The following is a 111,433-nucleotide window of genomic DNA, read 5'->3' on the forward strand; positions in this document are numbered from 1 at the left end:
GCTATAATTGATTTTTGAATGAAAATATTAAGGGACCACCAGCCTATAATAAAGTATAACATTTAAACTTTTCTTCTACATACAGTGCAACCGTTTAATTTTACACTTTATCGCATTTTTTATAATAAAATTATAAATTGTAGTTTTATTTTTAATATTTGGCAAAAATAACGAAGAACACATATCTGTGCAGCAGTAGTCATCGGAATATGAATGTGATCTTGGTTATAAAGCAAACCTATCTCCTACCGCTGCTCAAGACAAAAAGCTTGAAACCTTCACATCTCAAACAAATCAGTTAAACAGCAAATAAACGTGAAGCAATTGAAATTTTAATTACCATACACTCTACAGGATTAAAAGATCTAGAGTCTTTAAAGAACTGTTTCAAGACCTTATGGTAATACAAATGCTTTAAAGGTATAGAACGTCAAATCTCTTAAACAACCCAAAACTTGATGAGCTTCTATTTATTCTATACGCATAATACGAATGGCATGATTTTGTTTAACTACAAGAGGTTGTATAGTTTGGTGTTACGTGTACCATCCCAACACAACAAGCCATATTGCAACTTTAACTTCTATTAGAATCCACTGCACTTCCATTTTAAAATTTAATGCGGATATTGCAAGCTCAAATGATATATTTTCAGATAAGACGTTTAGTGGAGCCGACTAATCTCCATATTCAAAATGATATCTAAATATCTAAAAGTTTCAACAAATTTAATATCAAAAAATCCTACAGAACAATTGATACTACCATTGTAATATGTAAAATAATTACAATTTGGGTCTGGATTTATTAACCTAAAGTGAATATGTGAATTAATTAACAACACTAAACCAAGATCAATTGATACTTAGATCGATAATACTATAGGTTTTTATCTTCTGCGTCAAAATTTTATAATTTTTTCTTTCATATTATCAATGTTGAAATATAAAAGCGGAAAATATTTGAAATTTTTTTTCACTTCTTCTGTGACTCATGATTTCGATATTCTATAACGTAAAACTCTTAAGCGCACTTACTTACTTATAATATTAATTATATTTCTTTTTCTCAAAATTTATTACCAACTGAACGGAATATGAACTAAAACTATTAGTTAAAATAATGATGAAGAAAATTTAAAAAATCGTTTTTCAAAGCACGTAACAAGTTGTGGTAGGTTTATTTACACAAAACATACATAACTAAGTATAATAAATAATAGTTAAATAATACGATAGTTACAGAAATTACAAAAAGAAAAAAGGCTCGCAAATATATAAAAATCATTATGATGATTTTTAAAATTTTTTTTCTTTTTTGAAATATTTTTATTGTTAAGGCTGATTGTAATCAGATGTTGAAAAAAAAAAAATGGGAAATTACTACAATGATCATTTGTATATATACGATCAGTTAAATTGATGTTATTTGTTGTATTTCATTAATTTTTTGACATATATTTTAACTGTTTACAGTAAGTACATGGATTAAATATAAATTGATTTTATTATAAATCTTATATTATATGCATGTACAAAACAATTAACTGTAATATTTATAAGTAAGTAGTAGTAATATTACATTCAGTAATATACTGGACAAGTGTTTGCTGCGGCGGATCTGCTATATATGGAAAGTAACCATTTGCAAAGGGCGCTGTAAAACAAAGGCGGTATTGAAAACCTGAAAAAAAAACTAAATTTTTTTCACATTGCCCTATTTCTATTTATAACAAAAATAATTTGATAACATGTACTTATACACAATATCTGACCAATGGTTTAGTGATTATTGCACTGGTCCTTTAATAGATGGGTCTCGGGTTCAAAACACCGTCAGGTCACATTACATATAAAAATAAAAATTGATATTAACTAATTGTTATATTTCAACAATATTCAATATTAAAAATACCAGAAAAATAAAATAGTAAATATTAGTAACCTTAAATATTTAATGTTAAAACTACGGTAGACTCTTCACGTACCTAGTGAAGTCAATAACGTAAGCAACTGGTTCATGGTTATCTACAATATGGTCAACAAGCCCTATGCTCCTCTCAGGATATTAATTGCATATTGATTATTGCTTCGAAAGCGAGGGAGGAAGGGCACATTTCAGAAATCGCGTAGGGCGCCGAATAAGTATAATCCGGCCCTGAGTGTATGTAAAGTACATACTATTTGTAGTTGAAAATAAAATTAAAAAAAAAAACGACGTGTTTAACTAAGAAAAAACAAAAAAATCTTTATTATTATATTTTAAATTTTTATAAGAATTTTATAAACTGAAACTCTTCAGTATATTTTTAAATTTCATTTAGTGGAAAATTATGTAATTATTTGGAACTCATACAAAATAATTAACAACATAATATACTGTTATTTTTTTTTACGATAATGCGGTAATAATGATGTGAGGCTCGTAAATTTGTTTCTTAATTGAAAATTTTGTTTTTGTTTTTCTTTTAAAAATAATAATTTACTTCATTGTTAAAAAATAATTTTATGTATTTTGTAATTATTTACTGTTATGTTAAATAATTGGCCTTGTTATATACACTTACATACTGTTGCTGTTACTTTCTGTTTGGAATATTTATTTTCTGGGAAATCTATTTAAGAAATCAATAATTTTAATGATTTCTGACAATAAATTATTGTATTTTTTGCTTTATAACAAATGCTGAGACATCTCACTCTATATTCATTTGTTGTCTTATTTCAATATTTTTTGTTGTCAATATTATATTGGTCAATAATTAGTATTGTTGTTTAATTTTGTAATTAATAGGAAAAAAAAAACCAATTAACTACTTCTTATTATACGTTTTCAATAGAAATGTCAAATGGAATAGTTTTTAATAAAATCATCTCTGTCAAATTATTATACTCAATTTGACCGTAAATAATTTAAACTGAAAAGTAAAAATCGCTTCCTTATTGCAATAATGTTAAATAAAATACGTCATTGTTATTGTCATAACCTGACCAATTGCACAGTGGGTATAGTAACGGTTCTTCAACCGACGCTTCACCGGTTTGAGCCGCGTTCAGGTCACCATTAAAAATTATATTTAATACTTTTCAATAACCTTAATTTTTTAATACAAACAAAAACTGCAGCAGGCTAGTCACCTTCCTAATTAAAACACAATGACCAACGGACTGGGGCATGGTTATCAATGATATCATGCAACAGCCCTAAACTGCTAATAGGGTTGGAAAAGAAGAAAAGCAACATTATCCCACAGAAGTTGTAGCATATTTCAATAAATGTAACCTATGTTTGTTGAATGCAATCTCTATTAGTCGGCTTAATAATCTTCATTAGGCTTAATTCGAATCTAATTAATCCAAAAAATTTAGTATGTAGCAACGTCAAAGCCTATAAGTACTATTTATGTACTAAATTATGTTAGATTTTAGCTTTAAGAATTTCATAGCTAACTTGGGTCAAATATTTGTGTGCTTGTGTGTTGAGTTGAACCAGCCAAATAAGAAATATGTAATTAATTGTTCCACGACGGTGATTTGTTAAAGAGTTCATTCAAAATTACATTGCATGCTTAAATTTAATTTTATAGATGCATAATTAAATCAAGTATGTTACATTCTACTCAAGTACATACATAAGCATATAGAAATCAAAAATGATCTAATTCTAATTCTCAAAAAGGGGAACCGGAAGAACTGAAAATTTAATGAACTCCTTCAGCGTTTTTTTTTTCATAGTGCTTAGAGAAATAACAAAAACGTTTAAAAAACTATTATTTTTTTTTATTTTTACAAATTATGCTTTTTAATTATAGATTTTATCAGACTGTATATTAATACCTACATTTAATTTACAAATTAGACACAAAACAGAAAAAAAAATTTATCCACTTATTTTACTAAGAGTATTTTTTGCCACTTTTTGTTTTGTCTCTAAACACTTTATATATTTTTTCGCATATAAAAATTGATCTTAATCACGAAATCAATATTAAGCGATCAATAAACTCACGAACACAAATTTCATCTTTCATCGCTCGGATCTATTTATTATGCACATATTTTTTTTCATGAAAAAAGAGAAATGATGATAAAATTGTTTGTAGTAGCTAAAGTAGTGTGTTATAATTTGTAATATTAAAAAAAAATGGCTTTTGTTTATTATTCGAACACCGGGGATCAGTACACGGAATAGTAGAATTCATATAAGAAAAATAAAATTATATTTATTTACTTTGCCTGAAGGTGTATATCTAGTGAACACCATTTTAACATCATGGTCAAGATCTCTGTTAAAATTTACCTACCTAGTTATTTTTAACTATTATTTTGTTTTTATTATTTTTCTTCTATATATACCGCGATAATAACCCATTTTATTGACTATATCATCTATATTATTGTTACTACCTATCAAGTAATCGCGAAATTTATTATGAATATTTTAAATTTTTTTTTTTATAGAGCAAATATATGCTTTAAAAAAACATGTAACTAGCTTAGCTACTACTTGATATGTGTAAATGTATGGACATTAAGCGTTTGACTGAAAAAAAAATATGCATCAAGCGATAATGCTTGTATTTTGAATAAATTTTTAATTTTCAGTATTTGTCATTTATGACTATGAGTTTGAATAGTAATTTTTCTTCTGTTGTCTAGGTTTAAGAATAACGTTTGAAATTATTCAGTGAAGACATTGGTATTCACAATATTATTTTATTTCTGATTGCATTCTAATATCGCCATTGATTGTAATGATGTCGTGCTTCTTTTAGTTAGCCGCTGTTATAGTAAAAGAAATTGGATATTTAAAATTTATCATATAAAATTGAAGAGCTTCAGACACTTTTTATACACTTTTTATTTTATAAGCTGTACCTTTAAAATGGATATTGTATTTCATTATTTAAAGCAGATATTCGGTTCGAATTGGATGAAAATATTTTAATGAGAAAAGCTTAAATGCTAAACTGGCATTAATAGTATAATTTGATACAGTTACAACAGAATTTCTCCTCAAATTATATGCTTCACAATATGTAACATTGGGATAACCATATCTTAAGAAAAAAAATGTTTGAGGACATAAAATAGTACAAGCTTCTCAATGGAAGAATACGACTGTCTAAAAACAATTGAAATATTACGGGTTTCTTGTGACTTACAAAAAGTGGCTTCAGAAGACTTAAACAAGAGCACCCGCGGCCCCCCCCCCTCTCCCTCCTTTCTACCTTTAACAAGAAATTCCAGTTTAGAATGAAAAATTTCATAATAAACCACAGCGATTGCTTAATTAAAATATTTAAATGATTTCGAAAAATTTTAACAATAATAATTGAATAGATACCCTATTGATTCCAGTGATAACAAACATTTTAATTAAAAATTTTTATCACTTCAAATCATTATTCAATCAAAGTTATTTTGAGTCATTTCTGGTTATTAGCCTTAAAGTCTCGAAATTTCTTAGCAAAATATTTTTGTTTTTAATTTTTTTGTTGATTTGCATTAAATATTCATGTCACTTCTGTACGTATAATTCCATTGTAATTCAACAGATGTCATTTTGATAAAAAAAAAAAGAAAAACAAAACCAAATGTGAATTCAGATCAAATTGTATAACAAATTTTAATTTCGGCTTTTGTTTTTCATTTTCTTTGTTTGTATGTATATATAAAGTGGGTCAAACCCATTTGCTAATTCATGTTTATATTTCTTATACATACATACATATACATATATTTGATTGTTATTATATTATTGTGAAAATAATTAAAAAAGAAAAAAACAGAAAAATATTTATTTTGGCGCGTTTTTTCCATTTTTGCTTGTATTTCACACACAAACAAAAATGAAAAAAAAATATTTAGTACAATGTGCGTGTCTAAAAGTGTTTTGAACGTAAATTGCACGTAAATTTTATTTTTATTTTTTTTTGGAACGTTATTTTAGTAGGTTTTTTTTCTTTTTCAAAATAAAGAACAAAAAAAAAAAAAATACAGAGACACTCAAAAAAAAAAAGGAATTGGAAAGTTGAAAAATGTCTTAAATTGGAGCATAAAAAAAAAAGAAAGAAAAAGTAAAAATTTGCGAATATAATCACAAAAAAAAAAAAAATAAGTACGAAAGTATGGGCATGTTTATAAGGTGCAATAAATAAAACAAGTTTTTATTACTCTCTGTTACCTTATCTGACATCACTGTTCAGTCATTATACGCAGGTATATCGCGATATAACTATAAAAATTTTTCTGTTTCTATCTTTCTTTTTTATTCATTTACGTAAAATTTGTATATTTGTATATAAATATATATATGTGTATATGCTAAATATAACGGTTACGTCATTTAATTTTTTTTTTACTTTCTTTTTTTTGCCTTCTTGCGTGTTTTTTCTTGCCTTTTATTTTCATCCGACAGGTGGATTATATTCTTAAAGGGTTTTTATATATTTGCAAATTGTATGTATGTATGAAAAAGTGTTTTCTTAATCACATTAAATATGATATATATAGACAAAATTATGGTGTGTATACAAAAGATATTGGTTGTGAGGTTTGCAGGCAAATTTATTTATTCCTTTTCATATGAAGAAATAATGTTGCTATAGTAAGGAATACACTTAGTCGCCACATTTTATATAGCACAGTCTACACAAACGATTCACGCTCGGGTGCCAGTTTCAGTTCTTGACGTAACAAATTATGTTAATTTGCTGGTGGATCCAATGCTCTCGGTCATATTCGCTGCTGAAGTAAAGAATATACTTGGATGTCGCATTTTATGACATAAATTGTTCATGTTCGGGCGCCAGTTTCAATTTTTGACATTACAAATTCTGTTTATTTGCAAATAAATGCCCTGTTCTCGGCCATATTCGCTATTATAGTAAAGAATAAACTTAGGCGTCGCATTTTATAGCATAATATACAGAAACGATTCACGTTCAGGGGCCAGTTTTTTATATGACATATTTAATCAGAAATTAATATTGAAAAACTGAAGGTACCATATGACTAGTAGCAATTGCATTTTCAATTGGCTTCAAATATCTTGGTTTTTTGTTCGAATTTATAGAAAATGAAATTTAAGCAAAAATATTATTTGACTTACCGATTCAATTTCAAAAGAGCTTTTTATACGCCACTGAAGTAGATTGTATACTAACTATAACAATATCACGTGTGTATTTTTATATATTATGAAACATAGTATAACATGAATTTAAAATCTTGTTCTATTTACTCATGTATACAAGTAAAAAAACGAAAGAACAGGTAAAATTAACGGTGAAATCAATTAAAATTGTATACTTTTCTTTTAAACCCTTAAGAATTATAAAAATATATATTGCAGTAAAAATGAAACATGAAACCTTCACCGGATTGATAATTTTTTTTATTATATGTTATGGTTAGAGAATGAGTGAACGTGTAAGAAATTATTGCACGCGAGACTTTTAACTTTATTATATACATTGTACGTCATACAATTGTTTAGTTGTATTGGTATGTGTGTAAGACATAAACATGTTAAAGGTGATATGTTGTATGAATTTAATACCGGATTAAAATACATAATATATAAAAAGTAAAAATGATTTTGCATGACATTAGTAAATTAATTTTCTTAGGTTTTCCCTTTAACCTCATTCTTTCCAGTCAATCAATATTTAATTGACAAGTTGTTGTATATTATTTTACACTAGTTAACAAACTATTCATATAATATTAAATAACATACATTTTTTAATGTCTCTATTGCATCGTGTGAATATATAGGTTGAGTAGAACTTGTAATATTGTGAAAAATAAACTTGAGTAAATAAAATAGAGTAGTAATTGGTAATATTTTTTGTTATGAAGAATTTCAATATTTTTAAAATTACAAATTCAAAATTTTTTGAAAAAGATTTTTTTTTTTTTTTCGAAAAGCTTCACATAAAAATTTTTTGAAAAATTTTGAAAGCTCAACAATAATTGAGCTTGGATCATATACTGCACTCAATTTTTAAAGAATAGTTTTCTACTCAATTAAATTTGAGTATTACTATTTTATTACTATTTTGAGTGAAATTTTTCGTATTAAAATGCATTAAAATTTTCTTTGCATTTTAATTTGAGCAAAACATAAATAGTAACTATGAAATTGGAAAATGATTTCCTTGATTTTAAACGCAATTTTTACATATTTTTAGGATTCGAGTTAAATTTGTTATGGATTATATTGCTGCTTTTGTTTATTAAAATATTTTTCTTTCTAATAAATAAATTTTAATACTTAATTACTATATATGCATTTCTTACTCAAATATATTACAAATATTAAAAAAAATTAAAGTAATTTATTAAAACTCAATGAAATTTTAATAATTTTATATTTTCTTTTTGTTTTATTTTAGGTAAGTCCCAAATGATATGCTAAAAGTTTTATATGGTAGTTGGAAATGCATATGATTCTTGCTTTTAATTTGAGAGCCTAAAGGTATGTAATTTTATTTTGATATTACATATTGTTATTTTTGATTTACACGATATGTTATCATTAATTTAAGGATTTAGTTATTTGAGATCTTTATTTAATATGATTCAAATGTGAATACAAAAAAAGCAAGAGTGTATTTTTTTCATAATAGCCAAAAATTCAGAAAAATTTTGAAAACAGTTTATGTTAATAATGAAGTTATTTTATCAGCTGGTGTTTTGAATAGCCCACAACAATGTTTTTGCAGATACAATAAAATTTTCCTCAAAATGGTGTCCATTTATCTTTACATTCTCATAATAGAATTGCAATTAATAGTAATAATATTTAATATTTAATTAATTTAAGATTTGTCTAAGAGCATAGTGGGTTTTTCCCCCTTTTAAAATTTGGAATTGCATTTATTTTACTAAGTGCGGGCAATATTAATTAATTTTATAGAAATGATCTTCATTTTGGGTCTAATATCCCCTTTACATTCACAAGTAGCTTACAAGTAACTTTAACTTACGGTATAAAGTATAAATTTCCATTTTCAATAATAAATTAAGAAAAGTTATGGAAATATTAATTTATCTTATAAGCTATTTGATTTTGAATCACAACACAATATTCTAGAATGATAAATGATCCGATATATTAGACATAGTGAGGACGTAGATATTATTTGTATTAATAATTCTAAGTAAACAATTTAAGCAAATTTAATTTTATTTTCTCATTTCTTATAATTAAATTCTTTTTTTTTAATTTTCTTATTTAAATTTAATAACATTTGCAAAGATTCGATTAAATAACAAAATTAATTAATTACTTTTTTTCTATTATTTTGTAATGCTTATAATTCATAAGTTTTTTATTTACATATATAGGGGGCTCAGAAGTCAATCAGTGTAAATCGATAAAAAATTTATTTTACCAAATAATTTGTTTTTGTAACATCCCTAATTTTAATGGAACGTGACTTACAGTCATTGGTTTCTGAACCTTTTTATAATTTTAATTAAAATTTCTTCAAAAATTTTTATAAAATTGAAATTCCAACTAAAATATAATAAAGTGTTGACTAGCTAAAGGTAACAATCGACAATTTTAATAGAATACTTAACCGATTTTCAATTATACTAAGAGTATAACGTAAATTTTAATTCACAATATTCTTAATAATAATTTTTTTGTTCACATGAATTTTACATATATGCCCTTAGATCTAGGCTTGCTAGAATAGTTCTTACAATTCTAAGAAGAGTATAAATTAAACAAAACGATTATGTTGCGCTTACCTCTACTTTAGTTTTAGCAATATAGTTAAAAATACTTTCATATATCGACTAAATTATAGTTATGTTCTTTTATAAAGTAGAATGAGTAAGAAACAAACAAGCAAATTTAAATTTCCTAAATTGTAATCAAACATCAAAATAATTTAATATTCTATCTAAAATTAATAATTAAATTAAAATTTATAACGAACATTTCCACCTTGCCGCCTTTTAATACCCCAATCTTCTTTAATCATATCAGATGCTTTTTCACCAATCATAATAACTGGTGCATTTGGATTACCATTTACAATTGTTGGCATAATACTTGCATCAGCTACTCTTAATCCTTTAATTTCATAAACTTTAAGTCTTGGATCTACAACAGCTGTTATATCTGATGGTGGTCCCATTTTACATGTACCAGTTGGATGATAAATTGTAAATGTAAATTGTTTAACACAACATTTCCAATATTCATCTGACATAAATTTTAAATGTCTACAGCCTGGTAATGGTATATTATGTGGTCGTGAACCAAATTTTTGAAATGCTACTGTATTTGATACATTAACAGCAATTTTAATACCTTCAACTAAAACATCCAAATCTTCTTCATATGCAAAATAATTTGGTATTAACTTTGGTTGAACAAATGGATTTGAATTTTGTAAACGAACCCATCCAGTACTTTTCGGTCTTAATAGTAATGGTAATATTGTCCATGTTTCAGCTTGTAATAATGGTTTATAAACTGTATTAAAAAGACCATCTCTTAAATTAAGTATTTTACGTATTTGATCACCTCCATCTGAATTAATGGAACTTGGTGCAAAATGAAATTGTATATCTGGCCAATCAATTGCCGGATCTTGATATTTTGAATTAACAAATGCTACACCTTCAACTCCAGTGAATGTCATTGGACCTCGGTCACGCACTAAATATTCCATTGCTACAGCCATTGTTGCAAAACGCTGCCTAGTTACAGTAACTGGTTCGTTAACAACAAATGTTAATCCACCTAAACCAACATGATCTTGTAAATTATTTCCTACTGGTAAATCAGCAACAACCGGTATTCTAAATTCTTGCAAATGATCTGAAGGTCCAATACCAGAAAGCATTAAAAGTTGTGGGCTATTTAAAGCACCAGCTGATAAAATAACTTCATTATTAACATAAACAACTTGTTTACGATTTTTTCTAACAAATTCTACCCCATAGGTTTTTCGATTTTTATTTATTAAAATTTTTGTGACTTGAGCATACATAACAATATCTAAATTAGTTCTTCGTCTTACTGGTCTCAAAAATGCTTTCGCTGTACTACATCTAGAGCCACGTCGAACTGTTGATTGTGTTAACATAAAACCAGTTTGTTTTTCACCATTAATATCTCTTTCTTCATAACCCATCTCTTGACCAGCTTGAATAAATGCAACTGAAAGTGGTGTACGCCAAGGTGATTCTTGTACTGTTAGGTATCCACCAGTTTCATGGTATGGTGTTTTAGCTAAATAAGGATTTCGAACATCTTCTGATTTTAAGAAATATTTTAAAACATTATCATAGCCCCAACCATCATTTCCAAGACTTTCCCAATGATTGTAATCATGTTTATTACCCCTTACATAGACCATTGCATTAAGTACACTAGAACCACCGAGTACTTTACCTCTTGGCCAAAAACATCGATCACCTTTCATTCCTAAGCAATAAGATCGATTTACAGATGGCGTTGTTTTATATTTCCAATCAAGATCAGTGAGTTGTAGGTAACCAGCTAATGCTGGTATATCAGATATAGCAGTTTCATCACCGCCTGCTTCCAGTAACAGTACAGACCAATTTTTAACTTCTGATAGACGATTTGCTATTACGGCACCAGCTGAACCACCACCAACAACAATAAAATCATAATGACTTCGAAGCTAAAATTGAAAATACAAAATTTTATTATCATCTCTTACAAATTTAAAAGCAGGTATGTGATATCGACTTACTCTACGGACATCAGCTTCAATAACCCTTGATTCCGGATCATTATTTTCGTAACGAAAATAATTTACTCCGATTGCTAAGAGTGGAATCATTCCTAACATTGAGGTTATTATGCCAAAAGCCATTTTGAATGATTTTCGGTGCTATTAATTGTCAAATCCAAGTACCCGAATCTTTATTATTTTTATTACTTTCCTTTCGTGTTATACTATTTGAGGTTTCAGAATATAATATTTTTGGTTTATAATTTCGTATACCTGGGCGTGGTATAAATTGTTTCTTAGCTTTTTCGTCTTCTTCAAGGATATCTAAATATGATTTAATATATAAATGATGATTTAAATAATTTGCTTGTTTCTCTTGTGATCTTTTTGATGCACTTGATAATGCACTAGAATTTGATGAACAATAACAACTTGAATAATCTGTATATGAGGCAAATGATGATCTTGATGTTGATTTCTTTATTCTTTGATAACGATCAAAACCAGATTCGGGTAAATTAGTTTGTGTACAAGGTAATGGTGGTGGCGGTGGTAAATGATTTGGTATTTTATCAACAATTGTTATTTTATTTTGATTATTTGATTTTTGTGTACAATTCCAAGTATTATCAACATATGTAGCGTTACCATATATTGTTGATAATGATGATGTTGAATTATCTCTATAATGATGTTGATATTGTTGATGATGACTATTATTAGTATTATGTAGATGGGTTAATGTTGTTGTTGTACTTAAAGAATTATTACTATTTGATAAATTTAATTTTGATTTGTGATATTTTCTTAAATCACTATAATGCTCTGTGCCAGAAACTAAAAATTTTTGATGATTGGATTTACAATTTGGATAATTTTCATATGGATTTCTTGGTAATAGTGAACTCTCTTGTCCCATTTTATTTTTCGAACGAATAAAACTGAAAAAAAAAAATATTATTAGTAAATTTTTTTATTTGATTATAACATGATTGTGGAAAACTTAAGTATGATAATATTAATTACGAGAAAAGTATAAGAAGGGGATGAACTTGATTTTGAAAGATGAAATTTAAAATCTCCTTAATTGGGCGCTAAAATAATAAAAACAAAAATGAACTAAGTAATAAAAAAATGTGTAAAACAACATTAATTAAAAATTTAACAGGTTTCTTATTATTTTGCTCAATTATAAAATAAAACAACTCTACATAAATCAAATAACTCATATTTGATTGTGTCGAGTGAATGTGTCGCCGGTATTTACAATTTCCATTTATATTACTTTGACAATTGCGTAAAAATCATTTTGTGTGTATTTAAAATAAAATTATTTTACGTTTCCTTCCATACGTTTAATAACGTTACGTCAGTAATACTGAAATCGACCGGTTTACCTTTAAATTAATCGGACAGTGTATAAATTTTTTTTTTTTGAGTAGAGCAATAATATTTTCTAAATAAAAATGCTTAGGTGAAATAAAATTGTGAAATTTTCGAATAAGGGATGCTTTCTTTTTGTCAGCATCTATCGGACCTTACTGTTTGAGATAATTACTGTATCAATTTCATTTCATGTAATCATTGATATTTTGTTCGAAAGTCACAACGATATTGATCCGCACGAGATTTAGCTTTAACAAGAACGGGTTACGTGTCTTACACAACGATTATATGCTGATTTTGAACAATGGGTCCAAGCCAATTTTATGTGTTATTTCGATTATATTCTGTTATAGGTACGTTAAGTCACTGGTTTAAAGTAATAAACCGGATTAAAAAACCCGGTTTTTGTAGATTTCAGTGCGAATAACAATTTTGTTGCCTTTTACTTAGTATTCAATGTTTCGAATTTTATTTTTCATTATGTTGCAATACATTTTCTTTTTCACATTAAATTTTTCATTAAATTGTTACAATATCTCAAATCTAACGCAATTACAATGCAAAATTTTAAATTGCATCAAAATAATTTCATTTTTACAATTAAATTAAAATTAATTTAAATAACATTTAATTATATTTAGTTATTTAATGGGCTATAAAATAACATGTTACTATTCTAAATACAAGTGAGAACTTTTATTCATATTCCCACTTTAATTCAATTCAATTCGTATGATCACTGATTTGTTACAATTTAATTATTTTAAAATTAATCAAAAAAAAAAAATATCAATTAATAAAGTAATTATTTTTCATAATTGAAATTCAAGGTGTTAATTGAATAAAAAATTTGATAAAAATCAAAAGAACAGATGATTTAATAAGTATATAAGAGAAATTTCATTTAGAAATCTCTTTTAGTCATCACAGTATTGTAATTATTACTTATATAATAAAATATTTTCGGATTAAGATTTAAAATAATGAAATTTTTAATATTTTTTAAATCTTATTTAAACTTATATAAAATACTCAATACATTACTTATTCTAATATTTTCATTAACAATTGCAATGGGATTACCACAATATCGTAATTGTCGATATAATCGTCGTAATTATCCAAATTGTAATTATCCAGAATATCCTTATTATTATAATTATCCATCGGGTAATTATAATGGTGGAAATTATCCAGGAAATGTTGGTGGTGGTATTGATGCCCAAATTAATAATTGGCCAAGTGCAAATAATAGTGGTAATAATCCAACATTTTCATCAATTTATGATGAAAGGAAAATACAAGATTATAGACAAGGGTAATTTTGTTTTTCATAAATTAAAATTAAGTTAATTATTTTAAGATTATAATATAAAAAATAGGAATGGAAACTATTGTGATAAAGTTAAGTGGAATAAATGTTCATAATTTAAAACAGCAGAGTGAAAATTTTTGACGTTCTTCTTAATTTTAGTTTAAGAGGTTCTTGTATGTGATAATTAAAATTTATTATGCCTTTTAAATAAAGATGTCGCTAAAAAACAATGTTATTTGAAATTTTTTATATATAATGTTTAAGTGTTTAATAGAGACTTGTTTAATATAATGTTTAAGTGTTTAATAAAGAAATAAATTTGTAAAATTGCAAGATATTAATGAAAATTAATTCGTTATGTATTTATAAGAATTATTGCTACTTATATACGCGAATTATGTGATAGATTAATTAAAAATGTTATATTAGATTAAATCTCCGCTCAGTTTATTGAGCTACAACATTGTTGTTAGCGTTTCATTGTGGTCAATTAGAGATGAATTTAAATTTATTTGAAGGTCTATAGATTTATCGTATTTTATTAAACTCTATATCGATCCCAAGTTTTCAATTTTTATATCAATTATAAAATTTAAATTGTGATAATCAAAATTTGAGTATTTTAAGCACATTGCTCAGACAAATTTCTCTTATATCGTATTTTTATCCATTTAAATTATATTCAATTAAAACCTATATGAGATCATCATTATCGTAATTTACCAATTTAATTTTATAGTTAATGTAATTTTATAAAAATTTTCTAATTTTAAAACATAATCATAATTTATATTTCCTTATATTACGCAAGTGATATTATAACGGTACATTTTACTGTACTTTTGTTATTATTATATACCGTATCGTAAAATTCAAGACAAATATCATGTGTCTACGCGAGCAATAAATAAAAAAGTAAAATAGAAACACAAATCATATAAAAACAAATACAAAATAATTGTTAAATTTTAACCATAATGAGTGCAATACCGTAATAACGGTAGTAGTTAGCTTTTTTTTCCAACTATTATTCAATAATTGTTAAAAACATAAAATGTAAGTAGTTTTTTTTGTTGATTATACCAAAAGAAATGAAAGAAAAGAGCCACCAAAAAAATAATTGAAAACCATCATTTGAATTTTTTTGCAGAGAAACAAACATAAGACACGGATTATTTACGCAACAAAACATTTTTGATTCAACAAAAATTTTGTATATTTATTTGTGCGTGTGTGTATATATTTAGGCACGTAAATACAATTTGTGTATAGTAATGTAAACTGAGCTCATAAATAAATTTATTATCATTTAAAATTATTAGCGTTCGTATTATAAAACTGGCCATGAACCTCTTAAATATTTTAAAGAAAACAAACATTTGTACATACACCCAAATTATGGATTTTCCTTTTTCCTCTTAAAAAATTTTTTCATGAAATATTCATTTATATATATACATATATCTATTATTATAATATTGCAAATCTAATTTTTTTTTTCAAACAATATAATTTAAAATGGGTAATTGTGCATCTTAATGCAAAGCAATCCGCACCGATTTAAAATTCATTGTAAATTGCTGCATTCATTGTTCATTGACATTCATAATATATATTGTGTATTGTGTACTAGGTAGTTATGTATTCGCAACAAGTAGATATCGTATAGGTAATAACGCATATAGAATTAACAATGTTTTTTTTTTCCAAACAATTTCTTACTTTTGTGTAAAGAAAAGAGAAAAAAGAAATGTAAACTTATATTTAGAAAATTATAATCGGATTTTCCGATAATTTTGTAATAGTTTCTGTATTATGTGTATTTCCTTGAGTTCCATAAACTTAGTTTAAGATCTTAACTATGCGAGGAATGAGTCAATTAGGAAATTTTTTAGAGTACAGTGGTAAAACATAATTTTTTTAACAAAATATAGAATTTACGGTATAAATGACAAGTATTAAAATTCTTAAAAATAAAAAATTTAAAGATAATTTTCTCCAAGCTATAGAAAGTAGTTTAGATTTCAAATTCTTCTTGTTCCTCTCCTTTCTTAAAGTTCTTTTTACCAGTACCATCTTTGGTTTTTAATTTAATAAGAATTACATTTTTAAAATAAGAACTATTCTGGACTAATACTCTGGAGTGTTCTAAATACGTCAAGTACGATAGAGTTTGTGACTTTAATTGTGCACATTAACCACAATACTATACAAAAATTTATTATGTAGAATTTTATATGCACAAGAATCAAAGAAGCTTCAAATTCAAAATTTTGCGGATGAGACAGATAGTTCTAAAGAGTCATTTATTACCAACCACTGATTTATAGACTTGTTGTTGTGTTCACATTCCAAGAACATTTTATTAAATGTCAATAAATGCAATGCACATTATAGTGTTATTATAGCCAAAAGTATAATAGAGGTGCAAATGTAACTCCATATTATGCATGTCCATCTAATACAATCATTGAAATCAACAAGTGTTAGTTTATCTAGTTGCAATTGCCTATATATGAATTGAATTTATCTATTATTGTTAATTGAATATGCTGTTTTATTCCTTAAGAGAATTCTATACAAGTCATTCATTCTATAATTTAAATTAAAGAGCAAAAAAGAGCCTGTAAATTAAATTATAATCTCAAAATTTCTTTAGAATATATGCAAAGTAATTAAGCTCTCAAACAATGAGTGAAATAATTACAAACATCTGACCAAAAACCATAAGACCAATTATAAATTATTATACGGTATATAAGTAAGTATATTTTAATTATAACAAAAATGTAAAAACTAAAAAAAAAATTACCCAACTTGACACCAGGGTTATATGTATGATTTACTTGTTGCATTCAAAAAAAAAAAATTTTTTCTCATTTGTTATTGTTGTAAAACAATTGTTTTTAATATCGCAACAAAAATTACGCAAGTGGAAAGTTTCATTTCTTATACATACTTATGTTTTTACAATTGTATGTTTCTGTTTTTTTAAACTACAAAATATATAAGTAGTTACAAGTTTTTTAAATAGATGGCATTGCTCAGGAAATAATATGAGCTTATAATTTTTTTTTTGCAGTACACTCTTTATTGTTGTAATTATAATATAGTTTTTGTTTTATTGTATAAATAGTTAAAGAAAAAAAATTTTTTTTTTTATTCTGGTATACCGCCACCGCATCATCATTAATATCAACATCATAATCATCTCTACGTATAATCATTATCATCATCATTATTGTTATTATAATTGTAGAAAAGTGAAATTTTTATTTTTTAATTTTTTTTTTGAAAAAAATTTGAGTACATAGGATTATGAAAATAAAGCAAGATTAATAAAAATCTTTAACATTAAAATGTAAGAAAATATTTTCTTTTAATAGTTTAATGAAGTACTTATGTATATGTGTATATTAAACATAATTTAATTATTCTGAAAGTTAATTATAATTTAAGTTGGTTGGAAGATTTATGCCTATTTAATGTATGCAGTTACACAAACGAAATGCAGGTTTAGATATGAAACAATGAAATAAAATTTTTATGGTCAGTTTTGCGTGCTTACATTGTGTACGTACCTATATGATTAGCGTTCCCATATCGCCAGATATATCTGATTTTTAAGATTTTTCAAAAGTCAAAACGGTAGATTTTTCACTTTGGGAAAAAACTAATCACTTTAAATTTCTCGTATTGTGAATTAGTATTGCACAAACAGTAATGCAGTATTTTCAAAAGTTAACGTATAAAAAAATTGATTTTAAATGAATTGACATTTTGGTGATGTTGAAGCAGTATAATGATTATATTTTTTAATTATAATTATATTGAAGCTGTATAGTTATATTATTGTGAATTCCAATAGACAGCGACTGTTTACTTGACAAACCAAATGCTGATTTTGATGTTTTGATACTGTTTATGGAGTTTGTGGGTTGATTTTATTATGGTCATACAAGTCATCCTTCATTTTAAAAGCAGTTTTGTACTGATAGGTAATAGTGAAATGGAGAATTCAACAAAAATAACAATATAATAGAGCATCAACAGAAATAAAATCAAAATCTGCAAAAATTATTGTTTTTTTTTGGAAATTAAATTCTAATAAGAATGGTTTTAGATCAGTGATTCCCAAAGTGGCCTATATAGAACCACATGGGGTCCATAAAGACCTGCTTGGGGTCTACGAGAAAATATGAAATTAATTAAATAAGTCTTTTATTTAACCTTCTCACGTCATAGGTGTACCTTGCTACTATTAGAAATTTAAATTTATCAAAGAAATTTATCAAAGCAGGGGTCTATCAAAAACGACAAGGGGTATATGAGATAAAAAAAGTTTGGGAACCTCTGTTTTAGATAAACATAAGGCATATAATATGTGCTCAAATTAAATATAAAAGCAGTTTTTTTTTTAATCAGATTTTATGCCAGTTTTTTCTTTTACGTTGCCAGGTTTTTTTAAGGTTTTTTGGCAAAATTTTCCAGATTTTCTGTGAAATCAATATGGTAACTCTGTATATGAGAAGAGTGGCAAAGTATCCGTCATATTAGAGTAAAATTTAAATTTAAATTAATTTTATTTTGAATCATTAAAGATTGTTAAATTGTTCGCAGAGGTTATATGGGGGCAAATATATTTTTTCTTACATTATAAATATTTACACGAAAATATGTTTAAAATTTTTGTTTTTATAATTTCTAAATTTTAAATCTGAGAAATTATTTACTTATTGTATTAATTATGTAATTAACTCAAAGATTATTTTCAAATTGAAATATGTAAATAAATTAAGAAATGTTGCATCTGCATAACTTCAATATCAAATTATTTTCACAAATAAAACTCAATTTAAACATATTTTGTGTATTTTTTTGAATTTACCACTATTTTAATTATCATTTTAAATAAACGCAAAAATCTATTTATGAAATAATTAAATAACATAATTATTTAAAATAGGTAATGGAAATTTTTTACATTCAACTGCAGAGCAGATTTATAACGCGTAATCGAAGGAACTATAATAGGAACTGATAATTTCTTCATACCTCTGTAGTACAGTTGGTAGAGCGTCCGCTTAAATAGCGGTAAATCACTGATTCGTGTCCAGTTTGAGGAGAGAAATTTTTTGATTATGTCATCCATCTATTATGCAGTTTTTTGTATGAAAGAATTTCCATTAGTTATTGTCGTAAGACATATATATAGTAACACATAATTATTTGTTTAATGGCATTATGAGAATGCCATTAATGATGAGAACCAATAATAATAAGAACCAATATTTGGTAATTATTTTTTTAATAATAATTCTATTAAGTGTACAAGGACGTTGTCCATTTATATTTTGCTTCTTTTTCCAGATTTGATGTAGTGTAACTGTTCATTAATCATTTAATAATTAAGTACAGGAAATAAAATTAATTACTAGCCATTTTGCCTGAAATAGACAAAAAATCAATAAAAGTTCAAATCCTGTAGAATAATTTTGTAATTTGAAATCATTATCCTTAAGCAATGGTCCTTAAATTTCATATTTTCCATACATTTTAATATAGTTGAAATTGAAGTAAAACATTAAAGTTGAATGTTTTCAATTGAAATGGCACAACATTCCTTAAAAGATGGTGTATATCACAGCATAGGTACATTTGATATTCAAAATTTTTAACAAATAATTTAAGAATTATTCCGTCCCCCTGCCTTCCGTCTCCATCATAAATTTGAAGTATTTCTCAAAAAAGCATCAATAATATTTTATGTTTATGCCAAAACCTAGAGTTTTTACTGGAAAAAAATTTGGCACGTTAATCATTAATTCTTTTAACACCTAGCCGTTTCTACTACAGTCTGATTATGTGTCTCCCCTTTTCATTTACCGTTTTTACTCGCTTCGTTGCTAATTTTTAAAAAAAATTTTTTTTTAATTTTCACCTCAAAATTATGCAATTTAATTTTACAAATATCAAACACATTTTTTTTCTACTTTTAATTGATCTCATCATTTTTGACGCATTTATTTTAAAAAATCTTATTTTTTTTTTTCCTATTAATTTTAGTACTGCTATGCCAATTATAAAATTTATTTTAAGTGTAGGTACCTAAGAAAAAATAAAATAAACGATGAAATTCCACAAAAGAAACAAAAATAAGGTGTTAATAATTTTTTGTTGGTTTGTATACACAATAGTTAATAGCATCATGTAAATAATAGGAGCCACCATATGGGCTTGAATTACATTATAAAAACAAAACATTTTTCATTAATTAAATTTTTTTTTGTCTAGCTGTGAAATTGCGGTTTTGTGTTTTTTAAATGATATGGTCAATTTATAAAAATTGTTTTATAATCAAAATATTTCCAACTTTACCTTTTGTCCTATTATAAAAATTGGGGGAACAAAAAAAACAAATTGTTTTTCATTAAATTACAACATTAGAAATTAATGTGTGTTGTGAAGGTACCTTTGATACAGCCCTTTGTATTTGGGTAGGTCAATAAAAAAAAACATTATAAAAAATAATAAAAGTTAAGTCAGTTAAAATTTTGTAATTCAAATTTAGGACACCTAGATAGGTTGGCAAATAATTATTGTTAAAATTTTATTAGTATATGCGGTAGTTTTTTGAACAAGTCAGTGGGAACCATCAAAAAATATAGAGCAAAACTTTTAAATATAAATCTATTAAATTCGAAATTATAAAAATATTTCGTAATTTTTATTGGATTAATTGAAGAACTTTTGATATTACGTACACAATCGGAAGAAGGACCAATTATATTGAAAATAACACACTTTTTTCGCGAATTTTTAAGGTATAAATTGAAAATTGCGTAAGATATTTCCGATCAAATAAATTAAAATTTTAATATTAAATTAAATTAAGTATTTTAAGTAAGGTATTCGGAATTTCATTCCAAATGGCATTCCAATGAGTTCTATTTCATTCCAATTCTGTTTAAGTAATTGACGATGAAAATAATGGCTCCATACTTGACAAACTATTAGTTGCTAAAATTATTGTTTGGATTGGCTCTTAATTTAAACGGCAAACAATGCATTTACTCTACAAACTAATTAGTTTAAACAGCATTAATTCCAATATATTTAGAATTCATTTAAATATTACAGGATTTTTATTATTTAAACAGCTGACATTACCTTGAATACGCATTTAAAGTAATTAAATTTAGAGCCCAATTTAAACTAATTTCAGAAATTCCCCAAATAGCTTTGTTGTTCTTCACTTTTAGCGTTCTGTGTAATGAAATTTTTGAATTTTCTATACCTGTAGTTTTAACAAATTCCAATAATAATTTATATTTATCGTTATGTTCACTTTAAATAAATATTTGAAGATTGCATATATGTGGGAGCAATTTATTATAAATGCTCGATATATTTATACAAAACACTGGGTGGAAACAATTACGATTCATTCAGAAAATATTTAAAACGTTCCTTATGTCAAGCTTTTTGTGACTCCAATTCAAATTCAATTCAAATATGGAAGCACAATGACTTGCTACCACTATAGACGTCCATGTATGACCTGTTAAATGCCTAGGTAATTGTAATTATAATTAAGTAGCTTCTCAGGTGAATTTAAGTGGGTATAACAGTAGGGTCATTTATTTTAATTTTCACTTTTATTTTGTATGAAACATAAAACTACTTTGTACTTAAAAACTTTTATACTTTATTTTTTATTGTAATTTTTTTTTCTTCTTTTAGTTTACCTTCCATAATATTGTCATTTTGCATAGGCACAATTTTTTTTTGTGTTCCTCATATTTTTTTTCTTCATATTTTTTTTTCACTTGTTCTCACTTTTTAAATATTTTTATTATTATTTCGGCAAGTTTTACGTGATAAAATTTTTTTTTCCAAAAATTATTTTTTAAATTTTTTTTTTTGGAATAAAGCCAAAAATGTTTGTACAAAAAAAAATTTTTGAGGCTAAAAAATTGTAACAAATTTTCGGTGTTTTCTTTTATAAATGCTTCAAATTTTCTTTTCAATTAAGTAGTGATTTTTTTTTTTAATTTCTTTATGCATAGAGTTGGGAATGGGGAAAAAAACTTAAACCAAAATATAAAAGAAATTATGGTTTTTTTTTGCTACGTGATGTTATGGTGCCTAAATTTTCTTTTAGGATTTAACAAAAAAAAAAAACAATTTTTTGTTTCATAGAGAAGCTGAAGTGCAAAAAAAAAAAACGAAATTATCCATCTATATTAAATGAAATGGAAATAACAATAAAAAGGTGATGATAAACTTGTTGCCATCAAATTGCTTTTGTAGTTTTTTATTGGTTCTTGTCCATTGTGAATGACTGCACGTTAAAGGAATATAGGGACGGTTTAACAATATGAATTGGATTTGCTTGAAAATTGATGAGATTTACACTACTGAAATAGTAAAGTAAATCACCGCTTGGACCGACTCATGTATCTTTCTTCCATATGGATCCCTAATAACTGTAATTCGAAATACAAGTCCTTCGTAATTTTATCATTTATCAGCGATTCATAACAATTAAAACCGAAGACAAACGTCCAGCGGTTCTAATGAATTTCATTTCAGTTAAAAAAAGTAAGTGGACAAAATCAGAAAGGAATTAGAGAATTAACTCAGAATATGAGAAGAAAGGGAGAGAGTAAAAAAAATTTAATTCAAATTGTAACATTATATATCGTGTAAATTTTTAAACTTTACATACGTTTTAATATAACTGTGTATAAGGTTTAGACCTCAGCTGTTAGTAAATGACTATAATCAAACACAATATAATTAATTAAAAGAAAAAATTAAGTAGAGAGTAAGAATAAGAAAATAAACACAAAAGACTAAAAATGTATTTATGTTCTGCCAATGTTTGGTATCCCAGAATTGATTTTTTAAGCAGAAATTTATCTTGTTGGTACATCTTTGTATTTTTAAAGTCTTTGCTATAATCACAACGAAGCTATAATAATGAAATCTTATTATGTGTGAGGAACTTAAATACTATATTTAGTCATTTATTTAACGGGATCATCTAATATAACGGGATAACTCAATAAAAAATAATGTAAAAAATAAAATACTTAAATCATATAATCCACTTATGACGTAACATATTTTTAAATGGACGTGACTAATATTTTTATAATACTCAAAAATTGCAAAATTTAAATTCGAAATTCCACTAACAAAATGGATTTGCAAATTAAATTCAATTTATTTAGTTTTTCAATTGATTTATATTCAAAACATTCACATTTATCATAAAAAAATAAGTATATAAAAACAAAATACAAAATAATTAATGCATATTCATAAATATTATTCGGAAATTAAGAAATCAAAAATCAAATTAAATAGCACGTGGTTTTCCTATATAATATTATTCAACTATGGGTTATTTATCACCTTTATATACCTTAAATTTCTTTTCCTTATAATCTTTGTAAGGCAAACCATATAACATGACCATAATTTTTTTCTTAATATATGAACGGCGAGCGGTGAATCAACATTATGTTATAGACGTAACGAAATCCTACATTAATTCTGAATTAAAACTATTCAAAGTTGATACAAAAATTATTAAACAAAATGTGAAAATTCCCAATAAAATATTTAAAGAAAAAAAAAATGTATTGTATTTTTCAACAAAGAAGAGAAGAGAAACGTGATGAAGAAAATGAAATTAACGATTTAAAAATTCCAATGCCAAACTAAGATTGTACAAATTTTATAACAAAATAATAACGTTTACACAATAATAGCAAATTAAATATTTTATAAATTTTACATACGTTAAAATTATAATTTTGAATGAATCAATTATTTTCAATGGCATTGTTATATTTGTTCCCAAATATTGTACAAAAAATTTGCAAACATGAAGGAGAATAAACGGCGGCACACGTCAATGTGTTGTTAAAAATAAAGTACTTATGTATAACAAAATTTTGACAGTCAAACAATTTTCTAATGTCATTTTATTGTTGCTGATGTTGTTGGGTTTTCTCGTTTATGCTATAGGACATAATTTTTTTTGCCATAAAATTTAAATTAAATCAATTAGCGCATTCTGAATTTCTAGAAGTATAACAGCATTTGTCAGAATTAATTTGCATTAACTGTTATATTTAAATATTCAGAATAATCTTGGCTAGTTGGAAGTAGACATGACAAAAACATAGAAAACTCAAGAGTTGTTGTGCCCGGAATAGCTCCATTATTTTGTAATTCCGTTTTATTGGAGGAAATAAATATTAAATATAATATTGAATATAAATATTGAAAATTTGACATTTATTTTCAATTATATAAAGTTGTAAAACCATCTATCGGAATAAATGTGCACAACTACTCTTTTAAACTATTCATTTGTATAACCTGATATAATTGGGAGTGTTGTATATCTACGTTATTTTATTGATTTTGATTAATTTCGGGGAGTTAAAATTATTTTCTCATATCAAATATCTGCACTTATTTTTTTGACATAATAGATATTAAATTACCTGAACAGTAGCCACTGTAAACACTATTTCAAGTACCTCAAATATACTCGTTATATCATTGAATAAGGAAGTCATAAGTACAAATATGTACTTTTAATTTGCATATTCAAAATTTAAATTTCAACAAAGGTGTGTTCCTTAATATTTGCATTTTAAATAATTTGTTAAGTATAAATTTGATTAATACACAATTAATGGATAGACAGACTTATTAATTCAGAAAAATAATTTTAAAATTCTATGTTTACAATATTTTTACATTTTCTTCAAATTGTTGTTTACAGTGATTTTTATCTATGGTAAATAAATCACAAAACCATTTTAAATCGTGATTTATATGATCAATAGTGGCTATTATTTTACATATTATTGATTTTTTGTTTTATTTTTGTCTACATTTTCTTGAAAACTAAATTTATAGAGTCTCCAATTTTTTAAAAAGAGTTCATAAACAATTAAAATGTGTCTCGAAGAAGTAGAAATTATGGAAAGGGAAATTTTCGTAGAGCACAAGTTTAAGTTGTCAAAAATAGTGTTGCCAGTGTTAAGATTTTAAAGTGTAAAATGAAACATTTAAAATTATCGGTTTTAAAATTTTTATTTTGTGTTGCGCTGCACCTCATTGACTCTTAATTTTAACTAAAATATTTTGAGTAAATGCTACCGTGCTGTAAAAATTTTGTTGACCGCTTCTGCTGTTTCTCAATTCATGCCTTTTTTTTAATACAAAAAAGTGTACTAAATATTCAAGAAGCTAACAACACTCTAGGACAGCTAGCATACTTTTTAATCAAGAACAACAACTATTATTCTCTCATATTGAAAAATGAATCGGAATATCACTTGTATCGGAAATGCAAGTATTTTATCGTAATCAATTTGAAAACATCATTATCCCATGATATTAACATGTTACCCTATTATTTGTTATACACTTTTCATATTATCATAAAATTAATTTTGAATATTGTGTTAACTAAACCCAACCAACAGACATTAGTTATTATTGTTGTCATCATTATCATCAACATTGTTGTCGCATAATATGTAAATTATTATGAATTTAGTCATAAAAACAGTATTTTAACTATTATAAAAATGATTATCAAAATAACTATTAAATTATAGGTTTTCGAAGGGTATAAAGTGTTAGTTAATTATTATTATTAATATTGAATATTATTTTGATTGAAAAGCGATTGTAAACCGAGAAAATTATATTGTCTAACTTTATAATTTTTATAGCATCATTAAAATAACAGCAGCAACTTAGTAAATTTAAAGGGCTTGGCACTTTTAATATTTGTTTATTGTAAAACATGTTAATATTTTTGAATTGTAACGTGATTTGTAACAGGTATTTTGAATTCATAGTGATTAAAAGAAAAGTATGTCACGGTCAAGAAAAAATTCTACAAAGGTGATCTGCTTTATATTGTACGGTATGCGATTACACGCTATTTTAAAAAGTGATAATGAATATTTTTGAGTTAAAATCGATTTTTTTATTATCGATTTGGTAGATATATTTGGTTTGATAATTATTATAGATGGTGTGATAATGAGAAGTGCAATGAAAATGTTATTTAAACTACACATTTCTTGTGGTATTTTTACCGGAAATCATTAAATTATTTATAAAGGTGAAATCATATTATGCAGTATATATGCACTGTAAATTAATAACTGTAAAAATGTAATTGAATTTTAGTGAAAAATTCAATGATTTGTGTAAAATAAATATTATAGAAAATATTTGAATAAAATTAAAATAAAAAATAGTTTCAAATACCGTAGAAATATAACTGGAGTAAGTGTTAAACAAAAAACCTTGACTTTAAAATAAGAGTAATACGATATTGATTAACAATTCAGATTATGAATTTTATTTACTGAATTGTGTTGCTGAATATAGTAGTGCTGCAATCGTGAATTAAATCACTGATATCGTAAAATTTTGATTTACGATATTAGATTATATTTGCAAATTTTGATACTGAATTTCGTGAGAGCGGAATTTAATTTCGATACTTTTTGAAATTTCATCCTGAATAGAAACTAGTAGTTCTTTGTTCTTTGCTAATCAGTTTTTAGAGTCCAAAATATTACCAATTCTACAGAGAAGTACGCAAATTTTCCAGAATACTACAGAACAAATCATTTTCTGAAACAATTCGTACAAATTTTTTAATAATCAAAATCTTCAATTAAAAATCCTTAATTTTTAACTTGAAATTTTCAATGAAGGGAAAAACACAAAACAATTGAACTAAAACTTGAACAAAGAGATAAAAACGATAGCAAAAATTTTTGTATTTTTCAACTATTCAGCTGACTAAATGATAATGTCATCGTTTCGTAAAAACGAAAGAAAGCCGGAAATATTGTATAGTTTTTTTTTTTGCTGATTTTTGTTTTTAAATTTTTCTTTTGAAATTTTGCAAATGATTTCAATGAATTTTAAATCTCAGCTAAAATCTTGATTTTAATTTTTCAATTCTTTTTTTTTTATTTTTTATAGGATTTTATAGCAATTTTAATAAACGCGGTCGATGATTGTGGTCGGGGACATAAAAATCTTAAATTTTATATAATCGTCTTATTTTAATTATAAAAATCCGTCGAGCGGTTTAAAAGTTATTGTTGTTTTAATTAAAATTTCGTATGGCATGGAAGTTTGATTCATATTGACTCATAACTGATAGTATTCTAAATTAATTGTAAAGTTTCAGTTATCCATCTTTCGAAAGGATAGAGATTTTTTTTATTTTTTAATTAAAATACTATTGCCACTTTAGTGTTTCGCCAATTCACAGGTTCAGTGCTATATATATACACACTGTGCTACTATGTTAACAACTCCCTCTTTACAGCCTTAGCAACAATGACTTTGAAATTGAGTATTACCGCATTACCATACAATACAGCAATAACAACGACTAATGGACTGAATTTTGTCTGAGAACGTTATTGTTGCAATTCGGCAATATTGTGAATAGTGATTACTTACAATATCTTGTTTAAAGCGAAAATTGTGTAGTGCTATAAGAAATGTCATATAAGTGGATATCGCATTTTTTGAAATAAATATTCAAATCATGTACAAAAATTGCATTTAATTGTTAATTTTGTTATTATGCTTTAAAAGGAATTTATATTGAATTTAAAGTATAATTGTTTAAAAGCAACAAACTCTTTTAAAAAAATTGTGCCGCGCAAATAGATTTCAATTTCAAGATTTTCTTTCCATTTCCCATCTTATGGTTATTTAATACAGGCCAATGGTAAAATTATAAGAGATTGCAGTTAAAAAAAAATAAATGAGTGGAAGATTTTACAAGAAGATTTCGGAAATATGGCGAATCCGAATACGTGACTATTTGAGCTAAATATCCGAATAACTAATTGTGCGGTAGCAGATTGAATACCATTAAAGTGTATGTCGATACAGCCCAATTGTGCTAATAGAAATAAATCCAAAGATGTGAAAAAATAATGAACGCGATCATTTCTATTTTACTGTTGCATACACATATTATCGCTTTCATTTCGTACTTCTTTCATAAAATATAAATTACAAGTTTTTCTAACTACTTCTTCAATTTAGTGTTTTTGGTGGCGCTGCACATATTAAAAACTTTTAAAATTACTTCATTGTTATATAAATAAATTAAATATAATAATTATATGTTGTATTTGTAATTGCTTAATATCAAATACTAATAATTAAATTTGTATGCAGGGCAAATATCAGACATAATTTAGTTAGTTGTTGATGTTGTAGGAGGCGTGTTATGCATAAAAGATGTAGAACGCAAAAATATGCGATTTATAAAATTTAATTGGTTTTTATTTTTTTTTTTAATTGTTACTTAAGAAAAAATTCCTTGACATGCGACAAAAATTATTAAAATGAAATAGCATAAAAGATTTTTAATTATTATTGATCGTTATACCGCATACGCATATTGATGTGAAAGAAGATTTATACAAAGATAATTTTTAAATATTTCTTAAAATATAATTGAAGCAATTATTTCAGATAAAAACAGAGTACGCTGTTGAACAAGAACTAAGACAATAAACGCTTTTGAATTTGTAAAGTAAAAACTTACAATATTAGTGAAAATTTGCATTCAAAACTTTTAATTTGCGCTAAAAACACAATGAAACACACAAAATTATAATTTATATTTTAATAAATATCAATATTTTATCATATAGCAAATCTGTAGCACGTAAACTCAATAAAATATTAGAACTAATATGAAATATTTAAATAATCGCCCAATGTTTCAAATATCCCATATAAAAATTAGAAGAGAATGAGTATTTAATCCTTCAGATTAGTGAAGGATTAAATACTACAGAATTGTTTCAATGTAATAATTCAATTCCATTCTTAAAATCCCTATAAGTACAACTGTTATATTTTAACTCAAAACTGTTATACATTTAAAAATTTGAGCTGTTACCATTAAAAAGTGAGAAGATCTAGCGTATACATTATAGGATCTGATTCGCAGTAAAACTTTAGGTGTCAAAATTGTTAATCTTACAAGGATTCATTAAATTTCCTGAAATCCAAGCATGTTGTAAAATTCGAGAAATTTCCAGAAAATTCTTGGAAATAGTATACGTTTTTATTGAATTTTTTATATAAAAAATTTTTCCTCTTCCAGTTTATATAATTTAAATTTTTTGGTATACCCTTTTATAATTTATGATTCGTAACATTTTTTATTATACAATTAATATTACAATTTACATGCATACATGTATTTATTATTATGTATATGAAATATAACATAGTATGTACAATGTTAACTAACATTTACATGCAGTGAGTGTATAGCATGACTTAAAGTTATAAAATTAAAAAAAAATTTCATTAAAAATTTTTATTTTTTTTTAAGTCAAACCTCATATTATACTCAATATTTACTCACTTAATACAAGTGAGTAAATAAACATTTTACCACACATTCTTAATACATAACTAACTAATATTTTGTGTATTTGAAAACACAGTATAGTTCACGAGTTTGTAACTATCTTTATATTTTATATTTTAATAATAGTAATTAACAATAATAATAAGTACAATTATGTTTAATGGTTTTTCCTCTTTTTATTTTAAATTATTAATTTTTCTTCATTATATACACTTTCTTTGTGTGTATGAATGAAATTATTTTTACCATATAGTTTCTTTTTTTTTTAGCTACCGATTTGAAAATCATTTGGTTGTAAGAAAATTTCCGTATTTTGACAATAAACTCTGAATTGAATTGAAAATATCTGCAGCAAGTATTCAGGTTGTACAATAATGTAAAGTGTAGAATATTAATGTGAGCACCATATAAGTATGGTGTTTATTGATTATGTAATTGGGTCAAATTTTCAATTTTGTAATTTTTATACATTTCTTTTTCATTGTTTAATTTTCATACAATGTTCACTCTCTTATTTTATAATTTAATAGTAAATTTATTAATAATAAAGTTGGTGGTTAATGTAGAAGACGATTTACGATCAATACGATTTACATGAGACTTGAAATTAAATTATAATAGGGAAATGCATGAATTTTTCAAATGTGCTGAATTAATAATAAATAGCAACGTAGTAATTAATATCAATAATAAAGAATGGAAAGTTGAAGGAATTAAATGTTAGAATAAACTATGGAATTAATTTTTTTAAAAAATTCATGTAAGATTCTTAGAAAAAAGATTAGATTTTAGATGGGTGCTTGGAAAATCTTCAATATTATGACTGTGGTATTCTTGATTTGAAAAAGAATAATATCAAAAATTTTTAAAGTATTCAAATGCGTTTCCTTATTATAAAATTGTAAGAGATATAGACCATTTATTTTTTTTGAATTTTTAAAATCTTTCATCTTTATACCATAACATTCCTAATGTAAAAAATTAGTGCGTGATTTTAACAAAATTTTGAAAATCTCTAACAAGGAATTTCCACTTGTGGTAATATTGTAGGAACCAGATAAATAGAGAGGGAGAGAGAGAGATGGCATTTTTATACGAATATTTTAAATTTTTTACTCTTAACACTGTTGGTTGCCTCAATAGTAGTTCATATGATGTACAAAATGATGAATATTTCAAAATGCATTTTTTAACTAAAATATAGGGATTGAATTAATTAAAATGATTTTGTGTGAATTGTTGCAAATTTTGAATTCCTTATTATGAAAGCCACTGAGATCATAGGTAATTTTGCACACTAGCAAATCATAACTAGCTTTCAGAAACTTTAAAAAAATCGACTCACAAGCCTCTTTTTACTATTTATAATTTCTTCAATAAAAATTTACAATTAAATAAACAGATTTATTTGTAAATAATTGTGATTTTCCTTTAATTTTGTTTAAATTAACGCAATTGCATGCTTAAGATTAAATTTCCAATTTATTGAATGAAAAACTCAATTAATTATATGAAAAATTCTTTGTTTCAAAACTGGTGTATAGTTTTAGATTATTCGACTATACTACCAACTTTAATATAAATTAAAAATTTCTCAATTTCCAGAAAATTCTGCTAGATATAATTTACAATCTTCCGACATCTCCGACATAAACGGAAATATTAAAATTAAAAGTGTACACGCACTTTAACTTACATACATACCTACATACCTGTATATTTTCGTATATTATTGTATGCGATTTTAGTGCAAAATATGCAAATCCAACTTTTTGTTATTCCATCACAAAATTTATTCAAATAGCTAGTATGCTGCAAGGTATTCCTTTAAATATACCGTTAATATATAGACTTGCTAGGCTAGAAAGCAACAAAATCCAATTACCGAAATTTCAAAACTTTTCATTTTATTTTTGTTTTTTTTTGTTTTTTTTGCATTTCAAAACTTGTTTAGCTTGTCATTGTACATTGCACATTGCAACAAAAGCAAAACAAAAAAATAAAAATTGCAATTTAAAATTTTTTTTTTTGAACAAGTCAACAATGATAGCAACAACAACTTACAACACCAACACTATGAAAAAAAGAAATGTTAAATGGTTATAAAAATTGAAGGTATGGTGTGGCATGCTACTTAAACGTAACGTAATATAAAAAAAAAACAAGAGGGAGAAATGTCAATATGTAAACAAAGTGAAAAAAAAAAGAGGAAAGATAAAAGTGAAATGTGTGCAAAACTTGTAACGCTACTAAAAAAAAAAAATTTTTTTGCGTTCAATTTTTCCAGTTTTCTGTCATTTTATTTCTTGTTTTTCTCTTTTTATTATAAATCGATTACAAAATCACCAACTTGAAATTTTTGGTGCTCTCTAGTGTTATGAAATAAAAAAAAAAAAAATTTGTTTTTGGTTTTTCTTATTTTCTTGTTTTCAATAATATGACCACTTAGGAAGAAAACAAAGGTTGACGTTGTTTTGTTGTCAAGTACAACAACAATACAACAAAATAATGTGAAAAGAGTAATGAAAATTGCAAACCACAAAGAGCAGCAAAAGAAAACCTGCGCGAAAAAAAATTTCATCTTCATGTTAAAAATTTTTTTTAATAAATTGTAAAGCCTGATAGCGCGATTCATTTAAAAACGGCAATATTAATTTATAGGGATTAAAAATTCCGAAAAAAGAAAAAAAGGGAGAGTACAAATAGGATGAATAGAAAAATTGAGAGTAAAAGGTAAATTTTTTCTCACATTTTGTACTATTAGAGAAGCAGAGATGGCGTTCATGACAAGATCTACTAAAATTATGTGACTCTAGAGATTACTATTTCTTTTAATTATTATTAAATAAGAATGACCGAGATTAAATATCTTGCCTATTGTTATTTAATTTCAATAAAAATGAAAAAAAAAATTTTTTTTGTGTTTTCAATTTTTTATGCTTTTTTGATTTTAATTAAATTGTTAGGGTTGAAAAAAATTTTGATGTTGGAGCATATGGAACAGAGTGGATAAATTCATGAAATCCATGAAATAAATTCGAATAAAATACGTAATAAAAAATTATGTCATCTGATGATAAGAGAAAGTTATTTTCAAAATATTCCAAACCTGAAATATCCTTATTGTATAATTGTAACATGATTTAATATCTCGTTAATTGTATAGTATAGGATAAATTGTTAAATAAAGGTTGGTCAGTATTATGATACGAACATATACTAATTTTTCTCATGTTTAAAAATATTTCGATTTTAAAATTAGTATGGTATCGTAAAATCATTATATAATTATAAAAATTAAAGGGTGCATAAAATTTCAAAAATATTTTAATTGTTGCTTAGTTTTAAGAGTAAAAAATTACCATTCCAGGAAGCGACAAATGTAATAAATGATTGTCGCAATTAATGCATAGCAATTTAGTTTTCTAGTTTTATCAAATACTGGGAAACTTGCTGTAAGGTGACAAAGAACACTTTTTTGTATCAATTTTTAATAAACCATCTTCAGTATAATTATACAAGTGTATTTGATTCGCTATAACCATTGAGAAGATATAACCATTTAGAGAATATTCTAAATGAGAGAGTTAAGTTTTAGTTGAGCGACTTCTAGTATTAAATATTACAAGATCATCATTTAATTACTTATTTCGAAATTTGTAAAATTCCAGAATTTTCAAGGCTTTTTAATGTGAAAACAATTTCTCAATAATTTATGGAATTTAAAAAAACAAAATTAAAGAATATTTTAAACCTGTTCCCATGTCACGTCACATCGGTCGATCAATAGCAAAAACAAAAACCTAACCATATTTATAATTAATAAACATTTATTTATGGTTGCTAAAAAAATAAACAAGAAACCACTTATTAAATAGAAAAAAAGAAATAGGTGAATTTACACACTCGTGTACAAAAAAAAAATTTTTATAATGATAAAATGAAAAAAAAAATTTTTTTTTTAGCTTTCTTTCCCTTGTGGTTTTGTTGTTTTTTTTCTGTTCGTAATGAACCAAAAATTAAGAAGAAGAAAAAAAAACGCTAGCAAAACTTCATATTTGGGCATACTGGAATAGACCTGTTGAAGAAGTTCAAAATCATCTTAATTTTCTACTACAGTTTTTTTTACCTTTTATTGCCATATTTATTACAGTTACAGAGAAAGAGAGGACATTGAAATACAACAATAATAATGAAACTGTTATTGAACGTGATTTTTAAAAAAAACTGATTTAGTCAATAGAGGCTTTTGTCTTTCACATTTATTTAACTTAATAAGCATGTGATAAAAAATGTGTTAAATGTTAGTGATATAAGAGCAAAAGGGAGCAAAATAGTAAAAAAAAAATTTATTATTAAAATTTTGCAAATATTTTCGTAACACTAAGTGATAATTAAGTGATCTTTATTACAAAATAAATAAATATTTGTGGGGAATCACTAAAAATATTATGGTGATCGATTATATACTATTATACCCAAAAATAACAATAATAATAATAAAGAAAAAAGTTGTAAGTTTTCTGTACTTTTACATAATCGGCGCACATATTTAAAAAAAAAAAAGTGATTTGAAAAAAATTTGATGGTTTTTCTCACTTTTTTTTTAAATACCTTTATGGTTCAATTATGTTGGTTTAAAAAAAATTTATGTATATATATGTATGTATATACATTTTGGGTATAAGAAAAATTTCTTTATTTAATTTCATAGTTTTTCTTAGTTGTTTTCGGGGTATTTTTTGCTTCCTTAATTGAAAATCATTGTACTACATTTAATTGAACACATTGTATCCAATATACTCGTACACTTTAAAAATTATTTAAAAGCAAAAAAATTTTTTGGCGCTAAAGTAGATAATCATGTAATTTTATATTTTTTTTTTAATTTTAAATAAACATGGCATCGACTATATTGTAAGTGGTTTATTTGTATAGTTTAAAATTTAAGTGTTGTGATTAAAATATTTAAAATTAAAATATTGGTGATTATGTTGATTCCAGTGATCTATTTTAAATAAATATTTGGTATATCTGATCAAAATAGGGCATATTATTGGCCTTCTTAAATATTTTTTGCCCTTCGTGTAAATTTAACTTATTAATCAAATATTAGGCCAGGGTTGTATTTTCACTTCAGTGGATTGTCTTTTGATGTGATTGCCTTTTGATATGTGTCAATGAAATTTTGCAGGCTTGTACATTTAAGTTTTTTTTTTGAAATTTTTTTGTTCAATATACTGTTCTTGATGTCGAAAGCAATTAATTACAATTGTCTTTAAAACTATTAAAATTTTCTTCTTATATCTTTTGCGGCAAGAAATTTTTATTGTTATAGGTAAAAAATATTAAATTTAAAATTAGTTTTTTTTTTTCAAAAATTTGAATTAAAATCAAATTTTTCAATAATTTTTAACAGCGGAAAAAGTTCAAATCCAAAACAGATTCTAACTGCAATGTATTGAAATTTTTACACAAAATATGACAATAATACAATAATAACGGAAATTATTTTCAACAATTTCTTTCTAAAGGCTTGTACCTTAATTCGTAAATTATTTAAATCAAATATTACATATAACAGGATTACCGTATTTGATCAGATATTTGAATTTTAATTCTAACATTCTTGTTCTTGGTGTAAATTTACAACCCCGTGGGTGTATTTTTGCACATTTGAAAAAATTAGTTTTTTGCTATTTCTTCTTGTTTTTTTTTCTAGTTACAAACTCACCTGTTAACAGTTTTCCTTTTTGAAAAAAAATGAAAATTAAAAATTTTTGTATGTATTTTTATTTCATTTATATTAAATAAAAATCATACAAAAATTTTCATTTCTTTCATTCATTAAAGAATGTACTCCAAAATTTATATAATCCAGCCATATTTTGAATGATTAATTAAAATTAAATTAAAATTTTTGTTAATTCAAAAAGAATTGCCAATTTTTCGGTTATTAAAAATTTTAAATTATTTACTGATTTTATTATATTCTTAATTATTTTTTAATTAATGTAGCAGAAATGTAATTATGAATGAGTATAATTATAGATTTATTTATTTTTTTCAAAAATAATTTTTTTATTTATTTTTAATAAATATTGCTTCCTTTTATTTCCTGTATTTATTTATTTTCATTTCTTGTTTGTTTTAATGGCAACTATGCATTGATAACAAACGCCCTCTTTTAACTTCGTAATTATTTTGTGAACAAACTGCTAAAATTGAATATGAGACTTGTGTAAAGCAAAACTGCGTTACAAGGAAAAATACAAAATTTACTTAAAATTCACAAAAACAAAAAAAGAAAACGAAAACGAATCTCGTTCAAACTTTTTTATATTCAATATTATTCCGTTAGATAGCGCTTTAACAACTGAAATCTTTAAACGCCGGAAGAAAACTAAATTATGATTTTAGTAAACGTGCGCGCATCTAAAATAACTAATCCAAAAAAAAAAAAAAAAGAAATTTAAAAATTAAAATTAAAGGAAGGAAAATTTAAGAAAGAAACAAAATCAAGAGAAAAAATCACGAAAAGAAATAAACGAAAAATCAAGAGAAGAAAACGAAAATAAATTTGAAATTTTCACCACATTGCATTTTTTTTATTTATTGTTGTTGTTGAGTATATGTTGAGTATATGTGATCTAGACAATGTTGTTATTGCAATAATATGACTCATAATATTTCGATAAATTCGAAAACCATATTAAATGAAATGTTTCCACCACAGGTACTTAACATTTAATGAATAATTTTCTTTCCTAACTAAAGCTCAGTTTAAAACTCATTATCGGATTTCCACACACATATACACAATAAAATTTCTAACAATAAAATTCAGCTACCTTATCTTCATTTATAAATTAACTTTATACATATAATTTTTATGGTGTGGTGAATTTTATTAATACTGCTCTCAGAGCGAATACTATTCTCTTATTTATTGTTAAAATTTAATACTATTTTAAATTTTCAATATTACAATGGCATATTCTGAATTATGCTAAGATTTTGTGAGTGAAAACGAAAGTTACTGAGATAAATTGAATAAAATTGGAAAATTTTAAAGATTTTTTTTTGTGTCTTAGAATTTATAAGCTTTTATTATCACGCTTTTTACATTTATTGCGTGTATATCAAGAGCTGTAGTACAATAGGCAATTTAAGTGTTTATTCCCCCAATTTTTTCTATCATTTTATACATTTTCTCTATAAAATATATAAAATTCAAGATCAAAATCAATAAATTTTTTTTCTTGTATTAAATTTTATAATTGGAAAATTCAATATAGTGATATTGGTATCACCTTTACATTTAAAATCCACTTCAACTCTTTAAAATTTCCATTGCACATTGCATCGATTAAATTTCCTCATCAATAATTTTTGTTTTTTCAATTGTAATTCAATAATAGAAATTTTTTCTCAGTTTTAATTGGTAAAATAATATTATTATTAAATAAGAAGATAAAAAGTAATTTGACCATGTAAGTTATAACAAGTATACAGGTTTAATGTTATATAGGAAAGGTTGCAATTGAATTACAGAAAAAGAAGTAAACTACAGGTTTTGTTTTTAAAATATTTTCAATTGTATAAAATTACTTCTTCTATTAAATCAAAAAAAAAATTTATAATAAATGAAAGACTGGTCATTTACGAGACAACTATTTAACCCGTTCTTGCACCAATCAACAGAAAAATTCTTTTGTTATAGAAATTGATGATGAACATCCTGTAAAAACAGCTTATATAAAATCAATTTATATAAAATGAAACCTTACCTTTGCAAAGTGCAGACTCCCTGCGGCAAACGGGCTACAAACATTTGTCTTTATCTAAATTTATTTATTAACATTATATATTCTAAGAAATTCCTCTCAGGGTTAGTGAAGAAAGCGAAGGTAGTCAGAGAAAGTTATAAAGCGCATTTATGCTGTTGAAATTTTCAGTATTATACGATAAGATTTCCACTTGTGGTTTCCTTTTGCTTTCCTAACATAGCCATTTACACCCGATGTGAATGTCACAATTTTTCATTTGGACCTGTCAATTGTTATGAAGCATTTGATTTTCGTGCAATTTCTCAGTAATATTTCAAAATTATGCTTACCCTCAATATTACGGATAAAAGAGAAAATGGCAACTATATGACTACTGCAATAAAGAGAGAAAATTTTCCTTTTCTCCCATATTTCATCACTTTAGAAATCTACCATTATATTCACTCAAAAATTTCAAAATATCTGAATTTGAAATTTTAATAATTGAAGTAAAACATTTCGCAAAATAAATTTTTTTTGGCGATTTAATCTTAACAGTTCGTATAAATTTAAGTATAAATTTCATTCAAAGCGACATCTGGCGTAGTATAGTGAAAATTATGAATTCAAAGTAGCGCTCTGTTGTGAAAATTTCTTCAAACTTATTTCGAATTTGAATTACAAAAAGAAAAAACAAAGAGCATAATTTGGAGCCATTCTGCAAGAAGAGATTAAATTTATATAATGTTAACGTTTTAATAGTATTAAATTTTAATAAACTAGAAGAAAAAAAAATTAAAATTTGAGTTGAATATTAAAAGTTTTTCCGTCGTTTTTTCTGTATAAATGCTATATCTAATAAAATATGCATAAGAAATGGAGACTTAAAGTATGGTACTAAAAAAAAACAATGTACGTACACAAGCCTATTGCAAAAATTATGTTCCATATAAACTTGAACTTGACTTTCTTCTATCTTTTACACTAATATTGAATGGGTTTTTTTTTTTTGTAAAGCTTTTACATTAATTTTTTGTCTGCTAAATAATTTTTCTATACATGAGTATAAGTGTACAAAAATGTTTTCAATAAAAAGTGGTTTTTCTTTTATAATTAATTAATTGCAATATATTTTATGTACAGAATATGCGTTAAAATAATTATATATATGTATGTATAATTTAGTTTATCAATAAAATAAATGAACACCATTATTTCTATATAACAATCTGTGGCATATGTGGTGTACATATTTTTAATAATATAGAAGAGAAGTCATCAAATAAATTTTCGCAATTTATTTGAACATAAAATATTGCATTCTGACAAATTAATATAATTAATTTAATTATATTAAATATAAAATAAATATAATTTTGAATTTATTACATAAAATTAATAAATCTTTAAAAAAGCATTTATTTTTAGTAGATCTAGTTAAATGGCGTGATATATTAGACCTATAATTTAAAATTTTCAAAAAGTAATTTAATTATTTGGAAAATGTGAGGTAAAAGTGAGTAATAAAACATTGCATCACTACTTAATTTTTCTTCCTACAAATTTTGCGAACTATAATGTATTTAGTATATTATTCTGTATTACTCACTTCTTACCGTGTGCCGAGTGAGAATAAATAATTATCAAGTGAGAGCAAATAACGTATTTCCGTCACTGATAACACATTGCAATTAAATTAAATTGAGAAAAATAAGGTGAATGAGAGAATAAATTAGTGAATTTTATATAAATTAAGTGAATCTATTATATTTTCGTAAAACGAAATTTTCGAGTGAGAGCATTTCAATCCGTAAATATATATTTAAGGTTCAATCTTCTTATTATTGAAAAGTGAGAATGGAAAGGAAAAAAGAAAGAGTATTTATTCATGTAATGTCAATATTTTGATTAAAACATTTTAAGATTTTATAAATTTTGACCAAAAGTAAGTGAATCATTTACTGTAACAGTGAACCTATTCGTAAATTTGTGCATTATTTACATTTTGTTATAGAGCAAGCTCATTTTGAAATAATTTTTCAATTATTCCCGAAGTCGATTTATTATTATACCTTTTAGATTGTTGAAGAGAGATATGGGCAGAAGAATTCCTCCCCTTCGACCAACTGAGTAAAAAATGGCTTATTTTAGTCTTCCCATATCCCATTTAGACAGAAATACCCGGAGATATTCTTTATGGAGTTGGATGTGAACCGCTAAAACACTGAAACATCTCCGACCGAACAATCTTCACCTCTTGACAACCGGAGCAGGACAGTCACACAGAATATATATGGGCGAATATTGAACAATTTATTGTAAAAATTACAGTATTTTATTTTCCATATAAAAATATGTTTTATAAAATATCCCCTAAAGTATGCAATTTTTCCATGAATTAGAATTAATTAAAATTCTTAAATAAATTTTGTAGCCACGTAGTTTTGCCTTAAATTTAAACTCCTTGATATTATTCTAAATATTTTAAGCAATCCAATTACAAATTTTAATTCAAAATTTTATTAAATTTTCGTTTTACTTAATAATTTTTAAAAATAATTTAAAAATTTCGTTACTTAAAACAATTATCATTATTTTCGGTCATTAATTTATGCCCTCCAATGTGAAATAAAAAAGTTCATCAATATATTTTTCGTCGTTACAAGCCCAAAAAAAAGTAAAAACCAAAAAAAAAAGAAAATTAAAAGAAAAAAGAGTGAAGAAAACCTTAACTAATTGGAAAATTACAAGGTTAGAATATACCGTTAGTTATGAATTCTTAACTAAATTTTTAACAGTTTTTATTTTTGTTTTTTTTTCAAAATGATTTTTTATGCTAATGAAAATGTTGTACGTAGGATTTTTATTATTTTTATTTTTTTTTTTATTTTTCTTTTACTTCCGTTTTCACCTTCCTTTTTCATTCTCACTTTATTTTTATTGCTCGTGTGCATGTTATTTTTATTTAACTGTATGTATGTATTGAAAATATGGGTATGAAAAGAGGAATAGCATACAGTAATAATTTTTCATTGTGTTCCTTTTTTTTTTGTGTAAAATATGTAAGGATTAAGGCGTATATGAATAGTCAAAGTAATTTATATTGTGGCTTCATATATAATGTAATCCACATGAATTAGATTATAAAAATATATTTAAATGTAATGATATGAATTGGTACACTGTAAAAAAATATTAATGAAAAATACAAAAGAATTACTTGAATTAAATTCATATTGGATAACTTTTCGGTTTTGTATTCGAAAAATGAATTTGAATTAAGAATTAAAAGTTATTTTCATTGAAAGAAATGATTTTTCATAATATTAGGATATTTCATGGTTCTCATGGTTGTGAGAATATTTTCGTTCGGTCGAATCTGCTGTATGAGAGTGAAATTTGGCGCGTACTAAAATACGACATGGAAAAACTGCATATAATGCTAAGTCCAAATGCCTGTGAATTATCTACAATATGCAATAGCCCATACGAATAACAAACGTGAAATTTTGGAAATGGATTGGACATACAGTCTGAAAAGCGCCGAATGTTATATTTCGGCAGGCGATGAAGTGGAACCCTCAGGTTCAAACAGGTTTGGGAATACTACGACTAACATGGAGGCAAACAATCGCCAAAGAATTAAGTCTAAAAAACGCACACTCATCATAGATATCAGTTCCTCCTCTATATGGTCGTATTTAGTCAAATTGCCACTTGACCAGGTACCTTAATATAAATAAATTGCTTACAATACAGGTCACACAACAAGTCTGCTCACTCGTCTGATCTTCTATTGAATAAGTCCGAATGGTTTTACTCTATATTTTGTCCAATTTTCAATAATTGTTATTTCTAAACTCAAATAATTCTCTTTAAATTAAAACAAAACAATTTCTCAATTCAAATGAGTGAAAATTCAATTTTAATGAAAATTAAATTATTTTATTAGTAAAATTTGTCAAAGTACATATTTTTCTTTCTCAGTGAGCATATAAAATCCACATATGTGTTCAAATAAAAAGTGATTATAAAAAGTAAATATTTATACATACGAGTATACTTTCGTATACAGTATTATATACGAAGTATAAACTGTTATATTACCTTCCTCTTAATGAAATATAATAGTAAATTAGATTTTGCTGAAATGATTTTTATATGTAATTCATATATAAGATATTTTCATCCTATAGTTTTCCTTTTTTATAGTTAACCATAAATAAATTTTTAAGGTAAGTCATGAATTTCATATGCTACATTTAATTAAAGTATAAAATAGTCTTATAATTTTATTTGATATCATAAACTACAATACATATACAATAAATATGTATATACAAACACACTGTTAAATGTGTAGTATCTGATTTTAACAATGAATTTATTTCAATATACTATGTAATATTTTCCAAATAGAAATTTTATTCGCTTAATGATTTCATACTTAAATGAAAATATACGCGAATATGTAAAAATTAAGGTACTTTCAAACGGTGAACTAAATAGGAAAACTCTTTAGGGAAGGTTATTATGTGTATTAAGTTTAATTGTAGTAATTTTACTGCAATATAATAATAAGCGAGTATTTTAATTATATACAAAGTTATTGTGTAATAAAAGGGGGTATTTGATAACCCCATGGGGAGAGAAAAAATAAAAATGATGACACACAAAACTTCCGATATGTAGATACTTTTATAATAATTTCGTTATTATTATATGAATGTATAAATTGATAATTAATAAAGTCTTCGGAGAATTTTACAAGGTCCTATACAAGATTTGTATAATCGGAATAATAGCGCTAGAATCTATTGTACGCCGCCCCTGAGTGTGAGGCATGTCCTAAATTTCGATAATAATGGCATAAATTTAAATCACATAGTTGCCTGTTAAAAGGCAACAGTTGTTAGCTTTATTAAATATGCAGGCTACCTGACGTCAAAATTTCTACTATTCGTTAGAAACTTATATAGTCTAACGATATTGAATCACTTTAAGTGTTTCAATGTGTCCTTAGTGTTCTAAGTTTCTTATTTTTCAATTATACTCCAATTCGACAGCCAACTCAACTAGAATTTTAAAATTTGAATTTCTTTAAATTCAAGATTTCTGCCACAACATTTATATTCCATTTTCCTCAATATCGTCTTTAACAAAATAAAATCTCTAATTTAATTTGCATAAAATATTTTAGTTTTAAAGTACATTTCCTTATTCTGAATTTTTCATGTATATGAGCAATTCGAATCTATTTTAATAATTTTACGTTAATAAATTTAACAATGTTAATTATACAGTAGCCCTTACCTATAAATACTTCAACCGGAAATATGAAAATATGCAAAAGAAATTATTTAGAATAGCATGAAAACTATTTTTTGAAAAGTACAAAAAATGTAAAATGTGCGTGTTCAGTAGTAGAAAAAAACTACTATTTTCCGTAATTCAAATTTGCAAAAAATTAATTCAAATATTACAATAGAAAATTTTTCAATTATTATAAAATACATGAAATACTTTACAGTTTTTTTTATCCTTAATAAAATGAAAACATATTGCGTTAACATTTTGACATTTTCGCGTTCCAAATTTGTTTGCATTGTAATATCGTAAAAAACAAAAATACAACACATTAATAACTTAATTTATTTTACTTCCTTCCTATATTCTACACCCTTTCGCCTGTTCTCCACCTCCTTATTAGTAACATTCTTCATTATTATTATTATCAACACTATTTGAAAAACAAAAACTGATGTAGGACACAATTCGCTTATTTTAATAATTAAGCACATAAACGTATACAAAAAAAAATTGAAAATAATTCTGTGGTAATTCTGTGGTAATAAAGTGAAACAGTCTTTTACTCTTTTACTGCAATAAAATAAATAATGGAGTGTAAGTAAGATCAATATTTGCTATGATGGTATTGTGTCGTTTAATTTAAATATCCTTGTAATAATCCGAATCAGCTCGCATTTTTCAAAAACCTATTATGTTGATTAGAACTCATAAAATGAACATCAAAACAATTGATGAGTCGCTGTTTCTTGTAACAAGGTGGATTCATCGGGGCCTGCCAATTTCTCTTAATATTCGATAATAAAATAACAAAGTTCTCTTATTATAGCACTAATATATTTTATCTAGTCTTTTATGCCTATCAATTAACTACTCAGCAAGATTTCTACTCGGAAATTAATTATTTAACATTGGTTTGCTTTATTATCTTGTTACACAGTTACAATAGTTTGAAGATTCTAAAGAATTTCCCTATTATATATGCTTCGCGTACATACAATATTATTTAGTCAAATCGAACACTCCTCTTCCATTCCACCATACCCCTTTTTAAACTCTATCAAATCCTGCCCGTATTTATCTATTAAAAATACCAACTTTGTATATAGAATTCTTTAATATTAATAAATTCATAATATTTACATGTTCTTTACACATTTTCACTAACATTTAAAAAAAAACAAGGAAAAGAGAAAAAAAATATATGTGTCAAAATTAATAATTATTATTTTTTTTTCAATATTTTCATTTCTGTACTTAAGCACGCCAATAGAGGGAAAATTTCTGTTTTATTTTTTTATTTCCTCTGCACAACACTTACATGCCACACATAATTTAGTTTTCCTTATGTTGTTTTAAAGTGTTATATGTAGGACGATTTAAAATGAATATGCATATAAAATAAAAATTAAAAATTATAACTGACATTCATGAATAACAGTTGTAATCATCATTATACCGTCATCATTAATTTCATAAATATTCCTTTGACTCGTTTTGTACATTTTAGAATGTAGAACATAAGAAAACAATTTAGGAATTAAATTTTATATATAATTTTATGCTCCCTATGTATTAGTGTAAGTACATGTGTACTTGTAATTTCAGATTTCCACTCTAATAAATCAATTTTCCAACTCGAATATATTATAATATGGAATGTATTATAATTGAATAATTTATGTTGTAAACATATGGTCTATAAATAATCTAGATTCTAGACAAAATACTTGTATAGCACTTGTAACTAAAATTGAACATAAAAGTACTATCTCTTCTCTATGTACAAAATTCTAAATATAATATTATAGGGTTAAGAAGATAGGACAGCTTTTTTAATATTATGAAAAAAAATATTATGTATAAAAGCATAAGAGCAATAAATTCTTAATGAAAAAAAATTCTTTTATCGTAAAATTTACGAAAGGAAGCAAAAAATACGGAAGATAAGGAAAGTGTTTTTGTGTTTTTTTTTTTTTGTTCTCTCTTTCTTATTTTGCATTTGCACCCAAACATTTTATATGTATTTATGTATAACAATTTTTCATAATTTTCAAATAAATCTACCACACTATATAAAGTTTATTTGAGGTGAAACATATCAAACTTGTTAGCACATTTCTAAAAAAAAGCAAGAAATTGAAAAAAAAAATGTGCTTATTAAATTCGGTGGGTTTGTGTGTTTTTCCTGCTTCCGTTCTAAGGATGAACAGATAATAATGAAATAATTTTTTTAAAGAGAATATATTTTCTCTATATACAATCTTTCTCTTCTCTTATAAATTATCGCTTCTCAAAATTACTGTCGTTTCAATTTAATGCAAGAATTAATTTATTCAATAATTAATTTTTACTCTCCCCCAGATGTATGCAATAAGAAAAATATTTTAGTATTAAGTGAATAATTTAAATTGGACATCGTACCGTCTATATTCAGGTAGTTAAGGCTTCCATTTGCGTCTTTGGTCATAAAAATGAAAATTTATTAATTCTTGATTATAGAAAAAAGTGCTACCCTGCAAACCATTAATTTAATTCGACCTTATCTTGAATAGTGTACAGAAAATATGTATTAAAAAAATATTCAAATAAATATATAATAAACTGTTATATAGCTATCTAGTATGTATACAAGACCCTATTTTTAAATAAAAAAAAAATAATACAACCAACAGCCTACAATATTAAGAAATAAATTATTAATGATTATAAATAAATATATTTTATATCATGAGTATGATGTATACCTAGTAGACCTACATAAAAATATATTTAGTGTTATATTATATGAGGGCGGCTGAAGAAATTATGCATGACGTATTATTGAATACTTTGGTTATAACAAAACAAAAAAGTGATTCTATATAGATAGAAATGGAAAGAATAGGATAAAAATAGGAGGTTCTGATTAAGTGTGCAAAAAATAGAAAAAAAAATATAAGAAAAAAAATTTTTAGTGCCCGCATATAATATGGGAAGGTAACGTGGTTATTTTGCATATTCAGCTTTTTTCATTAATACGAGTAATATTTAAGATTTATAAATTTAATATAGTTATATAAAGACTTTAATATAAAATTTTTATAGTTTGTGCCATAAAATATAGAAAAAAAATGATTATTTCATAAACAAGAGACTATACCGTCGAGTTGAATGAAATTCTCGCAAAAATTTTTAATTAAAGGTTCTTCTCAATTTACTTACGAAATTTTCTAAATCTCTATTATTCCTTAGAGTTTCATCTTCTTTGTTTAAAATCCAATTTGTTTTGTTTGTATGTAAATGTAGGCGACCGTTCTATTTTTATACCATAATTTTATTGAAATAAACTGAAGTGGTTAGTGAAATTTTGTATAACAAAAGACAATATAGTAGACAATGGACAATATGTATATAGAATTAAAAAATTTTAATGAAAGAAGAATAAAAATGAAATAGAACTAGAAAAAATAAAAAAAAAAATCAATATGATGGCGACTAAATTTGAACAAACGCCATAATTAATCATTCAAATTCACAAAATTTAGTCAAAATAATTTTTTAAATTATTTGATATTTTTAATGGATGCTATGAAAATCTGATTTAGAAATGAAAAATAGCCAATTTTTGAAAATGTTACAATTTTATTGATATGAAAAAAATTAAGTAAAAAATTTTGCATACTTTAAGGATGCACCAAATTTGTTTTAATATAATTACGAGAATGTATTTAAAAAATATTGTTAAAATGCGAAATTATTAAAGTCTATCAATAAATTAAGTTATATTATATTCAATATTTAAATGTATTTGACTCTGATAGCACACACTCATTCAGACATGCAAGCAAAACTGAATGGATTGTATACAAGAGCGGCAAAAATCGGCCTGAAAAATAACACGAGAAAATTACTCCGAATAAACACCACAAATCATTTCCACTTCGTCATAAATGCAAGCCCAATATAATATATCAAACAATTCAATTATCTCAGCAGTAACGTATAATATTGACAACCAGAGGGGTCAAAGAAAACAGAGAAAATAGGTTGTAGCTGGTTCAGGTGGCATTTGGCAGATTATGGGCTATCTGGAAATTTTCACACTCAAATAAAAATATAAAATTAAGAATATTCAAGAAGTGTATTAGATCTGTGCTAATGTATGAGTCGGAAACATGACTATCGAAAAATGAATATACAAACAAAATAAAGGTATTAATAAATGGAAGCCTGACAATTATTTGCTGAGTATTTTGGCCCAAACGAATAAGTAACAAAGACCTCTGGGCTTTGACACATCAAGAGCCTATTGTTAGAGTAATGAGAAAGAAAAAATGGGAATGGGTTGGCGATATATTGCGACGGCCATCCAAAATAATTACAAAATAGAAATTGATTGGAGTGAAAACATCAAGGGAGAAGAAGTATTAGACCATCCAAGAATACATGGCAAGGAATAATAAAAAAAGAAACCGCCACTTCCAATATGACACGTTCAGAAGCAAAACGATTGGCTCCAAATCGAGTTCAATGGAGAGACTTTGAAGAAGCCCTGTATTTTCCATAGAGTTATACAATTTCAAATACATTTTTACAAAAATTATGGTTCTACTCCTATTCACCTACACAAACTATGAGTTACATGAAAAATAGAAATTCTAGTGATGTGAACAATTTATTGTCCTGTGTACATATGATGCGTGACAAGTAGGTGAATGATTTACTCGATTACATTCAAATTAATTAGAATTTTTACTTTTATACACAAATTCTGAATTAGACATTGTTTTCTCACTTGGTTACCTATAACTCAATGAATAACTCTTTTGAGATTGTATCGTGCCCAAATTCTATTGTAACTTCATGCACACCTCATGTTGATATACACAGAATTTGGAATACCATCAAACCTTATTAATTAATTTTTCACCATTTTATTCAAATAAATTTATCTTATAATTTACTGGTTTAACTATTATAAAAAAATGTCCTTGTTTTCAATTATATAACAAACAAATATATAAATTTTTAGTTTTCATTAATTTTACTTGTGCGTATCGTACCATAAAAAAAATAGAACGAAAAAAATTAGATTAATTTTAACTATTATATTTTATCCTTCGTCCTATCAATAAAAAGTATTTTATAATATAAAGGACGAAAGAGATAATAATTGAAATGGCGCCAATATTATAGACATTTAACATTTATATACATGAATATTACTTACATTAAAAAAAAATATCTTCTATGTTTATTATCCCCTTCTTGTATGTGTCTCTGTATTTTAGTTATTAAGTATTTGCTTTAGTATAAGTGAGACATTTAGGATCATTAAGGATAATAAGAAAAAATTTTGTTGTTTTAATCATTTTTACATATATAGCAAATTATGTGATTTGTTCTTATTGATTTGTCAAGTTTACCCTCTCTGAATGTGGTATTCAAAATTATATTTTCATCACTTTCGAATAAATATGAAAAAAATTAAAAAGTTATTGAAGAAGATGAAGAATTTGATGCTATTGTAAAAGGGGTCTCAACTTAAAATTGTAAAGCTAAAATAAACTTAATATTTAAACACACAATATTCCCATTCCAAGTATGAAACCGGAGACATCCTTCAGGGAGTTGAACAGCAGTTCTCGATCCGATCAGATTTAAGAGTAAATAGAATCAAATACGATTAAAAAAAGCTGTTCTTAGAAGAAATAGAGGTGATTAAAATAATAGAGGAAATTCTCTTTTTTTCGCCGTCCTTTTCTATGTTTTTATTTGGGGGCTGAAAATTCTTGTTTATGTAAATTGTCTTAATTTTTCCTCTTTTTGACTCCGAAGGTAAAGTAGGCAGTTAAAAAAAATTATTGGACATAATGAGTAACATTTATATCATTGTAATCAAAGAATTTTGCAATTTTTGATAAATAATTAAGTGTTAAGTTGAAGCTTTTTTTTTGAAACCTAATATTAGATTAAAATCTCAGGAATATGAAGCGAAAACCTGAGGACAAATCAATAATCAAACCAAAACCGTAACAGGTGGTAAAAGAAGTTTTCCACTAAAATCCTTGACTTGTAAATGGCCAAATAGAAATTTTTTAAATGCTTATAGAAGAATGCTTTTTGCCATATTATTCGTAAATTGTCATTTTATCCGTAATAAATATGTAGATCTTTAATAGTAGTAGCTACGGTAATAATTGAAAAATTGTATGATTTTTTACTAATTCACGACCTATGCAATAAAAATGATTAATATCCTTTAATTAATTTATTTTTTTCATAAAAATTTTTGTACCGAAATGAATTTATTTTCTCTTAAACTTATCAACTATTCAATTTTTGTTTTTAAAAGTAGCCCACACCCTAAATTACATGATGCCTAAATCCTTATTTTCTTACAAATGCAATTTAGTTTTTGCAATTCTTATATGTTTTCCTTCTGCATCGTGTTTGTTTTCAATTATTTGCTGTAGTTTTTATTTTTGTTAAATTTTTTTTTACTGTCTATTGTCCTGATTTTAATTATGTTTTTTTTTTTGTGTTTTCTACATATTACAACACTTTACTTTTACAGTTTTTTTTTTTCTATTCAACAATATATTTAGTGAATGAGATTTTATTGTTAGTTTTCATACAATAAAAAAATGATATGACAAAAAAAGGATATTAAGTGTCCTTTATATAGACAACGTAATAAACTTATGAGAACAAAAAGAAGAAAGAGTTTTTATTTTTGGGTTGTTTTTGTTTTCAAAAATCTTTGTTCTGTTGAATTCAAAGAGAAAAACATTTTTTTTTGTAAATAATCCAAGTGGTTTTTTCCTTATTTTAGAATGAGGTCATGGCAATGTTATTGTTTAATAATAATTAGATTTTGTGGACATTTTAACTTTAAAAAGATTTTTTTTCTTTTTTCAAAAGCATCATATTTTAGAGAAGAAAATCTATTGTTAAGGTGCAGATGTAGAAATTCATAAAAATATTAAGTTTTATAAAAATAAAATTAAATTTATTTTAAAGGCTAGAATCGAGTGAATTTATTAAAATATAGATTAATCGCATAAGAAGATTAGCGAGCTTCTAGTTTTGGTTGAAATTAAGAAATATTTAAATAAATTTCAAGTCGAATTCCACAACTTTTGGTTTAATGTTCCGAAATTTTCAAATGTTATGACTAAAAATACGTACTTCTTTTTTTACTGCTATGCACATATGCACTCATAAAACTATTAAAATAATTCCAAAAATTTTAACTGAACTGATTTTCTTTAATAAAATTAAAAAAAAAATATTAAAATAAATTATTTTTACTGTCATATTACTGTTATCACATTGAAATTTATGAAAATTGATGAAAAATCTCAATTATTGAGCAAATTAAAATTTTCACCACACAAGATCATAAAATTTTTGAGTGATGTTTTTTGTAAATGAGTTTTGTTAAAAATAAAATAAAATTGCATACAATTAGGCAAATAAGATACATTGAATTTTTTATATTTTCATTGCATATTTTTAGGGGCAATTGTATTTTGATGCATTTTTTTTCCTCGCAAATAAATTTATAGAAAATTGAAATTTGAAAAAAATTCTACTCCTTTTGTTTTTATTTCTTAAAAATTACATGACTCAATTTTTAACATTTAACAACTAAAATAACAGATTTAAATTTAAATTAAATTAAATTAACATTTTGAAAAGAAATTTTTTTTTTTTTACAAAAACGAACTATGAATTTATTTACAAATGACTTATGAATCTAAATTTATTAAAGCTATTTAAAACATTTTTTTTCAAAAAAAATTAAGCAATTAATAAAAATTATAATTAAATTAAAATAAAATAATTTTGAACACTGGAGAACGAATAATTTAATGCCTAAATATTAAGATTCTTCATTTAATTTGTAAACTCACATATTCACACTCATGCATTCTGACAAATTTTCCATTCCATTCAACTTAAATGATTTTCAATAAAAAAATTTTTTTAATAAAATTACTTCCTAGTCATTTCCCTAAAAATTCTAAAACAAAAATCTTTTATTATCTATTGTAATCACCATTTGCAACAGCAGCATCATGTTCAGCATTCTTTACAGTATAATCTGGATTTATTAATGTTATATTATTACGTTTCACTCGAACATAATAATCTTTAAGCCATAATTCTTTAATCATATCGGCACCTTTTTCAGCAATCATAACAACTGGTGCATGTATATTACCATTTGTTATTGTTGGCATAATACTAGCATCAATAACACGTAATCCTTTAATACCATATACTCTTAATTGTGGATCAACAACAGCCATTGGATCATTTGGTGGTCCCATTTTTGCAGTACATGACATATGATATATTGTCATTGTATATTGTCTTACAGCACAATTCCAATATTCATCGGTAAATAATGGTAAATGTTTACAATTTGGTAATGGTTTACTCCAAAAACGTGCACCAAAACGTTGCATTGTATATGTTTGTGATAATGCGATAGCAGTTTTAACACCTTCTCTTAATACATTAACATCATCTGGATGTGTTAAATAATTATGATATAATAATGGATAACGTAATGGATTCTTTGAAACAAGACGTATTAAACCACGACTTTTTGGTCTTAACATCATTGGAAATATTCCATAAACATCTTTATTATTGATTTCAGAAAAAACTTCATTATAAAATTCATCAGATAAACCGTGTGCTCTTTTAACTTGTGTACCACCATCAGAACTAGTTGATGCTGATGTCATCATAAAATTCATATCAGGCCAATCATCTGATGAATTTGCATATTTTGTATTAATAAATGCAACCGCTTCTAATCCTATACTACTAGTTAATGGTCCATTTTCAGTTATTGCATATCTTAAAGCTGTATTTATATTAATCATTCGATTCATGACAATTGATATAGGATAATCAATTTGAAAAACTAAACCACCAACAGCAATATGATCTTGTAAATTTCTACCAACACCAGGTGATTCTTTAACCATTGGTATTCCGACACGTTGTAATTCTTCACGTGGTCCAACACCAGATAACATTAAAAGATGTGGACTTCCTATAGCACCAGCTGATAATATTACTTCTCGTTTTGCAAATACTCTATGAAATTTACCATCACGTATATATTCAGCTCCAATAGCTCTTTTTGTTTTTGGATCAATAATAACTTTTGTTACATGTGTAAATAAAGCTATATGTAAATTTTTACGATTTCTAGCTGGACGTAAAAAACATTTTGCAGTACTTGCTCTTGCTCCACGTCTCATATTAAATTGATAAAATGCAAAACCAGTTTGTTGTCCACCATTAACATCAACATGATCATAACCCATTTCGACACCAGCTTGTACAAAAGCCGGTCCCAATGGTGTATTATAAGGTGAATCTTGTACAGTCCATAGTCCACCTAAAAAGTTTTATTATTTTAAAAGTTAGTTAAATATTACATAATTTCAGAATTTAAATCATACCTGTTCCATGATATTTTTTGTTTTTTGCCAAATACGGGTTCCGATTATCTTCTGATTTTATAAAATATGGTAGAACATCATCATAACCCCAACCGTAATTTCCAAAAGATTCCCATTGATCGAAATCTCTTCGATTACCACGTATATATAACATTGTATTGAGAACAGAACTACCACCGATAACTTTACCACGTGTCCAACAGCAACGTTGATCAACCATTGCTTGGCATGCTGTTTTTTGAGGTTGCGTTCTGAAAATGGAAACAGTAGATTTTATTCAGAAATTATAAGATGGTAATATTAATTTTTTAAGAATTTTTGGAAAAATTTTTGCAAAACAATGACAATTATTAGTAATCAACTGTTAATTTTGACACTTGTTTAATAAATTTTAATTTTCTCATTATTTTTTCAGTATACCTAAAATAATTAAATAATTAATATTAAAAATTTAATTAAGATTTAATTTTCAAAATTAAAATTCACAAATTTTATTGTACAATTAAATTAAATGTCATTATCTAACCTTATTAACTCAATTTGGGATATAGAGAGAAAGAAATTGAATATTGTAATTTTAGACAGCACATTGTATTATTGTACTCGTATAGTCAGGTAAAAGAGAAAACGTACGTGAAAATATTTTGAGAAATAAAAGAAAATTGAATTAAAACAATTAAAGTTTTAGTAGCAGCATGGCACAAGATATATAAATATAACGAATGAACCGTTGAACAGACAAACGAACGAATGAATTATACTTACTAAATAAAGAGAAAGAAATAAGAAAACAAAAAATCACGTAAAAGAAATGGTGACATATGGTAAACAAAACATAACCTTAAAACAAACAATTCACCTCCACTAACCTGATAAACTGTTTTTCTTTTCTCTTTTTTTCTGAATTTGTTTACGTTTTTTTTTTTGTTCAATTTTCTTGATATTCTTCTGTTGTGTGTCTCTTTCATTCTTCTACTTAAATTCTTATTTCATTTTTTTCTGATTGTTTAATTCTTGTACTACATTTGTTTGGCTTAGGAAAATTATAATGTAATTAAATAAATTTTAAAAATCCCCCAGTAGATAATTACCCTTTTACCCGTTTCTGTGTTTGACATGATACGAACCCGTTAAATAAATTAAGTAAAATGGCGGCAATCTAAGAGTTATACAGTTAATAGGTAATATCTTAATTGCTTTTTTTATTAAATGTTTTATTAATTAAAACGTTAGAATACACTGAATCACATTATTTATTTTTTTTATATAAGTAATATGTTTAATTTAGTGCATAGTAGAAAATTTAGGAATAATATTTTAAGTGTTATATTTAGGGAAATTGAGTTAAATAATTCTAACATGCAATTAAGCAAATTGGAAATATTGCTCTGGATATTGCCATATTGCTTATACAATTTAAATGTTGCCACTTTAATAAGAAATTTTTAGTGAAAAAAGACAGAGACTAGATCTAGAATCTTAGGGTAAGTAATACCAAAATTGCAACTATTTATAGTATATTTTCATAAAAGCAATTCGTGTTGCTTCGAAACTATTCGATAGTAGACAGATCTGCAGTTTTGCCAAATGGCATTTGATGGCTTGATATTATGTTGACTCGCTACTATTCTGTACATTCTAAATTTTTCAATATTCTAAATTTTTATTGTGCAAATCGTCGAACAAAACGCGGGACAATATGGAAAATCGTCTGAATAATATGACAAAATCGTTCTCAGTTTTGTATCGAAAAATGACAGCTGGGCAAGTTTCGATAAACGATCTTAATTTCACACCACATTTGACAACAATAGAAATTTTATATGGTAATTTAGTAATATTGCTTACTTTCCAAAAATATGGAATTGATAATGAATACTCTTGTTTTATCAATGTTTTTAAAAATAAAAAGTAAATATTAATGAAAAAGAAAATATTGTTTTTGTTTTTCTTTCACACGCAATGGAAACGTTTGAAATTCTTTTTCGATTTAAATAATGTGTTTTTAAATGTGTGCAATGTATTTTTTTTTCTTGACAACATGAAGGCTAGCTTATTTATATGTAGGTAAGCAAGTACATGCCTCAACTCTATTAATATTAATAACTTTATTTTAAATAAGTGTTGTAAGCTCTAGATGTACGACTATAGCATATAATGGTTAATTATATGCTATAGTCGTACATCTAGTATACTATAGTCGTACATTAATATAATATAAAAGTTTATCACACTCATTTGCTTTATGACTTAATCGCGTATGTATATCAATATAACGGTTAAGGAATGAATGGTAATGAAATTATAGGAAAAAAAAATTAACTTGTTGTTTATGAACTTATTGATGAGCTTTTTAAGAAAAAGAAAACTGTTATCTTCCTAATTACCTATACTATTTTCGTTACACATACATACATAATAAATAAATACGTATGTATGCAAACACATACACTCTTATTTATGTTAATCAAAACATATTGTTTTCTTTCTCTTTTCTATGTACTCTTTTATCAAGTTCCGTTTGTTTAACCATCAATTTTTTTTTTTTGTTTTTTGGTATTTTGACGTATTGTTGTTGTTTTTTTTCATTAAACGCGTTATGAACTTTTATGAGTTACAACATTTTTTGATGTTAAATATAGATATACCATTAATCATGTCTGTTTTAATATCACATTGCAGATATATGATATAATAATGATAATGAATAGTCTAAGTATATTTTAAATAATTTCAAGATTAAGTTAAATTTTTCAGATTAAATAAGTTTTTTTTTTGTTTTTGTTTCCAGTGAAATGTTTAGTATTATCGTAAATATGGGAACTTTTATACGTTAAATTGATTCATAATTTAAAATTTTTTTTTGTAAGATCAACTTGGAAATAAATTTTCAAATGAATTTAGTTTTATATTTGAAGGATTTTGAGTTAAAATTCAATGGCTACTAGTTAACTTACAATAAACTTTAAAAATTCAGCCAAAAATTAATTTTTATTAAGAAATATTTAGTTTAGTAAGGTGTTGTGCAAGTATATATGCGGATGGTTTCGCCCTTTTCCGAGAACATGCGAGATCTTGAGGGGTCTGCCTGTTGGGAAGAGTGGCCAGTGCTGCCCGAGCTGGCGGGGGTGTGTGCTCGCCATGTAGTGTTACATTTTTTGGGTTCCGGACCACCATAATAATATAGTAGGAAATGAAAGGAAGGATGAACTGGCCAGATGTGGCTCTGTCATTGGAATTTCTATGGCAAAACACGTTTTTATTCACATCAATACACTAAAAATGAATATATAATACACAAATTATTTCCCGTGCCCAGACAGCAGGTGGAAATGCGGGACTTCCACTTCAACTCTGATTTCGAATGTGTCTCTGACTCCTACTCCTACTTTGATTTCGAATCTGGTTCTGACTCTTAACTCTGACTCTTATTCTGAAACTGAACCTTTGACTCTGAATTTGACTCTGTGACCCTTATTCTGACTCATTCTCTGATTCTGATTTTAGATGTGATTCTGACTATAATTCTTACTCCAATTAAATAATCCAAATGGTAAAAGTTTACTCAACAAAAGCATATATCAAATACAACAAATACAGTCGCTACATTATATTGAAAATTCAAAATGGAGGTTTCGAAATATTTCAAAGTTTCGGTCTACTAACAATTCAATTGTAAAGGATTCCAAATTAATCACCTCAATAATCAAAAGTATAAAAAAAATTTAAAAAAAATTTTTAAGAATAACAATTAATTGTAGGTGTCGCTATTGTTCCAAAACCGGTTATAAAACAATTCAAAAGCAACATAATGTAATTAATTAATCAATATAAATAAATTTTTGTTTTTAAAAATAATTGTGCAAAAGTTTATTGAACTTCATAAATTTAATAATTTCCAGTTGTTTTTTTCCTCTTCTTCTTTTGTTATTGTAGCGTGGTGCTATTACTTATTATTTCTCATTAAAATTTATGTAACCTAGCAGGTTATTAAAAATTAATTTAAATAGCAGATATAGATTTAAACTTAAATGAAAATAATTAAAAACCAAAACAAAAATAGAAAATTAAATGTCCGAGTAATAAATTGTTATTTTAGTCATTGAAATTATTATTTATTTTTATGTAATTAAAATATTTGAATTAAATTTCATTCTATTAAAATTCACAATTAAAGATATTAAATTTTATTAATTAGTACAGTATGCTGTGGTTTTGTGGTATGGTTGTATTCACCACTGTTGTAGTGAATATTATAGGAAGATTTTTGTAGCATCTCTCTTTAAAACAATTTTATACTTTAACTTACAGCTAATTCTTACTTTCCAAGGTGTTGACAAAAATTTTTTGGCGAGACTTATATGTACTGACACCGTACGAAAATTGTTTTATAACATTTTGATAATTATATACACATAAATTGGGTACGTTTTATATATTCCAGAGCTAATCTTTTATTTAACAAATTTCTCAATTCATTGACTGAATAAATGCATCGTGAACCATTCTCAGTGACTAAATAAAATGAGCCGCTTCTGGCTCTTTTGCTAAAAAATTGATCCAAATCGTAATAAAATCAATATGCACATTCAATATGAACAATGCAACATTGGAGAAGCTAAAGTATTTTGAATACTCCTATTTAGATTCCGAGTCTTACTCTTAACTTATGTTAGTGACGTAGGCGGAAACCAATTTTCAATGTTCTTTCTCATTCTTTCTCTTTCTCTTCCTCTCTCCTGCCACCCTTTTATGATTTACATATAAAAAAAAATTACATAATTCCCAAAAATGCATTAACCTCAATTTTTCCTTGTTTTTCATGTTTTTTTTTTTTATTAACAACTACAAATATTAAAATTTGGAGATTAAATAATAATTTAAAATTGAATAACTTAAGTATGTCAATTACTTGCTTTCTGTTATACTTATTTGTATTAAAAATCCGAAAATCTAAATAAAAATCCTAATTGATAAACTTTGATTACAATTTGAAGGTGAAATAAAGAAATAAACAATTTTCACCTTCCCTTCCTCAGTAATCACATTCTCTTAATGCAATAGGCCATTAAAGTTTATTGTCAGCTTGCAAAACAAAGAAAGAAATTTACGCATCACTGTGTTTCGGTTGTTCGATTCGATTTCATAATCAAAAAAATTTTGTTATTAACTTTAAAGGTGATTTTTAATTCACTGTAATGTTAAACAAGAATAACAACAAAACAACTGGACAGTAAATAATTTATCGATTATTTTGATTTTTTTTTTCTTATTTGGTTTTGTAATTTCACTTTCATTTTCAAGTACATATTATATGTACTTATATTATATATGAAGAACGAGCCTTATAACCGGAAATTTTGTCAAAACAACAATAATAAAAAAAATTAAACTCCAAAAATTATTGGAGAATGCATTCACACAATTGAATAAATAAAAGAAAATTAAAATAAAAAATAATTATTTTAGCACATTTGCGAAATATTTCTTGCAAACTTTTGGAAAAAAAAGTTGCCATTCCTTTGATTGCAACACGTTAAATACACTTTTCAAACACTCCGAAAAAAATTAGGTTAATCAAATGACAATAGACGATATCTTAGCCAAGTGATCTTAACGGGTGCAGGCGTTTTCGAGCCAAGAACCAAATTATCCGAACCTATGGGAACATGTTCCGGCGTGTTTCAAGCCTCGATGTATTCCATTGACATTTATGTGCAGTTCAACCTTTAAAGAGGATACCGGGGACAAGAAATGTTGATTGTGTCGAACAGTCAGACTGCCATCAGAGCTCTGAATTCTTTATCAGTATCCTCTCGGATTGTATGGAACTGTCTTGAGAGACAAATTGGCTGAATTCAACCGGGTTACACTGTGCAGGGTGCCTGGATATGTAGGCGTAGAAGTAAATAAAGCTCTGAAATTCTGAAAATAATTTATGGTTTATTGCTAAAAAGAAACGGCATTGCCAAATTTCTTCAATATAAAGAACGGAATTTCACTGTATGTTGCTTATACTCAAACCTTCACATATTCATCTATTTTTTGATTAATTTCAAAATGGACAAGTAGGCTATATTTAATTGTACGCATCTACCATTAATTAGACCAATGGGCCGGTCAAAAATTTTGTCGGAACGTTCCCGTGGAACAATAATTAGAATACTCGTTTCGCATTCAAAATTTCATTTAAAATGCAATACGAGTACTAGTTATTTTAAGAGTGCCGGAAAACATTCTAACAAACTGCTTGTGTTACCTAAAATACTAAATTACTAAAACGTATAAGTACTAAAATAAAATGATCTAGTTTTAAAAACCAATTATTTAATTCAGACTTAATTTCTCTAAATATATTTCTTCTTAAATAATAACAATGAAATTTATGTAACAATACCAAAAAAAATTTATTAATCGGAAAACCATTCAAAAATGAGCTGTACTAGTAGTAACAACATTACAGGTGGGAACTCAAAAATTTTGCGATTTTAATTGTAACATTTCAGTTTATTTATTTTTGTTTTTATTTATTTGTTATTGTTTACAATTTTCATTTACAACATTTTTCCTTTCTATTTGAATTTTCAGTTGCGTGTTTAATAATAAAACAACATTTAATTAACAAGTACCTATACAATTTTTGTATGGGTATTCCATTTTATTATTTCATTAAATAATTGAATAGTTAAACATTGAGTTTTATTTGATTTTCTTAAATTCAAATTTAAATACTTTTAATGTTATTGTAATTAAGTAACTTTTTTTTTTATTTTGAATACGTAATCAATTAAAAGTAATCATATATTATTTAATTGTGTAAGTTCATAATGGTATAAGAAGAAATTATTTATATAAAATATGAGATTTTGAATATTATTTGGTATCATCTTCTCTTTAAAATATCTCTCTTTAAAATATGAGAGACATAGTACTCATAAATCAAATAAAGTAATTATAATATGCAACAATTGGCAGCTGCCTAAAACTACTAAAGTAATTGACGGTAACACTGTATTACTAAAGTATTTAATGGTAACTTGTAACTAACAGAGTAAGTACTCCTGTGAAGTACTAACAGAGTACTAAAATAGTTTTGCTTGTACAGGTAGAATTTTGAACTCTTTGTATGCACACTTATTTTTTAGGAGTGCACACATGTAACACTTTTGCCTTTGTCCTTAAATTTGCAAAAAAAAGAGCTTAAATATTTTATTTTTTAATATATTTCTGTAAAAAAAAATACTTAATTTCTAATATTCTCAAATTTTTTGCATTCGCTCTTAAGAGTTGAAAGTGAACTAATTAGATAATTTACAAACGATCTCAAATACAGTTATTGAGGTTTTACTCCGAAAAATTAAGCTAACGAAATGTACCTAAAAATATTTTTCATATATTGCCCCTTTACTGTTAGAATACTGTGTGGTAAATTCCTCTGCTAAAAGACCATGAAGGAGCTAATTACAAGATTCTAATTACAAGATTCTAGTTACAAGATAACGACCATGCAATTTATTAGATCACTAGACACAGATCAATAATTTTGCGATTTTAATTTTGAAATCTTAATTATATGAAGAGATCAAATGAAATGTTCTAATGCTAACGTAGTCAAATTTTATAAAATTTTAATATTAAAGTCTTAATTATTACCACTAAAGTATTGAATACATAATAAGATGTTCACATATACATACTCGTACAATCATATTATAAAATCACATACACATTAACGTATCACTTAACATGCTCATTTCCACTTTACTGAGCAAATGTGTCATTTTAGAAAATTTAGTGTCATAAAAGATTGTGTTTTTAATATTTTAACTCATAATTTTTTTTTTTAGTGCAGATTAACATCAAAATTATTATTTTCATTTTTTTAACTATAATTTTATTTTTATGCAATATTTTTAATATTTTAATATCAAAATATTTTTAATTATACCAACAATTTTTTTTTTTTTTATATTTAACATGGGGTGTATAAAGTGTCTACATTATTGTGCCATTGTGGTTGTTATTACAGAAACAGATTGTATGTATAATTAATGGAATTGAAATTTAATTGAGTTGAATTGAAAGTACATAGAATTTTAATTGCACTACTGTGTTACTTAATCAAATGGTTGTTGTGTTTTATATAAAACTCCACCTTTTATTTTGTATTTAAATTAAATTTTGATCACATACTAAAACTTCTTACAACATACCTGTACTGTTACGAATTGCTATAATTTTTATAATTTTGTTAACATAGTTAAAATTGTTTTAGTGATATTATTTGTGCATATTTGTTGTTTTAATTTTATAACCATGTTCTGGGGCGGAAATTATGAATGAAAATTTAATTGAGCAATTGATTTACTTTTAGCGAAAATTGAAATACTCTCAATATTGAATACAGTTTAATATTGCAATTTGTATAATATTTTGCGCCTGTAGATACTCGTAATATGCTATAAAAATTTATAGTATAGTGAACACAATAATAATGTTAGAATTAGTAAATCGATTTGATTATGTCATTTCTATTGCTACTAACCAGGATATAAGCATTTTTCTCGATATAACAATATTGGCAACATACTTTTCAATTATATCTTGTACTTAACTATATCAAAAGGAAATTACTTCGGAAATCAGTTTAAAAGGAAAAAAATTACTTAATATGTACACTGGGAGTAAATAGGTTAAAAAAGACGGTATGATAAAATTGTTAAAATAACGAAATTCTTGTTAATGGAAATTGACATTCAAGATTACGTGAATTTTATTGTAGAGCCTAGATTATAGATTATTGAAGAGAGATATGAATACTGAATAGAATGAGGTACTCTTCCCCTCCCACCACTGCAACCAGGCATGGATGAATACTTAAAGCATTCGCGAAAACTGTTATAATTATTGTATATATGAAAGAGCAATAGGTTTGTTCAATAAGCATGCAATAAACATATAAAATTTTAAGTTACAAATTGTAAATCCGATTTAACGAAAATTTTGAAGTTCTTCGTATAAGTAAGTATTTCCAAATGTCATATAAAATTAATACCCTAATACCGTATAATTGTGTTTAAATTTTTTATTATTACAAACTATACCCCGTCATTTGTACATATGCTCATATAACATTGTTATTTGTATAAAAAATATGTATATATATATAAATTTGCCTAATTCTAAACTTTTTTCCGATTTGTTATAGTACTGTAATCTATAGAGCAGTGGTGTGCAATATACGAAAGTCGGTCGCACATACATATGTATATGCAGTTAATATAGGCTCGATAATGCAAAATATTGAATTATTTCTGCTACTGTTGGTCAAAATTTGTGTATGCTTAGAAGAACATTAAATTTTGTTCGAAATTCTTGAAAACTCTCAGAAACCATAATTTTTGCAACCACATGATATGCCGCTACGGAAGAATAACAAACAGTACGTGAACATATGCATAAACCAGATAAACTCAATGTGATATCTGACTGGATTTTCATATTCCCACCCAACCATGAACTACCTGAGTCCTTGAGATTTCTGCAAATCAGTTAGGATTCTTGGCATTTGCTTTCAACAGATCCATAATTTGTAAATATAAACTAGAGCTAAGGAATTGCTACCAATTCTTTTTGCTTCAGCATGGTATGATAAAAGAAGACAGATCATCGCATCCTCCTTCCACGCTATGAGTTGCAACACTATTATTAATAACGATAATTCATTCTATAAACTGGATTTAAAAATCGTTGTATAGTTTAAAAAACAATTATATTTTAATTAATAGGAATTGTAATTAGAAACTGTCTACAAAATTGTGACTGTGTCAAATGTTTGTGCATCACTGCCAAACGACATTTCCATATTTTCAAAATATTTTTTATTCAAAAAATTTAAAACTGGTTTCCGATTAAATTTTATGATTTCTTAACGTTTAATTTTTTTTTTAATTTTTATTACTGACCATTTTTATATTATTCAGCTGACTTGACTAGACATCTCATATAAACACACAAGTATATATTCTATGATTCGAGGCATTTATTTTGCAATAATAAAAATTTATACATTTAAAATAACAAGTTTTTGGTTCCGTTATTTTTTATAAAATTTTTTTAATACCCGTCTTACTCATATTATATCTATTATGACCATATTATTAAATTTTTGGAAGAAGTAGAATTAAAAAAAAAAAAAAATTGTTTATATAGTTTATATCGCGTGTATAATTTTCATATAAATTGCAGCAGTTAATGAATCTGAAAATAAAATGTAGGTCAAATGAAACCGGTAATAAAATGCAAAAAAAAAAGTAAGAAACAGAAAATGCATAAAAATTTTAATAAAATTAAGAAAAAAACATAATATTATAACTGGATTGTGGTGTCAGTGTACGTGACATGAATGGGCACTGCAATATTTGTACCCGTGCGAACGTATGCTCGAAGGGTATACTAAATTTGCTGTACCGTTTGTAACGCTTAGAAATAATGGACTGAGAAAGATATCAGCGTCGAATTAGCTTTGTCCGTCCGTCCGTCCGTCTCAACGATATCTCATTATCTAATTGAGCTAAGTTCATCAAATTTTTACAAATGATTTATTATAAGTAGTAAATTCCAGAATTTTATTTAAATTGAATATGATCGAGGAACTGTTTCGTATAGCTGCCGTACAACTTCAAAATTTATTTGACATTATCTCAGTAATTATTGGAATTATGATATAGAAATCTCATGAAAATAAGTGTATTATTTAAGCTGTTATGTGTGATCGTTGAAATTTCTTGACTCCTTGTGATAGCTGCCGAACAACTTCAATAGTATAGTTTAGCTATATCTTAGAAAATATTGAAATCATGCATACGGCAACTTAAAATCATAGTCTGTTCTATAGTCAGATAGGGTAACAAATTCGTACGGTAACACAGAGTTGACATGGTCAACTCTATTTTTTCTAGTTTTTAATTCTATTTATGAAAAGTGAGCATTTGTATAGAACGCCTGTGTTTTCATAGTATGTTCATACCTACATGTCTATATACACATGTATATTGTGGAGTGTCTGTGTGGTACTAATGATTTTGCATTCGGATTCGGAAAAAATAAATTTGTAACTTGAAAATGCTTAGGTAGTTGGTATTATAATACTCAAATGCGTTGGTTCTGAATGGTAAATTTAATTATGATTAATTTGTTGTGAATTTCATTAGACTGGTAATTCTTATGTATGTACATACATGTACACAAATATATACACATGTACACAATTTTGATTTTTTTATTAATATCAATTAAATATTGCATTTCTTGGTCTAAATTTTTTGATTTTTTTGCTGCAATATAATATACAATTGTTTTCATATAATAACAACGGAAAAATTATTATTTTTAATTAAATTAAACATTGAGTAATAATTTATTCTTTACAATTTAATAAAAATTACTTAATATAAGTAATAATTACTCAACAATTTTAAATATAAAAGTTGCTGCAAATAGCATGCCTCTATCTGTCTATGGTGTAAAAATAATTATTATTGATGATCAATTTTAACATGTGAAATGCACATAAAGCAGCAAAATTAGTTACGGTTTACAAAGTAATAACTGAATTAATTTTGATAACAGAATGATAATGTTGTTATAGATTTTAGTACTGTTTTTAGTACTGCCTTAATACTGATATTGTTATTTGAGAGAAGATGAATGAAAATATTTTCTTCTGTAATGCAAAAATATCAGAATGTACCGATTTTAAGTACAAGCTCATTTCCCAGGTTAATTCACATATCCAGGTTTATATTCTATGGTGAACAAACCGTATATGATTTCCTGTTGCAGGTTAAAAATAAAATTTTTGTTGGAATATTTTTTTTCTTATTCTATTCCAGTAGTGGCAGTAGGTTATTATTATTATTGTTATGCAATTTTATCTCTCATTTTTATTTTACTTGAATATAAAACCGGTTTAATTTTTTTATGTATAATAAAAGTAGTTTCCCAAATATAAATTAAAAACAACAAGAAATTCACTGCAAATCACTATTTTTTGTCTTATTCTTTAACTTCTTTAGTTGCACATTTTCTTCTTTTTCTTATTACTCACATTTTTACCTTTTCGATTATATACAAAATTTATGGTATTTTGATCGTGATGCATGAAATTGCAAAGCAATACAATTACATGAATAGTTTTTTGCATAAAATTAAAAAAAAATAAAAAAAAAACTCACAAAAGGTGAACTATAGCAAATCTTTGCAAAAGATTATGCAAAATTTAAGTACCATGAATTTTGAGCATCATTTTTTAAAAATACGAAAGAGAAGTACATGAAAATATTATACAAGTGAATGAATGAATGGAAAAGCACATGTATAATTAAAGTCAACATTCAATTATACCGTGAATGAATAAGTGTTGAGTGTGTTCAGAGCAAACGAATAAATACAAAAATATTTTCTTTTTATTTCAATTTCTTTCTTAAATCATGAATAAGAAAATATTTTTGTCGTAAAAATGACATGAATTGAACATAAAATGAAAAAAAAAAAATGTTATTGTGAATTTATTTCTCTATTACAATTTTAAATATAAAAAAAACAAACAGATTTGTGAGAACAATGAGAAAATAATTTTAAACTTTACAAAGCTGAGAAAAGTAAGATCTCATAAGGAAAAATCTAAACTCTTTAAATAGATTAAATTGAAAGAATTATGTAAATAGATTAAATTTTGAAAAAAAAAAATATTCACAATAATTTTTAAGATTTTCCGCAAATTCAATGATTTTAAAATAATTTGTCACATTTGACATAAATCAGTCGTTGTCACTCATTTGTTTATGAAATTAAATTCGTTTTAATTTTGTCTTTTGTTTCATCTTCCATTCATGACCCCAGATTATTGATTGAACTGAATGAATTTTTTTGTTGAAATGCAAATTGTTATAGCTCAGCGCTGCCGACGTAATTGTTGGCGACGTCATAACTCAATCTCTCCTCAATCTACAAAAATTATGTAATATTTTTTTGATCGAATAAAAAAATTTAAAAAAAAATAAACACTATAGGGTTTTTAATAACAATTATCTAAAGAAAACCGGTTTTATATTCACAATTTTCTTAATTTTTTTTAATTATCCATTAAAATTCCATATTTTGATTTAAAATACGAAAAATTTATTAACAAAAAAAAAAACTGTAATAAACTGTTGCCATATTATTTTATTAAACTTCAATTAGTGAAACACATTTTTTTTTTGTACAATTACCTAAAGTTTTACCTACTTTGATTTATAATTACTGTAATAAAATTTTAAACATAAATTTTAATAACAAAAACAAAAAACAAGAAAAAAAAATATGAAACATTAACTTAACTTTGTTTTCACCTGTTTACGATAAATAATGAATTACACAAAAAAAAATAGTTTTTTTTTAAATAAAGGCGCTTAACGAAAATTCAGACATTTGCTATTATCATTTACATTGCTCTCTTGTCAATCACTCTTATTTAAAATTAAACTTAACATAAGGAGGGATAGATGGGCTATTGGTACTTTTCAGGCTTCAAGGCGCCGCGAGTGGATGTGATTTTTAACAGTGGGGGCTGGAGTCAATTATGCCTTTCTTAATAAGAATATTTAGGAATAGCTCGGCTCTCGGATACATTCCCAAGTTTTGGTGGATAACTAGGGTGGTCTATATCTCCGAAGGTCGGAAAAGAGAGACATGATGCGCAAGTCATTCAGATCGATTACCCTCACATACTTTTTATTGAGGACGATGTAGAAAACAAAAAACTGTGGTGAGAATAAGGAAGCCTAAATTCACCTTCTGGGGCAGTGCGATGCTATCGCTCATAGCAAAAGAAAGGCTGTGGCGGGCTCTACTCTCACGGCGGCGTAAATACGGTTTTCCGGGTCTCACAAGTTTCTTGAGTTCATCAGGAGGGTGGGTCTCGGGAGTGTGTTGTAGGACACAAAAGATAGATAGATTACTTCCAGTTAAATAGATTTCTTCCAGTTTTTGTATAAAAACCCCCGTATAATATCTGGGAAATTAATTGAAAATAATTTGTGCTTCATAGAATTTATTCAAAATTGCGTCAAAATCATTACTTAAGTATTTATTCGAGTGTCAAAATCTTATTCTTGTTTAATAAGAAATTGTCAATGTCATTACAATATGTTAATATTATAAAACTGTGTTACTTGTTTAACAATATTGTTGAAAATTATAATCGTTGCTTGTTTAAGAATGAATTCTTGTGTCAAAATCGTAGAATTGCTCGTGTTTTAATTGTCAAAATTTTTTTTGTAAACAAAAATTAAGACAATATATTTTTTTTATAATTGTCAATTTACGAAACAAATTTATTTTTGTCTATCCATATTTACACTTGAGCTGTATGATTTGAATGGTTTTTCACTTTACAAAATAAAAAATTGCAATGTAATTGTAAACTTTACCGTAATTATTACGACAAAAATATTATGGTTTAATGCGTTAATAAGGCACTCAACATAGAAAATAATTTGTTTTTATTGTTGATTTTTTTCATTTTGCATTATAAATTTTTCATAGTGATGACAGAAAACTCTTTTGGAGTAGCTTAAATATTTTCATAAAAATTGTTTTAAAAGAAATGAAAAAAAAAAAAACTGCAGTTGAATAATATTAAAAAGCTTCTTAAAAACTATTGCGGTAGCTTTGAAAAATTTGCATAAATTTAAATATTCGCAAGTCAGTAAGTTACTCATTGTAAATTTAGATGATAATGAATTGGTTATAAATGATATTTTAACTTTAATTATAATTAAAACTTATGTCAGCTTTAAAATATGCAATCATAGTTTGTTTTTTTTTATTTACATTTAAAAGTGTTATTGTTTTTAATAATTTAGTACTCTTAATTTAAAGTGTTTTGGATGTGATAATGAAAAATATAAATATTAAGAAAATTTAAAGTTAAGGTTGGTTGTTTTGTAATGTTTAAAAGAAAATTGGAAAATTAAAGATGGTTAAGTAATAATTTTGAAATATCATGAAAATTTTAGTAATCCTTGTGTTTCGTAATACGTTAATATGGTTTTTACAATCAATATAAATAATTCGGAATACAAAATTTGTTATTAAATTATTACTGTCTATAATTATACAATATGAATAATGTTTTATACAATGGAATATTTAAAATATACAGAAAAAATAACCCATTCAATAAAACCAACTTTTTTCGACAATAAATTTTCTCGTCTAAGAATTTGCTTCAACATATTTTGGAGATATTGTAGATTTTTAAGAACGGAAGGAAAATGCAACTCGGTCTATTTTAATATAAATGTATCTAATGTGCCCACCGTCCCCGGTGGCCGAGTGGTAACGCACTCGCTTGTAGAACGACTCAACCGGGGGGCGTGGGTTCAAAGCCCACGAGGAGCGCAACTAATAATTGAATGAAAACACCTGTATTACCTGAATAAGGTAAATCAGGACAGCTGAATAAGGTGTAGGTTTTCATACTGACACAGCGTTCCCATATAGCAAAAAAATAATAATCCAATAATAAAAAATATACCTAAAATATAAGAATAACACTATTAGTAACAATATTATAATAAAGCTATACCTTAATATCCAATAATTAAATATATGAAAAAGCCACAATATAAATATAAAATATAAACAACTTTCGCGGCACGAGACAAAAACACTTAAGCCAGCATCACTGTTGACAACTTACATCAACGTTGACTTTGACAATACCAATAAACATCTTAACGTCAGGGATGGGTATAAGGCCGCGACATCTGGCGGAAAAATATGACGTCGTCACTCTACTGGGCGATAGATGAACTAACATCGAGTAGATAGCTACAGTAGGCTAATCACCTAGCTTAGCGAAAATAAGCGATTAATGAAACGGAAGCAGAGCCTCGGATAAATCAGGTAGAACACACGGTAACGAACTTAAGCATACGAAAAAGGACACGATTTGGACAATGGAATGTCAGAACACTAAGAGAACCCTCAAGACTAACTCAGGCCGAAAAAGAAATGGAAAAATACGGGATCAAGCTGCTAGGCATTAGTGAAATGAGGTGGTCAGGTACAGGTGAAATTACGACTCTGTCTGGAAATATGGTCGCATACTCGGGCAGTGGTTCTGAAGGCGGAGTAGGATTTATAATAGATAGAAGTCTACGAAAGAGTATTATGAAATGGGAGGCTATATCAGAAAGAATCATAACACTCAGAATACGCACAAAAATAAGAAACGTGACATTTGTTCAGTGCTACGCCCCCACGGAGCAAGCAGAAGATGAAAATAAAGACGCATTCTACTCCCAGCTCTCTACAACATTATGGAAAATACCACGAAAAGAAATATGTGTGATAATGGGTGACTTCAATGCTAAAGTAGGAAGCAACAAATCAAACGCTACTGGAAGGCATGGTCTGGGCACTCGCAATAACAACGGCGAAAGACTTGTACAGTTGTGTGAAGAGCATAATCTTGTAATTGGAGGTACAATATTTCCACACAAGACAATACACAAATATACATGGCTGTCCCCAGATGCTAAAACTAGAAACCAAATTGATCATATCTGCATAAGTCAGAGATGGAGACGTTCATTGATGGACTGCAGGACGCGGAGGGGGGCAGACATCAACAGTGATCATATCCTGCTCACGGCAGAAATACAAATAAAGCCCGCCGCAATCCGAACACAAAACATATCCAGAAAGAAAAATATCGAGACCCACAAACTAAAAATTACAGATATAAAACGGGAATTTATATCGAAAATAACTGACGAAAGAGATAGAATTAATGAAGACAATATCCAGGAGATAATCAGACGGGTGGGTGAGGTCGTATTAGGCACAATACGCCCAGAAAGAAAGAAATGGATATCAGATGAAACTTGGAAAAAGATAGAAAAGCGTCGTGAGCTCCATAAACAACTTCAACAAAACAGTAGCCAGACACTGAGAACACAATATAATACTGTGGCCAAGGAAGTCAAGAAACTGGCCAGAAGGGATAAAAGAAAATTCCACAACAATATTGCCAAAGAAGCACAATCGGCAGCAGATATGAATAATATGAGACGCCTTCACAAATGTATAAACACCCTAGCTGGTGGAGGTCTAAAGAAAAACCATCCAATAAAAGACAAACAGGGCAATCTGATAACCAACACTCAAGAACAACTGATAAGATGGAGAGAATACTTCGATGAAACTAATATAGCCAATCAACAAATGATAGAAAGGGAACCAGAGGACTACAGCAATATCAGCCAGTTCAACACTAGACCACCATCTCAAAAAGAATTAAAAGACGCAATTACGAGGCTGAAAAACAACAGGGCCGAAGGTGCAGATGGAATACCGGGAGAAATACTAAAAGCAGATTCGGATATGACTGCTACACTGCTTGGACCTATAATTGAGAGGATTTGGCAAGAAGAAAAAATGCCTGAAAAATGGAAAGAAGGAATCCTTATAAAATTACCAAAGAAGGGTAACCTCCAAGAATGCAGAAACTGGCGAGGTATAACATTGTTAAACACGATACATAAAGTACTAGCCCTCACTATAATGGCAAAAATTGAACCAAAAATAGATCTGATGATGAGGGAGGAACAAGCAGGATTCCGCAAAAATAGAAGCTGCATAGATCACTCCAACACACTAAGAATCATAATAGAGCAGTCAAATGAGTGGAATAGCCCCCTATACTGCACCTTCGTCGACTTTGAGAGGGCATTCGATACTATCAAACAGGAATCCATCTGGAATGCACTATATCACAAAGGCGTCCCAACAAAAATTGTAAACGTAATTAAGGCCATGTATGATAACGCGCAGTCCAGAATACTACACGGCGGCCAGCTAAGCACACCTATTGAAATAAAATCAGGAGTCAGACAGGGATGCCCTCTCTCGCCATTCCTCTTCGTGGTGGTTCTCGACGATGTAATGCGTAAAGTTAATACAACAGCAAGGGGTATTAGATGGAACCTGACCAGCAGATTGGAAGATTTAGACTACGCCGATGATATCTGCCTCTTGGCACATACACACGCAGATATGCAAGAAAAAATTAAGGTGCTAGAAGAAGAAGCTGCCAAAATCGGACTTAAGATCAACGCCAACAAGACGAAATGCCTTAAAGTAAATACAAAATCAAATACACCTCTCCAACTACAAAGCAGTACAATAGAAGATGTGCCACAATTCAATTACTTGGGCAGTATCGTAGCAAATGATGGAGGTACAAAACAAGACATTGAACACAGATTGTCTAAGGCAAGATCAACATTTAACAGACTGTGGCATGTCTGGAGGTCACCCTACTTGGCCAGAAGCACAAAAGTCAAAATATTCAACGCCTGTGTAAAATCAACACTACTATATGGTTGTGAAACATGGCATATAGACGCAAGCTATATCAATAAAATACAAGTATACATAAATAAGTGTCTAAGAATAATATGCAAAGTATTCTGGCCCATAATTATAACAAATGAAGAACTCTGGGCGATTACAGAACAGAAACCTATATGCACAACAATAAAAGAAAGAAAATGGAGATGGTTAGGCCACACTCTGCGGAAAACAAACAACACAATATCGAAGCAAGCTCTAGAATGGAATCCGCAGGGAAAAAGAAGAGTGGGTAGACCTCGAAACACATGGCGTAGAACAATATTAAAAGAAGTTGAATCAAGCGGAAAGACATGGTCAGAAGTAAAATACCTAGCACAAAACAGAGTAAGATTTAGAGGTTATGTGGAAGCCCTATGTTCCCAACGGGAATGAAGAAAGGATAAAAAAAAAAAAAATGTGCCCACCGACTAAATACAGACAGGGTGTGCAGAGTATCGATGGAGGACATCCCAATACCTTGTGAGGGTTAAATCTCCGCAGTTCGCTGCACTATATACAAAATCTTTCTGTAAAAGATGTATCATTCCAGTAGAAGCGTCATCGAAATCTCTACTTCAACATTATAATAATTAACAATATATTTCAAATCATTTTTTGCCAATTCACTTTTGGCCAATCACTATTCTCAAATTTATTATATGCTGCTTTAATTTAATTCGGGTGAAAGTAACATTTTTGACGTAATTCATTAGTTTCAGAAATTCTAAAACAAAACTCTACTTAAATTGCGTTTTGCTCAAAATTTAAATTATCCGACTTAGCGCGTTATGGAAACTGATCATAATCGTAATATAGTATATTGAATAAATTCGGCCAATAAAAATTCACAATTAAATAATTATTAATATCGCTTTAATTTAAATAATTGAATTGACTGAGAAAAAATCACGTAGTTTATTTTTTCTATTTATAATTTCTCATTTTGCAGTCGTAATTTTCTATAATGGCTAAAAATTAAATTAAATTTCTTCTCTTTATTTTTTCATTATTAATTTCCCCGGCGGATTTTCTTTTGTGAATTTTTCTATTTTTTTTTTTTTTTTTGTTGAATCATGATCATCTATACTGCTATCGTTTTAATTTTATATAAAATGTTTTAAAAGAAAAGCATTAAAAAAAATAAAATAAAAAATAAAAGATATCATAGTGGAAATTACTTTGAAGGTCATTAACAGATCTATGATATAATTTAGAAAAAAGAAAAAACAAAACTAGTGAAAAAGTAAAGAAAAAAGGTGCGTGTTATCTGATGCCATCAATCAAAAATTTAATGTGATAATTTGTTTGGTGATTTTATCATACCATATTAAAGTTTAATCGAGCTGGAATTTGATGGAAAATTATAATGATTATTTGGAATCAGATAATAATTTGAAATATGTGCTATTACTTAAACGCGTTCTCTGATTGAGTATTAAGAGATAGAAGGTTTTTAACTGAATTTAGGAAAATCTAATTGAATTACCCTCCGAAAGGTCAATATAAACCCCTTAGGCTCGTTTTGGTATCGTCGGATCTCTTCTTTTTGCCCCTCATTTGAACCAGCCCGAACTGCTCAAATATTAGTTAAAATCTCTAACATTTACATCAGATAAGTTTGTATTACGACGGAACAAGTAAAACCCAAGAAATCTCTGCCTGCTAATTAGAAAATTTTTGAATACGTTTTCTTCTTAAATCGTGAGAAATAGACCGTTTTAAGCGATTTTATGAAAAATCAACTATATTTTAATATACTATGTAAGATCTATTTTGGAAGATCATATGGCACAATTCAAAAAAAATTTAAAGATTTTTACTTATACAATTTAATACAAAAATTTAAATATCAATATATATTTTAATATATTCTTATCTTTTCTTTTCAGGTATGTGAACCGAAATTCTATGCCCTCAACTAGCTAAGTAACTAGTTGTTTTTCATAAATTCAGCTGAATACGTAAGTGTTTAAGAAAATCTTTATGTTAATTTTTGTTTTTTTTTTTAATTTTTGATTTAATACCTAAAATTAGATTAATTTTCCTCATATCTTCTAAATCATTTCGAGTTATTTCGTCTTTATCAAACTATAATTAAAATTTTATATTATTTTGAGCTCTATAATTAGCAAGATCATTTCTCTTGTAAATTTAAAACTAATTTTTAAAGCATTTTTTTTTTTAAAATTAAATTATTTAAAATTTTCATTTTCATGTTTTGCATATTTTTATACAAACATTTTGTTTACGTTTCTACATAACATTCTGTATTAAATGTAGACGTACAACATACTATTTATTGTTTAAGATTCAAAATTTTTTAAAAAAGTTTGTGATACCTACAAGTTTTTCACAAAATTAACCATTTTATAAAACAAGGGTCTGCATGACTATAAATTAAATATTTAGTGTACTTAATGTTCAAATATCACTAAAATATCATCAAACATAAATCTCACAAATTATTTCAATACCTCTAAAATATAATATTGTACAATTGTAATTTACTTATATCGTAAATTTTTAATTTTAAGTTATTAAATTTTGAAATTAGTCCATTTACAATTTAAAACAAAAATATCATTTCAAAACCATTTCTTATTTATGAAAAACCATTATTTCCGATTGGTAATTCTGAAATAAAATAGATTAAACCTATCCCTAAATTTCTACTTCAATTAATTTTTTATTATAATTTATTTACGTTACTAAATTTACGATATAAACAAAATTATTCAAATTAATCAAAATTGCTATTGATTTTACATTTTAGAACAAAAGACTTAAGAGAGAAACTTTTTATTTTTTTTAAATTTATATTATTTACATTTTTTTAACCTTGGCTAGCAAAGCTATTAAAATGCACTATTAAGTAATTTTCTCTACAAAACTATTAATTTAAATAATTAACAAATGAAAAATATGAAAAAAAAAATTAATTTACATGTTTAATTATAATTGTAATTACAACATAAATATTAACATAAAAGAGCGTTTTATATATAAACAAAACTTATACACGCAAACTTGTTGTAATTAATAAAATGTGTTTTATGTTTGAATGTATGGTTTGTCTGTAACTGTTTTGAAAAAAAAATTAGTATAACAAAAAATCTGATAGGGTCATCAATTAAGAGAAAAATTTCATTAAGATAAAACAAAAACTTTTGAACAAAACAAATTGACTAATTTAATGTAATAACAAGCTACGACATTGATGACAACTTCATGCCTTTCCTCTTCATTACATCAACTAATATGGGTTACATAATATTAAAATAATGTTGAACTCTTCAATACCATCGGTTTTATATGCTTGTATCATGCAATTACAATGCGTCTATATATAAGTTCATTTCTGATCAGTAATATTACAAATTAATATTGGCTTTAATAATTTACAGTTTACTTCGTGCATGGATTCATAAGCATCAATTTATATGAATACAACGCCACAATATTTTTATAAATATTAATTTTTCAGTTGAATATTAAAGCTGTTATTCAATTGGTATAATAGAAATATGCGTTCCATTTATTGTAGGAATATTTGAACAAAATGGTAATTTTTTTGTATGAAACAAAGAACACTATGTTGTAGGGCAGGCAGCTCCAGCTTCGGTTTCTTCAATTTTAAAAAAGTATTGTAGAATATAATCAGTACTTTTCAAGAATAACAGAAACTTTTTAAGAAATTAATGCGCATGTTACAATCCAATTGATTTTTATCATAATTTCAAAAAATTCGCCATAAATGCAGAACAATTGCCATATCTGAAGAAATAAATTAAATGAAATTTTACGACCATAGAATGTTATTAAACGAAAAATGTATATTTTCTATTCAGTCATTATTTTGCCCTTTAAATTTTGAAACAAAATGAATTGCCGCTTCTATATACATAAAGTAGTCGACAAAATACTTAGCTACATTCTTAACAAGAAATATTTATTATGAAAATTAGCCTCTATGAAGGAATTATAACATTTCAGTCATAAATATACTAAAGTCCCCTATCGGATTCAATTACCGGGAAATGGACGAAAGGACACCATTTTTCACTATTTCTGCGAGTGTCCGGCTCTGGACACGTACTGACTGCTCGCGTCGGGTAGAACAAGTGTGACGGGGCAAAAACGAGATCTGGAATCTACATATATTATTCAAGAGAATCGGGTGGCTGAGATAGGCCACCTGTAATCATATTACGGGGCCCTGTTAGTAAAACGGCACATTTGTACTAATTGGAGTGCGTTCGCCCTGCTGCCTTTTTAAATACTCTTTTAAAATTTCATTTTAAATACTCTTTTGTTTAATAATATTGAGAGTAAAAAAGAGTGTTATATATGCCTAAAAGGAATACGATCAATATGTGAAGAATATTTTAACTTTTTTTTTTTGTTTATTTCAAAACGCATGTACGTTATGTATGTGTGCGTTTCACATTATGAATTCCCCAAAATTATTTTTAATATTTTATTTATTGAAATTTTTTTGGGTGTGAGTTTTTTTATTTTTAAATATTTACATTTATTTTTCTTTTGATATGAAGTACAGTTATAACTTTAATATTTTAATATTTAATTATATTGGAAAAGTGAAAAGAAAAAAAAATTATTATTTTATTAATAAAATTTGAATTTTATATTTGTTTAATAATATTATGACGTTTTATAATTCTTTGGAAAATTTAGTATAGCATTAATAAATATTTAAAATATTTAAATTATAAAGCGACTTTCATTTTTAAATATTTTCTATAAAATATGATGAATAAAAATTCCATTCATAATGACAATAATATTTTTTATCTTGAATTTTTTTAATATTAAATTTGAGAATTTGAGACAATTAGAATAAAATTGACTTCCAATTTCTTTCTACCCAATATATTTCATGTAGGTATTAAGTAAATCACTTATGATTTATTAGCACAAACATAAACTTCATTCAGCTTTTAAGCATTTCATACAATTTTGAACTCATTTCATACAACATCGAACACATTTCATACAATCTTAACGGATTTCATATAATCTTTAAGGCATTTCATACAATCTTTAACACATTTCATTCAAAATTATACAAATACTAATTTTGTAAAAGTTCATACAGAAAATGTTTAAAGTCAGAAATATTCATATGAATTATGTATTAAAGATAACCAACTCTGTTTATCATACTTGTATATTGCTGCTTACGTAAAACTTGAATTTGTTCTGGTTTATTCAGCTTGAATTTAATAATGTTTTTCCTGAAATAAATTTCTAATAGTAACCTTCGTGACTCTTTTATTCCTTAAATTTCATCCAGGTTATGTGATCATTAAAGACCCTCTAGTTCAACTTTGAAAATTGTTTATTTATAAACAAGTATCAGAGAGTTGACATGATTAACTATATTTATACACGTATTCTTAATGCTATTTTCATTTTTACTGTTTTGGCAAATATTACACCTATTTTATTTTTTATACAAATGTACAATTATATTATTATTTTCTTCAAATAAACTTATTATTTTCAAAAAGATTATAGTTAACCATAATAGTCATCATTGAGTTATTAGAGAGACTATCTAGGTGATAGTAATAATAATATAGTAGTTAGTGAAATTACTATATTTGGCATAGTGATAAATTTAAAAATACTTGATAATTTTACAAACACTTTGAGCAAAAAAAATAATAAAACTCAGGATGATTGTAGATAAATTTCAAAATTATTGTTTTGTTTAAGCATAATTTGTAATTTTTTAAGGTGTGATTTACAATTTCATACATAATAATACAATCAAGTGAATGTGTAAAAAAATTGTTGTTTGGGTCTCTTCTTCATGAAGAAAAATTAGTATAGAAAAATTTAATTTTTTTTATTGTTTTCCGAATTTTTTTTATACGTATGTGAAATTTTGTCGTTGTTTTTTAACTATATGACACAAGATTTTTATATATGTTTGAAATGAATATGAATTATGTTTGAAATAAGTATGAATATTAAGGTTAAATTTCAAGTTCATATGATTTTATTGTACAAGAAAATTAGTATGTGCCTCCAATTCATACCAATAATTTGTGTTATATAATTTAAATAGAATTATAATAATTAAAAAAAAAATGTGTAAATTGTAAAAAAAATAATTATTATATTTTTGTATGAAATGTATGCCCGTATGATTTCATACAAATATTTCGCCAAAAAAATTGAACTATTTAACGACTACATACGAATTACATACAATAAGGGAGGTATGTGATTGCACCAAATTTTACATGTTGAGTTTTTGATGGAAATGCCTCTTCTCTGTATGAGGGAAGCGTAAATAAAATATTTTTAGAAAGATATCTGCCGGTTTGTCGGGTTATCTGGCAGTCCGTCTGGGCACATCTGTATCTCAATTTCAATTTGGACTGAATCGATTTCTATAAAAATTTATATCCGAGTTTGATTTGGCTATGTCACGGTTTGATCAACTTTTGGCATATGCCTGGTCTCGGGAACTAAACGTTTTCCACTGGTCAAATTTTCATTTTTGCGGCTATAAAGAGAAATAATCAACCGATTTCTTTTAAATTTAATATGTGAATTCATAGGAAGTTGCGAACGATGAACCTATAAAAAAATTTTTTGGGAATGTCAGGGTTCGGAAACCGAACTAGGGGCTGAATCTTTAAATATACCATTTTTTAGTGATTCAAACTGCAAAACTCTGCAAAATTGTTGAAGGCGACTCTGGGAAATTACTCCTTTTGAAAAATACACTTTCAATGACAATTACAAGGAATGCGTAATTCTCATTCCAATATTGAAAACCAAAACAAGTCACGTTTTTTACTTAAGTCAACTGTGGCGATTTTACAGGACCACAGAATTTTTCAATGGAATTTATTTTCACATGTTTTTCTATTAAATCAAAAATTTTTTACAATTTTCAAGTTATGGTAAGAGTCAAGAGGTTATAAAAAAAATTTCCTTATAAAATTATTTTCAAAATGGACTAGATACTTTAATGAAAATTTAATTTGAGTATTAAAAGAAATTTTTGAAGCTTAAATTGTAAATTACATAATTGAATAAAATTTTGAACTTGATTACTTTACTTCTCTTTTTTTTGTTCCTCATTATTCAAAAAAATTTTATACAAAAAAATTGATATGCAAATTATTTTATAGCTTGATTTCTCTTATAAAATTTTCGAATTCCTTAAAGGTAAAATTAAATTGGAACAAAAGATTTTTCAATTTTTTTATGGTAGACAATGAACTGTACTGAAATCATATAATCAAAACGCCTCCAATTTTTTTTTCTCTTATTTTTTTTTTAAGACAGGTAACATTTTAATTTTAGGATTATTTAATGTATTGTTTGTTATTCTTTTCATTTCACATGGAAGAAAAAGAAAAAAAAAAAATTACATAACCTTTTGCAATTCTATAAAAATATTTAATTAAAACCAAAGCCCTATACATATACATATACATATATATATTTCTTATACCGGGCTTATGTACCTGTCTTATTTAAAATTATTAATTACCTATATTTCCAATCCATTTTACTTTTATGTAAATATAATGATAATAATGGTACATCAGATATTTCAGTTTCATGACCGCCAGCTTCCATTAATAAAATTTTCCAATTTGGTATTTCTGATAGACGTGATGCTAATACACTACCAGCTGAACCGCCACCAATAATAACAAAATCATATTCTCTATGTATCATCTTAATATTAAATGGCCGATTTTCAGGATCAAATAAATCATAATTATAATATGCTATGGCAGCTATTAAAATTGGTAATATTGTTAATTTACCTATACCTATTAAAGCTGTAGCTGCTTTTATGGCTGTTGTTACGGCAATACCTAATTTTGTTGTTACTGTTGTAATACTAGCTGCTGCAATACCAGCACTAGCACCACTTGATGCTTTAAATATTGCACCACCAATATGTGGTACAAGACCAGATAAAAAATGAAGAACCATTATTTTTTTTAATTATTCTTTTTGCTTTTAATCAATAATTTTTTTTTTTCTTCAAATTGTCCTTTCTCAATTTTATATTGTACAATAGATTTTAATTGAAGGATTTCTTGATGGTGACTGGTGAATGGTAGGGTGCGGTTCTTTAAGGAGTGCAAGTTATATATTCGCTTACGCCCGGAACACCAAAAAATAAAATTTAACTATAACTAAAATTAAATCGAACGTTGCGATCAAATTTCCATACTTTATTACTTAAACCTATTCTAAATCATTTAATCGCAACGTGATTTGACAAAAACAAAATATTTATTTTAAATTAAAATTAAAATTCAACGTTGCAATTAAACTCCTATATGAAATCATTTAATTGCAACGTGATTGAACTTTTACAGACAAAACTAAAGCAAAGTTCCAAATATTCAAATTACAATATTAAAACTTTCCCATGAGAATTATTCTAAACAATTTTTTGCTTACTAAACAGTTATTTCTTATAAATAGAGTAAATTCAATAGCAACTTTGCTTGGTTGGTAATTCAGTAGCTCGTTAGTTATTAAATCGTTTTGCCGTTTAGAAAATAAAGATTTAAAAATAAAGTTAATAAGTTTGGAATTAGAAATTAAAGTGTAATTAATTAATAAATGAAATAAAAAGAACTTTTATAAATCTTAAAATATTTTTTGTGTAAAGTAAAAACTTATAGTTTAATTTAATAAGTTTGGAATTGGAAATTAAAGTGTAATTAATTAATAAATGAAATAAAAAGAACTTTTATAAATCTTAAAATATTTTTTTTTGTGTAAAGTAAAAACTTATAATTTAATTGGCGCAGTCGGTAGGATACCGACTCCGTCTATAAAAACAAAAAAAAAAAAATCTAAACAAAAAAAAAAGAAAACACTAATATTTTTCTTAAGTCAATTTAAATGAACAAAAAACTAGAAAATAAAATAGTGTAATGCTCAAACCATTAAGCAAAATTAAATAATAATAATAAAAAAAAAAATTTTGTGGTGAACTGAGTGATAAAAGTTTAGTTGCGTAAAGGCGGAGAACTTTTTTCAAAAAGTTAATTCGGTAAATAAACGAACAAAAATTATAAGTAAAACACAAATAAAATATCTATTAAAAGATCTTTAATCAAATCAAATTTTACAACTAATTAAATTGATAAAACAAAAATTATAAAAAGAGGAAAAAAAAAAAAAAAAAAAAAAAAAACCAAAATATTTTTTTTTAACATTTATGAAGAAAAGTGAAAAAGAAAAATACTTTGATAATCTAAAAAATATACAAAAAAATTTTAACATGTCACTTGCTGCAATTACATTAAAAGACTTGATAGGCGAAGCTCGTTCAGTACCAATTTTTACTGGACAAGACGCCTACAGTCTAAAATCCTTCATCGAAGAAGTCGAAAGTTTAATTGCCTTAGCAGCGGATGCCGATGCAAAAAACTATCTATACAGAATTTTGTACAGCAAGATCCAGGGTCCTGCAGCGGCAGCAATCCGGAGAATTCAGGAAAAAACTTGGGACGAAGTAAAACAACAACTGAAAGCTACCTTCGGAGTACAGAAATCTTATTTGAAATTAAAAGAAGAAGCAGACTGTATAATTTTTAGAAATGTAAGTGATCTTTATGTTAAATTAAATTCCATATTAAATTTGTTAAATTTAAAATATGATTTGGATGACAATAAATCTTCAGAATTTAATCCAATTAATAATGAAAATTCAATATTAGAAAAATTTTTGAATAAATTAAATAGAGTAGACTCAATGTACCTTAGAACTAAAAATGTAACAACATTAGAAGACGCTTATAGAAGCTTATTAGAAACCAATATATCCGACAGCAAGGTTCCAAACACCAACTCTCAGTATAGGAACAATAATCATACAAATTACAGAAATAACCATAACATAAATTCTAGACATAGTAGTAATAATACAAATTCCAGAAATAACTATAGAAACGCAAATAGAACTTTCAACAATAACAATTACAATAACAACATAAGAAACACTTACACAAATAGACCAATGGACAGAAACTACACTACTAACGAAAAGTTTAGGAATTTTAGGCCCAACCAACAATTTGGTGGTACAGGTAATAATCTACCAGGACCATCTTATAACGAAAATCGGTCAAGTCCAGTTCCAATGGATGTGGATTCGGGTTCCACAGAAAATTTTCACTGTGGTCCCCCTATCCGACATTACCCTTAGTAGACTTAACAATAGAAGGCAAAAAGCTGACCTGTCTGATCGACACAGGATCAGTTACTTCAATTATAAACGGCAATATTTTTGATCGATCTAAACAAAACAAATTAGAAAATCCAATTCAATTAAAAACGCTCGCAGGAAACCAAGCCATTAAATACGAAATAACTACAAAAGTACCTGACGAGTTCAATGAAAATTCAACTATGTCCTGGAAAGTAATGGATCTTAGCAATAAAAACTTTGACGCTCTCTTAGGCCAAAATATTTTAAAACCAATAGGAGCAAATATTAATCTTTCAAAGGGGCGGTTAGAACTTAACAACCGTAATATTAAATTTAATTCAGCTTGTCCTTTTGAAAACACTTGTCAAATAGAACCTTTACAAATCAACCATAATGAATTATTTGAAAAATTATTAAATAAAAATATGAATAGAGAAGAAACTAAATCATTAAAATATATTTTAAACTCTAATAGGGATCTTTTCTATAAAGAAGGAGATCGATTAACATGTGTCAAAAGTGTAAAACATCAAATAATTACAACTACTTCCCGACCGATTTATAGTAAAATATATCGGTTTCCAAAAATACATGAAGGGGAAGTAAATAAGCAAGTTCAGGAAATGTTAGAGCAAAATATTATTCAACCATCCAGTAGCCCTTATAATAGCCCTATATGGGTAGTACCCAAAAAATTGGACTACTCGGGGAAACAAAAATGGCGCATTGTCATCGACTACCGTAAATTAAATGAAATTACGGTTGATGACAAATTCCCGATACCGAATATAGATTCTATATTTGATAAATTGGGTCGCGCTCAATATTTCACCACTCTGGACCTCGCAAAGGGGTTTCACCAGATATTGGTGGATGAAAAAGATCGTCTAAAGACCGCGTTTTCTACACCGCAAGGTCACTTTGAGTTTGTACGGATGCCATTCGGACTAAAGAATGCTCCGGCAACTTTTCAAAGGATGATCAATTACGTTTTAAAGGACTTTATCGGGCGAATTTGCGTTGTCTATCTAGATGACATCCTTATTTTCTCTACATCACTACAAGAACACCTCTCAGCTATTAATAAAATATTTTCAAAATTAAGAGAGTTCAATCTAAAAATCCAAGTGGATAAGTGCAAATTTTTCTCTAAAGAGACAGAGTATTTAGGACACATATTAACACCAGAGGGAATAAAGCCAAACGAAGATAAAATTAATGTAATTAAACAAATCAAACTGCCTAAGACTCCCAAGCAGATAAAAAGTTTCCTAGGCATTACGGGGTACTATCGCAAGTTCATCAAGGACTATGCGAAAGTAGCTCAGCCTATGACTAAATATTTGAAAAAGGGAAATAAAATCAATGAAAATGATATACAATATAAAGACTCCTTTCAAAAATTAAAAGAATTGATTACAACTTATCCTATACTTCGTTACCCTGATTTTAAAAAGAAATTTGTATTAACGACGGACGCGTCCAACTTTGCGGTTGGAGCAGTCCTATCACAAGAAAACCACCCAGTCTGCTTCGCTAGCAGAACCCTTAATAATCATGAATGCAATTACTCTACTATAGAGAAGGAACTTCTTGCCATAGTATGGGCCACTAAATATTTTCGGCCATACTTATATGGTACAAAATTTTTAATAAGAACAGACCACCAACCCTTAAAATGGTTGCATTCACTAAAAGAACCAAGCGCCAAACTACAAAGATGGCGAATCAGATTAAACGAATACGACTTCGAAATAGACTATGTAAAAGGAAAAGAAAATCGTGTTGCTGACTTTTTAAGTAGAATGGATTCTACAAATAATGAAATTAATCATATAGATGACCCTAACGAAACACCTTCTAATAATTCAGTTATAACAACAAACCATAGTCGCCATGAAAATCAATTCCCAACATCCGATATAATAACTAATAAATATTTGACGCAGCTTTATTTGACAAAAGAAAAAGAAAGGGAAATAATTATAAAATATAAAAAATTTAGACAAATCTTTATTAGTGAAAATGAAATCAATAATAGCCATTATTTAAATGACATACTTAGACGATTCATTAGAAATGGAATAACTGCTATCTATTCCGAATTAAATGATGAAAAATTTGATATAGTAAAACAGAAACTCACGGAACTCTTTTCTAATAATAATAAAATGAAATTCATAAAATGTACTAAAAAAGCAATAGACATAGAAAATGAAGAAGAGGCCTTAAAATTAATAGAAAAAATTCATAAAGAATCAAACCATCGAGGTATCGTTGAAAATTATACAGAAGTGAAAGATGAGTTTTTCTTCCCTAAACTTAAGGAACTATTTCATAAGTATATAAACGGTTGCGACATATGTAATCAATCAAAATATGATCGCAAACCAAATAAATATGGATTCGAAATTTCCGAAACCCCGAGCTCTCCTAATAAAATAATACACGTCGATTTATTTTTCTGTTATAAGGAAATATTTCTTACAATAATTGACAAATTCTCAAAGCATTTAATGGTCCAACGTCTCAATGACCGAAATGCAACTACTATTATACAAGCACTTCGCAACAGGTTTGCACTATTCGGTAGGCCAGATAAAATCGTTGTCGACAATGAGTTCGATAGTCTTAATATCAAAAACTTCTTTAGAACAGAAAATATAAACGCTCACTTTACGTCACCCAGAAGCCATACCGGAAATTCTACAATCGAACGAGCTCACGGAACTTTAAGCGAACACCTTCGTATCTTAGATACACAAAAATCACATTTAACACCGTATGAAAAAATATTATTCGCAGTCGAAAAATATAATAATTCCATTCACTCTGTAACTAAAGTTAAGCCTATAAACTTTGTAAATAACGAAATAACCGATATTGAAAAAATTAGAAAATTAATTGATGAAAATAAACTTAAAACGATTGAAAAACTAAACAAAGATAGGATAGACCCTGACTATAAAGAAGGAGACAAAGTTCTTGTAAAAAATCCCGAAGCTCTAAGATATAAACATAAAAAGAAATATACGTATATTAAATCTAAATTAATTAACGGTAAATTAAAAGATAACCAGAATAGAAATATTCACCCAAGTAGATTAAAAAGAAATTTTAAATTTTCCTCAGGTAACCCAGAAACAAACTCCACTCAACCACTACCACAACAAACTTAAATTAGCACTACTAATTTTACTCCTCACTTCAAATACTTGTTCTGCAAACATTGACGTTCGGGTATTGGAAAATCAAGGTGGATTCCAACTAATCAAACGGGAAGAAATTCCTATAATTCAAAACTATTCTAAAATTCTTCACTTTATAAATATTAGCGAACTAGAAAATACTTTAGCACAAATTGAAAATAATATTTACAACACTTTTAACCAAGACAATACCACATTAAAACAATTACAAATTCAAATCGAAAAAACTCGACATAACATTAAAACATTACTACCACACAGACAAAAACGAGGACTCATTAATTTAGGTGGCAAAATTTTAAGATGGTTATTTGGAAACTTAGACGATGATGACAAAACTGAAATTGTAGAAAACATAAAACTTATTGAACAGGGAAATTACAACTCCATTCAGACCATAAATAAACAGATTAAAATAAACGACCAATTTCAGAAAAACCTAAATATTCTACAGAAACGAATTAACGAAAACCAAGAAATTTTAAATATTACACTGAGAGAACAAAACAACACCTTTAGCAAAAGCATAAAAAGTTTACAGTTTCTTTCTAGTTACACAAATATTAACTTACTAAATTCAGAAATAGACAAAGTCCAACAAAACATTCTTTTCGCTAAACATGGTATCATGACTCACTCCATTTTATCCAATGAAGAAATTGATGAATTTGAAATCGATGTTTTTAAATATAAAGAAATAAAAAGTTCACTTATTAGTCTAGATAATAATATTATTTTTGCCATTTTGATTCCTAACGTTGCAAAGGAACTTGCAGTTGGATATAAAATTATTCCAGTACCTAACAAAAATTTCAAGGAAATAAACATTGAATCTACTAATATATTGAAATTTAAAAATGAAATTTACTTTAATAATAAACAGAATTGTGAAAATAAACTAAAAGTAATAAATGGTTGTATAAAAAATTTAATGAATAATAATTTTAAGAATTGTACAAAAAGAAAAAATATTAATTTTGAGATTGTGGAAGTTTCATCTAATATTATCTTAGTAAAAAATGCAAATAATGTAATGTTAGAAAATACTTGTAATAACATACAATACAAACTAATTAAAACTAACTTAATTACATATTATAATTGCACTATAAAAATAGATGACGTAATATTCAAAAACATAGAGAGAAAAATTAACAACCACATAATAATACCAAACTATTTAGAACCTTATAATGTTAGTTATATACCAAATTTAGAAAATATTAATTTGAAGCAAATTGAAAATTACAATGAAATAGAATTTGTAAAATTTGAAATTAAAAACCATTATATTTTAATACTGTCAAATATCTCTATTATATTGCTTTTAATAATCTTTATTACAAAATACTATATGAAAAAATTTTATAAATGTAAAAAACGGCCAAACGATACAAATGAAAATAATAGTAAAGGAAATATAATCTCTGGAGCTCAGGAGAGCTTCCAGCTTAACGAGGGGGGAGTTATATATTCGCTTACGCCCGGAACACCAAAAAATAAAATTTAACTATAACTAAAATTAAATCGAACGTTGCGATCAAATTTCCATACTTTATTACTTAAACCTATTCTAAATCATTTAATCGCAACGTGATTTGACAAAAACAAAATATTTATTTTAAATTAAAATTAAAATTCAACGTTGCAATTAAACTCCTATATGAAATCATTTAATTGCAACGTGATTGAACTTTTACAGACAAAACTAAAGCAAAGTTCCAAATATTCAAATTACAATATTAAAACTTTCCCATGAGAATTATTCTAAACAATTTTTTGCTTACTAAACAGTTATTTCTTATAAATAGAGTAAATTCAATAGCAACTTTGCTTGGTTGGTAATTCAGTAGCTCGTTAGTTATTAAATCGTTTTGCCGTTTAGAAAATAAAGATTTAAAAATAAAGTTAATAAGTTTGGAATTAGAAATTAAAGTGTAATTAATTAATAAATGAAATAAAAAGAACTTTTATAAATCTTAAAATATTTTTTGTGTAAAGTAAAAACTTATAGTTTAATTTAATAAGTTTGGAATTGGAAATTAAAGTGTAATTAATTAATAAATGAAATAAAAAGAACTTTTATAAATCTTAAAATATTTTTTTTTGTGTAAAGTAAAAACTTATAATTTAATTTGCACTGTTATTTTTATATTATAATTTAGAGCAAGGTTTTAAATTTTAAATTATGAACACTGTTTTTAATTTATTTTCAATTTAACTCTTTAAATTTAAAATATTTTTTAAAATATTTATTAAATTTTTTAATAGTTTTATGATTTTCAATAATTTTCGATAAGAAAAATTATATTTTGACATTTTAATTTTAAAATATTTGATATTTTTAATTAATATTTTAAATAAGTAATTTTTACACAGAAAAAAAATATTTGTAGTTTATTAAAAATCTTTTGAATCTCTGTTCATTTTCTAAATATAACAAAATATAATAGATTTTTTATGTTAACCAATATTATATATAATTAAATAATTTTGGTTAATAACGAAAAAAATTACAAGAAACTAAATTGAGTAACGTACTTAAGGGTTAATAATAAAAAATTTTCATATTCACATACAATAAATTATAATCCACTTAAAATAATCCACAAAAATTATTGTTATAAGCAATTTACTTCTTTAAGCCCTATATAATCGTTTACTGGTGTATGAGCCCTTTCAGAAAAATCTTAAACAATTTATAGGCAAATTTTGTATATTTATAATTTAAAACTATGAAGAGAACGATAGTAGTATGTATTGTTCTCAATTATTGTTAAAAAAAAAATTTTTTCTGTATAGCTTTCATTATAGTCGCTTTCGAAAATTTATTCAATTACGTTAGTTAGTTATGTTTATATGACTAAATTTATTCTGCACCTTAAATTTGATTTTGATTTTTAAAAACTTTCAAATTTTTAAATAGTAAATGGTGTTTGTAGTTGAAATATTCAATTTCAATATTTCAGAAAATTGGCATTCCTTTGATTTACTATTGCCGAAAATATTACATTTCTGGATTTTAATTTACAAACTCTAAAAATAATTTACCAGGAACTATACTAGTATTACAAACAAATTCCAGTAAGAGCCTAATTAATGTACAAGTATTTTCTGAACTCACTGTCTCTATATTAAACAATCATTAAAATACTATCATCTCTTCTATAATCAGTGTGGAATTAAGTGGATTTAATTTAATGGGTCTTATGATTTATATCACAAATTTTTTTATATTATAATCTTATTCGTATATTAAGGATTTTCTTCCTTATTTTATCATTATTTTATATTTTTTGTTTCCAATATTTTTAATATTTTTGTTGATTTTATTTGATTGCATTCAATTAACACTGATTTTTATCAACACTTTTACCTTTAAAGCTTTAAATTTTATCCAAAAATTATTATTATATTTATAAATTTTATTATATTCATAATTGTTATACAAATTTGTAATAGATATTAATGAAAATAACAAAATTTCTAATGGTTTCTACATACGTATAAACATTATCGTAACAATATTGTAAACATTATACATACATTACGTTCGGTATATATCTATGTGTCATACCATAACAAATAAGTATATCACGATTTTTCACGATTTTGACAAAAAAACCAACTCTTTCATTTATTTGTTATTATTTTATTTTTTTTCCTCCAAAAATTATATATGCAAATATTATGCGCGCACGTAATTATTTTTTGTATATTTTTTGGTTTCACAATATTTTTTTTTTTTTTTAAGCGATTTATAAATTTTTTTTTTCCGTGCTATAATACCGTACAGCTTGAAAGTTTCATTGCATCTGATTTAACTGAAATTCAGGAAAAAATTTAATAGAGAAATGAATGTGCTTTATGCATGGGTATAAAAAATAATATTCGCTTGTATATCAGCAAACCAACACCAAAATTTTCATCATAACAGCAACAGAAAGAAAAACTTAAAAAAATATAGAATTCGGTTTGTGATTCGGTTAAATGATTAAAAGTTTTGTTATAAAACAAAATAAAATAAAACAATATTACTCGTACAAAGAAGATAATAATAAAGAAAACAAAAAGTAACACTAGCTAGACAGTAAAAAATTACTAAAAAATTTTAACGTAACACTTAGTATTTTAAAATATAAATAAATTATTTGCCTTTTCCCTTTTAATTCTAATGGTTTATTAAGCTAAGCTTTCTAACATTGTTATAAAATGATGGTATTGTGTTTAACATACTGTTATGGCAATAGCATTTACTGTCGCGAATGTTATTAATTCGTTTAGTTTTTTTTTAATTTTTGTCGTTAATAATTTTGAGTCAATTGATTTTTTGTGGGTTAATGCGATGATAAAAAATTAAATTTACGCTTCAAATTTATTCTGAGGTGTGATTTATTAAAATATTTTTCCTTAATTTATCAATACAATGGTGATTGGGTATTAGATTGAATTCTTTTTGAGGGTATTTAATATATTAACATTTTAAGGCTGTATGCTCACATAATGTAGAATCGATTATAAATGCTATTTAAATTCCAATTGGATCAATATTAATAAATTATAAATTCTTTATTTTATAGCCATAAAAATTTCATCATTTTTAACATGATCGTAAAATGTTAAGTATATAAAATCTTCATATGTAAAGAAACCTGTGAATGTGACTACAATTTTTAAGAAAATGCAGTTAGCTGTTAGAAAAATCTACCTGTTTTACTATTAATCTTAATGGTACCTGTTAAGTGTAAATAAATCCCATAACTTATGAACACTATTGTTATGCAACAAGGGTAAATTTTCTTTAAATAAATACAATATTTCAAGCTTATATAATTTGCTTACAAATTTTAATAAAACTTTATGCTACACAATAAAAAGTGGTCAATAAAAAATCATAAATACGTTTTAAAGTCAATTCGAAAGCTTAAATTACACACTTAACATATTTAATGTAATAAATAAATATTTAACCATGATTTTAATAGCTCTGCAATATTGAAAAGGGCTGTTTGCATTTTGCAATTAAAATTAAATTTATAAATACTTCACATAAGCTCTGTTCATTCATAATATCTTTCTAAATGCATTCACATATAACACTGTAAAGATATATATGTAAGTATTTATGTATGTGTTGTGAATAAATGAGTATAAATAAATTTATGCTATAATACTTTAGCCTCTAGGGCCAAAAATCTGTATTTGTTACACACTTTTTACTTAAAAACAGTTTTGTATAGTCGGAAAATGTTTAATGTGGTCCGCACATAATCGATCGCAATCAGTATTGTATAGTTTAACGAAAGCGTAACACAATGATTATGAAAATTCCCTTTAAACAAGTCTTTCAAATTTTTAGCACTTAAACAAGTTTAAAGTTAACATATATAGAAAAACGTAATTTTGGCTTTTATTAGAAGTTTACTATTTATGCCGTCCGAATTCTCTCAAAAGTTAATTAGTAAGTTACATCAGCATATGGAATTCAAAAATTCAATTTCTCGAAATTTTGTAAATATTATTTCCTGAGACTATATTAGGCAATACACGTGCTGATCACATCAATTTTTTTTTTTTTAATTATTTTTCAATAGAAAACCGGTAAATATTATAACTATGATTAAAATATTGTTAAATAATTTTAAGAAAGCCAAATTTATTTACTCTTTTGTACTGCCACATTCATTCATTCATTCATTTTTAATAAAGTAACCACAATCAGAAATATTAAAATAAGCCCTTAAATACTTATACGAGTACCAAAACTAAACCTTTAAATTATACTTAAATTCTCTTGTAAAATATTTGCTTTGTTTTTCAATTTAATTTCAAATATTTGGTCGTCATAAAGGTCTGTTAATACTTTATAAATAACATTAATGAGTATAAAACATGTTGTAAATGTACTTAAAGTCCATGTTTACGTACACACATACTTAATTATCTCATAATTTTAATATTAAAGCGGTCATAATTTTCTCACGCAGTACAATTTTTTTTTTTCTTATCTCTAAACTAGAAAAACTATTTTCAATATACGAGTACTTAGGTTTTAATGAATTATTTTTACAACTGTTTTAGTCTTTTTTGGTAGATTATAGGGTTGAACTTGTTTTATTTTAAGATTTTAAAGATTATTTAACTTAAAAGAAAAAAAAAAATTTAGGATTAAATGTCATAAAAATTTATGTAATGGTACCATAAATAAAATTAAGAGTTTGTAATAATGTTGTGAATGCTCGTAATTTTACGTGGTTTCTTTTCTCATTTAATCTTATTTATATATAGTGCAAATAGTTTCAAGTTTGAATCATAATTGTAAAATATTCAGTTGCTCGAAGGTAGTTATGACTATTATATTATTTGAATAGAATATTTCTTTTTATTATTTTTTTAAAAAAAATAGTCCGTATAGATTTCATTATATAATATTGTTGAGACGAAAATAAAAAAAAACTTGTTCGATTAATTGTGCGTAAAGATTATGCCATGCTATATGACAAACAGGATTAAATTTTGTTAAAATATGCCTACAAATTCCAATAAAACTCTAAGATTGAAAGTGAAATTTAATAAGCTTATTTAAGCCTAAAAGTAAATAAAATAATTTTTGGCGATCTTTTCAAGATATCGATCATTTCACACCGTATCGAACACGTTCGATAGTCTTTCAAACCTTATTGAAAGTATGCATGTTTCATATTGTTTTATGAATTGAAATACTTTTCGGAGCAACAATAATAAATAATACTAGCAGACACATGTTGAAAATTAACTAAAAAATTTCCAAGCCGAAATTTATAGTGCGCCGAGTGAGAGTTTCAAACAATTAACAATGATTCTCTAAAAGATAAGCTTCTCTTTGTGTCAACCCATAATCTGCTATTTATAACTTAAAAATTTAAAATTTTTGGCAAATTTGTTAGTTTTTACAATCGAACTGGTTGCATGAAATTCTTAAATGGTTGTCGGAATATATGAACTTACATACTTTATTTTGTAACACTTTTATTATCATGTGAGAATTCTCACGGGTTTCCTGACGGGGTACTGGAGGCTTAGAAAACACCTAAGCAAGCTAGGTATACGGACCGACAGGTCTTACAGGTTGAGGGGGAGGTCTTACAGGTTGAGGGGGAGGAGACTCCTGCGCACCATCTCAGCAAGTGTGGAGCGTTGGTCCATAAGAGGGCTGGTGGGCATATCGTTTTGAGACACCCCTATGGAAAACTTTTTTGAATTCATCAAAAGTGTGGGTCTCGAGGGGGTGCTTTAGGCAGGACATTGGGCTCTCGGTGCATCATTACCCCATTCTACAACACTTTAAAATTATATTTATGTCATAACAGTGTCAGTTATATGAATAAAAATTTTTATAACATTATTGCATAAAACACATATTATGTAATTTAATTCCCAAAAAATTTAAATAAGTATGGGTACAATATTTTTGTGCCTACTTATTCGTAAAACAATAAAAAAAAATTTTAAATCAATTGCAATCTCACCTTATTAATGCATGTATTAAGATAAAAGATTAAAAAAATTGTTAATTTTCTTCGAATATACCAAAACAGTATAATGGTTTCATTAAAACCAAGTACATATAAGTATATGTAAAAAAAATTTCAACGATAAATCTCAATAACATTGTAATTTTATTTTATTATTTTTTCCCTATATACCAATTTTTAATGATAACGTGAAATTGTAAATGGAATGCGTTATTTAATTGTAACGCATTCACTTTTACTCCCAAAATTGCTTTGTTATATCAGCAATAAATTTTTTGGTATATTGTGCATTATGAGAGAGGAAAATCTGTATAACAATTCTATGAAGATAAAAACAAATAATTCGAGGAAGTTTCCAAAAGGGAGGTGGAAAGGGATTCCTAAATTTCAGCTACATAATTTATTAATCTTGTCAATCTATATGTTTATTGAATTACATGATACTTGAATTAATATTTTAATTTTATAATTTAATTAACTCTGAATTAAAATTATGATTTTAATAATTTCATAATTTATACAGGCTGGGTTTTGCTAATTTAACATTAAAATTTTTAACAAAATACCAAAATAATTTTTAATTGCTTTTTTTTTAGCCAAATAAGACAGAAAGGGTTATTTTTCACATTTCTTTTTTGCTTGCCCCTAAAAACGAAAAAAAGTCATAAAAAATTTTACCTAGAAATTTTCATTATTTATGATTTACAGTTATTTTTAAACATTATTTTCATATATAACACATTTGAAAACCTTTGCCGTTCTTTTGAAAGCATGTTATGCTTAAATGGCCAGATAACACTCATATTATTATAGGATAATAAAAATGAAAAAATAACCATAAATATTATTTGTTTTGTTTTTTTTTTTATAACACTTTTTATAATATATGTACATACGTGAAAGGTTAATGTTAAATTATTATAAAAGTTATGTTGATTTATTTTAATTATGAAATAAATTTATAAGTGTATATATAACAGAATATGGATTTTAATTTTTCTGACATCATATTTTAATATTACTGTTATATAATTATATTAAATAATTTACATTTTTAAATTTTATATTTTTACATTTTTCAAAATTATGCGTACCTTATGAATTTAATAAGTTAATAACAGTGAACTGCAAAATTATAACAGTATAGTGTATATAAATTATTTGTAGTGGTAGTTTGCGAATGTATTATACTCATTTATTTTTAGAAGATTCTATTTATTTTAATTTTACTTTAGTGAAAATAAATGAAATTCAGTTAAAATGTGTAGAATAATTAGAACTGAAACTAAACCAGAACTAAATGAAAATTTCAATGTACGTTCCAGTTGAAATGTAGAATAATTGGAATTGGTATTGGACAACACTAAAATGTACTCAATTAGCTTCAATTCCCTAGAGATATTATAGCAGATATACGAGTAAAATTTCAAAGTAATTTGCCAATTCGAAAATCATGCCAATTTTGTTTTATTTTTGAAATGAGCTATAAAAAATTTTCTAGCTTATATCATAATTCCTTAATCCTTAGAATAAATAAAAATCATATACATACTTATTTCTTTAAAATTTCTCTTCAAAATTTGTCTCTACCCCATTTTTATACCCGTACGAACGTATGTTCGAAGGGTATACTAAATTTGCCTTACCGTTTGTAACGCTAAGAAATAACGGTGTTAGATATAGGCTCAAGTGTATGTTTTTGATCAGCGTCAAATTCTGAGTTGATTTAGCTTTGTCTGTCCGTCCGTCCGTCCGTCCGTCCCAACGATAACTCAAAAACTAATTGAGTAAGTTCACCAAATTTTCACAAATGATTTATTGTAGTAAGTGCCAGAACCCTATTTAAATTGGACGTGATCGGGGTACCGGTTCGGGTACCTGCCATACAACTTCAAAAGTTATGTGGCTATATCTCAGAAACTATAAAAGTTGTGGTACTGAAATTTCACACAAACGAATATATTAGTAGGGCCAATGTGTCTCATAAAAGTCGTTGAAATTACTTGGCTCCTTCTGGTACCTGCCATACAAATTCAAAATTTATTTGGCTATATTTCAGAAACTATTAAAGCTATGGTATTGAAATTTCACACAAACGAATATATTAGTAGGGCCAATGTGTCTCATAAAAGTCGTTGAAATTACTTGGCTCCTTCTGGTACCTGCCATACAACTTCAAAAGTTATTTGAGTATATTTCAGAAACTATTAAAGCTATGGTATTGAAATTTCAGACAAACGAATATATTAGTAGGGCCAATGTGTCTCATAAAAGTCGTTGAAATTACTTGGCTCCTTCTGGTACCTGCCATACAACTTCAAAAGTTCTTTTGCTATATACTCAAAAACTATAAAAGCTGTGATATTGAGATTTCACACAAGTGAATATATTAGTAGGGCCGATGTGCTTGATAAAATTCGCTAAAATTTCTTGGCTCTTTCTGGTAGCTGCCATACAACTTCAATTTTGCATAAATTAATATAGTAATACGGCAACTTAAAGTCATAGTCTGCCCCATAGTTAGTTATGGCACATTAGTTATTCGCACATAGGATAACAAATTCGTACGGGTATCACAGAGTTGACAAGGTCAACTCTACTTTTTATCTCGTTTTCAATCGAACTGCATACTTACATATGTGTAGCGAATAATAATATTAATGAGATTCCGAATTCGAAGAAGAAAAATATTAAATCATATTTTTAAAAATTTCACACATTTTACATAAGACCGTAATTTTCAAAGAAATTGTGATTAGAAACACGAATTTTTAATTATTGCAAATTTTTAAAAATTTTTTCTTTTTAAGTAAAAATCTAAAATTTTAATCACGTTAACTGTATGTTATCTAAAAACTACTGGAATGCGCATTAAACAATCAAATTTCTCCAATTTTTTTTTCTTATTTAAGTAAAATATTACAGAATTTTAATACGAAATTATTGATTTTTTAAACACTTAAACGCGTGTCAATTTTGCGGATCCATTAAAGAAAAAAATAAAGATTTCTTTTATATTTTAATAACAATGATTAAAAATATTACGATATGAGCAGTTTATGAATACGTAAATAATTTTTAAATTTTTCTATACTTAATTTTGAATTATAATATGTTAAAATTGGGATTTAGAATAATTCTGAATGTATTGTGTGCTACCTATATATAAGAATTCTACAACTATCTCAAAATGATTTTCCTTTAATTCCTTAAATATTCTAACACTTTTATTATCGTGGGCTTATATAAAGTTTTTATATTTATTATTGAAAAATCGTTGGGATTATATTTCTGATGTGGTGTGACTCAGCCATAGATATATACGGGGCAGAAGCAGTTTTTGTTCTCATAAATACAGTGAAAATTATAATATATAGACAATATCTATCGTGCACCGACCGCAGGTTGTCCACATGCAGGAAAACAAGAAAGTTGTGATTAAAAAACGGCCTAAAAAAATCGGATGGACTCCTGCCGATGTCTCAGGGGAACATTACGTACCTAAAGGCAGTCTACATAGTACACTAGCTGTTGCGGGAGAATGCTGCTAGGCCAGAATTTCACTTCAATACTTCGTGTATGAAGTATTCAATACGAAGTATTGAAGGGCAATTTTGGTCTAGCATCCATGCATCAGATAAAAAGAAAACTATTTTTAACTGATGCAAGGGTTAAGAAATTCGGAAAGCTTAAATAGGCTCTCTGTAATCGCTCAATGACAGTTTTTATGATCATGGGGTAGAGATGGCAAAACGGAACATTTGTTTTAATTGGGGTGCGGTGGACCTGTCAAGTACCTTTCCAATAAATTTTGTTCACTTTGTCTATTGCTGCATTTTTTTACGGGAGGCCGACCTAACAGTGATTCTAGCCTAAATTTCTCTAAAATTTTCTTTATAATTTATTTTTACATTTCAAATTTTTAATTATTTTTACATAATTTATTTTACACATTCCAACCGTATTAAAAATACAATGTAAAATTATTTTAATAAAATAAAAAATTGTAAGCCATGCATTTCTATTCAATTGAACTTCTTTTCAATACCTCGAATATTCATATGTGATTCCACCTCATACCTCATATTATCACTGAGAATAAGGTGCAGATATATTGCTAATAATTAAATTGTAATCACAGTTATTTATGTGATATAACAATTATATTTTAAAGGTGTAAATTTAACAAGGCTTAACCGTGTACACATTTGACAAATATTTCTGCTCTAATGATAAAAATTTGGGATTTTTTTTTCCAATTTAAAAGAAAAAAATAAAATTTAAAGAATTAAAGGAAAATAAAAAAAATTATTTTTGTTTTTTGATGTTTTTAAAATAATAATTACTTACACTGAGTACGAAAACTTATTAGAAGAAATTTATGTCAAGTATGAGTGAACAAACAATATTTATTTTCTTTCATTTTTCTTTGTTTTAATTGTCATTATCTTTCACTTGTTTTTCTCGGCTACTTTTAGGTTAAATAATCGCTATTTAAATGAAGTTATTTTTTATTTTCTTGTTAGCAATGTCACACTAATCATTTTAACATAACAGTAATTAGACGAATCTATTGTGATTAATTTGTTTCATAACTTATTTTGTAATTTTAATTAAAAAAAAAAAAATATAAAAATTCAATTTATGCCTATTTGATTTTTATTATATACGATTTCGTTGACCGCTTTCATTCGGCTCGGAACTCAGAAAGGGTGACATTAAATTAAATTGTAATATAGTTTATGGGAAGTGAACATGTTAATCAATTTTATTCCCATTATAAAATGAAATCAGTTTTTATTATCAATTTTTCTTTTCCCATATACATAAGGTGATGTTATCGATTATATAATCAAAAGTCTTATAAAAGGTGTACTTAGCAGAAAAACAGATTGAATACAATAACTTTGCAAATATAGATTCGATTACAGTTCAAAAAAGTTTTAAAATTCAATTTGAATCGAAAATGTTAATCCTTTATGTCCCAGAACGAGCTTTGCATCTTTCAAGAAATATCAGGTGAAACGAAGATCACCCACGAATTTTTTCTCGAAAAGCTTCGTCGTTTTTTTTGTTTGAACCCTCATTACTTGTGTTTGGATTATATTATATACAAATCAAAAATCCTGGATGTGAAACGAGTGGATTTTTTAAACATAAAAAGTTTCGTTTACTGATTTTATTGATATTTAAAACCCCGATATTCTTACTGGTTCAGTCACTGATATTCATCAAGTTACTAGGATTTTCTTCCACAATTGTTAAATTTTGTCTGTAAATTAACATTAGTATACACAAACAATAGAGAATTAAGCACTAAAACTGGGGTATTGACGAATGAGACTTCTGCTATTTTAATGACTGGGCTCTATGATTATATAAATTTGATAATTTAAAATTTAATAGCTTCTTTTGTTCTAAATAGTTTCTTTGAATTTAGAGGTTACATACTCCTCATATAGATGGGAGTTAACGTAAGTTTTTTTTTAAGTTCATCGGTGAGCAAAGGGCTCAAATTTCATATTTCTTTATTTTGATGAAATTGAAAAATTAATTTAGTTTAACTGCAACGTAATTCAAGGCAGAAATCTAGATAGATCGAGCAATTAAACATAACCTCTCGTAATCTACTTCTATGATTATATCGAGCAATTTTCGTTTCAAAAATTTTATAATAACTACATATTGCTCAGGATGCTAGTATACTTATTATAAAACACATACTTAGTATGCCAACAAATTTATTATTATTTTATTGAATTATACATAATTAATTATAATATTTTATATTATTATTATTGGCATAAAATTAATAATATTAAAATTTCTATATAGAATTCAAGTGGAAAATTACGAATGCTCAACATTTAAACATTTAATAATTATTAATAACTAAATATAGTCTTATCTCTTAAGTGATTCCCAAATTAATTTAAGTGATATTATTATATGAATAAACCTTTCATATTTAAGTGCAAAATACTTAATATTTGATTTGAATTTCTTAATCAGATTGATGTAATAATCAATAATTTCTTCTTTATCAAACACTAGATCCATATACTTATAATTTTATAAATCGATAATACACGAATAATATTACTACCATAATAAAATTTTAAATAACCCTTATAGCAATTTTTTATAAAAATATATAAAAAAAAATTTCAATAGAGTTTGGACAAGGACAAATAGTAAACATTTGTTGCATTATTAACTACAATTTGATTGTTAGAAATTAAATGAATAATGTCCTCAAATCATAAATTCTGTGGGAATAAGAAAAATTGGGATATAACCATATTTGAATTTTTCATACTGAAATTTATAATTCATGAAAATTTGATTCACTTCAGAACTTTCTATATAGGTACATTCTATATTCACTTTATAAATTTTGCATTCTAATTTCTATTTCAAGAAAATTCTAATTAAATTTAAGAAATAACATTTAATATACAGTTTAAAACATACTGTCTCAATCTCGATTTCGGCTCTATACTTTAAAAAATGGCTGTGAGTTAGTTAACTTGAGTCACCGGAAACTATTCTAATTTTGAGTTATTTCGTTTTGCTTTTGTGTCACATACAATTTATGTCATATGAAACGTAAAATACAAATGATACAAAATGAGAAGAGCAAAAGTAAGAAAATTGTTTGAAAATTATTTTAGCAGTGATTTGCCATATTTTTCAACTTCAGACCTACCATTACCACCCGTATCATATAGATTTTAAATAGAATAAGAATTGAGAAAACTAGATGTTTAGCACCTGAGTATTATTATATTTATTAGAATATGTACATGTGTATATTCATATTATATATAAAAATTTTCACCCTTAACACTTTCTATATAAAAAATATAAAACGTAATATTCCAGGATTATGTAATAAAAAAAGAAAAAACAAAAAATTGATTTTTACTTTATAACCATTTTGCTTCTTACTCAGCTTTTCTCATACTATTTTTTGCTCTAACATTTTTCAGTAAAACAAGGGGACGGTATGTAAACTATTCTCTTGTTCTTTCTCATTGAAATAATATCTATAAAGAAACTATTTCCTTGATAATGGTCTCTGAAAATAATTCTTAAGAAGATTTGTTACATCTATTATAAAGATACTTTGTAATTGTATTTGTATGAGAGAATGTCGAAAAAAAAATTGGAAAATGGGGAGTACGACATTACGAATATCGGTGAAAATAATTTACTTGAATCATAAATCATGAAAAGGATATAGCATATAAGGAAATTTGGAATGGAGGGAGGAGGAGGATAGGTAAATTGCGGAAAAGAAAATTTAAGATGATGAAAAAACTACATATAAAATTTACAAGGGATGTACGAGTACAAGTATGAGGGGACAATATAGAGGACATGTGTGGGGAAAGAAATGGCATGACTACTGAATTTTTTTTTTTCTGTTTTATACAGCCTTTATATATGTACAATTACCTATACTATACCTTTACGCTCATGAATTAAATAGTTGTTATAAAGTTATGGGGCTAGTTGTTAAAGTTCCTTATGAGGCCACCCCAAATATAATTCACAACAATTTTTCGTGTTTTATTTATATTTTCAGTTGACTAATTTTCCATTAATATTTTATAATATAAACGAATTTTATTTATATTTCTGCTATTTTTGTTCAAATCATTTTTAAATGATTTTTTAATATTTTATAAAATTTATTATTCATTAATCTCATTAAATAAAATTATTTTAATACAGGTATCGGTACAGCCGTACAGGAAATTATATTAAATATCTGATAATATTGAAGAATGCTATTAGATTTATTTGTTGTGCTATGGCGTCATTAAATGACGGCATTTCAATGTTGTAGAATTAAAATTGATAATTTTGAAAAGCTTTCAATTTTTGGTTTGTGTCTTTGCTAACGAGTATTGTAGTTGTTAAAAAACGCAGTGTTTCTCAAATTATTTCATTCTCAATAAAATGTTCAATATTTTAAAATAATTTTCTATAGCGAAAATTTCAATTACAGAATTTATAAAAAATGGCCATATTAAAATTGATAGCCAAATTAAATTGATTAAAATAGATTTAATCCCTTTAAAATGAATTTTAATAGGCAATCAAATGCATTCGCTATAATTAAATAATTATGTTGCTTATTAAAAATATCCGAAAAATTTGAGTTTAAATGGTTTTAATTGAAAATACGATAAAAATTTTACGACAGTACACTCCGTTTTTGGAACTATATAACACAAACTGTATATAGATGACATATATTAAGTATAACATTATTTGTCTTTTATAAAAATAGTCGAATAGTAATTAACAAACGAATAAGAAACTCTATTATTTTACGTTATAACAAAATATATTATGTAAAATAGTAAAAGTAATGAAATTTTGAAATTATAAAAATGAAATTTATAACATATTATAACACATTATTTTCACAACATTTATTATACAAAATATTATTTTTTTGATTTTCTCGAAATTATTCTAAATTAAAGTTGAAACGTATAACTATTTCATTTTATAATTCCTCTTTTGATATACTCCAATCTTTTTTAATAAAATCAGCACATTTTTCACCAATCATAATTGTTGGAGCATTTGTATTTCCACTAACTATAGTTGGCATAATACTAGCATCACCAACACGTAATCCTTTAACACCTTTTACATTTAATTTCCAATCAACAACTGATGCTTTATCAGAATCTGGTCCCATTTTAGCTGTACCAACTGGATGATATATTGTTGTACTCATTTGTTGTATATAACATAACCAATATTCATCAGTTTTATCATCAAAATTTTTACATGCTGGTAATGGTATTGGAACTAATTGTGCTTCATTTTCTTTAAATGCTTTTGTTTGTTCAAATGCTGCTTGTATTTTCACACCACGCAATAATGTATCTAAATCATTTTGTTGTTCCAAATAATTTGCATATATTTTTGGATTATCTAAATAATTATCACTTGATAATTGTATTTTACCTCTTGATTCTGGATTTAATAATACAACTGTTGCAACTAATATATCAGCATATAAATTTGCATCTAAAATAGCTCTACCAACAATTTCTGAATAACCGACAACAGTAACATAAAATTGCATTTCAGGACTACGTTTTTTAAAATAGAAATGATGTGTTTCAATATCAGGATATTTGGCATTTTGATCAGTTGTATTTATAAAGCCAACAACATTCATTGTATCATGATGTGATAAAAAGCTTGTACGATTCATTAAATAATTATACATATTATCTAAAAGATATTCTTTGGTAACAGCTTTTGCAGTTGATTTATTCACTTTGAATATTAATGGTATAATGACATGATCTTGAAGATTACGGCCAACTCCTTTCAATTCATGTACTAATTTTATATTAAATTTATTTAAATGTGTTTCTTGTCCAATACCAGATAACATTAAAATTTGTGGTGTACCAATTGCACCAGCCGATAATATTATTTCTTTTTTAATTGGTACCGTAAATTCTTTCATTTCACCTGTTGCATTATAAACGAATGTAACACCATTTGCACGTTTTCCATTATCAAAATTAATTTTTTTAACTTGAGCATATTTAATTATTTTTAAATTTTTACGATTTTTTGCTGATACCAAAAATGATTTTGCTGTACTAAATCTTTTACCATGATATTGTGTACCAAATACTTTACTATAACCAATATAATTTTCTTCAGTAAAATCTTTAATATTTTTATAACCTAATTCTTCACCAGCTTTTATAATAGCATCACTCAATTTATTATCACTTGAAAATTGACTAACAAATAATGTTCCTTTCTGACCATGTTCCGATAAATTAATATTATCATTATCAGTTGTTTTTAAATTTTCTGATTTAATAAAATATTGTTTAATATCATCATAACCCCATGTCGGATTACCAAATTTTTTCCAATTATCATAATCATTACGATTACCACGTACATATAACATACAATTCATTGAACTAGAACCACCAAGCATTTTGCCACGTGGCCAAAGACATACATGATCACGCATTGCCATACATGATTTACCATTTGATTCAGTTTTATAACGCCAATCATATGGTGATTGTTGTAATGCAAAAAACCAATTTGGTACTTCAGATTCTGTTGGTGGATTACCACCGGCCTCCAATAATAATACATTCCATTCAGGATTCTCAGATAATCGATTAGCAATAACTGATCCAGCTGAACCGGCTCCAATAACAATAAAATCAAAATTATTTAATCCTTGAAAGACGACAGAAAAAAAAAATAAAATTAAAGTTTTACTTTCACAAAAGGAAAAATTTACTAACCATTCTCAGTTAAATTTGTTCCATAATCTTCAGGCCAGAATTTTGGTGATGAAATAGCACAATGTGTTGATAATAATGTATGAACTAATAATGTAACTAATTGATTAGCTGGTCCAACACTTTGATTAACACATGGTGTATTCAAAAATCCCATATCATACATGGAATCCATTTTGAAATTAATTTATTCTCTTATATACGCTATATAATATACGCTATACTGAGGCCGAACCGTTTTCAATGAATATCAGATGATGACTGAAAGTGAAATTTCTTTTTTATAAAGCTACTAAAGGTAGAAAATTTTCATATCCCTTACGTACTTATACTTTATATATGAAAAATCTAAATCATAATTAATTCAATCATTGCCATATGATTTAATAATCATAACCGCAATATTATAATATAGCCTTTATCAATGTCATTACCAATATGTAAATATGTATGTACAAAAAATCATGTTGTATGGGTGTTTTTAATCTATATATAAACATACACGTACATTATATTATATTAAAATTTTTATATTAGAATATATTATAATTAAGTTATGGTTGGTTATCAGCATTTACTGTCAAATTTATATTTTGTACTTATTATAAATATATATTTTAATTATTAATTTTACTAACCGAAAGACCTCATTTATAATATCATAAATAATTATTTGAAAATGCATTAAATTAAGTTGAGAATCAATTGGAAATGTAAAATTAATACTTTTCTAACTAAAAATCAATATTTACAATATTTTAATTGATTATGAAAAGAACCTATATTAAGGTAGGTTATATAAATAAAATATTGCATAAATTCAATTCAATATTGATTTAGTATATATACTTATATACATAAATTTATTATAGCCCACATTTATAGCCCAATTAAATACAGTTTACCATAATAAAGATTTGCATTCACTTACAATTCAATTTTAGCAAAAAAAAATATTCATTTAATTGGTTTTGATAACATAAGGATGACTTTGCACAACAGTTTTAATCTAATTAAATTTCAATTTTTGTTTTCTAAAGTATAGAATTTTTTTTTTTTGTTTCGAAAATTCTTGGTCTAATTTCAAAATAGAGACTTGTGACCTCTTCAAGTTTTTCACAGAATTTGCAGAATTTTAAGCGAATGAGTGGCGTTTACAAATTTAAATGCTACATAATTAGTATGAGATTCCCCATGAGACTGCTGTTCTTTAATGAGCAACTTTTAAAGAAATAGTGTTTTTAGCAATGAATTCACATTTTTCATTAAGTATGTTCTTTGAATTGGGAGCATTTTGTGAAAAAAAGAAGACGCTATTGCGTCTCTGTTGCAAATTTCGCTCAAATTCTTAAAAATCCTCGTTAGTAATCAAATTTTTTTAATATTTTTCTAATTTCTCTCTTGTTAAATGAAATGCTTTAGATAGTTAGAGATATGAACATTCTGCTGCGAATATACGAATACTAGAATTAAATGCTCATACTTAACTTCAAACATTTTTATGTATAAATTATAATACCTGATAGTTGTGTTAAATACTATATAAATACAATGATAACACTAAAATAAAAACTTTGTTTCATTAAAATAATAATATTATATACAAGGTAATCAAAATAAATACACTTTCTAGTTTATAATAAAATTTCTTATCAGTAAAAAATTAATATTTTGATTTTGTTTTTTTTTTCAATATTTTATATTTAGAAATATTGTTTTGAGTTGACATAACAACGTTATTTAAAATAAAACAAACTTATTTGTGCATACTGATTAAAACTTCAATTATTGAATGGTTTACTTTTTTCTATCATATTTTTGCATATTCTTAAATTTAGAATATTATGGATATATTGGCATGTACGTTAATAATTTAGGAATAAGTGTAATCTCTATCTTGCCTGTGAAAAGTAAATATTGCAAAATTATTAATATTCGTCATCTCCCATAACACAATTATAATATAAATTCTATCATAACACAAATTCTTAAATAATCCCCATGAGACTGCTGTTCTTTAATGAGCAAAATCTTTAAATCAAACACAATTTTCTTATTTAATTATTTAAGATAATTTTCCATGTGTTCCATATTATTTCTTAAAATATTTGGAATAAATTATCTTGAAATATTTTTGCCAAATTATAACATTAATAATTATAGTAGAAAGCATTAAAATTTTCGAAATATTATAACTAAGCTTTGTAGAATTACTGAATTAATTTTTGTGTAGTTGACGTGAATTAACAATATTGACAATTCAACGAGAAAAATTGTATTTTATACCGTTATTATTATCGGCGAAGCGAATGGCTAGGCACTAGGATAATCTAGAATCATATAGCATTTTAAATTATGATCGGCGACAGCTGAGATTTGACATCTTATTCGCTTAAAATTTAGGCGAATTTCTTAATAATAATAAAAAAAAATTCATATTAGATAAAAATTTCATTCGCTTCGCCGATCATAATAAAGGCCTTAAAATAATTTATTGTTCAGTGTTAAATTAATTCAATTGTCGAGACACGAATAAAATTCTTGTAATTTTGTCAATTATCAATATCGTATACTAATAATAATCAACTCTTTTAAAATGAAAGCATTAAACTGAAATCTTTAAAACTAAATTTAGTCAAGTTCCTAGTAACTAAATTATTTTTAGTCCCGGGCATCCTTCAGTAAAACGTTTGATTTTTTAAATTAGGATTTATTCAATATTTTTAATCGAGGTAATGGAAAGGAAATAAAATTTAAATATTTGTATAAAATTCTAAACTTAATTTTTAATTAATAAAAATTAATAATAATTATTTCTTAAATCTAAATAATCACTTATATTTTTTTGTTTTCTTCTAAATTTAATATTACATAATAATAAATATATGTAGTTTTTAATTTTACTTTAAATATTAATTTAATATTACAATAAATAAAACTAAAACTTATTAAAAATAATATGAGCAATAATCACACGGCATAAAAATAATTTTTACTTATAATTATTATTTATTATAAATATATCCTGTTAAGTTAACAAAAAAAAAATGAGAGAGCCAGTCATTCACATTTCTACACAATATACATTTATGTATAAATATTTTTAAATTTACATACAATTTTTCAAAATAAAATAAATTTTTTCTTCAAAAAATTTCTATTTTATTTTAATATTAGACTAGTATTCTGGAATTAATTGCTTTCTTAATCCAAAATTCTTTAATCATATCAGCTCCTTTTTCACCAATCATAATAACTGGAGCATTTGTATTTGCACTAACTAATTTTGGCATAATACTAGCATCAATAACACGTAAACCTCTTATACCATATACTCTTAATTGTGGATCAACAACAGCTTCACGATCCCAATATGGTCCCATTTTACATGTACCAACTGGATGATATATTGTAACTGTATAATAACGTATCATACATTCCCAATATTCATCTGTAAATAATTGTATATTTTTACAACCGGGCCATTTATATGCTGTTAATTGTGAACCAAATCTTTGCATAGCACGTGTTTTTGATAATGCAATTGCAATTTTAACACCTTCAATTAATGTTTCAACATCCCGCCGTTTATCTAAATAATTTGGTATTATATATGGATAATCGAATGGATTATTACTACGTAATTTAATTGAACCAACACTTTCTGGACGTAAAAGCATTGGTATTACACTCCATACATCTTTATTATTTATTTTATCAAAAACTATATCATAAAATTGCCGTGATAAACCATGTGCTTTCCATAATTGTGTTCCACCATCAGAATTTGTTGAACCAGATACAAAATGAAATTCAATATCTGGATAATCTTCAGTTTTATTTGCATATTTTGTATTAACAAATGCTAAACCTTCAACACCACCTAAAATTGTTAATGGTCCTTGTCCAAATACAGCATATTGTAATACGGTAGCCATTGAATGAAAACGACTTTCAACAATTGATACAGGTTGATTAACAGCAAATGTTAAACCACCTAATCCAATATGATCTTGTAAATTTTCACCAACATTTAATTCTTGTATAACTGGTATATTATGTTTAATTAATTCATCACGTTTTCCGATACCAGATAACATAAGTAATTGTGGTGAATTAACAGCACCACCCGATAATATTACTTCTTTATTTGCGCGTACTTGATATACTTTATGATCACGTACAAATTCAACACCGAATGCAATTTTTTTTATTGGATCAATTAATATTTTTGTTACATGTGAATTCATTGATATATGTAAATTAGAACGTAATCTGACTGGTCTTAAAAATGCTTTAGATGTACTACATCTACTACCACGTCTTGTTGTACCTTGTGCTATCATAAATCCAGCAGCTCTTTCACCATTTAAATCACGATTTTCATAACCCATTTCAACACCACCTTCAACAAATGCTGCTGCTAATGGTGTATGAAATGGAGCTTCTCCAACTGTTAAATAACCACCAGTAGAATGATATGGTGATTGTGCTAAATACGGATTTGTATTATCTTCTGATTTTTTAAAATAATGCAATACATCACGATATCCCCAACCATAATTTCCTAAATTATCCCAATTATCATAATCTTTTTTATTTCCACGTAAATACAACATATAATTTAAGACACTAGAGCCACCAAGAACTTTTCCACGTGGCCAATTACAACGTCCATTTTCCATAGCTAAAAAACAAAAACAATATAATAAAATTTTTATTAAAATAAATAAAAATTAATTTATATACCTAGACAAGATTTTCCATCCGGTTCCGATTTATATTTCCAATCAAGTTTACTTAATTGTAAATAACCAGCCATTAATGGTACATCAGATATATCAGTTTCATCACCACCAGCTTCTAATAGTAAAACATTCCAATTTTCAATTTCTGATAAACGATTTGCTACAACAGCACCAGCAGAACCAGCTCCAATTACTATAAAATCATAATATTCTAATATATCTGATGCTGGTATATCAATAGGCCTTAATTCTGGATCTGTCATTTCTTCAAATTGAAAATATGCTATAGATGCAACTAACATTGGTATAAACCATGATGAACTTGCTGCTGCTGATATAACAGCACCACCAATTGCATTCGTTGTACTTATAATATCCATTTTTATATTCTTTTCAAATTTTTAATTTATTTTTGTTGTTTTCTATATTTGTGATTAGTGACTTTCCAAACCAAATACAAAAACTGATTTAACCGAAGACATCAACCAAATTTCATAAGGAAAAAAAAGCTTGTTTAATTTATTTTTCAAATTAACTACTTCAATTTTTGATTGTTCACTATATATAATGAAAATTTTGTTACGATATTTTTATTACGATATTTCAATATTGCGGCAACATGTTGCTGAAAATAAAAGAAAACACAAAGAATGTTATGAGAAATTTTACTTATTACATGCATTTGTTTTAGAATCAAAATCAAGGTTATTGAAGAAGTGAAATAATTAATTAATTATTATTTAATTTAATAATAATTGTAATTAAAATTATATAATGCAAACCACAATTTTCAATAATACAATTAATATTCCCTGAAATAATTATATAACAATCGAATTATTTAATTAAAAATTTCCATTTCCTTTTTCTACTTTCAGTTCAAAAATCGTATATAATTAAAATATTCGATATAATGTCCTATAATATGATTTCGTAATAATTTTAAATGTAATTATATAATATAAGTTAATATTCAAGAAAAACTAACTATAGCCATATTTCGTAATCGATGTATATATAGCTTACTAGTCAGGTCCATTAAAGAAATTTTCATGATGATTGCTATTTATTTGTTATTAAAAACTTTCACTTTTCATTTTATATTTTTTTCCTCAAATCACGTTAAAATATTTTATGGTTTATTAATATACATTACATTTTATATATACATATATAAAAATAACAATTAATAATCTATCATAAAAATTATAATCTATATTGTATAGAGAAGTCAACATTTGAAAGAAAGTTATTAATAATTTTGCAAATTTTCAACAAATTATTGAAATTTATAGCGTTTTAGATTAAAAAAAATTTCCTTAGAAAATCGTAATATATAAAAAATTTTGTTTTTTGTTGCAAAAATTTTTTTCTTTGAAACAAAAAAATTGGATTTTAAATTAAAGATAAAAATTGTTATTATCACAAAAAAAAAAATTGTTAAATAATAATAGCATCGAAATTTTTTTATCGTAATTTATTCTGAATAATTGAACATCTTCAATTTTTATAAAATTTAATTGTTATACTCCCATACTTATACAAATATGTTTTAATTTCGCATTACATAGTATAACATTTAAATGGTATATATATATAATGAACTACTTTTAAATTATAACATCACATTGCAATACCGTATATATAATTTTTTTTATCATACAAACATAATATAAATAATTGATCAAATAATGCGCGATTTAACGCCGTGATTTAAATTATTCATTATATTTCATAAATGTTTTTTATATATGTATGTATACGTGAGCCCAAACATAATATAATGACTAGCGTCAACTAGTATAACAAAATGCTTAAATTAAATATAAATTTATGTACCTTTAATGATAATTTATAAATTATATTTAGCAATTTTTTTTTTCGGCTTAAATTTGGTTTAAATTCAAATTTCTCCAATTAGTATTCATGGACGACCGGTCAACCTGAATTTTGTAAAAAAAACAAAAATTGTATTGTCGTAATAACGCTCATTTTATTAAATGCACACTATTATATATGCCTCAAGTTGTTCAAATGTTTAAATTTTTTTTTGTTTTTCCAATTGTAGTTTTGGTAAGTGCTCTCATATGCTCTATAAACATACACACAGTTATTTAGAGATATGTACATATGTATATATCTAGAGTTAAAATGAAACAATAAAAAATCAATTGCAGTTCATAGTTAATTATACCGGTTACACTTGACTAGTTGGGAAATTATGAATATTTTTGTTATTGTATACATTTTTTTTGTTAGATGGCTTGGTATACGTGAGAAGAAATAAGTTTCTTCTTTTTCTTCTATATAAATAGTTAGTACTATTTAAATAGTTTCTTCTTGTTACCATTAAAGAGTTGTTAAGTTGTTTTTGAATAATCTTCTAATTTCTCATTCTGAATTTTAAAAATTTCAAAAATATTGGAATTTATTTATTTATTAAAATAATTATTAATAAATTTGCTGATAATCTTGCCTTAATTATTGAAATTTTCCAATAACCTATTATTTTATAATTAGTGTTCTTTAGTTTTAATCTACAACCGTTTCAGATTTACAAAATATGCTTTAATTGTTTTAAGATTGTGAAAACCTTAAAAATTTACTATACTAGTTGTAAGTTTTAAAATATAAACAAAAAAATGCCTACGTGCATTTCACACTTACACTTTTAATATTTTCTTTATTTTTATTTATATTAAATGTAGGTTACAATTAAAATTCGAAATCACATTAAAGTGAAAAATATAGTTTTGGAAAAACTTAGTGAACTATAATGATTTTGTTGCTAAGTATAATTGTTGTAGAATACTATTAGGCTGTATAAGACAAAAATTGAAAAATTAGTTAGGGATAATAGAAAATTTTTAATTAATTATTGCATACAATAGGGAAAAACTGGTTTATCTAAGTCTTTCAATTCTTAAAGTCCCAAATAACAGTTACACTATTTTTAATACATATAATTTAGTTTATACTCTTAGGTACTGAATGCGGTGTCATTGTAATTTTAATGTTTAGAAATTTTGAAAATAACATCAAATTTATTGGATATTTAACTTATTAGAGCAGGTCTTTCATTTAACATGAAACGTCAATATATTGTTTTAAGAGAATTTCCTTAACTCTAATGAAAAAATCATTAGTACATAATAACAAAATAACAGTTTGAATATAAATATATAATTCTTTGTTATTATGATCAAGCATGACATAAGTGAATTACACTGATACACTAACAATGACAGTGACACACTGTATTTAAAATTAATAACATTTCAATATTATCAAAATCATTAACACTATATTTAACATACCCTAAATAAAATTAGAAATATTTTCATAAATTATAAAATTTATAATGCAAATTTAATTATTTTATAAAGCCGGTATTTCCGAATTTCGAACTTTAATTTTAACATTCTGTATTATATTATTAAGTATATATCTATATGCATATTATAAATATTTGTTAATAAAATATACATTTTTATGACGAGCATATGTCAAAAAGAAAAGTGAAATTTTTGAAGTGACAATCAAAGAAAATAATAAACAAAAGCATTTTGAAAACAAAAAACAAAAAAAAATACCACAATTCGAACTTTTTTTTTTTAAATTTTTAATTTCGCTTTTACTCTCATTTTCTAGGAATTTTATGATTTTCTATAATAATTAAAAATTTTAATTTATAACATAAAATAAATATAGATAAATTTTGCAATTTTAATGAGTTCGAAAATTTTTTCTAATTGCAATCTAATTGTGTGAGGAAAATTGCATTAAGGAAAATTGAAAATTACAGCAAAATTAAATTAATTATTTGCTTTATTTATTTTATTTTAAAAATTGTACAATAACTCCCTGCATACATACACATAATCGCACTGACGCTCAACTAAACACAATATTTTTCGTGTTGATCTTATCAAGAAAATATGTTGCAATGAACTTGACAATGTCAAAAACAAAAAAAATATTGTTAATTATAATTAAACTTAATGTTAATTAATAATAATTATTATATAATATACACACGAACGCATAATAATTTTTATTTTAAAACAATTTGTTTCGTAAAATTAAAAATAAATAGGAAAAATAGGAAATTTTCTAAAATGAAAATCGGTAAATAATTTTTAATTGAGCACACGCTTTAAATTTCCGGATATAATTTACCATAACGAAATTAACTTTAAGTTCAAAAATCTATTAAATTCGAAAATGAAAAAAGAGTTGTAGAACATTTAGAGTAAAACACGTATAAATTTCATTATGAAGAATAATGTGTACACTACTTATAATTTCAAAAATATTAAGATTTTAAACCAAAACATTACTTTAATCTCAAACACTAAAGATTTAAGAAAAATTCATAATACATGCCCCATTCCTCAATACTAAAGATTTAAGAAAAATTCATAATACATGCCCCATTCCTCAATACTAAAGATTTAAGAAAAATTCATAATACATGCCCCATTCCTGTGAAATTGATAC

General features: G+C 25.9%; 5 protein-coding genes across 5 annotated transcripts; all 5 read right to left on the bottom strand.

The window, feature by feature from the left end:
* Positions 1-9,204: 9,204 nt before the first annotated feature.
* On the bottom strand, positions 9,205-11,885 carry LOC129618466 (glucose dehydrogenase [FAD, quinone]). The gene is made up of 2 exons (XM_055533240.1): positions 11,753-11,885; positions 9,205-11,680 (listed from the first exon to the last, which is right to left on the bottom strand). Exons 1-2 carry the CDS (start codon positions 11,873-11,875, stop codon positions 9,941-9,943), a joined length of 1,863 nt encoding a protein of 620 aa, XP_055389215.1. The 5' UTR covers positions 11,876-11,885; the 3' UTR covers positions 9,205-9,940.
* An 18-nt stretch (positions 11,886-11,903) lies between these two features.
* On the bottom strand, positions 11,904-36,297 carry LOC129618209 (uncharacterized). The gene is made up of 2 exons (XM_055533017.1): positions 35,651-36,297; positions 11,904-12,675 (listed from the first exon to the last, which is right to left on the bottom strand). The coding sequence occupies exon 2, from the start codon at positions 12,651-12,653 to the stop codon at positions 11,904-11,906; it is 750 nt and encodes a 249-aa protein (XP_055388992.1). The 5' UTR covers positions 12,654-12,675; positions 35,651-36,297.
* Positions 18,251-78,904, bottom strand: LOC129617039 (glucose dehydrogenase [FAD, quinone]). Its single transcript, XM_055532486.1, has 5 exons — positions 78,450-78,904; positions 52,466-52,716; positions 51,040-52,401; positions 21,606-21,732; positions 18,251-18,353 (listed from the first exon to the last, which is right to left on the bottom strand). The coding sequence occupies exons 1-5, from the start codon at positions 78,902-78,904 to the stop codon at positions 18,251-18,253; spliced, it is 2,298 nt and encodes a 765-aa protein (XP_055388461.1).
* A 21,423-nt stretch (positions 78,905-100,327) lies between these two features.
* On the bottom strand, positions 100,328-102,360 carry LOC129617048 (glucose dehydrogenase [FAD, quinone]-like). Its single transcript, XM_055532495.1, has 2 exons — positions 102,189-102,360; positions 100,328-102,120 (listed from the first exon to the last, which is right to left on the bottom strand). Exons 1-2 carry the CDS (start codon positions 102,358-102,360, stop codon positions 100,391-100,393), a joined length of 1,902 nt encoding a protein of 633 aa, XP_055388470.1. The 3' UTR covers positions 100,328-100,390.
* Positions 102,361-105,358: 2,998 nt separating this feature from the next.
* Positions 105,359-107,373, bottom strand: LOC129617060 (glucose dehydrogenase [FAD, quinone]-like). Its single transcript, XM_055532497.1, has 2 exons — positions 106,935-107,373; positions 105,359-106,872 (listed from the first exon to the last, which is right to left on the bottom strand). The coding sequence occupies exons 1-2, from the start codon at positions 107,311-107,313 to the stop codon at positions 105,359-105,361; spliced, it is 1,893 nt and encodes a 630-aa protein (XP_055388472.1). The 5' UTR covers positions 107,314-107,373.
* Positions 107,374-111,433: the final 4,060 nt, after the last annotated feature.

This window comes from Condylostylus longicornis, unplaced genomic scaffold, assembly GCF_029603195.1.
Source record: "Condylostylus longicornis isolate FDR11 unplaced genomic scaffold, ASM2960319v2 ptg000006l, whole genome shotgun sequence".
In the NCBI taxonomy this organism is placed as follows: domain Eukaryota; kingdom Metazoa; phylum Arthropoda; class Insecta; order Diptera; family Dolichopodidae; genus Condylostylus; species Condylostylus longicornis.

Excerpts from the sequence above, each read along its gene's own strand:
- LOC129618466 (XM_055533240.1), bottom strand. The coding sequence starts at position 11,875 with ATGGCTTTTGGCATAATAACCTCAATGTTAGGAATGATTCCACTCTTA. Across the intron at positions 11,681-11,752 it reads TTGAAGCTGATGTCCGTAGA|CTTCGAAGTCATTATGATTT; the intron begins GTAAGTCGATAT and ends TTTCAATTTTAG.
- LOC129618209 (XM_055533017.1), bottom strand. The coding sequence starts at position 12,653 with ATGGGACAAGAGAGTTCACTATTACCAAGAAATCCATATGAAAATTAT.
- LOC129617039 (XM_055532486.1), bottom strand. The coding sequence starts at position 78,904 with ATGGTTCTTCATTTTTTATCTGGTCTTGTACCACATATTGGTGGTGCA. Across the intron at positions 52,402-52,465 it reads CAAAAAATATCATGGAACAG|GTGGACTATGGACTGTACAA; the intron begins GTATGATTTAAA and ends AAAACTTTTTAG. Across the intron at positions 21,733-51,039 it reads TGATGCTGCTGTTGCAAATG|GTATAGAAAATTCAAAAATT; the intron begins GTGATTACAATA and ends TTAAAACTACAG.
- LOC129617048 (XM_055532495.1), bottom strand. The coding sequence starts at position 102,360 with ATGGATTCCATGTATGATATGGGATTTTTGAATACACCATGTGTTAAT. Across the intron at positions 102,121-102,188 it reads AACAAATTTAACTGAGAATG|GATTAAATAATTTTGATTTT; the intron begins GTTAGTAAATTT and ends TCGTCTTTCAAG.
- LOC129617060 (XM_055532497.1), bottom strand. The coding sequence starts at position 107,313 with ATGGATATTATAAGTACAACGAATGCAATTGGTGGTGCTGTTATATCA. Across the intron at positions 106,873-106,934 it reads GGATGGAAAATCTTGTCTAG|CTATGGAAAATGGACGTTGT; the intron begins GTATATAAATTA and ends TTTGTTTTTTAG.